We start from the raw sequence: 144,179 nt of genomic DNA on the forward strand, positions 1-144,179 counted from the left end.
AAAAAAAGAAAGAAAGAAATGAAATGATTCATTAAATTAAAATGTATGGTTTACTAAAAAAAAATTAACTATATGTAATAACGAAACATATTAATAAGCTAAATAGAAAAAAAATTATAATATTTATAATATCTAAAAATTAAATAAATAACTAATTATCTATAATATTTATAATATCTAAATATATTTTATTATAATAATGAATCCATAGAACATAAAAAATTCTAACAATATAAATAGACTTTCTTATCAATGTCATGTATATACAAAATCAATCAAATCTATTTTAACTTGAATTTATTTCCTTAATAACCTTTTTCTAACATTTTTATATGGAAATTTGTATGTTGTTTTCCTAAAACTTGTTGAAGTAGATTGAATCCCTTTCACTTCCCTTCTAGGTACAAGTCACTTGATCATTGTTTTAGAATAGTGTTAAAAACTAGGTTAGGAAATCCATTAGGCTAAAATTACACATGCAAAGTGATTTAAAATAAAAACCACAATTTCAAATCAAACATGTCATGTGCAAAGGCACTCTTAAATTTCTGCAACCCAATCTAATATGAAGAAAAGAATAAAGATGTTTGAATAGGGTAGGGTCTATCATTTCTTTATCTTAAATTTCTTTGTCAGAATTATTCTTTTGAAGAGAAAGAGACAAATCATATTCATCCACAACACAAGAGATTGCCTTAGCTGTATGGTACTGTTTTCTACTTTCTTCCACAAAATTATCATTCTAAAGAAAGTACCATCTCTATCTATTTATGCAAGCCTCAACAATTTGACATGACTAAATTTTTTGCTTTATTATGCAATATAATTATTTAAGTTATTGTTGAGGAAACAAAGTAGTGAAAAATATATTTTACTGAAGAAATTAATTAATATATGGAACTTAACAAAAAAAAATACATGATGTTTTGATTTTTATTTTGTTGAGAAAATATATATTTTGTTTAATCTATTTTAGGTTTTTTATTTAATTTTTTTGTAATTTTTGTAATTTTTGTTTGAGGACAAATATTTATTGAAAATAAAAATAGTATAAACGTTGTACTAATTAAAAAAATATAGTGAAATAATAAATGATAATTTTAAGGGCAGTAATTTAAATGGTATTTCATATTAAAATAATCAGTATTTCGAATGGCATCTTAATTATTTTCACAATCATTCTTAATTGACATGTGTCCCCTTTTTAATGAATTCTGGCCTTTCAAAACAAAATCCATTTAAAATTGCATTACTTTGATAAAATAAATTTTATATTAAATTATTTCTATAAAATTGAATGGATATTCCATATTGAATTAATTAGCATTTTAAATGATTTTTTTTCGCAAATAAATTAACATTTCTTATTTAATTTCATTTTGATTGTTTCCATTTGAGATATAATTATTTCTAAACATTAAATCCTTAAATAAATTAACATCTCCTTTAGTATTTTAAATAATCACTCATTTGAAATCAATTATTCATTTAAATTTTAATCTATTAAAATTATATTAAATAATATCGAATTGTCAACATTTAAACCTCACAAAAAAATTATATTATTTATGGAAGAAACAAGGCTTGGGTATTTTATTATATTTCATTGAGCTAATCTAGAAACAAGTTAAAATGTCAATGCTTATTAATTAATCCAACTTGGCATTAACTGAACAGTTAAAAAAAATGTCAAAATAACATGCGAAATTTTTACTGTTTTTTATTGGATCACAAATGTAATTGCATATTAATTATAAATTATAATATCCAACTACTTTGAATGGAGAGAATTTGATATTTTAATACCAAAAGTTTGCGATTTTCTAATGCTGATTCAATAACATCACCAACAGCAATACCCACGAAAAAATCAAATTTGAATTTTCTGCTGTTCTATTCTTCTACTGTGTCTTTATAATATATCGATTATCACTAATTTTAGGATATATTAAAAAAATATTTAGAATACTAACACAATGTATTTTTAATGTTCAGATTAAAAAAAATATCAATAGAGAATCTGGATTTGAAAAAACTCAATGAAAATATTCCAATCGATGATGAAACTAACCAAACACGAACAAAAGTTCCGATTATTATAGCTAAAAGTATTAGCTAACTTAAACATTCATACAAAACCAAGTTAACACAAAATAAATACTTACAATAAGTGTTCAGCTATTACAACCTTAACCATATAAAACATAAGCATCTTTCTCCAAGAACCGCCAGACTAGCATGAAATCTCAAGACAAAACCAAGTTTTTTCATATGTCTCACGCCTAAGAAATCACGAAATTTTGGTAAGTTATCAAATATAAAATATAAGATAACATACACAAGCTATTAACGATTTAACCAGAGCTTCTCCCATCTTGAAAGCAATCAAAGATAGTTTTGTAGCAAAACAGATTTTTCTATTTACACATTTTAGTTTTACTTGGATCAATATTGTTCGATTTAGTAGTTAATTTTACGTTTCGAAAAAATTTAAATCTAAAAACCAGTTTGCAGACAGTTTCAAACTATTTTCGGTACTTAAAATAAAGGGTTAAATATGTTTTTGATTCCTCAAGTTGTAGTGAATTTTATAATTAGTCCATCTTCAAAACTTTATACCAATTTAATCCTTTATCTTTAAAAATGCGTGGATTTAATCATTTTTACCAAATTTTATTAAGTTTATTTGACATTTTAAAGGCATTTTATGATAATATTTGAGTTAACATTGAAATTAAAATGTATCAAACGGTGTAAACAATTCAAATACTATCATAAAATACGTTATTATGAGATACGCTTGAAACGTTAGATAAACTTAACAAAATTTGATTAAAATGACTAAATTCATGTACTTTTACAGATGAAGAACTAAATTAGTCAAAAATTTTGATAAGGGACTAATTTCAAATTACAATTAAACTTGAAGAACCAAAAACATAGTGGACCCTAAAATAAACAAAGAAAAACATACAAACTTGTAGTTGTTAGGTTTTCTACTCAGTTTTTTATTTCTCGTATTCTTCCTTAGACACTCATCTTATCCCTCTTCTATATATCTAAAATATTATTTTTAAAACCTGTTTTATAAAATAATCTTAAAAACTAAAAAAAATCTTAAATAAAAATAGAAGTGTTTAAAATCTGATTTAAAAATTAATTGAACTCTGTTTTAATGTAACTTTTTTGTCTAGAGGTTTGTATTTGAACACAAAAAATTGGAAACTTAACCACCCGAAATATATATTCATTTTTTCCCTTTCAAATATTTACATACTTAAACATCAATAATGTTCCAAAAATAACCACATGGGAAGGCAATTATAAAAGACAACAAACCAAATCATGCACATGGTGTCATCCTAACAATAACATTTTAATTAGAGCTACAGCATCAAGACTTACCTTGCTGGCAATGTTGTTGGAAAGCCACTCCAGACCCTCATAGAGACCCTCTCCAGAAGTTGCACAAGTGCTCTGGATATACCTGAAATAAATCAAGCCATTTAATGAGAAGGGGTTGCTCACACATTCAAATCTCTTTGGTCAAATTAAATATTGCACTGAAGTTAGAGACTAATCAACCAGTGTTCGTGTTCCTCTCACATATATGCAAGAAAATTCAAATCATCAGTATTATCAATGGAATCTTTTAGATAAGGACCATATCTTCATCATACCAGTGGCGTTGACGGAGTGAATGAAGACCAAGCTTGTCGGTTATTTCTGCAGCATTCATTGCATTAGGAAGATCTTGCTTGTTGGCAAAAACAAGCAAAACAGCATCTCTAAGTTCATCCTGAAACGAAATCACCATCAAGATTCAAAAGTCACCTTAATAAATTTCCAGTATACTGTCACGTCATTTAATCCCAAAATCCATTGCTTACACTATCTTCAATTTGGGTTGGGTCATAAACCTAAAAACTAATTCATATGGCCTTGCTCAACTTTTTATAAGCTCTACTTCACATCTATAGTTGATGTCGGATCTCAACACCCTCTCTCTCACCTATAGGATTGGACATTATCTAGAATGTAGCGATTGTAGGACAGATTTTTTATGAAAAATGATTTTTTGACTACTAAATTTTGACAACTTTCTCTTACAACTTTATGTATTATTTTTTTAATTGGTTTTCTATTTTTTCATTTTCTCATTCTCAATATTCCAAAACCACATAAGAAATAACACTTCATATTGTAAGAGAAAGTAGTCAAAATATCATTATCATTTTTTATTTATATTATTGCACTGAGAAAGCTGCAGGGCTGGCTTCTGTTATATTGCACTAGAAAAGCAACAGGGCAGGAATATTTTTGGACAACGGAAGGTTGTTGAACAATAACAACAAGAAATTTAAGGTCAATAAGTCAGTATTGCAACAGAGCAATCGAATTACATCCATCAAATCTACAGATCTTCTTTGAGGTAAAAAAATCATAATTAAGAAAGTCCCAAATCAATGCATAAATTAATATAATAAGTAAAACACCTTTCATTCCTTCTTTTTTTGTGTTTTCTCTTTTTGGCTTTTAAAAAAAGAAAAAACTTAAACACCTCTGAAGAAAACTAAAAAATATGGTTAGCTGCCACTACAAGAAATTGTCAGACTTCACAGAAAAATTGAGAAGAAATGTTAATTTGTAGATGATAAACACTCACGAGTCAAGACTAAAATACTTTTAATAAGAGGTAGTGTGGCTAGTCTTAGGGCTTTAGATAGAGATCGGAAAAACTGACAATGTTGGAAAAACAATCAATGAAAAGAAAAAAAAAACAAAGCATATAAGAGTAGACCAAACCTCTGAAGCTCCCTAAATCCTTGTGAATGGGAAGCCACACTTTTGGGGGAGGGAATATATATCAAATCATCAAAGGGAAATTATTCCTATGTACAGCTCACAATGGGCAAAAATTATATCTTAGTCTAACCACAAAAAAGCAATATAGAAAGGTATGGACAAATTTCTAGATAACACACTTACTAATAAGACTCCTTCTTCCCCTGATATGTGCCTTTTTCTTTTATTTTTGGTCTATTTAAAGTGAAATTTGTATAAATAGATTCGTTCAATTTTATTTTTTTTAAAAAAGGTTAAGACGTTAGGGTGGGGGACTCTATCCGGCCAGTTTCTTTAATTATTTTCTCAAAAGCCAATGACGTCCTTACATAGGACATTTTGTGTTGGGAAAAAAAGTGAAGTCGTCCTCTCTAACATGATGACTTAACTTTTTCATTTTTTTTTTTACAATTTTTTTTCGTAATTAATGGATTTTGATCAATTTTTAGTTTAAACTTATTGGACGAATAAATAGTAAAAAAAATAATGCAATAAAAATAAACATTAAATTAATATATTTTAACATTGATTAATAATTAAAATACCACAATTAAGTTAGTAGAAAATTATTTATGTCCTCCAGTTCCACATGGAGGTCGTCTTCTGGATCTGGTTGGTGGTTGTTGTTGATGTGGTTCATCATCTTCATGTTGATGACTTTGAAAAAATTGGGGATGGTGAAGCGTTGTTTGGGGGGTTTGAGAAAACATTGGTGGAGGATAGAATGACATTGATGATGAAGATCCTAGATAACAGGCAGATAGGGGTGCCATGGCTAAAGTGCCAAACATCTATGATGAACCAGCACCATAACCTGACTGATGCAGTAAGAAACCGTACAAGGAAGGGACATGTTGGCATTGGGTGTTTGATGAGTTGCCAAACTGAGGATGTGAATGTCCAAACATTTGACCGTGACCCATAAACGAGTGTCCAAAAAATTGTTGGGGATGATGTATAAAATCTGGAGAAGACCCAACATGGCCAATGTAGGGTTATGAAGCACGTTGGAAAGGTTCTTGTGACATATCATACTGTAAAATAAATAGCTAGGTCATTGTCATGAATAAGTACGCATGATAAAAAGATGCACAACAACATTGTAGTAAAACTGACTTCATCATCGGAAGATTTAGTATTTGGAGATATATAGCGGATAGTGTGGTTTATGTACCACTGCATGTAGGGTGTTTCATAATGCAAATGGTTGTTTCCGCTAAACGGTGTACCTTGAATGACCCAATTTTGTCGGTCATTCCAAATTGCAATCCACTGGTGATGATGTGCCACCCAATCTCTTTCATTTCTCCCCCTCAAGGCATCCTTGTGGACTTGATCCAGGTTAATCGGGTTATGCGGGATGTTTTTTCTTAATCCAAATTGACGCCGACCCTATCCGCATGATGGATTTCGACTATCGCAAAGCAAATTACAGGGAGTGTTGCTCTAGCCACTGCATAGATATCAACCACAATCAACCGACGAACTTCGTTTTGAATGCAAGGCCTCCACAAGAACTGAAATAAATTTGTAAACATTAGTTTTAAATTTAGAAAAAAATATATTTCAATTAACTTAATTATTACCTGTCTTTTACGAATTTGATCAAATTTCAAGCGAAATTCATTAACTAAATTGGAACCAACATTTTTCCGATCCGCTTGGTTCATCCACTTAAAAAGTGTATGAATTTCAAGTAAGTTAAATTACAAGGCAAGCACAGGCAAAAAAAATAGTTAAGTTAAAAGTTAGCTTTTACCTTCTGCATATGGGGAAACCATCCTTATCGGCTACTTCCTCATCACTTAAAGGCTCAAGTTGTGGAGCTATAGAAGTAATCATCTCCCAAGCCCAACATTGTAACAAATCATCCATCCACCAATATTTTCTTGGCTTAGGTGAATGCCATGATCTAGGCCACAATATAAACAGGCCAAAACTGTAAACCCCTAACTATAATTGCTGACTACATTCAAGTCAGCTAGTTTAAGTAGATACATCACATGTGCCTTAGTAGCAGACATGTCTGGCATTAAAATGCTTCCAATCAATGTTAGTATGTACGCTCTTGCATATTGAGCAATAACATTGTTGTTTGCATTATGTGGAAGTTGTTGGAAAGTACTATTTAACCAAGAAACTCTAATTGAGTTTCCTTTTATCACCGTTGGTGGTGGAATTACCCCTAGATGTTCATAGAAGGTCGAGAATATGTCTTCCACCGTGGTGGCATTGGTGACCACATCTCCATCTATCAGTAGGCCAAGAAGGACTACCACATCCTCTAATGTCACAGTGATCTCTCCATGTGAGAAGTGGAATGTGTGAGTTTCTTTCCTCCACCTTTCTAATAAGGAAGTGATTAGAAGGTGGTTGACATCCATGTCTCGAATATACAAGGTGTGTCCAAATCCAGCATGTTCAATTAAATATTTCAGACGCAGATCAATTAAATCTTTGTTTGGGTTGCTTCATTGTACACTGATTTTCTAGAAACACTTCTTCACCAACTTCGTTGCTACTATTTTCAAGGTTTGCATTTTTTTAAGTTTTATTTTGCACATCAAATTTTAGTCAATAATTATGATCTTTATAATTAATATTTTCGTCTTACTCTAATTTCCTTTCACCCATTTTTTTAAGCATGGCTAACAACTTACGCCTTCCCCAGATATGTCACTACTTCGCCTTCAACATGAACATATTACAAAGGACTTATGGGAAGGCAACGAACGAGTTCTCAGACCCAGACGAGCTGGAGTCTGGATTCTAAATGACCAAGATTTAATTGATCCGCATGTGAAATATTTAATTGAACAGGCTAAATTTGGACACACCTTGTACATTTCAGACATGGATGTCAACCACCTTCTAATCACTTCCTTATTAGAAAGGTGGAGGACAAAAACTCACACATTCTACTTCCCACATGGAGAGACCACTGTGACATTAGACGATGTGGCAATTCTCCTTGGCCTACTGATAGATGAAGATGTGGTCACTGGTCCCACCACGGTGGAAGACATATTCTCGACCTTCCATGAACATTTGGGGGTAATTCCACCACCCACGGTGATAAGAGGAAATTCTATTAGAGTTTCTTGGTTAAATAGTACTTTCCAACAACTTCCACAGTATGCAAACAACAATGTTATTGCTCAATATCTGAGAGCGTACATACTGACATTGATTGGAAGCATTTTAATGCCAAACACGTCTGCTGCTAAGGTACATGTGATGTATCTACTTAAGCTAGCTGACTTGAATGTAGTCAGCAATTATAGTTGGGGGTTTACAGTTTTGTCCTGTTTATATTGTGCCCTAGATCATGGCATTCACCTAAGCCAAGAAAATATTGGTGGATGCATGATTTTGATATAATGTTGGACTTGGGAGAGGACTACAACTTGAGCCTTTAAGTGATGAGGAAGTGGCTTATGGGGATGGTTTCCTCAATGCAGAAGGTAAAATCTAACTTTTAACTTAACTATTTTTTTTTTGCTTTGCTTGCCTTGTAATTTAACTTACTTGAAATTCATACACTTTTTAGGTGGATGAACCAAGCGGATCGGAGAAATGTTGGTTCCAATTCAGTTAGTGAATTTCGCTTGAAATTTGATCAAATTCGTACAAGACAGGTAATAATTAAGTTAATTGAAATATTTTTTTTTTCTAAATTTGAAACTAATGTCTACAAATTTGTTTCAGTTCTTGTGGAGACCTTACATTCAAAACGAAGTTCGTCGGTTGATTGTGGTTGACATCCATGCAGTGGCTAAAGCAACAGTCCTTGTAATTTGTTTTGCGACAATCGAAATCCATCATGCGGATAAGGTCATGCGTCAATTTGGATTAAGACAAAACATCCTGCCTAACCCGATTAACCTAGATCAAGTCCACAAGGATGCCTTGAGGGGAGAAATGAAAGAGATTGGATGGCACATCATCACTAGTGGATTGCAATTTGGAATGACTAACAAAATCGGGAAATTCAAGGTACATCGTTTAGCGGAAACAACCATTTGCGTGATGAAACACCCTACATGCAGTAGTACATAAACCACACTATCCACTATATATCTCCAAATACTGAATCTTCCGACGATGAGGTTAGTTTTGCTACAATGTTGTACATTTGGTTATTATGCGTACTTATTCATGGCAATGACCTTGCTATTTATTTTACAGTATGATATGTCACAAGAACCTTCCCAACCTGCTTCACAACCCTACACTAGCCATGTCGGGTCTTCTCTAGATTTTATACATCATCCCCAACAATTTTTTGGACACTCGTCTATGGGTCACAGCCAAATGTTTGGACATTCACACCCTCAGTTTGGCAACTCATCAAACACCCAATTCCAACATGTCCCTTCCCCGTACGGTTTCTTCCCACATCAGTCAAGTTATGGTGCTGGTCCATCACATATGTTTGGCACTTCAGCCATGACCCCACCATCTGCCTATTATCCAGGATCTTCATCATCAATGTCATTTTATCCTCCGCCAATGCCTTCTCAAACCCCCCAAACAACGGTTCACCATCTCCAATTTTCTCAAAGTCATCAACATGAAGATGATGATCATGATGAACCACACCAACAACAACCACAAACACGACCAACTAGACCCAGAAGACAACCTCCATGTGGAACTGGAGGACACAGATAATTTTCTACTAACTTAATTGTGGTATTTTAATTATTAATCAATGTTAAAATATATTAATTTAATGTTTTTTTTATTCCATTAATTTTTTTTTACCATTTATTCTTCCAATAAGTTTAAACTAAAAATTAATCAAAATTCATTAATTACGGAAAAAAATTGAAAAAAAATGAAAAAGTGAAGTCGTCATATGTTAGAGGACGACTTCACTTTTCCCCAACACAAGACGTCCTCTGTAAGGACGACATTGGCTTTTGAAAAAAAAATTAAAGAAATCGGTTGAGTGGAGGATGATTTCACCTGCAATGTAGTCCCTCACCCTAACGACTTAACCTGTTTTTGCAAAAAAAATTGAACGAACCCATTTATAGAAATTTCACTTCAAATAGACCCCAAAATGCAAAAAAAAAATGCCCTATAACAAAGACTTAAACATCGTGAAACAAAATTAGTAAGAACACAAAACTACTAAAGTCATAAAAGGATAATAACAAAGATGAGATGGAAAAGGGTGTAATAGGAGCATTTATGAGCAGTTATGCCCTATGGCAATTATTTTATTTGTTTAATATAGGAGTAGCGTGTGATAAGGAAGCCATGTGCATTATAATTCTAAATTCAGAGCAGAGAACAGTATCTGTCATGATGCACGGATACGATACGTGTATCGAATTCGATACGTATCTGATACGTGTATCGAATACGACACATATCCGATACATTAATACGTTTATTTTGAAAATAATAGGATACGATACGTGATAGATATGTGATATATAAATATTGAAAATTGTACAATAATTCTTAAAAACATAATAAATATATCATTGTTAGTAGCTAATGTTAGTAGACAATTTAGAAACCAATTATTTTGGTAGTCAAAACATTGGTGGATAATGTTAGTAACTAATTTAGAAACCAATTCATAATAAAAAAACTATTTTAATTATCAATGTAAAGATCAATTATAATTGTTTGGAACTATTTTAGCTGTCAATCATTTTTAGTTTTGGAATAGGTACCTAAATTGGTCACTGTATAGTGACTAAATATTTAATATTTGTTGTCACTAAAATTTGTCATTATTCAAAAAATTTCTCGTAGTGTACTACGACTTTATAAATTAGATAATTCATTAATAAGTATCAATAAAGTATCCTAAAGTATCAGACACGGATACGTGTCGGACACGGATACGTGACTCAAGTGAAAGTATTGGTGCATGTAACTGAGGGACAACACAGACAGTTATATTTCGATGTGATTTATTAAAATTTCTATCAATTTATCACAGGTGCTCTATAAGAAATCAGGATATATGTGAGTGAAAGTAGCATGCCTATACAATATACCTCATTCAGCATCCTGTGCAACTCATCCCTTGCCTCAACCACTCGATCTCTATCATTGCTATCAACCACAAAAATGAGACCCTGAGTGTTCTGGAAATAATGCCTCCATAGTGGACGAATCTGCATATAGCAACTAGAGTTATAGAAAAAATACATAAACCCTTATAATAGAAAAAAGTAAAAATTGAATAAGCAACATGAGACACTAACAGAACATGTCACACAGATATGAATAATGTTTGAACCAAAAGAAGACAGGTCCATCAGTGATTCCAAAAATGAATAATTTAGCAGTAAATTCATCACATTAATCAATTTATATAGCAATATACAGGAGAGAGGCTTAAGAAAAGCTAATCCACTTCCCCAACCAAACCTTCGTAAGAAATATAAAATCTAGTAGCAAATTCACATAGAGTCCTCAACTCCATAGATCAATCAAACCAGGTGGAGATCATGCAAATAAAAGCCTTGAACAGAGCCAGGAAGTCTAACATGAAAGACTCTTTAGGATTGAGAGTCATAGCCATGCATGACTATACTAGCTCTTGTTACAATTACAATAGGAACAAACAAGCAGAAAGAGACAGAAAGTGCAGTTTTACCTTGTCCTGACCACCAACATCCCACACAGTGAAGCTGATGTTCTTGTACTCCACAGTCTCAACATTAAATCCTACAAAGAAAAATGTGGCTCTAATTTAGCAATTTATACTTGTACAATCATAAGAGGAAATACTGCTCTAGCAAACCCAACTCATAATGTTTAAATTTCCACATTAATAATATCATTGCACAAGTCCCAGAAATATCATACTAAATAAATTAATAAGTGAAAATTAATTCAATAAATTAGGATCTCTAAGGACCCTCACACTGAGAAATGGACATCTCAAGAGTATCAAGTTTGCAAGACAGGACATTTGCAAGTGGTCCAATGACGGGCCCAATAAGCCCACCAACAGTTATTAGGATAGTCTGTTACCACCTTAAACTCTGGGTTTAGAGCTAAATCAATAATAGAATACCGACTTGGAAGGTGTGAGCTATCCATCACTTGTATGCTTTAATTTAGTCATATCACTAGTGATCCTATATTCTCCAACAATTCCCATAACAAAAAATAATAACACAAACATCACCCCTGGCCATTCATCAGCTTCTGTAAGAGTTCAAATTTTCACATACCCAAAAAATAACGAACAGTATGTCAAGTTGTATAATAAATTCTTGGTGCGTGATATGCACAATTCTAATTAATTTTCTTTAGTTTTCCACTGTGTTCTCCTTCAGGGACAACCATGTACCAAACAGTGAGTGCGGACATCTAGTTGCATGGATTCAAATCTTACTACTGCTACTGTTATTACTACTACTGATACTAATACTAGTAGTGGATTATAAATATAACACCAAGTACAACCAAAAAAAGTAAAAGAAGCATGTTACATGGAGCATCTATTAAAAAGGAAAACCGATAGTGAAATTACCGATAGTGGGGATAGTGGTGACGATTTCTCCAAGCTTGAGCTTGTACAAGATGGTTGTCTTACCAGCAGCATCGAGACCTACCATCAGAATCCTCATTTCCTTCTTCGCGAACAACCTACTGAACAGCTTCGTGAAAGACAACCCCATCGTCTCTGTCTCTCACTCCAGTTCGCTGTCCAAACCACACAACCAATCGCACAAATCCATCGCCAACAACACACAAATTTGAATCAGATACGGAAATAGCAGTTATCATACTCAATTGAAAGCTAATTAATAACAAACCAGACAATCGGAACAGAAAAGTTGTTTGTTGCACGAAAATAAATTGAGAGAGAAGTCGAAAAGAATTGAACCAGAGAAAGATAAATTTGTTTACCTCTTCTCGATTCCCAAGAGAAGAGTTGGAGCGAGATATTTTTGTTCTCGGAGAATGACAGAAAGAGAGAGGGAGTTGAGTCTTCTTCGCAGTGTTATTTCATGACAAGAGTCTTCAATACGGCGTCGCACGGAATCTTAGTCAAAACGCGGTCGTACAATTCACCATTCTTTTTACTTGCACTTGAAATTCGGGTAACAAAGGCTAAACAGATGGATCATTAATAATAATGAAGCTGATAAAGAAATATATCTTACAATGATGAAAAATTTAATACTAATAATGATATGGAAAAAATCACATTTTGTCTTAAATTTAAAATAGATATATATCAAATAAATAATAATGTGAAACTTATTCAAGTTGAGATTAAATCAAGGATATCTTAATTATCTTGATAAAATCAACTTCACAAATAATCTTAAGCGTAGAATATTCTAAACTAAGATGAGTCAATAATGCACAACTTGGAACAAATATAAGTTCTTAATATCAGAAAAAACAAATATAGATGTGAAAATTTATTATATAATTGATATATGGCTAAACACATTTTTTTCTACATCATAAACTTTTTAATCTAAATATATATTTGGCTTCTAAATCCTCACCCCAAATTACATATAATACAAGAATACGAACTACTTTTAACATATATATCATGGTAAAGCAACCACTAACAACAACTTTCTATGATGTATTATATGAATCTATGTAACCCTAATTAACATAAATGATCAGCAAGAATCAATGTTGGAAGCAAATCCTGATTTTGAAGGGTTTCCTCTCTGAAGACATTGAACAGGAGGGACTGTTTTGGTCTTCAATTCTCCAAATGCTTCCCAACAAAAGGGTAGATTGTTAGGGTTTTGAGATGATTGTAGCTGAATGGTGTCTAGGGTTATGCCAGTGCATGGTAAGCTATCACTGCATGCAAAATAAATTGGCTCTTTTGTGTATGTTCCTTTTATGTTCATATAATGTATCCCTGACACTGCCACTGCTGATGATTCATTCCTGCACTTCCCACCATCACAATAGTATTGGTCAATGGAGATTGGAGTTTCAACTCCAGAAACTTGAACGTTTGAGAACATGATGTTTTGGACCGATCCAGAGCCACCCTGTAAATGGAAAAACATCAACAATTCTCACTTAACGTTCCATCAATATGCATATAGTTGGTTTCACATTCAAAATTACTCGATTGAGATCGAAGAAATCCAATTTTTAAAGTGAGGTTTGCACTGACTTTTATATACTTTAAATTGGTTTTACTTGAGACCAAATGATGATGAGAGGATGTGGGACTTGGCCTGACAGGGACCGTGCTGCGTGGGCCTAGAAATTAATGGGTGGTTCGTTAGCGGTTCGATAATAGGTGGAATAGAAGGTAGCGACTGATCTACCTTATGGTTGGATAGATAAATGTTATGATTTTTGCGATTATTTTTTAACAAGTATTGCTGAATATCAAAAACTTATTATGCGAAATCCTATTTTTTTAGAACGGGTTGAGGGCGTCGGTGTTGTTGATGTAAAAAAAGTTATTAATTGGGGTTTATCAGGACCGAAGAAAGTTCGCTACGATAGACTCTAACCTAACTCTGATACCATGTTAGAAGTAAGTTTTAAGTCTAACTCAAGCTCATTAAACCGGCTTGTAAGGTAAGGTTTGTACCCCACTTATGAAATTGTCTTATTTCTAATCCGTATGGGACTTCTAACAAAATCAAATGTAAGATAAAACTTGTTATACTGTAAATTCATCTTATCTCTAATCAACGTGAAATTAATGATGGTATCAAGCCCGCGAGGAAGAGAGAGGTTGAGGATATGTGATGAGTACCTGCCATGTTTTGATTCTAACACCAGTGAGGGTGTTCTGGATAGTGACATCTCGAACAGTGATGTTTCTAACACAGGCTTTGGTGTTCTCTTTGCCAAGGCTTCCGATACTGATTCCATGGCCAGGTCCACAATTCACGTTGTGAACATATACGTCTGAGCAACCAGTTTGAATCGATATGCAGTCATCACCTGCACAGTTTAACATCACAGATTTTACTCATCAACCAGTTCTTCACCATGTTTCACACTTCAAACTTTTTCTTTCCAAAGTTTGGAGAAATTTATGCACAATATAACGTTTGGAGAAATTTATGCACAATATAACACCATACACCATATTTATAGTGTATCCCTATTATATTATTAGTATTTTCCTTTATTTGATTTTGCTGGTCTAATAGCATGAACAATTGGGAAACTATATTGTTTACTTTTTTGTCATTCACGAGAAGAGATAGTGTTTGTAATATTATATATGCTGTTGGTCTCAGAGAATGGTAGTTAGAAGTTATAGTATTGGATTGTGACTGACACAAGTTGAGACTATGGACCCATTTTAGGATCAAAACTTTCATTCATCACGGGATGAAACATTGTTTGTGACATCAGTGTTTGAAACCTGTTGATACAAGTATGATGAAAATGATGGTTTTTTGAGATTTTTTATTATATTTTAGAAGCATAGATGCATGCTTACCACAAGCAAGTGTGGTGCTGTAGATGACCACATTTTGTGAGTTCTGCAGATGAATTCCATCAGTGTTGGGGCTATCACCAGGTGACGAAACCTTTATATCAAACACTTGAACGTTTGTGCTTGAATCAAACTTCAGATGGGTCTGTTGGCTGTTCTGAATTGTTATTCCTGTCACTGTTACACCATCACTTCCATAGAACCTCAGGGCCTAATTAACACAACACATGACAATGTTAGTTTTTTGAGAGAAATTTATTAGGAAAATACAATATTAAGATGTTTAGTTTCAATCTATATTAGAAATTTATAGGTTTATAGATATCCTTTCTTATAAGATGTTTAATATTTTTTTCCTATCACGTTTAATAGTCTCATATTGCTTAAAAGTGGACTCTTAAGACGGTTTATATACCCTTTCTCCTCTCACCTTCTGAGATGTTTCTTAAAGACAAAGCTGTGACGGAGCACCACGCTTCAAAATAGACAATACCTTGTATGCATGGTAATTAATTATAAAGGCGTCTCTTAAAGACAAAATCGTAACGGGCTCAAAAATACAGACAATTATGTGCATGGTGATTGACTATAAAGGCGTCTCTTAAAGACAAAATCATAATGAAGCATACGCTCCAAAACACGGACGCTACCTTATATGTAGGGTTAAATATGTTTTTGGTCCCTCAAGTTTCAGCCAAATTTGAAATTAGTCCCTCATCAAAATTTTTGACCAATTTAGTCTTTCATCTTTCAAAATGCGTGAATTTAGTCCTTTTAACCAAATTTTGTTAAGTTTATCTGACGTTTCAAGCGCATTTCATGATAGTATTTAAATTATTTACACTGTTTGACACATTTTTGCTTCAATGTTAACTTAAATACTATCATGAAATGTGTTTGAAACGTCAGATAAACTTAACAAAATTTGGTTAAAAGGACTAAATTCACGCATTTTGAAGATGAAGGACTAAATTGGTATAAAGTTTTGATGAGGGACTAATTCCAAAATTCACTTAAACTTGAGGGACCAAAAACATATTTACCCCTTATATGTATGGTGATTGACTATAATTTTATCATCGGACTTGGGATTGGAACAATTTCTATTTAATGTAGGACTTAAACTCACTTAAACTTGTACTAATAATTTGGATAGAAAGAAAGGATAGTTTTTTAATGATGGAAGGATTAATCTTACTGTTGGTTTTGTGCTTGGAAGTCTTCCACTGCTTTCCAGCATCACTTGTGTGGAAGTGGGTGAGTCATTCCACCAAACAGAACCTTGGCCATCAATGACACCTTTACCTCTTATTGTGATCTTTTTAAGCTTTGAAAATTCAAGCCATTGCAGGGTACCAGAGCCCCAAGCTGCAGAGCTTGTAGGTGCAATGATTTTTCCATCTAACTGCAAGTGTTTTTATAACCAATTGCCATTAGTAAATATATAATAAGTTGTGTCTCATAAATCATAAAAGGTGATTCAGAAATACACTTTCAACACTCTTAACCTAAAAAAGAAATTGGTGTTTGTCTTGTATCAGAGAGAAAAATGGGAAGAAGAAGAAGAAGGATAATGTCTTAACCTGAAAAACAATATTTGGCTCACAGTTAGGACCAGAGAAAGAGACTGGTTTCACCAAAAATACAGAACCAGATGGAACCACCATTGTTGAACCCTCCACCTTACAAGCAGCTTCCCATGCTCCTTCAAAGGCCTGCATAAATTTTTGTATGGTACCAGTTTAATACTCAGAAACGGAAAAGTTGATCGTAAACTTTACCTTAAAAATGGTTTTTAAAGCTGAATTAAGCTTAAAATTTATTTTTTTAAGGTAAATTATTTTTAGGATTAAATATGTTTTTAGTTTTTAAAGTTTCAGTCAAATTTAAAATTAGTTTTTCTTCAAAAATTTTGATCTAGTCTTTCATTTTTAAAATGCGTAAATTTAATCTTTTTAACCAATTTTTATTAAGTTTATCTAACGTTTCAAGCGCATTTCATAATAATATTTGAATTATTTACACCAATTGACACATTTTCATTTCAATTTAACTCAAATATTATTATAAAATACGTTTAAAATGTCAAAAAAATTTAACAAAATTTGATAAGAATGACTAAATTTACATATTTCTAAATATGAATGACTAAATTAGTATAAAGTTTCGAAATAAAACTAATTTCAAAATTCACTTGAACTTAAGGGATCAAAATCATATTTAACTTTATTTTTATCAATCTCTAACAATGAAAAACAAAGGTGAAAATGAATTCATTTGGGAAACCAATGAACAACTGGTTTGAATCGAAAAATCAATCACCTTTGTATCATCTGCATGACCATCACCTTTGGCACCATAGTCCAACACATTAAAAGTAGAAGAAGCTGCTTTGAGTTTCCTCCAATGGCTGACACGTGTGGCAGTGCAGCTTGAAGACCACACAGAGAATGCAATTGCGATGATCAATGCAATGATCTTTGGATTCATATTCATTTTCGTGTTCATGTTCTTCATTTTTGAAAGAGAAAACAGAGATGCAGAGTGAGAAGGTGAAGAAGAAGATGGTTTGAAGAGAATAAGAGATTTTCTGCAATTCGCATAGCGGGAAATTGAAGCTCTATTTATAGGGAGAAAAAAATTGTGACACTTGCATTGCACACGAGACAAACAGTATCAAATCGTGACCAGTTCACAGGTTATGGACAATACTAGAATTTAATTGCAATAGTTTTTTCTTGTGTAATAAAATTTCATATTCTTTTAGGAAAATGATTTTTTAATTACTAAATTTTTGATAATTTTGTCTTATAATTTTACGTGTGATTTTTTAAATAGTTTTTTATTTTTTTCATTTTTTCATTCTTAATATTTCAAAACTGTTTAAAAAATGACACTTCATATTACAAGAGAAAGTTGTCAAAATTTAATACTCAAACTATCATTGTCATTTTTTAAAAAATTATTTGGGTTTATAAATGTTTTCTTTCTAAGAACGTTGTTTTTAATTCTTAATCAAAATTTTGATTGTTCCTCGTTATAAAAGTCTATGTGAATATAGCATCATTATTGATATACAAATAACTCCTCATCTTATTTAAAAAAGTTATTAGTTGTAATTAAATTAAATACATACAAGAAAGCTAACAAATTATTTATATCTTTCTTCCATTTTTTTATTTAATTTTTTATATTAAAAGTTATATAGTGATGGGTAGATTTCAATTATATTTTTTAAGATTAAATTTTAATAAACTTTTTATTTAAAGACATGACATCATCTTTATGAAATAATTTTGATAAATTAATATTATCTTAGAAAATGGATTATAAATTTAATTTAATCTTATAAAATTATTTAACAAGACGAAATTTATAATTTATTTACATATATATTACAATTTTCTTATTGAAATTGTTCAAAATTTTAATTCTAAAGTTAAGATAAAGAAAAAGTAATAAATTATTAGTAATTTAGTGGAATCTCTCTCTCTCTATACATATATATATATATATATATATATATATATATATATATAATATATTAAATTTCATTATATGTATTTGTGATTTAATATTTGAAATATAAAATTAAAAATAATTATTAAACTCAAGCATTTCGTGTGGTTTATTTACACTATTCACGTTAAAGTCGTTAGTAGTTATCAGAATCAAACTTTTGACCTAATTGTACATGTTATATATTACACCCATTAACACGATATGTGGAGGTTCACGAACTTAAAGCTTCGAAAATGGATGAATTTTAACCCTAACAATTAGGGTTGAATCTTAGTAGCACGTTGTGGAGGGCCATACCAAAGACTCAAATTTCAAAAAAATAAAAATAAAATCCTTAATTCTTGTTATTGTAATTAAAAAATAGCACATCTTAAATAGAATACAAAAAAATATGAATTCAATCCTATGACATACGTAAGACGAAACTTGAGAAATTTAATCAATGATGTTTTTCTTTTTATATTTCAAATGCTGCACTCACGGACTCATCTTACAAATTTTTTAAATAGTCATATTTTTTTGTTCTGTTTTTGAAAAATTATTTGATGTTTATTAAGGATCAAAAACAAAATGCAACAATATTTTAAAAAGAAAAAAATAAACATATTTAAATCTCCTTTTATTTTGTTTTGGCTTTCAAGTACATTCACACCTTTGGGGTATAAAGAAAAAACTAAATAATTAGTTTTATGCAAAAAATAATAATAATAATAATAATAATAAATTAATTGTTACCAACCCTGGATTTCAAGCAATGAATTAGCTTTCTCTTATTTTAGTTAATTTAGTTGGCAATAATTAATACAAATTTGTTCTTATCTTATATCATTACTAAAAATTTTCATATTACATAGAATTTTTCTTGCAAATATATTAAAAAAGTTTGTAAAAAAAGATTTTTTTCTGTCATTTTTTCTAAAAAAAATTAATTGACAGAAAATTCTTTCGTGAATAATCATTTCCGACAAAATTATAAAATTTACAAAAATTTCTTACAAATTTTGTTGCGAAAAGTGTTTTATACAAAATATTTTGCAAGAAAATTAGTAGCAATTTCTTACAGAAAATTTTTTACAACAAAATTTGTAAGTATTTTCTACGAAAGAAAATTAAATAAAATTGACAAGAAATATGAGTTTTTTAGTAGTGTATATAGTGTTTATTATTTCTTGTTGAAATTATGATTCACTTTTTTAAATTTTTTGGTTGGTTAAATGGCAAGGAACCTTTTCAATGATGATATGTGGTTTAGGTCAAAGATATGCTCTCTTGTGATTAGGCCATTTAGGGTTCTTCAATTATTAAACAACATTTCATGCGACAATATCGCTATAAAATGTTTTTCATGAACAACAACAAAGCCAAATCACATTCCAATAAAATAAAATAGAATGGGATATGATGATTTTTTTTTTTTAAATGTGGTATCTTTAATTTTATTAAACGTGTACAATGGGATAAACATGCAATTGTTTTTGTATTCGTTTTTTCCATCTAAATCCTAGATATTATAATATAATTCATTTTTCGTGGTTGAAACATGTTTATGATTCATAAAGTTTTAAAAAAAATGGAGGAGGGTATCAAATTATAATTAATCATGATACTTTAGGTGAATTGTGATATTTAATGTGTGATCATTATCATGGATGCTTCATTTTTGTTTTCATTCGTAATTTGCATGGTTTTTTAGTTCAAATTATGATATCTTTTTATTGTGATTTTAAAATAGAAATGGTACATGTAATTTATTTTAATGTGAATAAAGTTTCTAATTACATCAAATGATAAAAAACGAGCTTCACTTTTTGCATTCTAAATATCTTATGGGTTGCTAGATATCAATATATGTATATAAATAGACTCCAAACTAATTATTAAACGTGTAATTTAATCTCAATTTTAGTTACTTATTTGTATAATCTATATCCAACTTATGTTTCTAATTGTTTCATTCAATATAAATGTTGTATTTATGAATATAACATTACAACATTTAGCCATAGTCAATTTCAATATATATCATAATATTTAAGAGATATATAACATTTAAATATTAAATTAATTCGTTTGAAATATATAATATGTTTAATTAAATATAAAAAATATATGTTAGATTCAGTCATATGATTTTATATATATATATATATATATATATATATATATATATACTCTAAATTATTATTTACTTGTCTCTCATTTAAATAATATACATATTTCAAAATATTTAAAGAAAATGAAAGACATAAATTTGGAAGAAATTACGCACGAAATTGGTGTTTAGTGAAGCCATAGAAGGCGGCAACCAAAACGGCAAAGTGAAGTCTGTGAAAGTGACGGCGCATGTGAGCTCGTGTTTCAACACAATTAGATATATTATTTCATTTATTTATTTTTTCTTCTTAATCTCAAATATGTAGAGAAAATAAATAATAATAATAAATTAAGTGAATATATAATAAATAAATTTACCATATTTTTGTAAGGAAAAATTAGTTAGTTTGATTTTTGTTCGTAATGTTTTATATCTATATTTTATATATTTATTTAGATTTTTTTTATATTATGTTTTATAAAGTGTATTTTATTAAAAAAATGGTGTAATTCTTATATTTAGTAATTATTATTTTTTATTTTAATAGTATTTCATGTAATGACAAATAATAAAAGAAAATTAGAGATATCAAAATTTATAGTGAAATCTAATGATGTGATAAATAAGTATTGGGTTGAAAAAAATAAGTTTATTTAATTTTTTATTATTTAAAATTATTAGTTTTTGTTTTAATAAAAAGTAAAAAAAAATACGCTCATTATGAATCATGAATAAAATGAAGTATGATGCATGGTTAATTTTGTCTTCAAATTGAACATAAAATTTATATATAATAAACATAATCGCATGCTAAAAAAGTTTTCCATACACTTTTTTTCTTCTATTCACATCTCTGTCTTTGCTTGTGTCATTCAAAATTAATTGATTGATGTTACTCTCTTATCCACTTTCTCTTCTTCTCTCTTCTCTATTCTCTACACAAATCTGAAGAAAAATGGTGTAAACAAACACCGCAAAGCTTATGATTATGTAGGGTTCAAGCCAACATTAACTATAATCTAAAGTTGAATTTGGCAATTATTTCGGTACACTCGGTAAATCTTATATCGTTTAAAAGTTGAGGTCAAACGAAATTTAAATACTCTTATCTTTATCCAGTTTTTTATGCATATTATAAGGACAAAATTGTGACGGAACTCAAACGCTTCAAAACAAACAACACATCAAGAATGCGATAATTATTTTTAACAATGATTACCAAAAGAACTTAGATCGGAATCGAAATATTGACACCCAACCCAATGTAATGTGACAATACGTGCATACTAAATTACTTCAAAACTAATTCTGATATGTTTGAGTATAATCACATTTGGTATTTTGGTTAGTCACATAAAACATTTATATTCTTAATGTTCTTCTACGAACAGAGACACAAAGTCAAGGGTGTGCTTGATGATTTGAAAACTGTGACAAGTGTTTAACTCATAAACAGAATGTGATTAACGTTTAATAATGCATCTTTCAAGGATTGACATTCAAACAACTTTATATAGTTCGAGAAGTTTCTGATTACTAAATTGGTTGCAATTATCTGGCTAAACTTGTCAAATACTCATCTTTTTTTTTATATTTATTCTATCTTCATATTTTTTATACATAATTTCACGTTTCAAAATAGCAAATTCACACACTAATAAATGACTTTTTAACTTGGTAAAATTAATTTCCCACGAAAGAATATTTAAATGAAAATTTAAAAGTCAAAGTCAAGCATAATTTTGCAGAAAATATTAATGAATCATCTAGAGAAAGAAATTCATTGGAGACTCCATTGTAAGAAGAAGAAAAAAAGTAGAAAAATCAAATTTTCATCACAAAGAGAGTTATCACGCCACCATCAATGTTATTAGAAGCTATTTTTCAACATCGAATCAATATAATGTCATATGTTTAGGCTTTTTTACCAGTGACTAGGGTTACATTAATTGATATTTAAGTGTTATAAATTAAAATTCAAGCAGAATTAATTTGCCAATTTCTGAATCATGATTTATATCAAACCAGTAGTGAAAATTTACTTACTTTATATGCATAATATAAACAATATAGAATGTTAATGTAAGATATTTAAACTAAAAATAGATAAAGTAATTTAAGCATAAGTCTTGTAAATTAAAATACTTAGCCATGTAAGAGTAGTAGACTTTTTATTTTAGAAGATATATATAAAAAAAAACTAAGTAGGAAATTGTAGTATATATATATATATATATATATATATATATATATATATATATATATATATATATATATATATATATATTTTGAATGATTGATTGACAAATAAAGCAGTGAAATAGGGTGAAAAAAGAAAACATATTAAATCATATGTTTTATATTAATTAATGATACTAAAAAACACATTCTTTAATGAACTATGTGATAAGTAATCAAGTAATTTGAAGTTCATCTCATGACATAAATTAAACACTAATAATCCAAATGTATCGAGTCCTATTATATTCTAATAATGAAACATAGAATTAGATCAATGTTTCAACGTTTCGATTTTAGATATATTGTCAGAGTCAAAACATCTCTACATTGTCTATTTTAGAGTTTGTGCTTCATCATGATTTTATCTTTAAAAGACGTTTCAAAGAATGAAAAGAGGAAAGAGTATTAAAATCGTCGTAAATCTTATTCTCTAAACAATATAAAACTATTAGATTTGTGGTAGAAACAATAAATATATGTTAAAGACTACAAAATAAGTTATGAAAAACCAATTTCTTAAATAAATTATAATATTTTTGTTTAGAATAATTTAATATAATTATTAACTAAAAGTACCTTTGGTTCACTCAATGTAGCGTGATAGCTATTGGTTCATTGGCAATGACTTGGACATGAGAGTTTCAAATTCATGACTTACTTCTTAAGAGGATTTTGGTTCTTACTTGGCTTTGAAGTTAATATAACATATATGTATATGAAAATGGAAAATGATTTAATGTGAAAGGTTTAAGATATATTTATATCATTGTCATGCTTCAAATGGTGGTGAAATGGCGTCTCATTTAAATTAATAGGTTTCAAATTGTACAATTTTTAAATTTGAATTTTCATTTAACTTAATCTTAATCTTATCATTCCATTAGTAGTCGTTATTATTAAATTTAATAACTAGTCCTAAATTTTTTGTATTGATAATAATTCAAGTTAGACACAATATACACACAAAAATTCACAAATTGATTATCTTAAAATTTTGAGTTAGAAAACCGTGTCAAACATTTATATATGTATATTATTGAAATATGAATAAATTATAATTTTGAACCTTCCAACTATTTAAAAGTGAATATTACAAATACTTTTTTATGTTATCTTTTTATTGTATTTATTAAAATAAGTTGCATTAAATTTTGTTACTTTAGCATTTTTTTTTATAAATTAGGCGTTTATAGCTAATAGATATGTTTCATATATTCATATAAGTTTGTTCTGTTTTTGTTTTTTTCCTATCAAAATCATTTTTCATCTGTTTAAGAGAAAAAACCAATTTATATATGTCAACCATTTAGATATAATAAAACAAATCTCTAATTAAGACTAAGAGAAAAAAGTTATATAAATCCTGCTCTTTTTTTTTTTAATTAAAATTTCATCCCTAAGACTAGATGACAGTGCTCAAAATCTCACATCATTAATTTAAGAAAAATAATTAAAATTTATTAATGATAGTAATCAATATCCAAGACTATAAATCAAAAGTATGAATACGTGTTACAATGATTGTGATGTATTATATTAGTTTTGTAATTTCTTGTTTAAGAGACAAATTAACTTCTAATCAACCTCTATACCCTTCTGATATGAACAAAATCTGGAAGTTTGTCTGGTACAAGTCAAATTCCAAAAGCAGAAGATTCTAACAATAAAAAAAAAAAACAACCAATTAATGTCAAAATCAAAAGCACTTAATCTTAATTTCTACACCACTAATCTTAGGGTCGGCTGAAGACTATTTGAGGCTTTTAAAATATTATTTAAATTTCACTATTTGAGACATGCCATTATTTAGTTAATTTTATAAATTAACTATTAATTATTATCTTAAACCCAAAAACATAATTTCTTTATAATCATGTCATAGATATAAACATTAATTATTAAAATTTTATTGCAAAATCTGACTGGTCAGTTCTATTATAATATTTTGGGTTAAATATATTTTTGATTTCTTAATTTTCAATGAATTTTGAAATTAGTTCATTTCAAAATTTTTGACCAATTTAGTCATTTATATATCGAAATACGTGAATTTAGTCATTTTAATCAAATTTCGTTAGGTTTATTTTATGTTTTGTAAGCATTTTAAGATTGTATTTGAGTTGTTTATATTATTTGACACATTTTTGCTTTAATGTTAAATCAAATACTATTAAGAAACGCGCTTGAAATGTCAAATAAACTTAACAAAATTTAATTAAAAGGAGTAAATCTACGTATTTCAAAAGATGAAAGACTAAATTGGTTCAAAGGTTCAAAATGGACTAAATCAAAAATATATTGAAAATTAAGGGACCAAAAATATATTTAATCCTAATATTTTCTTATAATTACATTTTTATTATTTAAGAAAATTGAGTCATGTAATACTCATAAAAGGACAAATATCAATGAATCTAATCTAAAATATTTAAATACAAAACTAATGTGTTTTATCACATTTAATACTTTTAGTTCAAGATTAATTCTAACAATATTTTTTAAATTATACTTCCTTTGATTTCACACTTCTATGAAATCAAAGTTTTTGCAAGAAAATTAAAAAAAAAAAAAAAATACTTACATAGTGTATATGCAGGTCCCCTTATCATCATTTTCTGTCATCTTCTATATTCTTGTTCATATCTCACATGATTTGAATAATTTTTTTATTTTACTAATTTCGTTGTTAACTGCACCTGCACCAAACACAACACATCAATCTATGCTTCTACGCCACAAATCTCTGTTTATAGAAAATAAATAAACCAAAAAACAAAAATGATTGTACAAATTGTAAGCTTTACAATGTTAAAAAAACATTAAAAGTTTCCGAACTTCAAATCCTCCTTTTAACTTATACGACATGTGAAGTACATACGTAAGACAAACTATGAAATCAAAACCATATAGTTTTCACGTGATGATACTTTAAAACAAAGTTATATGCATTAATATTTTAGTGGGCTAAATATTTTTTTCTTTAATCAACTATTTCAGAATTTAACTTTTAGTTTATTTTTGGAGTTTTTTTTGTACTTTTTAGTGTCCAGTGGTTGATTTGGTTATAAAACTGTTAACTCACACTAACAGAAATGTATATTAACATGTTACATAGTTATGTGCATAATAAAATCGCACGAAATTCAAGAACATTTCTTAAGATTGGGGTGAGCAAAATTAATCTAAATTAACGGCACTATATTATATTTAAAAAAAAATTAAATTATTTTTTGGTAATTCTATTTCTTTCAATTTTTTTTCTTAATTTGGATTTTGTATTTTTAAAAATGATTCAATCTGATTATTACCGTTAATTTTGATTAAACAATGTCAAAGTCAACGTCACGTGTCAATTTGTGTTTCTTTTAATTTCTTTTTGTTTTTTCCACATGTCACTTGCAGTTGTGTCACGTATCAGAATAATTCAATTTGGTTCCTATATTTGTTTTTTGTTTTAATCTAGTCTCAATTGAGGTAAAAATGAAACAATATTTTCCATTCTTAAATTGATATTCAATTTTTTTTATAAATTTTATGATGATATTCTTACAAAAATTTACATTTTTATTAAATATTTGTAGAAATATTTTTAGAAATGTAAATTGAGTGTTAATTTAAAAAGGGACAATATTGTTCAATTTTTATAAAAATTGAAACTAAATTAAAACTAAAAATAAATATAAAAATCAAATTAAATCATTTTGACATATTGTACAATTTTGAAGTGACATGTGTGAAAAATAAAAAAATAAAAAATCACAAATTGACACTTGTCGTTAACTTTAATATCGTTTTGTCAAACTAACGACCAAAATTAAATTGAATCATTTTTAAAAAATAAGAATCAAAATGAAAAAATAAAAATAAATGACCAATTTGACATTACTTGACAAATACAAAGACAAATAAATTAATTTAACCTTAAAAATTGAATAATATATAATAAAAATCGAAGAACTTTTATTAGTGAACTTCTATTAAGTAATTACTCATTAACTGAACTGAATTATAATTTTTTATTTTTTCTCTTCAATCGCGTTATATTATATGTAAGTTAAATCGTGAATCCGTGCAACTTTTAGATTGATTGGTAGATATATGCTTTTGTAAAAAAACTTTTAGTATGAATAGTATTTTCATTAAAGAATTTATTACACCTATATGCCTTTTTTTCTTTTTAATATTCATTTCATATTTCCTTTCCTTTTGTTATAAAATTATTTGTATTAATTATAGGTAGGAAAGGAAAAATGATAGAAAAAATAGTTGAACAAAAAATAGTTTAGTGGAGTTCAGTTAAATATAGTTTGGTAGAACAAAAATTAGTTTAAAATTTGGATTATTAGTTAAACCAATATATCTAATTTTCTTGATGCATTGGTACCCTACAACTTTTGTCCAAAGATGAAATCTTTAATTGAATATGAAAAAAAAAAGAAATATAATTTTTTTCAAAATATTTATATTTCTCTAAAAAAAAAAGAGAATAGTGCACAATGAACAAAATTTTTTTTTTTTAAAAAAGTCTAACAAGGATTAACATCACTTATATGTATTTCTATTAAAAATGAAAAATTAAGATTTATGTAATTTTAAAAAATAATTTGAAATTTCTTTTTGTGAACCTAACAATGATCGACTTCATTCTTATGTATGTAATTTGAAATTTCTTCTTGTGAACCTAACAATAATTTTCCATATTTTGTAGGCTTTGATTATTATTTTTCTTCTCATATGTATGAAGTTGGTTCAATCTGATGCACATACACATGCACCTTATCCGTGTATCTAAAAATTGTTTCAATGGCTTCAAATTCAAATTTGCTAATTTCATAAAATTCTTGTATCACTTGTTCACATGTTTTTTTTACATTATTACTATCTTTATATTAACAACATGTAAACATAGATTTAATTATCAAATTTTCTTTAATTTATTAAAAAAATTTTATTTTATCGCTTTTAATCTTTCTTTCTTTAATATTAATTACCAGCATAAAAATATTATTTAATTTATTAATTATCATTCAGTTTTTCTTTAAATTAAATTTACAAATAATGATTGTAATAAATAAAAATAATTTCAAGATACAAGTTAAATTTTAAAATATTAATACCAAGTTGTTAACAACTAATACAATATTACAATAGTTTGAAATTTTTAAACTATAAAACTAAATATTTATATGTATTACAGAATTCAAAAAACACAATAACTTAACTATTATACCACACGACAATAGTTTAAAATATTGTTACTCATATACTTTTTAAAAAAAGTATATTTTTAGTTTAATATATTTAGCATACAATAATTTAGATAATAATTATTAATAATTTGTTAATTATAGAATGGTTTAAAATAAATTATAATAACATATTTAATATAAATAATTATTGTAGGAAAAATATGTGGTATCCTATATTTTTTAAAATAAGATGAATTATTATATCAGATACGTGTCGTATCTAATACTTATATGGTACATGTGCATCAATTTTATTCTCAATTAAGTTCTCAATTTTATTTTAAAAAAAAGCTCCATATGATCATTTATATTAGATAGATGTTAACACCGTTTAGAAAATAAATACGTGTCAAATTTTGATTTTTTTTTTCTTCTACCTCCACCTTCCCTAACATCCTCCATCTTCCACCACTTTTTCTTCTCTTCTCCACCACCACCTTTCAACACCATCTCCCTTTCTAAGTTTTCCAAGTATCTCCTCTTGTTTATTTTATACTAGTAAATTGACAAAATTGAGCTTTATGTGAAACTTGTAAGAAAAAGGGATAAAGGCCTTACCATTGTCACTACCCAAAAATTATATAAATTGCGACAATCATTTTGCTACATTACATTACTTTTAACCGTCACTATTTATATGTATTATGTTTTCAAAAATATTATAAATTTTGTCGTCACAAAATTTAATATGATAGCTTAAGATGAACCACCATAATACCTATCATACTATACATTATATAGAAAATGACATTTTAATATAATAAAAATGTCAGTTAAAACTAGTGTAACTTTTTCTTTAGAAAACAAATTCATATTATTGTATATTATTAATTCATATTTTGTTAATTTATACTTTTTTATAAAATTAAAACTAATTAAATATAAATGTGCATAAGAATAAATATTTAAAACTAATATATTATTAATCCATTTTTTCAATATATTATTAATCCATTTTTTCTATAAGATTAAAATTAACTAATAACATTTATTAATAAATATTAATATAATATTTGATCGTAATTAAAAGAGGAACAAAGTTGTTTTATTAAAAAAGATCTCGTTGAGATAATTTGATAAGAATTGAGATCCAATTGAAATAAAAAGTTATATGAACCAAGAAACTTTTCGACCAAAGTAAATACCAAATAAATAGTTAAGCCTTTGTATTATATTAATATGTGTTGGTTCGTGAGAAATGAAAACAAAATTAAATAAAGATGGATCAGGCTGAAGGAGAAGAATGAATTAAATCAGAATATTGGTTCTGTACATTTTTGTACCCACACACCTTTTAATCAAGGGAATATAAAAATAAAATAATATATAAATTGAATTGTAAGATAAACCAAAGTACAAGTGTAATATTTCTAGACACATTCATCGTAAAATAACAAATCATGTATTACAAATTTATAACAATGTTAAGAGAAATGAAAAAGAAAAAAAGTAATATTAAAAACAAATAAAGTTAAAAAAATAAAAATAAAAACGTAGAAAACAAATAATCTTTAACTGGTAATAAATAGTTATTCTAAAATAAGTAACTCGAAGAATATAATCGAAACAGTAAAAGAAATTAAATATGATGTTTGGATAATCGCCATAATTATTATAACTTTAAATTCAAGTAAACACTAGATAAATATACTTCAAACTCATTAATTGATATATTTAAAACAATATTTTTACTTTTAATTCCTATACTAGAAGTAACAAGTAAAATTTATGATATCATAAATGTAAATTAACAATCAAAATAAGTATTTATTCTTTTACTCTATGTTAAAATAATATTTTTGTTTTTAATTTTTTTATATAGAAGTAACAAATCACATTTATGTTATCATAAATGTAAATTAACAATAAAAAATAAGTATTAATATTATTTATGTATAAAAATAAGATTTATGTTAAATATTAAATTTATTAAAGATAAAATGTTCATAATATAATTATATATATATATATATATATATATATATATATATATATATATATATATGAAATTTAAGATATTTAAGAAAAAAATAAATTTTAAAATACAAATAAACATTAGTGCATAATAACTTTCATAAAAGCTAATATTAAACTGTCACTGACGTTGAAGAAACATTTTAAAACTTCAATTTTATTATATAACATTTTAAATTAAAATTGATGTAAAAGAAAAATATCAAAATTCAGAAAAAGTAAAATATTACTTTTGAAACTCATATTGTAATTAATAAATATTTAATATTTTAGATTAAATAAGTGAAAAAGAAGAGATTCTTCTTTATCACTTACGCCACTCTCTCGAGTATGATGAGTGAATCATACTCGCGCATCACTCATGTTTCATTGTTGTTTCTTATGTCAGTTTTGCTTGACGGAAATATATAAAATAAAGTCACACCAATTTTAGAATTGTTACGGAATCAAACGGTTTAAAACAGGACACGTGTAGTTTAATTCTATGATATTCATGTGTCCTTCACCGTTTGATTTCTGATAACATCTCTCGTGGGAGAGTGGAACATAGAACGAAAATGTGCGAGTGGGGGAAAAGCTTCTCCATGTTGGTGTTGTTGCATTGTTCATGATGATAATTTGGCATTGTAAGTCTCATTCAGAATCTGACCCAGTCTGTGTTCTTCAAAAAGCTCTTTTTCCCTTCTGTGTCTTTGTTCTCTCCTTGCATGCATCAGCACCGCTAGCTTTTCTTCTTTCTTGCACGAAGAATGGTTTTGAAATTTCTCCTTTTTCTTTTCCTTTCTCTTTGATTGTGTAAGTGTATGAGTTGAATCTGTTTTGAATATATATCTTTTCTTTCTTTTTGTTCTTTGTTTGTTTTATGCAGAGCTGAACCTGTGGAAGTGCATTCTGGGTTCTGCATTCTCGGACGGGTAGTGATTCTGCAACTGTTTCTTGTTTTTCAATCGGTGATCAAACTTGTTTTCTAGGGTTTGACATGTTTTTTTTTTTTGTGTGGGTGTGTTTGGTTAGTTAGTTAAGAAGAGTTATTGATTCCCTTGAAAAGTTTCTGTTTTGCAAGGAAAAAATGGGTGAAATTTGTTTCCATGTTTTTCCGGAGCTTTCGTTGTATTGTTTTTGGGGATTTTATGGTACCAATATTCACCTTTTAGTACCATTAAAGGTGGGTATTTCTGATCAACCACACGAATCTTCCACTGAAGTCAATTTTATTTGAGGTGGGTTAGATCATTATCACTACTACGAGTGACAAAGTGATTTGACAATTAAATGTGTTACAGGATTGAAAAATGTTGTCTTTGAAATATTTAGTGGGTTAACATTGCTTTGTGATTCATGCTATGGAGGAGCATGGTTTTCTGTGAACACGGTCTCGGAGTATGTAAGAAGAAATTGGCCCTTAAAGATGTTGAAATGTGTCCATGCTGCTCGATCCTACTGCTTGTGTGGTTTTCAGTTATTGTGAAATGTACTGAAAGAAATGTCTCTTATCATGTGCAGTTTACATTTTGACTTTAAGAAATTTAGTCTCACTGTCTTGATCAATTTGAAAAAGTCACGTGGAAATCTCACTTTATAAGCCAGTTTTTTGTGAGATAGAGTTAAAGTTAAAGTTTATTTCTTAACATTAAAAAAAGAAGCCAGTTTTTTGTAAGGTCGAGTTAAACATAAAGTCTATTTCTTAACATTAGAAAAAGTGGAAATGAAACAATTAATTAATTGAAAAAATAGTACTTGAAGGGTAACAAAACAATCACTTTGTCCCATGGAGGAGGGGTTACATATTGTCGAATTAGATGGATGTTGAACTAGATTATATACTAGAGAAACTGAAGAAACCTTATTCCAGTGGGTAAGGTTGGCTGCATGGGTTATATGATGTTGTAATTAGTGTATAGTGTTGTTCTTGGTTATAGTTAATGGTCCTTTTATTTTAGCAATGGCTAGTAGTATTACCTCTTAGAATTAGCTGTTCGGAGTTTTGGTGAATCCTAGTTTTCCTCCCACAGTTTTAAGCTGTTTAGATTGACTAGTACTGGCTTGTGCTTGCATGCTGAAGATCTCTATGTCTTGAAAACTAGTCCAGTTCAATTGGTTTTTCAGTGAATTGAGTTCATGAATCCTGGTAAATAGTTTGGTTTGACTGGTATTCCTAAATGTGATTAGGTTTGGTTGATACTAATTATTAAGAGAAAAACAAAAAAGGTATAAGGAAAGGAGAATTCTGTATTGATTATACTGAGTTTTGTGCAATTGATGACTTCTGTCTTCAGCAACTATGTATAAGCTACAGCAGCATTTCTAATGGGCTGAGTTTGACAGACAGCTGTAAATAAGAAACTAACAGAATACAACTGATAAGGAGTTATTCACTCAAACTAATTCTGTTACTTCTGTGCTTGGGCAGCTAAAATACCTGTATTCTGCCAAGCTGAGAGATTGAAGATGGTACGTTTTACTTGTCATTAACTACTACACGTTTAGGTTTTTTTGGGAGCATATGTAGCTCTGAAAAACTTTTCTCTCACTTTTTCTTGCTTCTTAGCTTTTGCTTCTCTTTCTGAACAATTATTGCAGGGTGGGGATGATTCCGCTGTGGAGAGTGATAATTTTGATTGGAACACTGAAGATGAGCTTGAAATTGAGAACTATCAGTCTTCATCTTCATGTTTAACTGTTCCTAATGGAGATGCCGTTACCGGGTCTGGAGAGGTAAGCTTTTTTAGGCTTTTCTCATTGCAGATGTTGTTGATATGATATACCAAAATGATAAGCTGATCTCGCCGGTCAACGAGGAAAAAATTCTTCAGAAACCGTATATTTTTTTTTTTCATGTATAATATCTATTTTACAACTTAGGTTTTGTGGAATTCATACATGTATTAATTTTTCACTTTTTCGCCATAGAGCATTGTGTCTTTCGATCTATTGAAGCAACCTCACTTAGTTGGCAAAGGCTGTCATTACTGCTTATGTTTCTCATTTTATCGTAGCTAGTTCTTCATGAATCAGTTTCTTCTTTTCTATTGCTGTTATGTGGGTTTATTTACTGATTTTGCATTCCCTCCTTGATTTGGGTAACCTTAGTGTATCTGATAATTGGAGGGTTTATAACTTTACTTTCAAATACTCACAAGCTGTTACATTTCTTTTGGTAGTGTCACTTCCTCTATTTTATTGCACACACAAAATATGTTGGATTCTTTGCATTTTCTATTTTTTATGAGATCTATGTTTGCTATTGTTAAAGGGATTCTGATTGGGACTTGGGTATTATGGGGTGCTTAGTCCATTGCAGAATGGTATGGGATTTTTGATGAAGTATTTAACTGTTCAGTTCTCCTCCTTTGACAGCTAGGTCTTTAGAGAGGGTTCCCAAAGTGCTTGGGTGCTTATCAGAAACTATTCATTTTCTTTACTAACTTTATGGTTTTTCTAATTACGCATTCAATTAAGCATATTTTAAACCCAATGAAAAAAATACATTCTTGTGAACATGTATGTAGAAATAACATTGTGCAAAGGAAATAGAGTTTTTAGCTACTAATGTCTATTCTCTACCCCTCAAGGCAAGCTCGTCTGCAGTTTCAGCTAATTCCAAGGTATTCAACCACTTCATTGGCATGGGATTTTCTAGAGAGATGGTTTCTAAAGTAATTCAGGAATATGGTAAAAACATTGCTTCACTCTATTTAAACATAGATTTGATTCATAAAGTTCACAAATAATATTGCCTGATGAACTTCCAGGTGAGGAAAGCGAAGATAAACTACTTGAAGAACTTCTGTCATACAAGGTGAGGTGATATTTTAACAAGTCCTCGAGCTATTATTGAATTTTAAGGAATTTCTCTACTGTAGTCGTCCCACCTTATATTTTACTAAATTAATACAGTTACATTTCCGTATTGTGGAGTTGTTAGCATCTTGCAAACATAAATGAATTGTGAATCATTGCTGGTTTTCATTTGTAGTTAATAATGATAAGCCTTGCAGAGTTTTTAGCATCGTACAATATACATAAATGAATTGTGAATCATTGCTGGTTTTCATTGGTAGTTAATGATGGAAAGCTTGCTGTCTAGTGACTTGGAGGTAACAAATTCTAATGTTGAAAACAGTTTCTTTGTGAGTTTAAGGTTGCATCTATCTATCCATAGTAGTCAATAGTGTGTAGAATGAAGTACTGTAACGGAAAGATTATGGACTGCTGTTGGATTCAAATAGCAAGTGGTTTTACATAGTGGCTAAAATTGTGGATTTTCTCTGGCTGTTGCATTATAGTGGTGCTACCCCTATAAATCCTTCAAAAACTCGTTTTTATTCCTGGAGCATGGTTGTTTGGGTTACTTTTGGGTAAAGTATCCCAGACTTTCATCTGTTTTGAACTCTAACCCTTCACATTTTATAAGAATTTTATTTAAGTGTTCTGCTCTTTTAATTTTCCCTGATCCCGTTTTGCTAACTTTTATGTAATATGACCCTCCTCTTTCTTCTTTTTTCTTTTACATCATTACAATGTTTTTAATGCTTCTAGATTGATGATGATTGTGTGTATAAGTTGTGACTTATATTCATCTTGAATTTCTTTAATTGTGTATTTTCTTTTGTTTTTAGAGTATTTTTATGTGTAGTATATGCTATTTAATTTGTATTCTAACATTTGAAATATATTTTGTCCCACTTTCTGCTACCTTCCGTAGTACTTTCTGAATTGGCTGCCACACATTGCTATTTGAGATTGATAACTGTGGAACCTTATTATAGACAAGATTAGCAACTTCAATTATGCTGCACCTGTATGAAATATAAGCATTAAACTGATGGCTATATATTTTCAAACTTGGTGGTCAATGCTTGCTAAACAAATTATGCATAACATTTTGAATTTGATTCCATTTGCTTGTTAAGATTCGTTCCAATTCTTTATTAAAAACGTAGATGTGGAGAAAAAGTTATATTAAAACTTATAGTTATTAAAGATCGGAGTAAGCTTTTATTAAAAGTTATTCATCTTTCTTTGTTGGCTTCCAGTGCTCATTCCATTGTTTTAAAATTAATTGAAGATTAAAGAGTTTATTGTATTAATCTCTATCCTCCCATTTATTTTCCTTTCTCTCTTAATAGAATATTTTGTCAAGAATTTATTTCTTCTTTTAATAAGTTTCTTTTAGAACTGGTTATGGGACTTTCTGGCCAAGAAACTCTGAAATGGTTGCAATTCTTCTTCTCTTAATTTTGTCTTGGCTCGAGTTGCAGAAGAAAGGATGGGGTTAAATGAGCAGCTAGATCACCTTATAATGACAATGATGTTTACCAACTTGAATGTGTGGTCTGTGGCTTCTTTGTGCATATAATTGCTCCTTTTTTTCACCCTTCACCTCTTCTACTTTGTTTTGTTTTTTGCTTTCTGATTTCTTATAGATTTCTTCATTGCTTCATTAATATACCGTTTGCATTCTGTATTATTTTGGCTGTTCATGTTACAGTTGTCTTGGTGCATTTTATTTTCATATTTGCAGGCTCTAGAAAGTTCTCCCCAGCCACAGCAGCGTATTGAGCGGGATCCTTCTTCTTCAGAAAATGCAGGGAGCTCTTGGGATGATTTGTCAGATACTGATATTTTTTCTGATGATGAAGTAATCTCTGCTCTATGTTTAGACGTTTATTTTTTAGAGTTTGTACGATTTGATTCATTTTATATCTTGTTAATTTTTGCCTTAAGTGTCATCTACTTGGATGGTTTCTCCTAGTTCTATAGGACACGCAATTAGACATGTAACCATTTTCAAACATGTGACACTACAAGGGCTTGTACAATTTCATTTTCCTACTAAAAATAAATTTTCATCATGCTTCCACTTGATTTTACAAACATTTATTTATGGGGTAGGTCTGTAATTGCTTATGCTAGGAAATAATATAGGAATTAGGAATAGTTTCTGTATGATAAAATATAGCTTGCTCATTTTATATTTTTGCAGGAAATTGCAAAATCTTCTTCTCAGAACGATGATACATTACAGACTTTGGTGAAAATGGGGTACAAGTTGGAGGAGGCTATAATTGCCATTGAAAGATTAGGTGTGTTTTGCTTCCATTTGTATATTGGTGTGGGTTATTGGCTTGTTATTTCTGCAAAAAATGAGAGAATTATTGTACTTTATATTTGTTACTTGTATGAATCACTCGCTAACTTTTATTGATCTTAAGCACATGGATTTATGCCCCTTGTGCAGTTGAGCCATTAGACAAATAAAGAATATATTTGTTTTCTGAGGTTTAAGTGTTGATATTGGTTGCCAGTTGTTGGATATTTTATATGCACTCCAAGCACAAGTTATCGTCATTGCTAAAATGAACCTGTTAAAGCTTTTCTTGACGAACTCTTCATATTGTAATTCCCAAGAACAAAGCAGAAGACCTCTAATGGTTTTGAAGTTATAGTAGGAATCTTTTTAATGAACCAATACCACGCCATCACTCTATTTCACATAGTAAACCATAATGGAGTTTCCTCATTCTCTAACTTTTATAATCTCCCAGTTGAGTCCTACCTGCTGAATGCATATCAATCCGCATTTAATATAATTGTATACTCAATACAATACACAGAACATCAAGGCATAATAGTTCGCCGGAGATTATCTGTTCCAATGTCCACGTTAGGGACAGATTCATATCAGTTTGGAACCACCGTTATTGTATCTCTAATAGATAAAGAAAATCTTCTTATCCAGTTACCTTATGAATATACTGCAATTACTTTTAGTCAAACCAAGAAAAAAATGTGATTGTTTAGTTGCTAACACTATAATTAGGATTTACATGGAGAAGTAACATCTGTAGGTCATGTGTTATATATAATTATGTCTAAAGAAGGCCACCATAACCAAAAGTTGTTAGCACAAGCAGTTTGGCACTTAAGAATCCCTTAACCAATGTCAAGGGTCTGGCTCTTGGTCCCTTAACAAAGATCTATGGTTTCCTTCCCGGCTTGGACATGGAGTCTCAATTGGAGGTATCACTTTACCGCAAAACTGGGCTGACCTGTGCAAGGGGGACTATGCAAAAAAAGAAGGCCACTATAAGATTGTTCAACTTTGTATAAATAAGCTAATAGAAGATGAATGCTGCTATTCTGTCATAAACCATATTAATCAAATTAACATGGTCAACCACCATAATGATAATAGTAAGTTAATAACCTTTCATGGCCTCTTTGTTTGCTTGTGTGTCCAACTTTCCAAAATGTCTTGTTGAATGAACTTTTTCACCGTCTATTTTGTTGTCTCATTTTTCTAATGAAATGTTACAGGTCGAAAGTCTTCACTTGAAGAATTGGTAGATTTTATAGATGTTGCTCAGCTAGCAAAGGCTGAAGATGCTCTTCTACCGCCTGAAGAAAAGGTAGCAACGTAGCATATTGCCATATTGGTATTTTGTGATGAATAAACTAGACATTCAATGCATATGCGTATATATTATTCTGTAATTTTTCCTTGAAATTATGTAACATCATTTATCTGTTGCTGTCTACCCCCTCATTTATTTGTCACATATACAAATTATTTTATTGTTATTTTTGCAGCTACAGTACAATGACTATACTAAATCCAATAAACGAAGATTGTATGATTGTGAAGTGTTGGGAAGGAAAAAACCTAGGGGATGTGAGAAGAAAATCATCAATGAAGATGAGGAGGAAGCTCTTCATCTTCCAAACCCAATGATTGGATTTGGTGTACCTACAGAGTCAAGCTTCATTACACACAGAAGGATTCCGGAAGATGCCATTGGTCCTCCTTACTTCTATTATGAGAATGTGGCCTTAGCACCAAAAGGTGTTTGGCAAACAATTTCTAGATTTTTGTATGATGTGGAGCCAGAATTTGTGGATTCAAAGTTTTTCTGTGCGGCAGCCAGGAAAAGGGGCTATATTCACAACCTACCCATCCAAAATAGGTTCCCACTTCTACCACTTCCACCGCGTACAATACATGAGGCTTTCCCCCTAACAAGGAAGTGGTGGCCCTCATGGGACCCAAGGACCAAACTTAATTGTTTGCAAACATGTATTGGCAGTGCAAAACTAACGGAAAGAATTAGGAAAGCTTTAGAGAACCATGCTGGAGATCCCCCTGAACATGTACAAAAGTACGTTATTGATCAATGTCGGAAATGGAATCTGGTTTGGGTTGGAAGGAATAAAGTTGCTCCTCTTGAGCCTGATGAAGTTGAAACCCTGTTAGGCTTCCCAAGGAACCACACCAGGGGAGGTGGAATAAGTAGGACTGACAGATACAAGTCACTTGGCAATTCGTTCCAGGTATGATAATTCTCACTCTTTTATAATAATGGCGCATCCACAAAGATCTTTCTGGATGTATTTACTGTCATAAAGAAATATAATTGTCCTTGGAATTATCTAGCAATGTTTCAACTTCTAGAGTCATCAGGTAGAGGAAGAACAAAAGAATAGAAAGAATAGAATGAACGTGTTAAAAAGGATTTATATATAAATAACATCTTTCCTCCATTAAAAGATTGGTATTTTGACAGAACGCTACTTATGCGGTTTCAGCAAGTTTTCTTTTATATGGAACTTCTTAATGGATTGTGTGAAAGTAGTGGTTAATGCATCTATGTTTCTATGTAAATTTCTCTTTCCTTATGGGTTCAGTTCATTTCAGGTTGACACTGTGGCATACCATTTGTCAGTTCTGAAAGAGATGTATCCTGACGGTATCAATCTTCTTTCTCTCTTTTCTGGAATTGGTGGGGCAGAGGTAGCTCTTCATCGGCTCGGCATCCCTCTCAAGAATGTAGTGTCTGTTGAAAAATCAGAAGTGAATAGGAATATTGTTAGAAGTTGGTGGGAGCAAACAAATCAGAAAGGTAATTTGTATGACATGGACGATGTAAGGGAGCTAGATGGTGATCGTTTGGAGCAGCTGATGAGCACTTTTGGAGGTTTTGATCTCGTTGTTGGTGGCAGTCCATGTAATAACCTCGCTGGTAGCAACAGGGTCAGCAGGGATGGACTGGAGGGAAAAGAATCCTCTCTGTTCTTTGATTACTTTAGGATTCTGGACTTGGTGAAAAATTTGACAGCCAAACATCGATGATTTTTCTCCATCTCCCGTTTTGTATTTAATCCAAACTTTTAGGATCTTGGTATGCAACCTGAAATATTAGAGACGGTTACTTTTCTCACCCCATTTTTGTTGCCAAAGCAATGCAACACTTTCAAATAAAACATTTATCTTAAAATCTATCATTTCAGGTTACTGTTTTTCTTATCCCTTTGTGGGTACAGTACTAAATGATTCTTGCCATGTTTCACTTTTCCATTTTCTGGTTATGATAATCATGACTTTTGTTAGCAGCAACTGGGTTTCATCAGTTACTTATTGGTCTTGTGTTGGAATTTGACCTAAAAAATATCTGTTTTTGACTGTGCTGACTGAGATGAGATGCTCTCTTGTTTGTACTGTCTATTGTACTGTTGAGATGATATCTTGAGTTTCTACAAAAGTAAAGTTCGCATGCAATCAATATATGTTTGTGAATGAATTGTAGTTTATGTTGAATTGAATTCTTTGTACCCTAAGGATAAATGTTATTATGTGTTATGTTTGGAACAAATTTAACCATCTTTCAAATAGAGCTCTGTAGAATGACTTCTAATGTGGTTTTGTAACTTATGCACTATATGCATGGAATTAGCTCTTCTAAATGTTTCTCTTAATGAACCAAAATATTAAAAAAACAGTAAATATTTAAGAGGTGTTTCCATCATCATTAATGTTGCTATTAATTTGGTGATGTCCACCTGATTCTTAGTTTCTTAGTATATAATTTTCTTTAAGTTCTTCACTATTCCATTTCCTTTCCCCATAAGTATTTTTTTTCTTTTCTTTTTCACATTTCTCTTTATGTAAATTACTGCAATAATTCTTTAAAAAGTATCCATAACTTAACTTTTTATTAACTTCTTTTTTTCAAGAAAGTAAAATCCAGTGCACAAATTGGCATAAAAGAAGTCTTTGATATGGGATTTCTTGATCAAAGCCTTAAATTGGGTTTTCATTTTACCTTTTTTAATTGGATTATTTCTATTCTACATTCAGCCTTTCTATCCATTCGGGTTAATGACAAATTGGTTGACTTCTTTAAATGCAATATATTTGGGTGAGTAAGAAGACAATTGTTTTGATGTTTTTTCCTTTTCTTAATGTTCTATTGTTAAAAGTTTCTAGACTTGGCTTTGAGGCGTTTTTTCATGTTTTATTTTCATGTCTAACCATGACATTTTGAGTTTGTTATGTAGTGTTAGCCATTGGAACATATATTGTATGGATCATTTTTGAGAATGAGAAATTTTGACCGTTTCTCATATATGACTTTCCATATATGACAATTCATATGATGCATGACTATATTAGATTGATAAGAAATGTTTCTAAGAAAAACATGAATAATGACTTGACTAACTTTTTTATTTTGATTTTTTTTATATATTCAAATTAAAATCAAGGAAGGAATTTCAGATTAAATAGGCTTTTTGGAAGATACCAAGGTTGGTTGGATTGATTAACACAGAGGGTGTTGAAAGGAGTTGTCCTTAACATGTCCAAGGCGTGCCGAGTGAGAACACCGTTGGAGCTCCCATGATTTAAAATAGAAGGTAGTTTCCAACGCCCACAAGTTAGTGTACTCACTAACTTTGTGGTCTCCAACAATACAAAAATTCTGTCCAACGCTAATTAAGTCAGAGGCCACTGTCCAAGTGATGTTCAACGACATTACAGAGGCGCCTGATGGTGCATTAGAAACTTAAACTTACTCTTTGAGATTTAATTGAGCAATATGACTCTTCTTGAGTTATTTCCCACCTGATAAACTTCATATGGTTATACTATATCAATCTCTTAGCTCAAAAGGTGCCAAATCTAATCAATCAAAGGTCTCATAGAGAAGTCTCTATCAACAACAAAATTCTAATTTTACAAAGACAAAAGCAATCTTTGATACCAATTGAAATAAAGTTAAACATAGCTCAAGTGAATGACATCTATTCCTTTAGGTTTCAAATGGTATTCTCCTTTTCTCTTTAGAATTTATAGTAAAAAAACAACTTGTCAAATACACCATTTGAAACCAATGAAATTCAATTTATCAATTATTGAGATGAAAATGCCAACAATTAATGCTTTCACGTGTGCATCTCAAATAACACCAACCATTTAGCCGAAGAAAATATACAATTCTTCAAACCAGTTTCAAATCACAACAACATAACAAAGGCCTTTTGACACTAAGTACCGCTAATCACAAATATAGATAGTATTTACACAAGACAGAACAGTTTGGTCATACTCTTTTGATACTGATAGAACAGAGAATCCTCAATAGCTCCCAAACCATACATGCAACCCTAAACTCCTCACATGCATAACAAAACCCAAACGACTTTGAAAGGAGTAAAAAAGGAATTACTTTGTTCAACAAAACAATCAAATAGAAGTGTAGGTCTCTTCACCATGAGTTCTATATTACGCTCTAATCTTCAAAAGGATGAGTAAGGAGTTACAAACTTTAGAGAGAAAGTAGAGAACATGAGAGAGATACTCTTTCAGAGATAATTGCTTCTATAAAATGAGGTCTATTTAACTTATTTATATTTATAATAAAGCTTTTTAATAATGAAATATTAGAGTGTATCTTATAAAAGCTTTATCTCAATTAAATAATTTGTAGGGTCTTATAATTATTATGGTATCTTACTTAAAGAGATGAATACAAAAGGAAGGAAAAAGAAACGCCCATCATAGGAAATATATGAGGCCGTGAATAATTTAAGAAAAAAATAAAAAATATATAATAGAAAATTAAGAATGAGAGAAGGACGCCAAATTAAAATCAACATTACTTTTGAATTTAATCATATAATTGATCATTTGAAATATTTGTAATGTTATTTATCCTTATGGAATGAGGATTTGGAGTATATTTTCCTTCATTATGGAATTATTGTTCAAATTATTCTATAGTTGATTTTCTAGAACATCCCTAATAACATTTATTCGTTACAATATTAGGATTTTGGAGTATATTAAATTTGACTATAGAATAATCAATATCAAAGGTGATTGAATAATCAATCTCAAAGGTTATTAATTAATTCTAAAAGAAAAAAAGACTTAAGAGGTAGGATGTTGACGGCAACATTTTAAGTATACAAACAGAAAAAAAAAAATCAGGAATTGCATTAGAATTTCACATTTTGTAAGTGAGAAAACAATAAGAAGAAAAATATATTCTAATTATTAAAATTGTAATAACTTGTTTGTTTATTAGTCCATTTCAAAGTTAATAAATGGAGGCAAATGTCAAAATGTCAAGATATAGTGTCTTTAATTAGAAATCAGTCATTGGATCTTATATCATATAATTATGTTTTAGAATTTCATTTTTTGCATAAATGACATTTTGTTTAAGGGTAATAAATGAGTTTATTTAAGAACTTAGTTCCTAAAAACAAAATTTATGATTCTAATTTTTTAAAATGTATTACTTTTTAACTACTACTCATGTGTCAAACCAATTGTAGCTTATATAATTTGCATCCATTAATGTTTCTGATATAAAAATTCAGTTGTGAATACTAGTAACAAAACTAAGATCTATAAATTTAACTATATTTATCTATTTTAAAATGAATCTTGGACCAATAAATAGTGATTTAAGATTTAGAATGTTAGTTTTTTTTTTTTTAATATTTTAGAGACCAAACCCAATATGCTCTCATTCTACAAAGATATCAACGAGTGTAATTTCTATATAGACCAAATTTAGATATTCAAATTAATCTCTTTGAGTATACAAGTCATGTTTGAAGAGAAATATTATGCTTAACTTTGTGTTTGGAATATGAATTTCATAATTCATATAAAATATTAAATTGGAGTTGATATATTTTATTTGAGTAAGAAAATTAAACTTAAACAAAAAAATAATTTTCTTATTTGGATAGAAATATATAAATATGAATAATTATTGAAAATTAAAAAATTCAAAATTATGTTTTATAGTTGATATTATTTTTTATCAAATCAAAGTTCTTCATTTTTTTATCTGATAGTTGGTTAAGGATTTTTTTTCCAACTTCTTTCATTAATGTGCACCGAAAATTTTTCTACTTGACATTAGTAAAAAACAAATCCTAATTATTATTGGCTGAAAGTTTTTCATTTATTTAATATTAAAAAGAAAAACTTAAAATCATTGATAAGAAATAATATTTCAACTGATTATTAAAAACATTGAAAAAATTAATCACCACAGACATTAGTTAAAATAATTACTTCACTAAAAAAATTAATACATAAAAAAATAACTCTAATTAATATCGACTAAGAAATAAAAGTTGTTTAGGTTTTTTCTAATAACTTAAATAGCAAAATAACTTCTATTGACATAAAAAATAATAATCAAGTCAGTGTTAAGTAAAAATTAGTTAATTGAACAATGTCTTGGTTAAATCTATTATATCTAAAACTAAAATTGAATTAAAACAAAATTACAAAGAATAAAATATTAATTTGAAAATAAGAAAACTTTCAATTCACAGTTTATCTCTTTAAAGGAATAAAATTATAAAATTTCAATTTATTTTATAATTCTTTATTAAATAACATATTTTATTATTAAATATTTCAAAATTTTGAAAACATAAATTACCCTATTAAATTTTTTTATCAAAACATATTATAAAATGTTAGAAATTTTTTGGTTGATTTTTAATGTTGAGTGATATTTATTTTTAATATTTTCTTCTCTTGTCAATTTCTTTGTGAGATCAACTTATCGTTAGTAATAATGATTTTTGAAAGAATCATTTAAAATGTGTATTTTGTTTTGTTTTTAAATAATGCTTTATTCTTAAATAACTCGGTGGTTCATGTCACTTAACCATGGTCAAGAATTACAGTTCAAATTCCTAACCATGGTCACACGCCAAACCTAACATTAACCCAACACCCAACCCTTTCACTTTATCTGTTTTGTATAAATAACCATTTTCATTTCTTCTACTTTCTCCTCTCCTTCCCACCCTCGTCGCGTTTTCGAAGCGACGCGAGCCTAGCGACCCGAACCCGAATTCGAGTTCAAATCTCAGAGAGAGACACCGGCGTAGCTCGTGGAATCGACGGTTACTTCTCGCTCTTCCTTCGGTATAACACGATTCGACTCGTTTCATTTTTCTTTTCACTTTCAATTTTTTAGGTCAATTTCGTGCTGTTGTATGCAGCATTCCGTAGCTGACTAGATCTGAGTAGGTTGTGTTCGTTTAGGAACTCTGCTTGCGGTGTGATTGAATCTAGGGCTTTGTTTACGGAATCAGATTTATGCTGCATGCGATTGCTTCCGCTAGATTTGATTTTCTTGGATACAATTTTATTTGTACAGCTTCGGAGTTTTACTTTAAGGGTTTGTTTTGGTTTGTGGTGAGAATTCTTAGCTGTAAATGGTATTAGGTGTAGACTAGGGTTTGTTAACTTAATCATTCGAGTCGAGATTCGCTGGGATTACGAGATTTAGGTTTTCTGATGAATGTTTGAGTTGGTTAATAAATGGAAGTTGCTAGTCTGACGGTTAAAGGTTAAAGGAATGGAATCGGTCTTACAGTTTTTATTAAGCAGTTATTATATTTTAATCGTGAGTTAATAATAATTTGTTTTATTATTTATATTTTCTGGATAGGTTAGTACTGAATAGTTATATTGTTTTTGTGATGTTAGAATTGTATTGCGGGTTTTCCTTGCTATGGCCGCCACAGCAACTGCCTCTTCAATGGGTCCGCGGTATGCACCACCAGATCCGACACTTCCTAAACCATGGAAGGGACTTGTGGATGGCAAGACGGGGTATCTTTACTTTTGGAATCCCGAGACCAATGTCACCCAGTATGAGAGACCCTCGAGCTCAGCTGCCCCACCAAAGTCCTCTTCAGTGCCTAGCTCTTCTGTCCAGGTTCAACATGCGTCTCAAGGGTTGCAACGTGGTCGCAGTCCTGATTTCAGTGATAGGTATGATAGAAATGGCAGTGGTGGGTCAAATGATGCTGGATCACGGAATAATCAGGTTTCAATCCATAACTTTATTCTTGCTTTTTGACATTTTATTATGTAGTTTGTTGCTAGTTGCATATAGTTTTCTAGATGGTAGTTGCTAGCTGCATGTTGTTTTCAACATGACTTGTGCCACAGAAGTTTTTTATGTGTAGTTAGTTATATATAGGTTTATGCAATCTGGTTGTGGTCTTGTAACAGTGACGTTTTAATCAATTTTTTAATTAATTTCAAATCACTAGTTATGATATCCATATGAAGATGACTACAATTGGGGAATGGGACGAATCTAGTATGCGTTGTACTAAAACAAAAATTTCATGAATTGAACAATCCTATTCTGTGTTTTTCCTTACCTGAACACGTTTGGGCATTACATTTGTCTAGCAAATGAATAATACATTATGTTGGGTAGAGAGGGAAAAGGAATGTGATGCTGAAAATAAACTCTTTATTTTCTTAGTCATAGTTTATTTGTGGGGCTAATTATTTGTGTCTATTGTCATCTATTAGAGTTCCAAAGGTGGAAGTTACAGTTCCCATAGTGTGCCAACTGGAACGAATGCTGCTGCCAATGCTAGTTATTCTGTCAAAGGTCAGGGGGCATCGGATGCTGCGGCTGTGCTATCTCCAGAATCTTATCGAAGTCGGCATGAAATAACTGTGACCGTAAGCATATATTTTATAGTTTCATGGCTAATAATTATGTTACATTACTGTTTCATGATTTGTACATTTGTTTATTTTATTATAGTTACTATACACTTTACTTGGCGACACAAGTTTTTATATCAAATGTTTCTAGATTATGTTTGGAAAATTCCATATAATTGATTGCTATTTGTTACTTTTGGATTTCGTTTTAATTACAGTAAAATTGAGGGTCTTTAATATTTTTTTCTAGGGAGACAATGTGCCACCACCTCTTACTTCATTTGGGTCTTCTACTGGCTTTCCACCGGAGGTTTTGAGAGAGGTATCAACTTTTGTTCTCTGTTGTTATTTTCTTCTCTATCTTCAATAGTGGCAGTTAGGCGGGTACCCAGCTTCCATAGGTATCTGACCCAAATTTTCCTTGTGCAAGTATCTGATTCCTGAAGCTTCAATTTCTAAGTTTCAGGCTCATAATTTTTTTGCCATCTTTACTTTTTTTTTGTCGTAGGTGCGATATTTGCTCCTGGGGAGGAGCTAATGTCGTACGGTGTGGTGCCCTCTTTTGTGGGGCTAGCATTTAGTTTGGACTTTGGAGCGCCCTTTATGGTGGACCAAGTTTTTGGAAGGGCTTTCCGAATCATCCAAGTTCGTGGCTGGGACTGCTGTTGGTCATGATTCAGTCTGCCACTTGGTCTTGTACGGAAGAAGAGGCCTCCTCATGCGCTACCTTGCATCAGCAAGCATTGGTGGCTTGCATATGAGGGATGATGCTTCTTCCGGCATTAACTCCTCTATAAGTTACAAAGAAAACCAATCTCCTGGATTTTCCTTTTTTTAGGTACAAAATGCTGGTTTCTCAGCCCCAACTCCAATCCAGGCACAGTCATGGCCCATTGCTCTTCAAAGTAGAGATATAGTTGCCATTGCAAAAACAGGCTCAGGGAAAACCTTGGGATATTTAATGCCCGCATTTGTTCACCTCAAGCGCTGTGGTAATAACTCCAAAATGGGCCCCACTGCATTGGTACTTTCACCAACAAGGGAGTTGGCGACACAAATACAAGATGAGGCTGTGAAGTTTGGGAAATCTTCAAGAATTTCTTGTGCAGTAAGTAATTGTTCTCATTTTTATCCCATTATCTTTCTTCTACTTTCAAGCATCAGCATGAAAAACCTTTGAAAATTATTGTTTCACTCAAATTTGAGAGTGTGAAACAAATATTGCTTGTAGTATCCTTTATTGAATTTCCTTTTGTAATAGTTTATCATGTTTTTTTATCATATTCTTCTTAAAAAATGTTATTTTCATTCTGTATATTTCATTTAAACAAACATACATGGTAGTTGTGGGATTCATAAACGGCGATAGCACAAATAGTTTTCTGTTATAAAATTTTAGGAAATGATATGTTTTAAGTAATATCAGTGTATATTTTTTCTGCATGGAGGTGTCAGTTCAATTGTCTAAGTTGATAAAAATGATTTTTTTATTACTTGCGTGATGAGTAGTGTAGGAAATACACTGGTGTCTGAAACATGTATGACACTATCACGGCGATAGCTAAAGAAATAAACCTTCTGCATTTACTGCTATATAATTACTTCTTTTTTTACCAGTGTTTGTATGGAGGAGCACCCAAGGGTCCTCAACTCAGAGACATTGACCGGGGAGCAGATATTGTGGTAGCCACTCCTGGTCGCTTGAATGATATTCTTGAGATGAGAAGAATTAGTCTTCATCAGGTCTCTTACCTGGTGCTAGATGAGGCAGACCGGATGCTGGATATGGGTTTCGAACCTCAAATTAGGAAAATTGTTAATGAGGTGCCTAATCGCAGGCAAACACTCATGTTTACTGCAACTTGGCCAAAGGAGGTTAGGAAAATAGCAGCTGATCTACTGGTCAAACCTGTCCAGGTGAACATTGGCAATGTGGACGAGCTGGTTGCTAACAAGTCCATTACTCAGGTTTGCTTTCTGCCTACTAATACATTTGGGTGCAATGGATTTTTTTCTTGCTTGTATCTTTGATAACCTTTTCATTACATTATATGCTATTTTTATTTTAGACAGTGTATTGATGTTTTAGTGATTACTATAGACTGAATTATGTGTTGTCTGGTATGATGTCAGCATGTTGAAGTGTTGCCCCTGATGGAGAAACAGAGACGTCTGGAAAATATTTTAAGGTCACAGGATCAAGGATCAAAGATAATTATTTTCTGTTCTACCAAGAAAATGTGTGATCAACTTGCTCGTACTCTGACACGTCAGTTTGGAGCTGCTGCTATACATGGGGATAAATCCCAGGCTGAGAGGGATCACGTGTTGAGTCAGTTTCGAACTGGGAGGTCACCTGTTCTTGTAGCTACAGATGTTGCTGCCCGGGGACTGGATATCAAGGACATTAGGTTGTTAATTTACTTTTATTATACTTTTTTCTTATTCTGGAGCAATATAATATGAAAATGTGTTCTTTACCCACTGTAGGGAATTTGTCTAGGAGAAGTGTTCGTATTATTTGACAGTGTCCATAAATATTTTGCAGGGTGGTTGTCAATTACGACTTCCCAACAGGAGTTGAAGACTATGTTCATAGGATTGGAAGGACTGGGAGGGCTGGAGCCACTGGGCTAGCTTACACTTTCTTTGGTGACCAGGATGCAAAATATGCTTCAGATCTCATCAAAGTTTTGGAAGGTGCAAATCAGAAAGTACCTCCAGAACTTCGTGATATGTCATCGCGTGGTGGTAGTGGGATGGGAAGATCCAGACGATGGGGTTCTGGTGGAAGAGGTGGACGCGGTGATTCTGGATACGGTGGAAGGAATAATGACTCAGGATATGGTGGAAGGGGTGACTATGGAGGATACGGTGGAAGAGGTAGTGATTCAAATTATGGATCTAGGGGGACTGCTTCTTCTGGCAGAGGAGGCCGTGGTTTTGACTATGATTCTCAGAGGTTTGTTGTTTTGTTCATTGTTAATGATATTTGATTATGCTAGAATATTTTCTTAATTTTGACAGAGGATTCTTAATACTAATCTACATGTTTTGATGGAAATGGTTACAAGTTCGTTATTGTGTGACAGGAATGATCGGGGTCCGAGTCCAGAAAAGGGATCTAAATGGAGTGATCGCTACAAAAGCGTCAACCGTGAACGTAGTCGTAGCCCTGACAGGGCTGCTGCACTACCTCAACATTCGCAAAGCAGCTTTCACAAGTCAATGATGGAACGTGGTGGATGGGGGGGTGATAGTGATCGCAATAAGAGCTCTAACAGAGATCGAAGCCGCAGTCCTAGCCCCTATAGACAGGAAAGGACCGCAGCAGTTCGTGAACGATCCCCAGTTCACAGTTTTCATCGATCGATGATGGGACAAGGTCAATCCTCCCCACCACGGCAGCGTGCACGCAGTCCTCCAAAAGAGTGGGGAGGTGGAGAGGTGGAGGAAGGGATGATTCCAGAGGAAGATGGAATGATAGGTCAAGGTGGTGATTAGGATTTTGATTATCCTCTGACCATTTACATATATATACAAATATATGTTAATGTTGTTTTGATCCACTACTTACGTCAGTGGAAGGGCATTGTTGATTGGACAGACATGGACAATTTAGGATCTGATAGTAGAATTCATGGCAAATGTATATTTTGAGGGCTTTGTGGAAAGCCTGGAAATGAGGCATAGATGAACCGGATATTCTGCCTTTTTTCTTGTTTTCGTGAAACTCGACTTTGTATCTAGTTGGGTTCTTCGTTCTCATATAGACACATTATTTAGAAACTAAAACTAAATTGTTGTATTTTTCCACCTAACCCACTGCCACCAAGGGAATCGACTCATCTTGCTCCCATTTTATTCTCTTGTGCTTTAATTTGTATTGTCCCTCGACTTGTTTTTATAATCATTAAAAAAAAAGGTTGAATGTAGCGTTTGTGTATATGTTTTGACATAATAATAATAATACGATATTAATATTCTTGTTTTATTTTTTATTAGAAAGATAATTATATTTTAAAATTATTATTTATGATCCAAAACTTTTTTACTATGCGATTTCATTTATGAATTAAAAATGTTGCTTATTGACTTTTCTCAATATTGTAATTCAATCATGAACGTTATAGGTAGGATTGATTGTTTGAGGTTTAGAACACAATTTTCTCTATTTTCTGTCATTTTTTGTATTATACTATATTCTTTTTTTCTTTATAGTTTAGGGTCAGAGCGAGAAATTCTTGGATGCCTTTTGAATATCTGTGTAATTGAAGTGGTTTGTATTCGCTAGGATACCCTTTGTAGATCGGGCATGTTAAGGCCAGTAGAGCCGACAGAACTATAAGTCCCAGATGATCTTCCTTTGTGGGTTGAGGAATACTTTGCATATTGCGACACTCTTTACACTTATATTTTCTTGTATATGTTTTAAATCTGACAGAAACAATCAAATACTGCGCGTATTCTGGGTTATATTGCTTGTAGTGGGCATATAACTACGGAGTATATATTAAGAGGAGTGCTAACAGTACTTGGGTATAACAACCCCTTTGCTCGCAGTTGAGGTATACGAAGTCAGATCTATAAAAAAAAAAAAAAAAAAAAAGAGTTTTTGAGCCTTATGATTATTTATATTCTTTTATGAGTATTACTCTACAGTGTATTCCGTAGATTCCTGCCTCTTATCTCCTACCACTGCTTTTCCGCTTTCCTGCCTCTTATCTTCTACTACTGTCTTTCCGCTTTATCTATACTGACTTTCTGCTTTGCCTACACTCCTTTTTTTTTTTATTTTTGTTTAAATTTTTTTTTTATGGATAACATACAACCATTTTTAGGCTCAGACTACAAATCAGCTTTAACAGCTGTTGAAAAAATTACAAACTCTCCTCCTGTAGGTTATAAAAAGCCTACTTCAGAAGTAGACTCTGTACACACAGTCCTTATAGGACAAAATAACACTATAATAGCTCTTCTAGAAGAAGTTTCTAGAAAATTGAATCATATGATTGATTCTACTAAAAAGACGAACTTGTCCGAAGACTTAGATGGTCTTATAAAGCAAATATCAAAACTTTCCTTAGGAACACATACCCCTATAAAAACAACTTTTAAAAATTCACAGAAATTCATCAAAGTTATAACAAAAAAAGATTCAAAAGCTGCAAGTACCAACGCGGCACCTTCTACAAACAATAATGATAGTTTATAATGATGACACAACCCCATACGTCTACACAAACACAAACTGATAATATTAATATGAATAGTACAACAGAACCCAGTACCACACAAAGATTCCCTGGAACCCCCAGAAGACTAAGGGAACATCAGACTAGAAGTCAAAATCTTATACAACATCCAGGAATCTTAGATAGATTCTTAAATAGACAAAGAACTACTAACATCAGAAGATTAGAAGATTTAGTAGATATACAACAAAATACAGATATAGGATCTAACTCCAGAATAGATTCTCTAAATCCTAGACAATTATACAACATAGGATGGCTAAGTTTTGAGCGAACAAGCCTCTACCGATATAGGAGAATGGAAGATTTTCATCTTCCTGACAATACATATGAGATAATCCCTCTAATATCTCCACAAACAGGAAGACAATTACAAAACCAACAGGGAAGATATGTCCACATGGGATTAATTACAATAGGAGTCAGATCCTTAGCCAGACATATGATCGGAGCTAGAGCTTTGATAGTTCTACACGATTCAAGATTTCAAAATAATGATTCACAAAGTGTAATAGGGATTTTAGAGGTAGACCTAAATCAACCCTTTTCCCTTATTTATCTTGCTCCAAATTTCACATTAACTTTACAAGATTTTATAAATCACATAAACTTAGAAGTACAAACAATAGGTTTTGGACCCGATTGGATGGGTGAAAATCTACATTTAGACATAACCTTCATAGGAAGAATAAGTAATCATATTTCTTCCATGTACAGAATAAACACCAGACCTTTAGAAGAAGCTATTAGCTCTTATGGTACACAATTCTTACCAGCCCAAGCCTTCACAAGAAGAAATGAAGGACATTTATGGCAAACACATTTACCCAGAGAAGAAAATAACCCAATTACAGCCCCTTCATCTGCCATTTTACATAACAGGTCTAGAGGACTTAGTCTAAGTTTTGTCGATTACACAAATATACCACGACTTGACTTAGAACAAGATAGGTTAGCTGAGAATAGACATAGCACTTCAGCCATTCCTGATAACGAACACATTTGCATGATGAATATAACACAATATGAAGAAGATGAAGATGATGAAATAACTGACGAAGAGTGGAATCATCACCAAGAAATTATAGCCATGTATAGACAAGGATCTATGAATCCCTCTACAAACACAAATTCTGAAGATATTTATGATGAAACAGACAATATCATAAATGAATTTCTTGATAGTCTGCATTTAGAAGAAGAAGATAATTCTTCAGTAAAATCAGAATCTCTATCTACAATAGGCCTTGTCAATGAAAGTATAGGATCAGTAAACCCCAACAGTTATCAGTTAGAACATGTTGGTACACAAAGCTATTCTACTGGGTTCATACCCAGAGAATCTCCAACAAGTGTCATTCTTACAGATAATCAATATACAACACAGGGAAAAAGACTCCCAATAGAACCAAATTTCCCATTACCAAATCTTTTATTAAATATAGGAGGAATTGACCCTCAGTTATTACCAACATACATTGAACAATGGACTGCTACTGTAATCCGTGATTATGGTATCCATTACGAAAAAGAAGTCCAATCTTCACAAGAAATGATTGCCAAAGGTGAAACCTATTTAGGTGATATAGCAAGAGCATGTTGGGAATCTTTTAAACAAAAATACCCAACAGAATTAAATACATTAGTGATCGAACCCGGTCCTAATATTTATAATTTTTGTTCTCTAATACAAAGATTACTCACCTCCCAATCTGCAAATGATGGGAATACACTCAGACAACGAATTTACCTAGGACATCTAGAAAGGTTGTCTATAACGTATTTTGGAAAAATTAAAGAATTTTTACAAGATTATCTCATGTATGCCTCCATAGTCGGATGCTTTCATGATATAAGTATTGGAGAAAAAATGTTTCTCAAACTTCCAGGAAAATTAGGTCAGAAAATTAGAGAATCCTGGAAAAACGATGAGGTAACTCCCATGTTAAATAACCTCTCAATAAGAATACAACACATTATGAAAATAATGGAAGACACTTGTACACATATTGCAATACAAAAACAACTAAAAAATTCTGATTCTGGAATTTGTAAACAGATATACACCCCACAGCAATACCATCAAAACAAACCTAACAGAAAATATATTACTAGAAGACGACCTAAATATAACCAATCTTACAGTCAAAGGTCTCAATCTTCTATACAAAAACCTTCAAATTCTAGAAAAACTTATACAATAAGATCATCAAATTCTAGAAAACCTACTCTAAACCCTGACAGGCACGTCAGAAAGTTTAGAGAAAATAAAAATTACAAACAAGCATTAAAATGTTATGCTTGTAACCAAACTGGACACTTTTCAAGAGATTGTCCCAACATAGCAAATCTTTATACAAAAGAAGCAGAGCTTATAAAATCCTGCAACATGAATCTTCTTCCAATAGACGAAGATGTATCTACTGATTCTGAAATATTATCAGTAGTTAGTATAACAGAATTCAATGATGAAATTAATTTAGAAAAACAACCCAAAAACTATGATTTAATAAACGATTTCACAAATAATGAATTCATACAAATCTACCCTAAAGAAAATAATTTCGAATTAAATGACAAATACAACGAATTAGGCGAAATATTAGATGATTCTGGATATTATCTAATGAACATAACTGAAACAAATATATGTCCTCATACATTGCAATACTTTTCAGGACCAACATCTATTCCCTGCCAGTATTGTGATAGATATTTTCACAAATCACAAAGGGCTCATTGTCCTTTATGCTACAAAAATTTTTGTATAAAATGTATTACAACACATTTAAAAATACAAGAAATACCAATCTTTTTAGAACAAAAAGAAAACATTAAAAATAAAAACATAATTGATACTAGGACCTCAATTTTAGAAACCAGAGTCAATAACCTTGAAGAAAAAATCCTTCGGCTAGAACAAATAATCCAAGATTTTGGAACGAACACCATTTCACAAAACATACCAAATAACATGATGGGAACCACAGAATGTATCCCATTAGTTTGCAACGAAAAACAACTAATATCTGTTAAGGTGTTAGTAAAATTAAACTTTCCTAAACAAAACAAAAACCCTGCTAAAGAAGAAATCATACAAGCCCTCATAGACACAGGATGTTCAGAGACAGTTGTTTGCAAAACAAAAGTACCTTCATATATGATTACTAAAAGTAAACATATACAAAAAACCAGGACTATGTCCGGAATAATAATGATAAATGATGAAGAAATAAACAATATTTCTCTTCAATTTAGTACGAATTGTGACCTTTTTGGCCAAAAGATACATCTTAAAACGATACGAGTAGAAAACCTGGTCCCTTCAAAACAAAATATGATCATTGGTCTAGATTTTATTTTAGGCCAGAATAGAGCTATCACTATAAATAAAGATTACGTCACTATTAGTGACAAAACACAAATGTCACCCATAATTAGTGGAGACAGCTATACAAGACAATCTCCTGAGGAATGCTCATGTACAAACCCTAATTCCTCAGAAAAATGTAATTGTATGAAAGAAAATTTAGAAGATATAGATTATTATTCAGATGACACTATGGATTCTTTTTCATCCATAAAAATATCCAAAACAATCACTTTTGATAATATCCAACAGATCTTAGATAGATTAAATAAAACTAGTATAATAGGAGAAGATCCTACAAAATTTTGGGACCGCGATCCTATTACATGTAAATTAAACATAATTAACCCAGATTTAATTATAAAAGCCAAAGATATACAGTTCAATAACTGGGAACAAGAAGAATGTCGAATGCATATCGACCACCTTCTAAAATTGAAAGTAATAACTCCAAGTGAAAGCCCTCACAGGAGTCCTGCTTTCATAGTAAATAAATCTTCTGAACAAAAAAGAGGTAAATCTAGAATGGTTTACAACTATAAACGTCTGAATGATAACACAGTTGAAGATGGATATACAATTCCATCTAAAGAAATTCTTATAAATCGAATTCAGAACGCAAGATGGTTTTCAAAATTCGATCTCAAAAGTGGATTCCATCAAGTAAAAATGGAACCAGAATCTATAAAATGGACAGCATTCTCCTGTTCTGAAGGATTATATGAATGGCATGTCATGCCTTTTGGTCTTAAAAATGCTCCAGCAATTTTTCAAAGAAAAATGGATAACATTTTTAATGACTGCAAATCTTTTACATGTGTCTATATAGACGATATACTTATTTTTTCTAAAACAAAAGAAGACCATTATCTCCATCTAAAACAAGTGCTACACAAACTTGAAAGATATGGTTTAATTATATCAAAAGGAAAAATGGAAATTTGTAAAAATTTCATTGAATTCCTAGGAACAGAAATAGGCAATGGAACTATCAAACTCCAGTCTCATATTTCTAAGAAAATACAAGATTTTCCTGACAAAATGGAAGACATAAAAACATTAAGATCCTTTTTAGGACTTTTAAATTATGCTAGAAATTTTATCCCAGATTTAGGAAAGTACACTGCCCCTTTATACAATAAAACTTCTCTAAAAGGAGAAAGAAAGTTTAATTCTGAAGATATAAAATTAGTTCAAAACATAAAACAAAAGGTAAATAAATTACCTACTCTACAATTACCATTAGATTCAGATTATTTAGTAGTCGAATGTGATGATTGTGAAGCTGGATGGGGAGCCATCTTAAAAAGAAAGAAAAATAAATATCTGTCTAAAAAAGATGAACAAATATGCAGATATGCTTCTGGAAAATATACTGTAAAACCACAAGTTTACCAAACTAGCACCGATTATGAGGTCAATGCAATCATACATGCCTTAGAAGCATTTAAATTATTTTTGATAAATAAACCAGAAATAACCATTAGAACTGATTGCGAAGCAATTGTCTCTTATGGAAAAAACCAAATAAACAATGACAAAAAACCTCACAAACGATGGTTACTTTTCAGAGATTATATAAACTCTGGAAAAATAATAAATTTTGAACATATCAAAGGATCTGACAATATGTTTGCTGATATCCTTTCCAGGTACATCGTACAAAAATAAGATTCAAAAGAATCTTCTATACAATTGTATACATGGATATGATACACATCAGAGATCCTGAGATCCCTCCCGGGTTCCGGGTTAATATCAGAATACAGGCATTACCACCAAGAGGAATTAGTCCTAATTTTAGCCCTAATCCGGCTATTGAAATAACTAGACTAATAAAAAGGTCTAAAAGAAAAATAGCCAAGTTAAGACAAAGAAGGAATGAATTATTCCCACACAACCCCTTTCAATACACCTATACACTTGCATCGTATAAGGCTAACATCATAATCTTAGAAAAACACCTTAGAGCACTTAGACATTTTATTGCCTAACCTCTTTTGTCTTATTTCAGGTACAAAAATCCCAGAATGGAATTTATACAAAATACAAAGAAAGGACCTCTGGGTCCTAAATCTGTAAAGTCCCCTTTTGTGGTGGACCAATACACAAAATATGGCAAGCAAGAATTGCCAATACTTACAAATACCTACCATTTCCCTGGTAGAGACAACACAAATGTCAAATTAAATGTTTTAATTGACAATATTTGGAATATTCCAAAATACACAGTTCAGAATGAACAACAAGTCACTAAGGTGAAACAAAGCATCGTTAGTGCATTATACAATTTCTGCAATGCAGATAACAAAGGAGTTTTGTTAACTTCACCTTCCTCTCCCTCTGGGAAGGGATTTACACATTATGCCTTGATCACGGGGCCAAACAAAGGAGTTTATACTTCATACAAAGACCTCTCTGAGGCAAAACAAGACCAATTTTGGTCTACATACAAAGGTTTTAATTCCCTAGAAGAAGCCCAAATGGCTTTAAAACTAGGAACCATTGATGAAGAAAAAATAAAGACTGGGATGTCATTCGAACCCAAGACCCAAACACATACTTATGCTGCCTCTTGCAGCTTTTCACCACAAATAAACCTAAACATTTTCCTCGCAAAATTTGATGTCATACAGGAATTCTTGTTTGAGGTACATTCTGAAACACAAAATTACAACGGTTTGTTTGTTAAACCCCAAACGTATTTTGATACAAAAACACCGTGTCAAGAGTCCTCCGACTATTGTAAAACAGTGTCCACAAAATGTACTTGCCAGATCAAGTTTATCTTTAGGAAGGCCCAAATTGACTTAAAGACCTTCAGAAATCAACTATACAGAGACGTAGTCATATGTCCTTCTCTATTATTAGAAGCAGGATGTCTCTAGACACTTATCATCCCCCCCACCGAAAAATTCAACTCTCTTACCCAAGAAATAAATTCTGTAGTAAATGAGATACAGGCAGAATATATGACTAGCATCTGCCTACAAATTACCTCTTCTCTAAAGAGTGCCACGAACCCTGACAGCATGGCAACCCATGTGATAAAACTATACACAGAGTCAAATCCCGAGGCTCATGTCCACCTACAACACGGAACCTTGACAGGATTATCTTTAAACAAAGAAAAGCTTTACCAGTACCAGCTCTGGAAGGCATATGTTGAAGGATCAAATTGGAATTTCTCTAGGAAGGATAACTCAGAATACATCCTTTTGAAAGAAACCATAAACACCAAGATGTATTGGAAAAAGTTTATGGGAAATAAATTTCATCCTTTCCCTATTGAAGCCAGTCCAATACTGGTAAAAAGATTCGAAAAAGAAAGGATATACAGAGAAATCTACGAAGAAACAGGAAGCCATGGGCAAGGAACTCCTGGATCTTCTTTTCCTTCAGACAATGAAGACTCTGATCAAATCCTTGAAGAAGACCATGAAGACCTAACATCCACTATGGTCTCCAGAAAAGGACAATAAAGAAAGTTTTACCTGTGACACAGTAATTTTACTCTTATCTGAGTAATAGACTGAAGGGTAAAACAATACAGTTATCACATGACCGACACTACAGGTAACCGGTCATTTGTAACCGGTTCAACAGGTTACAAGTCTAAAATTTTTCTATAAAAGAGTCTGTAAGACCCTTATGCTGGGCAAGAAACTCGGAACTCCTCTCTCTCTCTTAATCTCTCTTACTCTTTCCTCTGCCTTCTCTCTAGTTCTCTCTCCTTTCTCTCAAACTTTCCTCCCTGTACTACTGTATATTCAACCATAAATAAACGAGGAATTTCAGATCTCTCCCCCCTCCCTCTGGAATCAAAGTAAGTTTTATGGAGTAGTTCCTTTCTAGGCATCTACGAATGCCCTGAGTAATATTTATTAAAAGATGCGATAATCATTTAAAGGCTTAAAAACATTCTCTGTACATAACTTTATCTTTCTGTTTATATTTTCACTTGCTGAGATTAAAGTTTATGAGAGAATATCTAACCGGCTTTGCCAGATTTATATTCTCATAAATTTTACCTCTGTTATGTTTACGTATGTTTTTATTTCATTCCCCCTCCCCCTCTTTCAATGGTATCAGAGCGAGAAATCCTTGGATGCCTTTTGAATATCTGTGTAATTTCATTTAAAATTTCTTTTAGTACATTTCTATAATAAACTTAAAAGTTACTACGATAGGTAGTTTTTAACCATTATCATATAGAAAATAACACATCTCATTGTAATTTTATAACTTCATTATAAAATGAGTAATATGGCACTCAAAATACTATGTTTGTAATTATAATATTTTGGATATTCCATACAAAATTTAATTTATATATTCATGTATAAAATTGTTGAATGAAATTATCACCCTCGACTTTATTTCTGGTTCTGTCTCACTGGCCTATGATATTGCTGTATGACCTTTATTCAAAATTCTATTTATTTAGTTTAAACTGCAAAATAAATTGGGAGATTAAAAACTCTTCTTTTAGTTTAATTAGTTCACTTATTTAATTAAATATAATAATTTGTTATTAATATATTATATTACATTTGTTATAATGGTGTAAGATCTCATCTCAATATCAGTATACTATCAAAATAAGATATTTCATATTTAATAATATAAAAGAGATAGTCCAAAATATGTATATAAAATGTTAACATAATTATCTAAAATGTTAAAAATTATATAATCTAGACGTGTCAATTACTTATTCAGGTTTTATTTTAAAATTATTTATGACAAAAAATGCATTTAACCTTGCTCACATTAAATAAGGTGATCATTACAAAATAATAAAACAAAACACACAAAACAAACAAGACACCATGAAGGATAGACTAATTTGTAAAAAGGAAATAATATATATATATATTCAATACAAATTTCAATTCAACAATTTAAACACACCACACCAAACAATATTATATATTCATTAACACAAAGACAATTCTAGAGTTAATTATCCAAATACAGACATTATGTATGATTCTTGGTAGTTTTTGTATTTGTGATGATTTCTATATTTCTGCATAATCATTGTTAATGAGTTTTACCCTAGTACACACAATGTTAGTCCTTTCACTATCTTTGGTTAAGATAAAACCCCTAGATTATGGACTATTGTCATTCTCGTCACATAATTGTGGTGAAAACAATTTTAACTCAGAAAATAGAATTTCACTCTAACAACCCTCCATTTAAACCAAGACAACACCACTGCACATTTTTTACAATCCCAAATTGGCTAATTTTTCCATGTCCATTCTATCATAGATAAAAAACCACTACCAACTAGCAATCGACCATTGAAATCAAAATTTCATACAAGATTATATCCTACTCCATTCAATTAAAAATAGATTTCAATTACAAATCTTGACAAAAAATTACCATACATTAAATACTTCAAATTTTAAACAAGAATTAACATGCAACCAACAATTCAAGCAAAGATCAAAGTCAGAATACAAACATTAGTTTCCCTTACCTTTAAAAGAACCCCCAAACAGCTCTAAAAATCCCAGAATGCCTTCTACTTCAATAATGTTCTATCTCAACCTAGAGACAACATAAAAACGATCAGACTGAACCATTAATTAACAAAGAGTTATATCAAAGACTCTAGGAACACACGCAATCCAAGAAATATCACATGCAAGGCAAAGACATATTGGACATTAAAGGAGGCAAAAAATTTAACTTACTCAAATGGAAGAAATAATCGGTAGACTTGAGGAGTTATTTGCGGTGATCATAACCTGATCATCTGATAAAAAAGGATGAGATTTGAGTAAGAAAATTGAGAGAAATGATTGAGGTTGTAGGAAAAAACTCTTTTAAGAGAGACAAGAGAAAGAAAGACAAGACAATATGTGACCTTCTAAGATAGCTTGAGTTTTAAAAGAAAAGAAAAAGAGTTTTACAAAATACAATTATATATTTTTTTGTTTTTCTAAAATTTAAATTGATTAAATTATTTAAAAATGAATTTATGTATTATTTAAAGATTATAAACAAGTAAGAACTAATTAAACAAGTAAGAATTAAATTTTATCTTGCTCATGATAAAATTTGCAACTTTAGTTTATCATTTTTTTACAATTTTATTTTCTTAATTTTTTTTTAAATTTTAGTCTACAATTTTTTAAAATAATTTTCATCTATTAATTATAATAATCTGCAACTTTAATAAACTGAATTTAACATGATAGGGTAAAATTGCAATAAAAACTCACAATCTGATCGATGTATATTTTGAAACTTGTTGCTTTTAAACAAAAGTAAAAATTAAAAATAAGTGATGTGATGATTTTGGAAAATGAAAAAGAAAAAAATACCAACCTTTTTTTTTCCTTCCTTTTACCATACATTATGACTTAAGGACTACCAATTTGCTGCTATTCTCCTTGAAGCGATTTTTCGTTGAAGTCGTTTGGTAATAGTTCGCGATTCTCCTTCAAGTGGTTTATGCATTTCTTTCTTTCATTCGATTCTCTATGTGATGTGTTGTTGTTTTTAGGCAAACCCTAATCCACGAAAAAGCTTGGGAGCGACGATTTTCCTTCAATCAGGCTGGTAATTGCTTAAGATTACGCAGAAATTACGAATTTATGTTTGTTTCAGTTCTTGATTTTGAAGAATATGGTTTTGTAATTTGCATATGGGAATATTAGAGGTCGTAGTGTGATCAAGGTTATCAAACTCGATAGTCTATTTAAATTCGTGAGAGCTTCATAGACTCGATTCGTAGACTCGATTCGTAGACTCGTAAGAGTCTACTACACCCCTACTTCGTATGAAAAATTGTATATAATATCATATCAATTTAGAATTTAATCACCACACATTAATGCAAATAGTAATCAGTAGTTCAATAATTGTAAAATAACTTAGTTCAACACACATGATTGTTATATAAGTTCAAATTACAACAAACATATTAATTAATACAAAACACAAAACATAAATAACTTCAACTTTTTGGCTCCAATAGCCTTTTTACTTATAGGTCTAGAAGGTCTAGCAAGTGAAAATGCATTAACATTGAGATCACAAGAATTTGAAGTCGTCCCAATCCCAATCCCACTTCCAGACATTGTAAACCAGTTTCAATCGACTAAAATAAAATTATTTATTTTTCTAAAAAACCATAAATACAATAAATAAAATAAAAAAACAAAACTACATAATATATATATATATATATATATATATATATATATATAAAACAATATATAAAAAACATTTCCTCTTTTATATCCACATTTTATAATACCGATTTTACCCTTTTCAATATAATTATTTATTAAATCTTTTAAAATTAATAATTATTTTTACTTATTTTTTATAAAATTGTTTATCTTTTTTTTTTGTTTATCTAGGGTTTCTCTTTTCTATTTATTCACTTCATTTTTAGTAAATATAAATTTATTTTATATATTAACTTAATAACATTATATTATTATTACGTATTAACATACTATCATTCATATATAAAAAATGCATCACACCTGTGTATACGCTAGTATTATTAAAGAATATACAAATATAAAATAAAATATGTATTTTATAAAAAAATGCATTAAAAGATATATTTATGTAATAAATAAATTAAAATATTAAAACACGACTTCAACATATAAGATAACGAACATTTTAAAAGAAATTAAGGCAAATATATATATATATATATATATATATATATATATATATATATATATATATATATATATACGCGTAACAGCAGCAAACACGAAAGTCAGAAAAATAAAAAAAATGAAATGGAAAAATAAAAGCAAGATATAATGTTTAGTGAAAGGAGAAAGAGAAGAAGGGAATACGTACGCATGAGGGAACAACGAAAGAGGGAAAAGAAAAGGGAGCAGTGACGCCGCTGAACCAGAGACCCGACGGAGCTGCGACGCGAAGCGATCGGAACTGCGACGTGGACGAGCGGAGCTACGGCGTCGAAGGTGATGAAGATCAAACTCGAGATCACGAAATAGGTCAACGTTCGATTAGGGTTTTCCATTTGGGATTTGGGCTTCGATCTCTGCTTACAATTGGATTTTCGATTTGAGTCGTTGGGGTTTTAATTTGGGCTTAAAATCTGAATGCCAACGACATGTTTTTCTGTAATTTCATCCCGTTTTTTGAACTCGGTAACTCGTTCTCAAACTCACGAGTCTGGTACGAGTCAGCGAGTTAACTCCGAGTTTGACAAATAACGAGTTTATATGCGAGTTAACTCGTCAACAGTGTCATGACTCGCAGACTCGTACGGGTTTACGAGTCAACCCGCGAGTTCGATAATCTTGAGTGTGATGCTTTAGTCAATGCATAAAATAATCAAGAATAATTGAGCTTAATCATTCAATGAAAGAATCTCAGTTTCTGATTCTGTTCTTCTCTAGCAGTAAACCAAGGAATACATGCCTAAAGCAGATTTTAACTTAGAAGATCAGATTAAACAGCACCGTCCTCCAAAAGTGTTTAGGATTTGTGTGGCATGTGTTTGTTATTTTCTGCTTCAGATTGAATACATGGATCTTAACTGCCCTGCTCTGCTCTAACCATGTTTGTGATATCTTCCTTCTGAGATAAACATTCCACAATATCCTACATTCATCAAATCAACCCCAGTAAAATGGTACAAAAAGTGCTGTTCTTTTGGTATTCAATATGTATATTAGTAGCATCTGCGTGGTTATGTCAATGTGATTCTTCAGAGAAAGTACACCAGTTAAATTTTTAATGGATCTTAATATAAATAAAAATATATACTTTGTTATATAAATGGTCAACAAACAGTTATATAAATGGTTGATCTATGTTTAGTTCAAATTCACATCCAAATCTGACTCTTTGGTTGGTCCATTCAAGCTTGGCCCTTCACACCCTCTTCTTCTCACCCACCTTCACATTCCATGCCACTGTTTTAGGCAACACCCTTTGCTCCTTCACATTCTGTCAACCAGAATCCATTCGTTTGAATTAGTATGGTATATAAATAACATACTAATTCAATTAAATTTTATTCATTCCCAAACATATTTTAAATCGATTCTTAATTTCTGTTTTTAACTACAAAATTAAAGAGTGAGGTTAGATCAGTAAGGTTTAGTCAATAAATAAGCGTATTATAACTTATCATTGTGTTCAAAGAGTTATTAGCATTATAAGAAACATGACAAACCTTGTTTATGGTGAAAGTTGTAATCGTAAATCATTTTGCTTATGGTGCCAACCAAGAGGGTGGATGTTTCAATTTGATTGTCTTTTACACCTCTCCAGAAAATAGTATTAATTAATGTATGGTTATTGAGTTGTATGTATGTCCACAGGGGCATGGGCAAAGAGTAGGAAGAAATTTTGATAGGAAGAAGAAAGAGGTAATAAATACCTAGAATTAGATGCTGTGATCATATAATATATTAACTTAATATGACTTTTCGTTATTGCAAATTTCAGTTGCAGCTACTAAAACGTAATCTTATCTGCAGCACTCACTGTAGGATGGATATCGATAATGATTTCACATTTTGTCAGGTAACATGCATGAATGCCCATTTTGTTTTATGTTTATTTATTTAGCACGTACACACTTAAGACTTTCTCTTAATGATGGTGCATGAATCTAATGTAATTCATACCATGTGTGTACAGGTCGGTGCACCTGTTGATCTTGAAACCAACAAACTTGCTTCAGATGTTGCTGATATTTCTATTAAAGAAGAATCTTCAAATGCAACTAGTACTAGTCAGGATGGTGGTTTTTTGTGGAAGGGTGGTTTATCCAAGGATTCCAACCCTAGGGAGGCTAATGTTGGTTCTTTGTCTTTCACTGTTACTAACACAACTTCAAGTCAGCCAAATCAATCCCGTCAATCTACCTCAAAATCCATAACAAGTAAGGATAACAATTTATCGTCAAAGTTGCCAGAAGAGAAGAATTCTGCAAAGAAGCCAACGGTTCGAGCCAAAGTTCCCTTTGAAAAAGGCTATAGTCAAATGGACTGGCTCAAGCTCACCCGAACTCATCCAGACCTTGCAGGTTCTCATACAGAATTTTTTGTTATCACTTATTTGTTGTTACCTTTAAGAATAAGCGGTGATGCAATTTTTCAACTTGATCTATCTTCTGCTAGGTTTGAAAGGGCAATCAAACAAGAGACTTATTTCTATGGATGAAGTTCGAAAACACAAAACAGAAGGTGACATGTGGACTGTATTAAAAGGTCGTGTTTACAATATATCTCCATATATGAAGTTTCACCCTGGAGGTACAGCTATCAACTCAATCAGCAAGTTCACTTTTAGCTTTTACAGTTCCTATTACTGGTTTCATTAAAACTAAAAATTTCTTAAAAAAAAATGATAATATTACCTGAAAGTCATATTGTTACAAAGTAGGAAAATCTTGCAGGTGTTGATATGTTGATAAAGGCAGTAGGAAAAGATTGCACATCATTATTCAGTATCCTTTATTTCTGTCTCTTACTCGCTTATAATTTAATTTTACCATTGGATAAATTTCATTTTCTTTTCATTTAGATGTTGATTTTTACTCCGTGAACTGTTTTCTGTGAATCAATTGCACCGGACATGCTAGATAAAGGCTTCTAACATATTTTACTATATCTTATTCTGTATAAGGATTTGAAGTTACTCGAAGTTTATATTATCTGCATTTTTTAGCTTGCACAACTTCACATCCTAGAAATAAATTTAACTACTTGAGAGCTGTTAGGTGAGAAGAGGCGATTCTTAATTTCCTAAATGCTAAGAATCCCATTTATAAGATATTTGGGCGTTGAGATAGTAATACAAAATAATCCAAGATTTTTGTACCTTTCAATATTATAGCAACATTAGGTTTTTAAATGTTTTTATATATCATACTCAAGTAAGTCTTATATAGGTTTACAAGTAGTTAGTTGCAAGGGGGATTATGTCATTCCAATTATATACTGGTTATTTTTTGGTTCATGCTCATGCTATGTTTCAAGTAGCTTTGCTGCTACCATGCCCTGAACATGTTCATCTGTTCCCACAATATACAAAGTTTCTGTTTTCTTAATTCTTGAATCAGATAAATACCATGCTTGGGTTAATGCTGAATTCCTGTTGGAGAAATGCGTTGTGGGTACCTTAGACGAGAGTCAGTGAAGATGATTTCATTATAATAATGCATAAACATTGAAGACATCCCTGGCTCATTCTACCTCTTCATGGCCCTCTCTATTTACCGATCAGGTGCCATCAAACCAGGATAAATAATTTCTGTAGGTATTATTGGAAAGCCACCTTAATTTTGGTTTAGGGGAACCACAATTAAGAAGACTTTCCAAAAGGTATACATGTTTGTGTTTGAAGATCTCACGGACATAGTTCTAAAAATTTGGATTATTACAATTTATGTAAACTAGAAATTTGGATTAACAATGTAACATTTCAGTCCTGATTGATTACTCTGTTCATTTATAAGAAAATAAAAGCTCAAGGGTAAGGTGATATTCTCTATTTAATGCATTTCCTTTTTTTTTTTTGGATGATTGCATTTCTAATACTTTTAGATTAAGGAAACTGTGGCATATATATCACCATTCATGCCAGTGAGTTTCTTTTGGCTTGAAGGTGAGTCACACACACTGATAAGCTTTAGATGGGTCATGAACGTGAGTAACTTTTTTTTTCAGCATCTTACTATGTTAACATAAATATAAGAAAATTATAAAAAAGTTAAATATACTTAAAACTTTTCATTGTTCCAAATTTTGATTCTCAAATTTTTGTTTAGATTAAAAAAATTATATTTATTATTTTAAAAGTTTAAAAATAAAAATATATTAAATTTTAATAAAAATTAAATTTTAATTTTGTATCTAAATTTAAAGACCAGATGCTAACTTATTTGAGATCAATTCTCAGTTTTGTTTTGCTTTTATATGATGTTTTAGTAAACATTGTAAAAAACCTTGTTAAATAATCTTCCATTGATGTCGAAGGATAAACATGTTTTTCATAAATAAATTAAATAGATAAAGGCTTGAAACAATATACTTTTAAAAATGGTTAATTAGATTTTCATTAAATCAAAGCTTCAAAGTATGATGTCTTTCGCAATTAATGAATTAGGGTAAATATATAACCGATTAAGTCTCTACAAAGAAAAATCAAGTAAAAGAAGCCATTCATATTTAATTGATTAAATTTAAAATCTAATCCATTTAAGTGTTTTTCTTAAAATCACTACTCTCGCATTTAATTGATAATTTCACTCATTATTTTTTGCATCTTAAAAAAGTTTTTTTTTTTTAAGATGTATTGCGAAAATTTTTAAGTTTAGTTTTTATAAGAGTTTCTTATAAATTGACACTTGATTGATATTTTAGTAATTTCAATAAAGTTGTTTGATAAACTAAATATTTTAGTAATTTTTTTTAATTATTCGTTTGTTTCTCTTTAAATAATTTTTGTCAATTTAAATAAGACTGCTACAAAAGAATAATCAAAACTTTCTATCATTCTATTAGTAACTTTTAAGATTTTCTTTGGATTAAATATGTTTTTATCCTTTAATTTTCAGTAAATTTTGAAATTAGTCTATTTCGAAATTTTGGACCAATTTAATCTTTCATCTTTCGAAATACGTAGTTTTAGTCATTTTAATCAAATTTTATTAAATTTATTTGATGTTTCGTACACATTTCAAGATTTGATTGTATTTGAGTTGTTTATATTATTTGACACAAATTTATTTTAATTTTAAGTCAAATAATATTATAAAACGCGCTTGAAATGTCAAATAAATTTAACAAAATTTGATTAAAATGATTAAATTTATGTATTTCACGTATTTCGAAAGATAAATGACTAAATTGGTTTAAAGTTTCTAAATAAACTAATTTTAAAATTCACTAAAAATTAAGAGACCAAAAACATATTTAACCATTTTTTTTTCTTCACTAAGATACCTTGATTTTCTTAAAAACAACTATTCACCCTTTTAGTTTTCAATCACCCAACTCCTCATTCTAACACTACAAACCTATTTAACATTTATACATATTACACTGATATAAGATAACAATAATTCATTTAAAAAAATAAAAACTTAGATCATAAAAATAGGTAAAAAAAAGGAAATAAAGAATAAATTAATTATAGTAAAAAAGAAATTAGTGAAAAAAGTATCTCTCATTTTCTTAATTAACCTCAGGAGAAATAAACGGGGCACCTCTTGTCCTTGAAATTGGTCAAGAGAGAACCGTCGGATCCCACTCCCACATTACAGTTGGCGTGCATCGTGTGGCGCTCGCTCTTCCACGACGAAATCTTGAACCTGATCACAGACGTCAATTCCAAGCGGAACACCACGCTACCGTCAGCCCTATCGCTCTGGAACTCCGACCACCGCTCACTACTAACGGTCAACGAGGCGCCGCTAAGTTCGCCGTCCACCTCCGTCGTGTTCTTGGGCTCTTGATAAAACGGAGAGAGTAACGGCGTGTACCCGATTTTTTGGTCCCGATAAAAAACCGCTCCATCCATGGACTCATAGTTAACCCCGATGTTCTGGTTGGCGTTTCGCGCGGACACCTTGAACGTTACGACGGCGTTTTGGAACCCAGAATTTTGGGCCAGGACGGGCATGTTGAACTCGTGGATGTGAAACCTGGGCCTGTGGGGCCGGAGACTGAGCCAGAGGATGAAGGCGATGAGGCCCAAAATGAAAAGGAGGCCCAAGAAGGTGGCGCAGATCATTTTGGAGACCCGCGTTGTGAGGCTTTCGTGGACCCGATGGACGTAGTAGCGGACCGAGCGGTGCCGGTTCAGTTTCATGGTTTTCGGGTTCGGACCATGGACGTGGTGAACGGGTATGTGGTCGTTGTTGTGCATTTTGGTGTGTGAAACGTTGGAGATTGTTGATGAATGAATGAATAAATGGTGATGATGCTTTTGAGAAATTAACTACGTTGGAATTTGTGGTTTTGTAGTAAAGTTGCAGAGAGAGAAGAAGAAGGAGAAGGAAAGAAAGGGATTTTAAATTTGGTGCATGGTGGAAGAAAAGAATAAGAACTTTGTGTGTTTCGTTGCATGTTCTCGTAAGTAAGAAAAGAAAACAACATTTTTGTGTGCATGATGACACTGACACTTCAAACTGGAATAGGTAAAGAAAATTTCTGTACGAGGATTTGAAGTTATACATCGTACTTAAGTAAGTCTTATATAGGTTTGTTTTGTATGTACTTCCAAGGAGATTATGTCATTCCTATTATATCATTAGTTATTTCTTAAAATAATAATAATAATAATATTAACATGAATAATAATAATAATAATAATAATAATAATAATAATAATAAATACCAATATTTTAAAAGACAATATAGAATAGAAGAAGACATAAATCACTTTTATATTAGCTTCTGTATTTATTATGTATTTTTTTTCATAAAAGCTATATTTATAAGTATATGAGAGTAAATAATAACAAAATTAAAAAATATTCATTTATAAATAACATTTATCCATAAAATTAATAATTAGTTAGTTTATTTATTTATTTATTAAATTATATTAAACATTTCTAAAAATTTTACACATATTTTAAAAAATAAAAATAAAACTAAATATACAGTACTTTAAAATAAAATATTGTATTTTAGAATAAGGAATCTTTCATATTTGAGCTTTATATCTAGTGCTTATAAACTTCTAGATAAGAAAGTGTAAAGACTTGATTGTCTTGAGTTATATTTCTTGTAATCGAATTTTTTAGTAAATAATATATAATATTGGTGTTCATTTTAGGTTATAATTAGTGATTGCACATTAGGACTTTGTGCACATATCTTATTTCACGAGTGTCACTTAAATACTTGTCCATGTTTGATAATGATGATCCCACCATGGCACTCATTAGCTAAAACTCGCACCCTTACAATAATTGTCATTTGATTTATTAAGATGTATTTAAAAATAAACATAATAATACACATACTTCAACCTTATTATTACCACAATGTATAATATACATTGTCATAGGGATGAGACATAACATTTATTCTAATAAGTTAGTGTACTTTAGTCAACAACATATTTTGCCTTAGTAGTAGTATCTAAAACAATAATCTCTACTTCCATGGTACGTTGTGAAATAACAATTTGTTAGCAGATTTCCATGATTTTGCACTCCTCCCAAAGTAAAAACATAACCAGTAATAGATTTTGTGTCATCAGAATAAAAAATCTAATTTACATTAATATATTCTTCAATAATCTTAAGACATTTCACATGTCATAACTAGAAGCATCACAAAAGAATGAGAACCATGAGTTGTTGGTCCTGAGCACATTACGACAATTAACCAAGTACATTATCAAAAACCGATAACTAGTACCAACAATTCAACCAAACATTAGGATTAAGGCAAAAATCTCAATTTACTCCCATAATGAAGGTTATTGAGTGATTGAACCACAATTAGGCCTACTAAAAGATAAAAGCCCACAAAGGACGTGATAAATATTGGGTTTAGGTAAGGTAGTTAGAACCTTTTAACTAGCATTTATTACAACCTTGTCTCAAGTTTGACAACTCCAACTTTGAGAAACCCAAGAAGACCAAGCAGAATTAGGAAGAACCAAGCAGTTAAAGGTGATACTTGACTTTGTAAGAACATTTTGACACCTACCGCGAGACTGAGTAAAAATTGATCTCCATGGTAACCACCTGAAAGATGACAAGTAATAAAAGATAAAAGCCCACAAAGGACGTGATAAATATTGGGTTTAGGTAAGATAGTTAGAACCTTTTAACTAGCATTTATTACAACCTTGTCTTAGACCCATAATTGACTTGAGTGTTAGAGTGCCTTGTGTAGGTACCATCTAAGAACACCCAAAAGATTGACAACTCCAACTTTGAGAAACCCAAGAAGACCAAGCAGAGCCAGGAAGAACCAAGGAGTTAAAGGGTGATATTTGACTTTGTAAGAACATTTTGACACCTACTACGAGACTGAGTAAAAATTGATATCCATGGTAACCACCCGAAAGATGATAAGTAATGACAGACCGATAAAGGAGGAAGAATATGGACAAGTGGAACATAATACTATGATTGTAGAGTTAACAAGAGAGTTCGAAGCTCTAAAAAAGAATAACGTTGAAGTAATTTGAAAACAAATGTAGGAAATACAAGATAAAGAACCTTGGTCATTCCTTCTCCACGGACACTTAACATAACCCAACCACATCCATCGACCGAACACAAGAGAATAGCTACGCGACCACCCAAGATATATAGTTAACATCTTCAGATGCAATAAACATGTCTAAGCTCTGATATACTTTGCTCTAGGAATCATGGAGACTTTTCTTCCCAATAATTAGAAGTCCCCATACGTTCAACAAATGAGATGGTTCTACTGATCGGGACGAGCACATCAACGTTACTCGGTGAAGCAGCATTGTGGACCTTGTCCTCATCAACACTCTTCGATGACGAAACATTTTTCACAAAACTCTCCCTACTTGAGCACGACTATAAAACAAATAATGATTATGTGTCATCAGCATACCTTTTCCCTTCCCAAATCGAAAACTCCTAAAATCAAAAAATATTAATGGTATTCGACATTATTATCTTTACATAACCAAATGACACTTGCAGCTCTGAAGAACAAAATCAGGATAACAAGAGGGGAGGAGTCTGCCACTATATATAAAGGAGCTTGAGCTAACGAAATCCAATAGTCATTAAATCCCAACAATGAATATTTCATGATGCTTCATATCAACCCTAAAAGAACACCACTGACTTTGTTTTCAAGGAGTTATAACCCTTTGAACACCACTCCATGTGTCACGCACTCTCGGGCAAAGGGGGCCAAGGTATATAGCGAAATCGAGACAATCAAATGGTTAGACCAAATGATGATTTTTTTTTTTGCAAACCCATCATACAACCAATCATTGAATACTCAAGGTCGAGGGCCAATGTACAATACAACATATACTTAAGGATATATCAGCCTAAACACAAAACCACAAACTGGGAACCACGAGTTGTCGATCCCAAGCACATTACCATATTCAGGTATGGATCGCTCAACCAAGTTGTCAAGAACTGAGAACTAGTGTTGATGAGTTAACCAAACATTTGGATTAAGGCAATAATCTCGATTTACTCCTATAATGAAGGTTATTGAGTGATTGGGTCACAATTAGACCTACCAAAAGTAAAGTCCACTAAGGACATTATGAATATAGGGTCCAGGTAAGGTAGTTGGAACCTTTCAATTAACATTTATTATAATCTTGTCTCAAACATGTAACACACACATATCCTTATAGAGAAAATGTCTCTACTCTACCAAGTAAAACAACACACGCACACACACACACACGCACACACACACACACACACACACACACACACACACACACACACACACACACACACACACACACACACACACACTTGCGGCACACACACACACACTTGCGGCACGAAAAACACAATCTTTATAGAGAAAATGTCCACACACACACATACTTGCGGCACGCAAAACATAATTTTTGTAGAGAAAATGTTCCTACTCTACCAAGTAAAACAAAATAATGTCTTTTTCTCAAGATACAACAACTTGTCATACTGATAGATTGAAACAAAGAATTTTTTAATCTTGTGAACACTAATGCTTTAAAAAACAATATAAATTGGAAGAAGACTCAAAACACTTATACGAGTTGTTATGTTTGTTATATTTTCCTCGTTCATATAGTTTGCATTTATAAAAGAAAATAAATAGCAATAAATCTGACCAATACTTTTAAAAAATAATATAAATTAAAAGAAGACTCAAAACACTTATATGAGTTATGTTTGTTATATCTTTTCCTCGTTCACATAATTTGTATTTATAAAAGAAAATAAATAATAATAAATCTAATTAAAATAAATTAATAAACAATAATAAAATTTATTAAATTAAAAAATATATAATAAAATAAAAATTGTTCATCTATAAATAATATTTATCTACAAAATTAATAATTCATACAATATCAAAAACAATATAATACTTTATGTTTTTTTAAATTATATTAAATATTTTCAACATTATTATCTTTTATGCCACAATCACATAAGATTATATAGCTTATCCTATCATGTGACACATTATAAGATTTTTTTTTACAGAAATAAAAAATGTCAAACTATCTTTATCTAAAGAATATAGTTATATTTATTGAATATTACATAAAAACTTATACTCTTCTCTGAGTAAAGTATTTAATAAAATATCTTTACAGTCTTCTGTAAGTATTTGTTATGCATTGGTTACATTTTATTCTACAAGTACACTTAGTACTACATTAGTAGTACATGCACTAATAATATTTTCTCTCACCTTCATTTGTAATTAATAATAATTAAATTTATATTAGTGTAATATTGTGATTATTGCATTGAAATAGCACATTTAAAAAAATATCAAAAAGTTTAAGCACACTTGTATAGACTTTTCTTTCAAAATTGCTGAAAAAATTCAAATTTTCGACAGTTAAAAGGAAGTATAGACATGTATTTTCTCTAATAATTAATGCCTCTTCCACTTTTAAAACTTCAATATTTATTTCATCACTAATTTTAATATAAATAAAGGCATCGTATTTAATGTTATTAAATTTTAATATACAATGACTTCATAATGAATATTGTATTAAATAAGTCAAGAAAAAGTGATATCATTTTAAGGAGTCAGTTACATGAGTCACTGCTGCTGCAAGTATTATATGTATTCTTACTCTTAATCTTCTATTTTATTTTAATAACTATACATATTAACGGATCATAACTGCAAATTAATTATATTTCATATAAAAATAATATTTTTTTTCTTAAATGTGTCTTATCAAGTAGTTAAATTATCTCATTTTCTTTATTAATATCTATTATAATATATTGAAGATAATTATCTTTTTTTATTGTTATTAATATATAATAAATGTTACAATAATAATAATATAATAAACATATTATATTAATTTTTATGCACATTTTGTTGGAAATTATCCTAAAATTATTTCATATTAAAATAAAATGCACGAGAGAAGTGTGAGTGTTTTCTTATGAGAGATAATTAATATACATCAATGATATATTAATATATGAGTTGTTAGTCTAAAATAAATATTAAAATTGAAAGTTATATATATATATATATATATATATATATATATATATATATATATATATATATATATATATATACTTGATTTACATTGTTACCAAAATCATTTGTGGTTTGGAACTTTATTAACAAATCTCTTAACTTTTCATATAAAGTGATACTTTTCTCAATTTAAAGAGTCTCTCACCTTTACTTTTCTCCAAAAGAATTTTGCTAAAAAATGTGAAGACGAATTTTTTTTTATATACATACAATGTTAATTTGACTCTTAGAACTATAATTTTTGTAATGAAAGAGTTAGAAAAAGTTAGAATGAAAAAAAAAACGTAAATATAATACATGATATCATAGAAAACCCCTAAAATATATAAAAAAATGCAAACAATAAAAAGTATTAATGGAGAGTTAATGAATTATTTATTACTCTAATATAAAACAAATGGAAAAATAAAATATAACCTTCTCTTCTTAGGAGTAGTAAAATGTAGAATGTCAACAGTCGCAGTAACTGTGAAACATAGCCGTAGAAAGCTTTCACATTTTCCTTCACTGTTCATTTTTTTTTTTTCATTTCTTCTTATACCAACTTATATAACTTAATTTTGTATCTGTCATATTTTAAATTATTTTGATTTAACTTTTATTTTCAAAATTAGGATGGTTAAGTATACTTCCCAAGTAAATAATATCAAATTACACAATTGTTCCACATCGATCCAGGTCTGTCCGACAGTATCGTTAGAAATAACTACCACATTCTTGAGTAATGTCGTTAGGCACAATCACTGTTTTCTTAAGGTATTGTCCGCTTTGGAGCATGGAACTTTATCACGATTTTGTCTTTAAAAAGTGTATCAGAGGGTGGAGAGGGTATTTAAATTGCGCTTGACCTCGACTTCTAAGTGATATGAGACTAATTGGGTGTACTAGAGCAACAATGTAATTAAATATAAATTTTATTTTATAAGCCGGTTTTATGAAACTAAATTTAGTTTAAAATCCATGTAACTTATCCTTACAAAAACTTTTGAACCTATTGGACACCCACAAAGTCTTAGTTTGAGATGTTCGGTCCTTCATGATGTGATGAAACAATGTTAGAAATCACGCATCGATCGAATAAAAAATCATATTGTAGTATGGCAAACCTCACTTTACAAATCATTTTTGTACAATTAAGTTAACTTTAAAGTTCTCTTCTTAATAAAAACAACATTCAACTTTGTTAAGGAATAAATTTTAAGTCTAACTCCACCTTACAAAATAAACTTGTAAATTGATATTTGCACCCACTTATATACCATAATTTGACCTTATCTCTAGTCGATATGAGACTTCCAACACACTAATACATATACATCTTGCGCACGTGACTAAACATTAATGATGGTTCAATAGCGGCCCGATAGCGGGTGAAACAATAGACCCAACAAATAATAAATTTCGTTATCATAGACTTTAACTTAACTCTAATACCTTGTTAAGAAGTAGACTTTAAATATAATTCAACTATACAAAACTTATTTGTAAAGTGAGGTTTGCACTCACTTATGTACTCTAATTCAACCGTTTCTCTAATTGATGTGAAACTTCTAACGACATTTACTCTCTCGATTTGTATTATTTTTAATTTGTTGTTTTAAAATATCAAAAGTACATTTATTAACTTTTCCAACTATTCTTTTATGTGTATTTTCATTTAATAAGGGGTATCATTTATAATTTCTCAACTTTCTCAAAAGCAAAATCAATAATTATAAGATACTCATTCCCCCACACCACATTCAACATATTCTACCTCCTCTCTCTACCTCTCTTTTCCATAACTCACTCAATTGTTGTGAGCTTTTCTACATGGAGTTTGATCCAAGCTTCCAAGGGCAACTACAACACCCATTCCTTTCAACTCATTTCCCTACAAACCCTAACTTGATGCCACAAATCCAACCCATGTTTCCCTCACAAAGCCCTATTCTGATTCCACCATCACCACCACCACCACCCATCATGTTTCACCCCAACAACACTTTCCGCCATATTCAAGATCAAACCTTTGATGCACCTACCCAAAACCCTAACTTTTTGTTGGAGGGTCCTTTAAAACTCACCACAAACCCTTTTTGTGGAATGTTAACACCTTCTTTGGGGTCTTCCCTAGGAGGCTTTGCCAATACTTCCCATCACCACCCTATGATGTTGCCACCACCAAACAACAACAACAATGCTTTGCATGGCCATCATGAAGGCAAAATCATATGGGATTTCTCTCAAAAAACCATGATTCATCCATCTTCACCTCTTTCTCTTCCTAATATCATTCAATACAACTTGGAAAGTAATCAAAAGATAAAGATGAAAAAAGATAGTAATGATCTCATAATCAAAGGGTGGTGGACTCCTCATGAAGACAGGTATAAATAAATAAATATATATATAAATAAATGTGTGTGTATTTAGATTTATTTATGTTTGAAATTTTGTAATCTTTCTTTTACTGTGTTTTTCTTTTCTGTTTTACAATGCCAAAAAAAGTCAATAATTATGGCTAAATTTGGTTTGTTCTCATTAATTATGGGGCCACAAGTTTTTGTGAGATTAAGCACAAGTGTTTGGTAATGAAATTTAATTTTTTAGTGTTTGTTTACTAAAAAGAAAAAGAAATTGTATAGAGGAATAAACTTTGAGTTCATTTAATAGACTTTTTTTAATGATAAAATATCATGAATTTTTAATTAATTAAAGTTTGTTGTTTTTATAGTAATCTTGTGGAATTGGTGAATGAATTCGGGTTGAAGAAATGGACCCAAATTGCAAAATTTCTACCCGGAAGGATTGGGAAGCAATGTCGAGAAAGATGGTACAACCATCTTCAGCCAAACATTAAGGTTTCTTCTTTTTTCATTTTTGTTTCTCATACACATTTTTTCTGTGAATCATAACATCAAAGTTTAAACTTTAATATATAAAAATAGGACATGTATTATGTAATAAATTATACTAAACATTCAATTAATTGATATTAATTAGTGTCAAAGATTGAAAAATTATGCAACTAAATTAGTTCATTTGATAGTTATTCTCTCTTTCTTCATGGTATATATTCACGGAGAGATCGATGAATGCCATAGAGTTAATTGGATTTTGAATGTATTTTTTTTTTATTCAAATCGTCATGTTACTAATACGAATATATTTATTCATAATACAGAAAAATGTAATTAAATTTTTTTATATAAAAATGATATTTTATTGAGTTACTTTTGTTAAATGTATTTATAATTTATTGTAGTCTATGTAACCCTAGAACCTAAATTGTTTAGGTGAGATAATATGACTTGAAATTTTTATCAACATTGCTATTTTATTATTACACATTTATTTAAATACATAAGCTAAATTAGATATTTAATATTTAACCCTAGAACCTAAATTGTTTTGTCATTTATATGCATTTGTTTACTATAAATTTAATTTATTTGTAATATTTTCTAACTATCTCATACATCATGTACTTCAATAAAAACAATTAAGGATAAAATATGTAAAGTTCTAAATATTTTTCTCTAAAATATTTTTCCTATTTTAATTCTCTAATTAAATATATAGTGAATTAATTTAATTCTCTATTCTTCCTTCAAGAAAGTGACATCTAAACTATTTACAGGACCAAAAGTAATACATTTAACTTTTAGAGAGGGATCAAAACTAAATTTATGATAGTTTAAGACTAAAATCACATTTTCCCAAATAAATAATATTATATATATATATACATAAAAAATTATTTTAATAATTTCTTTATGATATTTTTATATAAATAGTTCATTTCTTTGTTACTTTTGTTAATTAATATACATGTTTTTTTTTTCTTTTAGTTTCAACTTCGAGTCAAAGTGAATGAGTTTACACATCCAATCAATTAATCAATTCTTGCCGGTTTTCGAAACCATTTAATTACCATTTTTTATTTTCAGTTCTTGATCGTTATTAGTATTTTTATGTAAGAATATGTTTTTTATGTGACTTTTATTCATATGTGATATACTTTGATAGATTGGCCCCAATTTTTTTTTTTAAAAAAAAGCCAAATTCATGATAACATTTTTATATAAAACGTTATTTAAATATTTAATTCCTTTGTTGGTTTACGTCATTCACATGTAATGTTTTATTTCTTTTGTAGTTTGATCTTTGAATAAAAGAAAGAATTTGCATAGTATTTTAAAAAATTATTTAACATTATTAAAAAAAATCTTCTCAAAGATTATGCAACACAATTTCATTCCTCATTTCTCAACTAAGCCATATGAATTATTAAATTAATTCACTACAAAAATAAATTACTCACACGTATCTTGGTAGTATCGAACTTACATGTACATGAAGATATACAAATGCACCTCTTGATTTGTTAAAATTATTTAACCCTTTCTAATCTTATATATTTATTCTCTTAATTTTGTTTCCTTAATTTTTTACTTTTATTTTAAAATATTGTTGGATTAAAATTCAAATAACTTCTAATTTTATTCACTGACTTAGAGTTTTAGATCCTTATTCGTCTCTGAATTGATTTAGTGGTAAGTAACAATAAAACTCGATTATTCTATTCATTCTCTACATAATTTAAGTACATGTGTGACATATCTCTTTGTGAATTAACACTCTTTCTTCAGAAGGAATCATGGAGTATGGAAGAAGACATGATTCTGATGAAAGCTCACCAAGAACTTGGAAACAAATGGTCTGAAATTGCAAAAAGATTACCTGGCAGAACCGAGAACAACATCAAAAACCACTGGAATGGTGTAAAGCGTCGCCAAGACTTGAAAAGGAAGAACAAGAACAGTGAGAACCCTAATTATGATGAATCAATGCTCCATGCGTACATCAAAAGGGTTACTGCTACTGAAGAAGCTGCTGCAAGAGTTCACAAGAAATATGAAAGCAAGAATAATAATAAGAAGGTGTTGGAACGTAGTAGTCATGATGAACAATGTTCATATAACATGCTTGGTGGAAATAGTTACTATGCTGCAACAAAGAGTGCATTAATGGCACGAAAATGATGCTAATTAAGGGAAGGCATGTTGTTTATGCCTTCATTTTGATCAGATAAATTGCTTTACTCATTCTATTTTCTTGTAATATTTTCCTGACTGAGCATTAGTTATGCTAAAATTTTTGCTTTACCATGTCTTGTTTTGTGTTTTTATGCGATTACATTTCTAACTAAGTTTTCTAATGAAAAAAAGTTTTTATTGTTGCAATGACATATAAATTGTTTGGTTTATCTATTCAAATTTTGGTATATACGTTGGAAGTCTCACATCGACTAGAGATAAGATCAATTCATAACATATAAGTGGATACAATCTTCATCTTACAAGTTGATTTTGTGGGACTAAATTAGGTTTAAAGTCCACTTCTAACATTGTATTAGAGCCAAGTTAGAACCTACACAGACTAAATCCATCTAACATTGTATTAGAATCAAGTTAGAACCTACACAGACTAAATCAATTTAGCGCAAATTTTGTAGGGGCTTTAGGTTTCATAGAGTTTTTTTAGTAAATAGATTTCTTGAAGTTGTTCTACATTTAATTATTTGGAAAAATCCTTGGTGTCATTTTTAAAGGAAAAACCATCTCATTTATCAATAAAAGTTATCTTTATATTATATATATATATATATAATCTAATTATTTAAAATATTTATAAACATGGGTTTTTCAAATGATAAAAAAGTAACAATTACAAAATTTAAAAAAGAAAAATAAGAGTCTCTTCTTACAACTAAAATTTACATATAGGAATTATCAATTTTATATGTTACTAAAAGTATTCATAAATTTATAATAAACATAATATCTATTTAAATTTTATTTTTGTTAAATATTATCTAATTTGCGTTACAAAAATCTATCAAATTAAAATAAGTTATGGTATTTACAGAAATTTGAACATTGATATATTTTGAATAGTTTCCTTCAAGAACAAAATCGAAGGGAATCTGCCAGATAATACCAAGAGGAAAACAAATTTAAAACTAGAAAAACCAAACAGTAGCAACAATGATAGAACGAAATATTAGTTAATGTAACACAATATTCAAATTGTAAATGTTTATAGTTTGAGTTTGTCTCATACCAAATATCAATAAATAATATTCATTCACCAAATTAAAATAAATAAAAATTAATATATTCATTTGATTGCAAATATAAAACCAAACAAAAATTAAAAAATACTCAAATATTTGATGAAATGAAAAAAAAATATTTATTCTATTCACAATAAAAAATTATTTAAATAAAATCAAGGCATCAAGTTCGTATATCCCTATACCATGCTGTGATTATAAGAAACTATTTACCAAGGAATTTTAAATATAATGGAGTATTTCAGTAAGAGAAGTTTAGAGGTTCTTAAAGCAACTTTTCTATTGGAGTCTCACATAACATTCTAATAAAATTACTTTAAAAAATTATTAAACTTTTTATAAAATTGTGAATTATTTAAAATTTCTTACAAAGTATTTTATTCAAACGAAATTGAGTGCAAGTTATTCAGATATGGGATTCTAATAAAACCACACATTACATTTTCCAACATATACCAAAAGTTCCTTCTATATAGTTATGTCCTTACGTGCTTTTTTGAGAGAGACGACTTTATTTAAGTTGCTTTTATGACTTATTAATCATACCTTATTTTTGATATATTTTTTAGTGTTTATTAAGGTTTGATATAATGGTTTTTCCAAAATTCATTCTAGATTTAATTTATGATCTAATAAATGGATTGAATTTATAATTTCAGTTTAACTAGATTAATTATATTTGATATTTTTTTCAATTTAATTTAAATTAGATTAAATTTAGATTGAATCCATTTTATAAAATAGATTAAATTCGATGAGATTGATCTAATGTTTAATTAGATATGGACCGGGTCGATCTTCGATAGGCACCGACTTGGACCTTTATGACTGAGGTTAACTTAGGTCAACCTTTGCTTCAGGCAGACTTGGGATGACCTTTGCTTGGGGCTAACTCGGCCCACCTTCGATTAGGATCAACTCGAACCGACCATCGATTGAGGCCAATTTTGTCGACATCCAGTCTAGGTCGACTCTTTGATTCAAGTTGATTCGGATTGACTCAATTGACAATCGGTCTGGGTCGACTCGATCGACCTCTCGAGGCTAACTCAACTAGCACTCTTACCCTGACCAACTCAACGTGAACTTTGGCTCCACTATAAGAAAATCCTTGAATATTGATCATTTATAGTGACAAAAAATAATTAGTTACTATAGTGACCTATTTAAATACCAATTTATAAACTAAAAGTTATTGGTAACTAAAATACTCTAAAAAAATTATAGTTGGCCTCTAAATTGGTAATTAAAATAATTTCTATTATGAATTAGTCTCTATATTGGTCACTAACATTAGCTATCAATGTTTGGGCTACCAAAGGAGTTGGTCTCTAAATTGGTCTTTAATTAGGAAATTAGTTTTTAAATTGATCTTTAAACATGTTTTTGGTCGCTAAAATTGATCATTATTTAAGAGTCTTCTTGTATTGCTTGGGGTGCCTCGATCTGAACTCTGTCTTTGAATAACTCGACTTAACCTTTGACCTGGGATGACTCGGCTAGACCTACGACCTCGGCTAACTCGTCTCGATCTTCAGTTTATGTTGACTTGTCTCAATTTTTGGTCTAGACAAATTCATTTTGACTTTCAGCCTAAGCCGACTCAACTTAACCCTTCAGCCTAAACCGACTCAGCTTGAGCTTCGGCTTAGGGAGACTCGGCTCTTCCTAAATCCATTTGGCTTGATCTTCGTCTTAGCTTGACTTTGCTCGATTTTGAATCTAAGCTAACTCGGTTTGACCTGAACCACTTTGACATATCTTGATTTTTGTTTCAAAATTCAAAAATTGATTCAATATCTAAATATAATCCATTTCCAATTAGGTAAGTTGGATTTAAAATTCAAAAATATAAATTTTAATTTTTATAAATTTGAATTATTATAGACCGTATATATTATCATATTCATCTAATATTTTCTAAAAATGTTTAATCATTCAAGATTAATTAAATCCCAACATAAAAAAAATTATAAAATTCTAATATTTGAGAGTGGACAAATTCTCATATATTAAAGATCATACCTGATTATAGTATACAGAAATGTAAAAAGTAATATTAAATTAATTTTATTTTTTGACTAAAATAAAACACAATCCTTTCTTACCAGCTGAAATCAACTTCTCAAATAATGTTAAAGATTATTTTTAAAAATTGTTTTATTTTTAAATTAAATATATAAGTATTTTGTTCATATATTGTACAAAATTCATATAAAACATCATTTACACCAAATAAGTATTTATCACGTGACAAACTAAATTTTACATTAATTTATAATATAATCTCCATATACAATTAATTTGATAAAAAAAATTTTACGTTACTTTCACAAAATGATATAATTAATTTAGAAATAAATTTTGAAAACAGTTTAAAGAAAAATAATATATATTTAATCCTAGTATTAATTTGCATAAAAAAGACAAAAACATGCAGTTAAAGAGTTTATTAGAGTTTGATTTTAATTGTCCTCTCTTTTAAAACATAAACATTCCTTTTTGTTGGTATGTGCATGCTCAATTAGTTACATTGTTAAGAAAACCATCCTCAAACTTAGTTTCTGATCTGTGCCATACGTTGTTATATATATATATATATATATATATATATATATATATATATATATATATATATATATATATATATATATCAAATTTGTTGATTACTAAATTTTGATAACTTTCTATTACGTAACGTGATATATTTTCACCAGTTCACTAATTTTTTATTTCTATTACGTAACGTGACATATTTTCACCAGTTCACTAATTTTTTATTTTTTTATTTTCAATATTTTAAAATTATTTAGAAAATGACATATCATATTATAAGAAAAAATTATTAAAATTTAGTAATTAAAATATCATTGTTAATATATATATATATATATATATATATATATATATATATATATATATATATATATATATATATTCACTTGTTTCTACGTACGTACAGTTTCACTTGAAGCAGCAAATTCAAATCTTGTTTTTCTCAAAGATTCTGAGTCCATCATCATCATCATGTTCCACCACACTAACACCTTCAACCTTTTTCAATACCCCAACATGAACATCAACATGAACATGAACATGTCTATTTGTCACCCTACTTCTATGATGGAGGCTCATTCCAATTCTGATACTATTAAGAACCTAAATATGAGTCTAAGTTCCACATCGACTAAAAATGAGAAAGTAAAACGGTTAACTGTTACCACACCTTTCGACGGAGGATCATCCCTTGGAGGCTTTGCTAATGATCACTGTCGCCATTCTGTGACGTTGGAACCAAACAAAACAACCATTGATGCTTTGCATGGGTACGAGAAAAACACCGTCATATGTAAATTTTCACAGAAAACCATGTTGGTTCATCCATCTCAAGCTTCATCTTCCAAATCATTACCCTTTTCTCTTTTTAACAAGTGTGAATTATTGATGAGTGAATGTCCCTGGAACAGTAATCAAAATGCAGAGGTGAAAAAGGATACCAACATTGCTAATCATGACATAATCAAAGGGCAATGGACTCCTGAAGAAGATAGGTATGTGACTTTTTTTCTTATTCTTGTTAAAAAAATGATTTGGTTTTTTCTGAAATAAATAAAAAAAATGTTTAGTGACAGATTTATATGTGATTTGAATCCATTTTAGTTTATGAAAAAAAACATTGAAAAATATTTAATTAAAAATAGGAATTTGTGGTTTTTGTAGAGCTCTTGTGGAATTGGTGAATCAATGGGGAACCAAGAAATGGACACAAATTGCAAGATCAATAGAGGGCAGAATTGGGAAGCAATGTCGAGAAAGATGGAATAACCATCTTCAGCCAAACATTAAGGTTTTTCTCATTCGATTCTTATTTCTTATGTGTACTTAATTTTGTGTGTGTCAATATTAACGAAAATTATACTTTAATTTTTATTTTTTTTAACTTTCATTATTTATTTTCTGACGTGATTTAGTGTAGATCATTAATTCTTTTAAAAAAAAAATAGTGATACATTACTCAATAATCTACACTAAATCGTGTCAAAAGGTAAAAAGTGAAAATAAAATATGGAAGTCATAATATCATTATTTCAATATTAATGAGATGAAAGAGTAAAGTTAAACGTAATTTTATAAAAGTATTCTAATATCACTTTTCATACTTTTCATAAGAAATAAGTGTATTTTTTTTAGTCTTATTAGATCTATTTTCTTTTTCCCCTTTCTCATCCTTCCATTTTTTCTTCAATGCCATGTAATAAATAAAACACAAACTTGTTGTCAAAAATATAAAAAAAGTGAAAAATTCAAGCAATTAAAATTTCGTTTATGCAAATTCAAGATGAAAATTATTTTGTAAGAAAATTCATGTAAACATTTTTTTTTTGCATTCTATTTACGCTTATGATAATATAATTGTTTAACTCTTTCATACATACCAATTAATCTTTTGCTGATTTTTCGAACTTGATATTTCTGTCTACTTTTGACAATTTTGTAGTACTAATAGGAACACTGGTCAGGTGAATTTATATTTATTTTTTCTCAAATCATTTTTTTTTTGTAGAAAAATATATTTGAAGACATTTTGTTTTATTACATACAATTGCAATTTATTTTAACATCATACATACTTTTGAGCGATATGAGTATGTTATTTAATTTGAATAATAATAAATTTTAATGATAAAAATAATTATTTTTATGATCAATTTAACTATCAATTTATAATTTAAGAATTATTGATAAGTAAAATATTTATAAAAAATTATAATTAGTCTCTAAAATAACCAAACTAATTTCTATCATGAATTGGTAATTAGTATTAATTACTTTAATTACTCAAGTCAAAAGAATTAGTTTCTCTATTTAAGAAATTGATCTCTAATTTGATGATATCTATACATATTTTTAATCATTAAAATTAGTTATTAATTAAGAATTTTGTTGTATTAATTATATTTAAATGATAGTTTTTGGCATTAATTTTTAATAATGATCGATCATCATATTAATAATGATCAATCATCATATTTATACATGTATATATAAATTAAAAGATGTGATTTGAATTTATGTGTGTGCAGAAGGGATCATGGAGTTTGGAGGAAGACATGATTTTGATCAAAGGGCATCAAGAATTTGGAACAAAATGGTCGAAGATTGCAAAGAGAATGTGTGGTCGGAGTGAGAATGATATAAAGAATCGTTGGAATGCCACCATGCGACGCCAAAACTGCAACAAGAACAACCAAGGTAACTACAAAGGCTCAATGCTCCATGCCTATGTTAAATGGGTCACTGCAACCCAACAATCTGCAAAACTTCTCTCAAACAAAAACAATCAAAATGTGCTTGGATGCAGTTGTGATGAGCTGGCTCTTTTGTTGACCTAGCTTCGGTGTTGAATAAAATAGGTTTAATTAGTCGGATGATAATCAATTTTGTTCGAATATGTTACTTTGCTACTCGTTTTTTAAAAATATGTCAATTAAATTCTAATTTTTGAAAAGATGTCTCAATTAGGTTCCTTCAACAAAAAAAAATATAAACGATGTTAACGATATTGATATTTAAAATAACTTACAAAATTAAGTATTGATATTTATATTAAAATTTAGTGGTAAAAGTCATAAATAAAGTTAACGACGTTCATATTTGTTTTTTTAGAAGAAATCTAATTGAGACATTTTTAAAAAAATTATGACTTAATTAACTCCTATTTAAAAGCATGTATCAATATGATACGTCTTAACGAAAATAAATATCATTTGACTGATTGAACCTATAATATATAAATGTTGTTGATGAAAACATTTACTGTGTGGTGCAGTGACAAACAATAACCAAGTGGGAATTCAAATTATGAAGTGTGTTTGGTTATATTATGTTAATGTTTGATCAAATTTTGTTCATGGTTATTTTCTTTGGCTGCACATTAGTTATATGCTATTATGTTTTAGAAAACAAAAACGATTGTTTGACAACGATTTAGGATTACAACTTTTTATACCCTCTGAAATATTATAATAATTAAATAATATCACAATTCTATAATGCTATAAGAATTGAAATAAAATGAAAATTTATGGTTTTTTAACACTAAAATCATATAAAAAATTAAATAAAATATGTTACCATATATTTAAATGGATAGTAACTCGGTATAGTTAGTATTAATGTATTAGAAAGGTTGATAGTGAGGATGTGAAGAAATTTGTGTTGTTGGAATTCATGTATGTATAGATGATGGATATGCAAATAAGCATTTGCTTAATTCAAGGGTTAAATGGATAAAATTTGAGATACCAATCTATAAAATAAAAAAATTATTAGTTACTTAAATAAATTTAGAATTATAATTGATTGTTAAATTGGTCATTAATTAATTAGATATCAGTTTAGAAACTAATTAAAAAGATATTGATAGTTAATTTTAGGTGACCAATTTATAAACTAATTTTTTTGCTTGATTACTAGATTTTTGAGACCAATTTATATATTAATTATAATTTTTTATTCAGAAATTATGTTAGTAATCAATAATTTTTTTTTTATAAATTGATATTTAAATTGATCACTATAGTGATTAACAATTATTTGTCATCGATATTGGTTGTTAACCAGGATTTTCTTGTAATGTTTTATTATGTTTATAGCAAATCCACCCGTGGTAAATTATCAAGTATAAAAAATAGTCACATTATTTAAAAAAAATGATGAATTTAATTGAACTTGTAAATTAATAATGAAACTAAATTAAGTTAATTAAATTAATAACGAGACAAAAAGAAAATTAATCAAGTCAAACTTTTAATTTTAATTTATAGATAATTTTACAAACTCATATCCACTATGAGTTTAAGAAACTTAAATATATAAATAGGACATAATTTTATTTTTTATAGATCAATCATTTATATTGAGTTAAACTTAATTTTAAAGATGACATGAAGGTTGATAATTATAGTTATAGTTAAATATATTGTTGTTAGATATCTAAATCTTTTCCAACTATAAAATTACCATTATATAATTTTTCATTGATACCTTAAAAGTGGAAACTCATACATTTACAACAAAAAAATAAATAATAACCCTACCAATTTCATCTTATAATATTTAAAAATTGAATAAAAGTAATTAATATTTTAAATTTTATCTTAATATTTTAACATTCGTAATTGTCTCCCTACACTCCAAAAAAAAAAAATTAATCATGATTTTAACTACGAAATGTAAGAAAAAAACGAGTTCTGGTTTAAATTTTTTAGAGTATGAAGATTCGTAATATTTATACTAACCCAATAAAATTATTTAACCATTTATTTTTATTTCTATTGGGCCTAAGAGGCCCACGCTATCATTTGTCATGGGTCATACTCCTAAACTTAAAACCCAACAAGAATAACCGGTATAGAACCGTTTCAATTTAATCAAAAGTTTCAAAATCAAATCTACCAAAATAGAATTTTTATTTTATTTATTATTCCTATTATTTTGTCCTACTATAAGGTTTTCCGATCAATTTTGTTTTTTCTAAACTATTTATATATTCAACCACGTGTTTATATAGATGAATAAATAATACACTAGTTTGCTAATAACTTTTATATATATGAACAAAATAAACTAACAATTAACAATGTGTAAAGCAGTTTTTACACCTTTTTTGCGTAATCATAAATATATTAATTTTTATAATAACATCCATTCTGAAAATAGTTTAATTAAATTTTAAATATTTATACATTTATGTATTTTTAATTAAATTTCTAATAAAAATTTCATTCTATTAAATGTTTAAAATATTTTTCGTTTTCATATTTGATTTTTTCCTTAACAGAATAAATCATTGTCATCTCCATCTTCTCGTCTTTAATTCATCTAAAATCATTGTTATATCCATCTTTTGTAATTCCTGCTTAACTTGTTTTTTGAGAAAGAAAGAACAAATTAGAATTGGAGGATATAGAAGAACGAAAGAGTAAGTTGATCAATAAATTGGAGTAAAAATAAAAATAAAAACAACAGTCACATTATTTAATTAACAACAAAAATCAAGCAACAAAATATCTAAAAGGAAAAAAATAATTTAAATATTAAGAATTCACTTAGAAATAGACAAAATTTTCTATATTCTTAAACTTTAATTAAACCTTTCAAAATTCATACCCTTTCATACAACATAATTTCTAATACCATACTTAATATCAATAAAATATTAGTGGAAGATCTTAAAACAAATTAGGGTGTCAAAATATTTATATAAATATATAAAATGTTTTGAAAATGTGAAATATATAAAATATATTATAGATATGTTAAATTAAAAAAATAATTTAAATTATATATAAATTTATACAAATATAACAAATTTGGGGAACCTTCCCCTTTTTGTTAACACCAAGTTTTTCTCCTAAATACATATATAAAAAAATAATAATTATTAAGAAATGATTTTTAATTAAAACTAAACCTTTCAAATTTGGTAATTATTACACTCATTTTATATTATAAATGTGACTTTATTAATAATCGATGAAAGATTCTCAACATGCTTTTTATTACACTAAAATATACAAATTACAAACATGAAAATTAAACATTAATAATGATAATCTAATAGCAAATAAAACAACAGATCCAAACAAAAAAATTACTAAATTGATTTTATTTTTGATCTAACATTAAATTAGAAAATTTATGATTGATTGAAGATGTGATTTACTGCAGTACACCACATCTATACTATTTATTAAAGTCGTGTATTATTATTTATTAAAGTTTGAGTTCATATCCTCTATTAATTTTATTTATATTATTCTTTACTGAACATTAAAAATACTGAACATTAAAAATACACTATATTGACATTTTAAATATCTTTTCAATATATTTTAAAATATTAAAATTAATAATAATTAGTATATTACAAAAATACAATAAAAGAACAGTTAAACAAAATCTCACAAAGAATCTATTCTTATTAAAATTTAGTCTGAAACAATCAAGATTATTATGATTATCGTGGGGGCCACAATACTTACTTTTTCCCTTTTTCTAAGTGTGTCCTTTTGGAAGGGTTAGTGTTCCCGAACATGCCCTAGAGTACAGAAAAACTCCAACAATAATTTGTGTGGTCACATGCAGACACCACATGCACCACAACATTTGTGGGACACATACCATTATGGAGGCCATTATAGCCTTAGCAAGTGTCTTAACACACGCCCACAACACAACATAACTCACCAAACAACTACCACCACTACCTTCACGTTTTCTAAAAATACTCACATTTCTTATTAGGTTTATTCTAGAGATATACCAAAACACTTAACATCTACTCATAAAATATCAAGGGTTAAATACATTTTTGTCCTTTAACTTTTCGTAAATTTTGAAATTAGTTTATTTCAAAATTTTAGATCAATTTAGTCATTTATCTTTCGAAATACGTAAATTTAGTCATTTTAATCAAATTTTGTTAAATTTATTTGACATTATTTTAAGCGCGTTTCATAATAGTATTTGACTTAACATTAAAACAAAAATGTGTCAAACGGTATAAATAACTCAAATACAATCCCGAGATGTATAGGAAACATTAAATAAACATAATAAAATTTGATTAAAATCAATAAATCCACGTATTTCAAAAATGAATGACTAAATTGATCCAAAGTTTTGAAATGAACGAATTCCAAAATTCGCTAAAAGTTAAGGGACGAAAAACATATTTAACCCAATATCAAAACATCAACTTCTACTCAAAATTTAATATACATATATAATTCTTATTTCATTTATTTTTATTTTATATAAAACATTTTACTCATGCTTAAATATTTTAGGTTAAATAATATATCTTTTTACCAAACTATTATAAAAATTTATGTTTCTTCTTCGAACTAAATTATGAAGTATCTAGTCTTATACTTTATAAAATTCGTATAAAATATTCTTTGCAACATATGATATGTATACTATTTTTCACGTGACTGACAAAGTTTTACAATAAATTATAATATAACATTTACATGTTAAAGTTGGGGAAACATTTTATATTACTTTTACAAGAATTAAATAATTTTGATTTAGAATTAAAATATTATTTTATAATCTAAGAATTAAAAACATATTTTGTGTAAATAGTTTAGACCCTTATATATATAAATCATTAAAATTGATTAATTTTTTTTAATATTTTCATTATTTTATAAAGCAGAAACTAATAGTATCAACTTTATAGCATGGTTGTTTATGTTGAAATAAGTTATTTGTGTTTAACTTATTTTTAGCATTAATTGGAGTGAGCTGGTATTGGCATTGTTTGGAATTTGGATTCTTTGGGTTTTTTTTGTTGTTGTTGTTTTTCTATTGTGTATTTTTATAATATACCGATTAGCATTAATTTTGATGTTTTAAAATATATTAAAAAGATATTTAAAATATCAACACAATGTATTTCTAATATTCAGCAGATGACAATACCAAAAAAAATGAATTTGGATTTCCGGTTGAGTTTTTGTGTGCTGATCCTTTACTCTGTATTTTCATAATATATTGATTACCACTAATTTTAACGTTTTAAAATGTATTAAAAAGATATTTAAAATATTAACACAGTGTATTTTTAATATTCAACAGATGAGAATATCAGAAAATCAGTAAAAAATCTATACTCCATTATTTGTTTGTGGTTAAATGACTCATAAGCTAATAATTCAATCGATCATGCATGCTCCTGAAAAAAAAAATGGATGACCCGATCTATATGTGAGTTCATTTATTTTTGCTTTTTTTATTTATTTTTTTATGAAAGCGTCGTTTTTTAATTAATTTTCGTGAATTTGTCTTGTTATGATGCTCTCCTAAAATGGGATATTTTGATTATTTATTGTTTATGGATTTGTCTTGTTATGATATTAAAAAATTCTTTTATATTAGATACATCGTTATCATTTCTAAATTTGGAATATGAATTTATGGTTATAAATATGAGATATCAGGTGTCTTAGCAAGTAGTGATGTATAATTTTTAACTTATATTAGATTAACCGACTCGATTAATACTTATATTATTACAAGAATATGTCTCATAATTTATATACTAATTTATAAAATAAAAAATTAAATTTTATTAAAATAGATATGATTACGAATAAAAAATTATAATTAATTTTTAAATTGATTTCTAAAATTTAATTATCAAAAGAGATTAGTCATTAAACATTTCATTAAACATTAGTTATAAATTTTTGTTATACAAAATGAGTTTTTAAATTAATTTTTAAATTAGTATTTAGTTAATTATATCAATTTAGTAATTAATTATAATTTTTGTTTATAATAATAATTATTTTAATAATTAATATTTTTTTATTTTATAAATTAGTATATAAATTATTAACAACTTGTTATTATTAAAACTAATAATTAATGAGACATTTTCTTATATTGTGATTGATTCATTAACACATTTAATAAATAGATTCATCTTTATGAAAGTTCGCATTTAATATAAACATGTACGTGACTCAAAACCTTGTTGTTATCTTTCTGAATAATATCTTGTGTTAATATTTTTAAACAATTTTTATATTTTTAATTTACGTTGAAATTGTACACAAAGCTCGCCTCCAAATTCTTGATTATATGGAACGAAAAATGAATATCTATATTTTTGTTATTGCTTTTGAAGAACAATCCCCATCGTAATAATAAATAATTATTTTATTTTATTTATATCTTTTATCTTAACAAATAGTTTGTAAAGTTTATGTAAGGTTAGTATTAAATATCTTCTTTAATAGTGATCGTAAGTCATTTTTGTTTTTCAATATTAGTTTATATTCTTATTGTTATCTTCTTGAATAGTGGGAACAACTAAGAAATGAACAATAACTACTTAAAAAAGTATTAAATAGTGGCTATTATTTGACTACACGAACATGAATAACAAATCAATTAGCAATGCTGAATTTAAATAACATGAAAAGAGTTATTTCGAAAAGCATAATTGAATAAATATGCATTAAGTTATCTCCAAAAGTCATCATTAATTAGGCATGAATAAGTGATCAACCTTAGTCTTAAATTGTTTTGATAATGTTATAGAAAATTCTACGTAAATATTTTGGAACTTAATATTTTAATATTTTATATAAATTTGTTCATAATTCATTAGTACATTATCTTTCTTATTTATCTCCTAAAATTTAATAAAAATTTATTAGTATAAAGAACATCATAATAGTGAGTCTTGAACTCCAAATATAAACTCGAGCTTCTCTCTAATTTTTATCTTTAAAATTGTAAAAATTTGTTCATCTTCATAAAAAAAAAATAATAAGAAATTAAAACTTAAAAAAGTTATTCAACTTCTTACATACATACACACACAATCAATTTTATTGAAGATTCCACCTCTTTAAATATTTGGTCCGGAAAAAAGAACAATTATTTATGTGTGGTTGAAAAGTTAAATATATTAATACCAATAATACATAAACATTAAACTCTCGGTAACACTATGTTAAATATTTAATAATAGAAGTTATAGGGGCACCAATTGAACTCCTGTATTATTATTTACTAAAATTCAGTTTCAATTTATAATAGTGGTACCAAGAAAAGAAAAAAAAAGAAAAAAAAAATCAATTGTTGTCATGTGTCTACAATATTTACTTTGGAAGGGTTATCGTGCCTCAGTTTGTCTTTTGCACCGGCTTCATCCTCTTTGCCCTCGAGTACAAGAAAACTCCCAATAGAGCTATGGCAGTTCCTGTTCTCACATGCACACCACACGAAAAAAAAGTCATCACAAATAGTGACGGATCTTCATCAAATATTTTCACAAATAATGACGAATTTTTAACAAATATTTTAGAAATACCAAATTTTAATATAAATATATAAAACTTTTTAGAGATGTCAAATATATAAAATATATTAAAATAAAAAAATAGTTTAAAGTATATATAATTAAAAAGATACATGACCAATGAGACATAAGTCTAACCCACACATGAGAGATTGATACCACTTTTAAATTAAAACGTTAAAAAAATTTAAGATAGTAAATTTATAGGTCTTCATTTTTATATGATGTTCAATTTTTTTATTTTTACTCGACATTAAACTTAGATTCAATATTAAGGTGCGTTCCTAGTCACAAACCTACCAAGTGGTACCCATTTTGGTCCACATGCATGTGTTTTGAATGTTATGGCCATTGGAGACTTACCAAGTGCATTAACAGGAGAGACAGGAGTTTGGAAGAAGATGACGGAAGAAACAATGATAACCACACGCTTCACACTGTTTGCAACTGAGTGTGTCACAGGTGACACCATCTCCAATATCATATATGAAACCTGCCATCAATCGCACTTATTTAGCTCCAACACTTTTGGTGTTTTTAAAATAAAATAATGATATTATGACTCTATTTTTTAATTTTCATCTTTTATTTTCTGACGTGATTTAGTGGAAGTTATTAATTAGTATATCATTAGTTTTTATTTAAAAGAATCAATAACTTACATTCAGTTATGTCAAAAAGTAAATGATGAAAGTAAAAAAATAGGATTCAAATTATAATTTTTTCTTAAAATATTTGTTTCTAAAGTTATTAAACAACACAATATTTGAAAGGCCTTACCTGTTGGTATGCATGGAAGCAGAATGCAGAAAAAATTGATCTCATACATAACTCTCTAACATTCAGCCCTTGGCTTGCCTGCATTGGAAAGAACACAATACTGAATTTTTCTCTTTTTCATTTTCTTATCAGGGAAAAATAAATGGAAGAAGCATATGATTTAAAAAATAAATAAATTGTAGACACATACTGCATATTGCAGGTATGAAGGAGAAAACTTGACACCCTCCACAAGTAAGGCATATGGAACCAACAAGATGAAGGAAATCATTGTTAAAACTCCATAGAGATTGATAATGTCCAAACTTTCCTGTCAAGAACACGCTTCAAATCATGAGCCTCATTTTCAACACAATAATGTGAGAGAGTAATTAGTTTCAAAAAAAAAAAAAAAACTTAAATGGTATTAAGAAATTTAAATGTAGCATTTTTAATATGTGATAAAAACAACAAAGATTTTGCACTATGCAGATCTGGGGAAATTCCATACCTCTTCACTAGTCATCATTTTTTTGCTCAAAACGTTCCTTGATTGATTTGTAATGTTAGCTGCCATAGCAGTGATGAAGCCAATCCTGTTTAGAGACAGAACATGCCAAACACTTGAATCAATACTACACCACCAAAAAATATTGATATATTATACTGTGATCGGTTATAATTCACTCATACTTCAATTTATGTTACGTATCTGTATCCGATACATATTCATATCCAATATTTTAGGATATTCCACTGATACTTATCTAATTTATGAAGCAGTAATACTTCTATAATAAACATACTTTATAATTTTTTTAGTTTGACAACATTTAATACATTTGATTTTAATTTGTATTCACATAATAGTAATAATATATTTATCATAATTTTACGAATTGTGTACATTCTTCGATATTCATATATCACATATTGTATATTATTTTAAAATAAGTGTATCAACATATCATATGTATGTCATATCCGATATGTGTATTGTATCTGTGTATCATAAATGATCGGTACAAGAATTATTCAGCAAAGAATCTGCAACAGTTCTAGTGTGGTGATTACTTACCAATTGAAAGAGACTTCGGTCATTGATGCCAATGCCACTCCTCCAACTATTGGTATAAGGGAAGAAAACACCCATAGAGTAGGCATCTGTTCATTTAAGGGTCAAAATTGAAGGTAAGAACCTCAAAACCATTACATTATTTGAAAAATGCTCAAATACTTATGATTTAGTATGGCTGATGAAAAATATAATTAGATGACAATTTATATGAATAAATAATGTGTATACCCTGATATTATTGTCATATAAAAAATAAAAATAAGTTTATTCACTTCATATAAAAAATAAAAAAATAAAAATGACTTTTTGTAGCGATGATTGATGAATAAGACAAAAAAGAGACAAGTTTCTAAATTTCATTGGAACATGGCAATTCAAAGAAAATATGATGTGGTTAGTATTAAAAGTGTGACCAATATCAATCACTTTCCCTGAAAGCAACAAGATCATGATATTATCCCTTACCATTCACAAATGGGTGGTTAACAAAGAATCTTAACAGATAAGATGCAAGAAAAACCAATAAATAACAGAAAAAACTGCCAAATTAGGGTTGGTTAAGTAGTACCTAGAATGCTACTCAAACCTAACACTGAATCATTTGACAACAGTTGTTGTTTGCCTATGGTAAAATTCAAACTAGTCATTGACTTTGCCATGAGAATGGGTTGATGGGTAGGTCATATATTCAAACACATAATATTGACATGTTTGTTTGTGTTCATTTTTTATAAAGTAAGTGTTTATTTAATAAAATAATTTTTTTTTTGTTTTTTATATGTCTGTTTAGTCTCCATATTTTTAAATGGAAAATGATTTTTTGACTACTAAATTTTGATAATTTTCTCTTACAACCTTAAGTAGCAGTTTTTAAGTGGTTCACTAGTTTTTCATTTTTTTCATTCTCAATATTTCAAAATCACTTAGAAGATGACACATCATGTTGTAAGAGAAAGTTGTTGAAATTTAATAGATAAAATATCATTGTTATTTCCAAAAATAAGTGGTTTTTCTATTTCTGCTAGGAAAATTACATCTACTTTCTAAAAAAGTGATTATTTTGAAAGCTATTTACTTTAAAAGCACTTGTTAACTGACGTATTATTAATTCACTGCATGAGTACATGAAATCACTATAAACTTGCATAGCTTCAAGGAAGAAAAAAATTTCAAACTTTACTAGAGAAACAGAGTGAAGACTTGAACATTACCTGACCCAAGAAAAGGGCAGAAAGAAGAACGGTAAAGAAAGGCTCCATAGCTTTGATTGTGTGAGTGAAAGATACAGCAACCTTGCAAAGACTAATGTTGGTCAAGACATTCCCTAATGTGTGAGCCAGAGCCAGTGGAAGGAGTGTTGCTAGCTGCAAGCACAGATATGATAATAAAATTAATGCTTTGAAACATAGCGATAACAAGTCCAGATTCTTTGTCGGATTTTATTGTGCGATTCTCTGTTGAGCAATAAAAATACACTATATTGGTATTTTAGATATCTTTTATAATCATCGGTGTATTTTGAAAGCTCTAACAGAGAATCGGCACAGAAAAATCCGGAGAATCTTGACCACACAAATTGATGGAGCACCCTTTTCCACCTCCCAAAGTACCTGTGAACCTCTGAGGCTGGGTCTGGGGTGGAGATTGAAAGTCCAGACTAAATTAATCACCAGTGACACAAAGCCAAATTGAAATGCTGTAACTGTTGCTGGAAATGGATAGACTTTTAGAACCTAATACACAATCATCAGTGCATTGCAATTGAGCAAAATCAAGAGTGTAAATAAAATTCAAGAAAGGAAGAAAAAAAAAATTAAAGACACCCTCCTGTGTCTAAAACTTCAAATCTATACATCTATTTGCAAGTCTATGAGCTTGTTAATACTACATATTCTACGTGATAAAACTTTTATCAGGTGCTTTCAAATCATTACGTGTTCATAGTTTGCCAGTTTTTTCATGCCATGTAGTCCAAATTTTATCATAAGAGATCTCTGTATGCAAAAATTTAGTCTTTTTGAAAAATGGTGGATGAAGGTGAAGAACCTGTTTGTTGTAGATGTTGAAGTAGATGTTCAAGAGGTACCAAAGGGCAAGCATGGCCCCAAGCTGAAGGGTCTTAACCAAGCCACTGGTTTTGGCTGGTTCATCACTTCTGGCATCGGAGATGGAAGCAGCAAGGAGCCTGAAAGAGGAAAGTTTGGGAGAGGAAATGAAGAAAGGTGGAGACTTTGTGGCAGTGAGGTGCAGAGGAGAAGATGGGGGCAAGGAGAAGGCATTGAAGGAGTGGTGAAGTTGAGGAAGGAACTTTGGCCTTGGTGTGAAGTTTGGAAGGTGTGGAGTTGAAGGAGAGTGTGATAAAGACACAAGGGTTTGCATTTTTGTTCACAAGAAAATATACAGAAGCTAATTGGGTAGGAGAATGGGGAGACCAAACAGTTGCATGAACTGAAACAGAATTCACCACTTTTGGTGTGCAAATGTTGCTTCTCCAAACTCAGAGCAGAAACACACCAAACGTTACTATATATAGCCAATTGGGTAGCCTCTCAGATCGGAAAATGTATACCTAATTTCACGAAAACGTGTTCAATAGTGGCCACTTCAAATTTAGAATTTTGAGACAAAGATGAATGTAAACTGATTCGGTTTCAGTTTATAAATAATATAAAAGATCTTTTAGTGAATAGACTAAGATGAAAGAAATAACTTGAAGATCTGTTTCTCGTTTGAGAGTTGCTTATCAAGTAACTTCTTATCCAAAAAATAAAAAAACTTATGTAAATTTTAACACAGTAACTTGATCTTATCTTATATCAGATGAAGATATCAGATTGTAATAGATAGTATCTGTTAAATTAACGGTTAAATACGTTTTTTAGTCTCTTCACTTAATTTTGAATTTTAGTACATTTCTAATTTCTAAGTTTCTGATCAATATAGTTTTTCATCTTTCGAAATATGTGAATTTAGTTATTTTAATCAAATTTTGTTAGATTTATTTGAAATTTTTTATGCATTTCAAGATTATATTTGAGTTGTTTATACTATTTGACACATTTTTTTACTTTAATATTAAGTCAAATATTATTATGAAATACGTTTGAAATGTTAAATAAACTTAATAAAATTTGATTAAAATAACTAAATTCACGTATTTCGAAAGATAAATGACTAAATTAGTCTAAAGTTTTGAAATTGACTAATTTCAAGATTCATCACAAGTTAAGAGACAAAAACATATTTAACCTTCAATTAATAATATATTATAATTTTCAGATCAGAGTTTTCAAGTTTTCTCATAGAACATTCTCAGGAATTTTACAGTTTATATAATTCTGATGTTAGGGTTTATGAATGGGACGGCTATTGCAGTTAGTGGACAAAAGTGTACTAATAGAAGTCATATTTTATTGTAGTCAAATTTTGTATTAAGCATGGAAAATGTGAGAGAAAAAGAGTGTCACTTTTTTTTTAATTATATTATTATGTATAATAGAATCTCATACTTAGAGATATTATATTTATCAGAACACCTTTTTATTGTTATTTTATTGAGTACGAGATTGATACCCAGTCTCTTATACTATTATTTTTATCCGAATTATTGATCAACATGGCTGTCTAAAATAATTTTGGTTAAAAAGAATTTTTTTTATAATGAATCTTTACATCTAGGATTCTTGATTCATATTCTATTAGTATAAGTTTATTATCAGAATCAGAATCTTTTGAGGAGAAATTCAGTATGGAGATTTATTACCAATAAATTCAACCCAGATAGAAAATTGATATTATTTTTGACCCAAAATTTTAAAAAGAAATTTATGTATATTTTAATTTTATAATATGCTTAACTTTATATTTTTATTTAAATTTTGATTTGAATTTTCAACGATTAACATTATTTAATATAATGTTTAGATGGTTAACATTTGAATTATTCTCAAATATCATGATAACCAAATGATGACCAAATTAAGATGAATGATATCTTAAGAAAGAAAAAAAGAAAATATAAGTACGTAGGGATATAGAATATGTTCATTTTAATTTTATTCTTAAAAAATATTAATTAATTAATTTTATATTTATATATATATATATATATATATATATATATATATATATATATATATATATATATATATTAGTGTTTATTAAGGTTTGATATAATGGTTTTTCCAAAATCCATTCTAGATTTAATTATGATCTAATAAATTGATTGAATTTATAATTTAAGTTTAACTAGATTAATTATATTTGAATCTTTTCAATTTAATTTAATTAGATTAAATTTAAATCGAATCCATTTTTGTAAAGTAGATTAAATTTGGTGAGATTGATATAATGTTTAATTAGATATGGACCGGGCCGACTTTTGGTCGGTAGTAATTTGGATCCTTTCGGTCAAAATTAATTTAGGTCAACCTTCACTTTATGTAGACTTGGGATGACTTTTGGTTGGGACAGACTCAACCAACCTTTGATTAGGGTAAACTTGAGTCGATCATCAATTGAGGTCAACTCGATCCACTTTCAACTGGCGTCAACTTGATCGACTTTCGATTGATACGAACTCTATCGACCTTCGATCAGGACCAACTCATTAACATTGAGACCAAATCGACTTAGTCAACCTTCAATTCAGACCAAATAATATTGTAAAGATATAAAAGTATATTTAATTCCCTCAAATGTGTGTAGAACATACTCTACAAACATTATAAAGATTTTAATGACTTGCATTTATTATGATATCTTTTTCTTGATCAAAGATTAAAAGAAATACTTTTAAATATAATCCACAAGCATGAGAAAAATAAAATTAAGATGCATTTCATAAGGCAAATTTTTCTTACTTTCTAGAAAAAAGAAATGAACATTTGTTTTTCCAGAAGAATGTAAGCATTTGTAGCAGAATTTGAATACAAATGAAGTAATCTTTTCATTTTTATGGGAGGGTGACAAAAGGAATAATGGAGAACACAGGTCAAGTAACTCTCTCAATTGAAACATCTTAATCACACTAAATCAATATATTTGGTAATTTAAAAAAAAATATCAGAATCAATTAAAATCAAAATTCACTTTTGACTTAAAAATTATAAAAAAAAAATCTTAAATTTAAGTTAAACTCGTCTTAATTTTCTAACTGAAATAAAAATTACATTAAATATAATGTTAAAGAAACTTTCTCAGTAGATATTAGTTTCTTTCTTTCTTTATTTTTTTTCGTGTCTTTAGTTAATTAATTTTCTGTTTTTTCATTAATTTTTTATCTTTTATTTCATATAAAAATATTTTAGACACAATATTCAGGATAACATTCAACTTAAATTTAAATCAGTGGTGTAAATTTATTCTTCAATTATTAACCGCAACTTAACTTGCAGTTAAGGGACAGATCTATTAAAATATTAAGTGTTAATTAAGATAAAATAAGAGTACATTGTGCTTATTTGTGGAAAGATAAAAAATTAAATATCAATAAAATATTGCTTATTCATTACTTTTCGTGTTTTGCTTCAATTTCATAGAACATTACTTCTTAAAAAACTTTTTAGAAAGCTTTTCTCAAAAAATAAACTGAGTCAAAACATATATTCTTTTTTTTTCAGTCCATTTATTGTTAAAGAAAAAATTACTTTCTTGTCTCGAAAATCTCATATTTCATTTCTAAATTCTCATCAACTTCGTATGTTTATTTCAGTAAATTATTGACCCAACAATGCGAGTAAATAAACAACTTATTTTCTAAGAAATGAAAATTAATACAAAAAAAAAGGTGGGAAGGGATTTATTTTAATAAATAAGAAAATAAAATAAAACTGGTGTATCATAATGCAAATGCCCACAACCTCATAAATTATTTAATATACTGTTATATCTAGCGTGTATATATTATTTCTGTCTATGATTAATTTTGGTTAAAAAATCTAATTAATTTTTTTAATAATTTTTTATTTTATGTTTTTTTAAATGTAGTTTTGCCAGAAAAAAAAATATTTTTCCACAACCTCATAAATTAATTTAATTGCAGAAAATAAAAGAATGCTACAAGTGGACCACTTTTGAGTCACTGTGTTAAAGTTAAGAAAATAAAAACAAAATGTGATATGAGTCTCAAACAGGACCACATTTCCAAAATTGACCTTGTCTCATTTCCAAAATTACAAAAAATATTTGTATTTTAGCTGCTATTGTTTATGTTGGTATTCAGAATACTCAATTATTAATGAATAATAATATAGCCATGTGATACTCCTATTTCCTTTTTATATACTTTTATTATCTTTAGTTTTTTAATTATAAAATTATCATTGTATTTTGTATGCAATAATAGAGAAAACAATAATGAAGATAATCCATTAAAAATAACTTCAAACATGAATATTTCATAATATAGCTACTCTCTTTTTTTTCTCATTCACACAAATATGTAATTCATATGTTTGTTTTAATATTATCGTTATTCAAATTATAGATTACATATTAAATATATAAACAAATAAAATTAAAATTAATATAAAAGATAACTTTTAACTCATGGTATAATTAAAAAAATATGCTCAAGTAAATCCTATTGTAAATCTAGAAAGTTTTTATTTATATCTTATTCTTAATTGTATTTAAAAATTAAAGAAAAACTAGAACAATATATAAAAAAGGAATACAAATTAACATTTTTGTTTTACTCTTAATTATATTTTAAATTACAAAATAAAAATAAATTATTCAAAAGAAGTACCACTTTGTTTTATATAACCACTGTTACTATAATGTTATTTTTCTTCTTAAAATAGACATAAAGTCTCTTTTCTACTACTAATATTTATATACAAAAGAATACATTGTCTTCATATATGTTATATCTTTTATTTAAACTTGTAACGATCAGTACTATTTTTCTTCTAATAATTTTACATTATTGTTTATGATTTTTTTTTAATTATTTAAAATAGTCTTTTATCACACGAAAAAAATATAAAAAATAATTTTATCTATAAAGAGTTAAAAATATAAATGTGAGTCTTAGTTTCTTATAGAATAAAAATAAAAAAGAAAGTTTGTAAACTTAATATCTTGATATTTTAAGTTGAAAGTGATGTTAATTCTTATATAAGCTAAATTGGTATTTCATTGTCACTGTATCTCCTCATTAAATTTTTCTCAAAAAAACTCATCAAAAGGTACATTTTACAACAATAAACACTTCTTATACAAAAATACTTAAAAATGTAACTATAATTTATTACTTTTGAACAAAACAAAGTAATAACGAAGAGGTGTTGCCTTGAAAATGATTATTCAGACAGCAACAATGGACGTACATATATGAATACATAAATTAGGTAACCAAAAATTCAGCCATTAAAATAGGCACGAGGTGCTTTCTTTTGATCTCACACATGGTAGGCCATTCCTGTAAGGTGATGATAATAATGGTGGAGTGAAAGAAGACACAAAGAGATTATATATATATATATATATATATATATATATATATATATATATATATATATATATATATATATATATATATATATATAATCACGTTGGTGCATTTTTTGTAAAATAGTGTATCTAGTTGTTTTGCTACTCATAAAAGAAATGAGATTCCGAAGTTCAAAAATCAAATATTAAAAATTTGAAGTTTCTTATTTGTTGAATTATACGTTTGCCATAGAAGGAGTTTCTTATTTTAAACTCTTGGTGAAAATTACAAATATTCGGCCAAATTGGACAATAATTCCAGTATAGATGTAACAAGCAAAGACAATATTCGAATACACATAAATGACAACACTTATACTATTACTGGTGTATTTTTTGTGCCAGTTTTAAGGACAACTTACTTAGTATTAGGAAATTACAAGAAAAAGGGTCTTGGTATTCTTCTTCAGCATGACAAGTGCAAAGTGTTCATTATGATAATGGCTTAATTATCGAAATCAGAATATCTTTCGATCACATGTTTCTTTTGCATGCAATCTCTCCACCTACCAAATCCACTTGTTTCCACACAGTTTCAGAGGATATAATGCATCTTTGGCATTGTAGATACGGACATTTGAATTTTTAAGGTCCAAATACATTTTATTAGCAAGATATGGTACATGTTTTGCCAATGATGAAAGCACCTAGAAAGAAAAGTACTTAGAGGGCTACACTGGTTCTGCAATTTATTGATGTAGATATTTTCTGCAATTAATTCAAGTAGATATTTGTGGAGCAATCACACCTATCTCTAATTGTAAAAAAGAAAAAAAAGGTATTTGTTCACCTTCAATGATAATTTTTGTATGAAAACTTGGATTTATTGCTTTGCTGAAAAATCATAAGCTCTTTCTATCTTTAAGACTTTTAAAAGTCATGTTGAAAAAGAAGTTTGACTCATTAATCAAATTTCTATGTACTCATTAATATATTCTTTTATTGTGATTTTTTTTAAAATAAAACGATTAATAGTTGAAACATTAAATGGCAAGATCAGACACATGTGTAAATATACCTATAATGAGATTGAGACAAAAACGCCATGAATATAAAAACAATGGTAGAAATGAACTTTTACTTTGAAGATAAAAATGAGATAATGAAATTCATACTTAGAAAATTCTTAATAATCGAAATTGTTTTATCTGAATGGTTGGCATGATACACCATACATAATAAATATTTGTTGTTTAAGTATTGATACTTAGAACAGCAATAATGTTTGCAGCTGTCACAATAAAATATGCTGTTTATAGTCCCAATACTAGAGTGAATGATATTATTTTTTATAACTATAATCGTGTACACCGATCTCGTATCAGTTCACCTTTATTTTAATAATTAATATGTCGTTTGTGATAACACTTCTGTAAGTAATTGAATATGTACTTACCTTTTTTATTATGTATAAAAATGCGAACGCATGGGGTGATAGTATATGTATTTCCACTAATTTTTAATAAAACATAATTAAGCATAAATTTAACTCGTTGGGCCAACTCAATATAATCCAATGAAATTTATTTTCATATAACAAATAGTATAGTGTTCTAATTAGATAATTACGTGAAAATTTGATAAAATCTAGTATAAATATCTCTTTAAAAATACTTACAAGTAGTTTAATCAGTTCTTTCATTTGATTCACCTTCCTTCAATGTCAAAAACTAAAAACCACATTTCTTTTATTTTCTTTCTATTGGATACGCATTTTACACATGTTTGTTTTCAGAACTTGCTCAACTCTTTCTGTTACAAATTACAAATTATTGAAAATTAAAACATTATAGATTCCATGGTTAAAATAAATTTAGTTTTAGCAGTATTTAAAAACTTTGTATTTAGTCTTCAATAAGGAAAATTACTTTTAATTCTTAAAATATTTTTATATTTTGAATTTAACTTCTGAAAAATCATGTTAGTATTTTTCATCCTTCGTATTATATTGACTCTTATAAATGAGGGAAACACACTTTTTTTTAATCTGAATTTTTCTTGATAAGTTGACAATAAAACAAGATAAATATAAATTTAACTACCTCATCCTTTTATTTGATGTAAAAATTCATCTTTATCTTTAATTTCATACATACATATACTCATTTACTATTTCAAATAATAATTAAATAATTTTTTCATAAAAATTCACAATAAAAAATATCAAGTTTGTAAAAATGATACACTTTCTTTTCTCTAATATAAATTTTAAAAAAATAGTATAATTATTTAAATATCAAATAAAAACATCAAATAACAATTAAATAAAAATCAAAGAATTATAAAAAATTATGAAAATGATGTACCCTAAAGTTAAGTTAAAAAATAAAAGACTAAAGAAAAATAATTTATATTTTTTAAATTACCTAATAAATTAAATATATAAAAAATGCATAGAAACAAGCATTAAGACATGTATTGAAGTAGGCATAGAAACAAAATCAATATAAATATATACATTCACATCCTTTCTCGTCTTTACACTTAATTTAATTTAATATATATATATATATATATATATATATATATATATATATATATATATATATATATATTCAGAGCTACAGAAATTGTCCACGAAAATAAAAATAAGTTTGTTAAGGGAGACCCATTCATTTGTGATCCCTTGTCATAACCACCACTATTTTTTATTATATAATAACACATCACATCAAACCATGCAACAAGAAAGATTAATGCAAAATAAAAGAAAAGGAATGAAAAGTAAAGGAATAGTAAGGACAAAATACAAAGTTTATGAACTTTCAAAGAACCAAAAACAGATACAAGCATAATGACTCAGAATTTTGCAAGTTTCAGTAAATTCCACCGAACGAAAATAGTGTGTTAGAAGGCATATAAGTGACATTCCTCCCTAAAATATGACAGAAAGGGTTGTGGAAAGAAAAAACAAGAAATTGAGAAGACCTGAATTCTTTCTTTCTCACCAGAAAATTGAAGTTTCTCAATTTTGCTGGACCATCATCCTCTGGAATTTTACCGTTTTATTGCTTCGATGGTGGAGTGCAAGAATGGGACAGGAGTGCAGAGGACAAAACACAAAGAATCTAAAATGAAATTGTGAGGACACCCCTCCTCCAAATAATTAAAGTTTCTGACATTCTAGGGACCATGAATCCAACCAACATCATTATCATTGGGCTTAAAAAATAAAGCACCACTCAAAATTTCCGACATGTGTTTTTTCTTACATCAAACCTACGCTACAGGATCTTGGAGCTTTGTCTCAAGATTATGTGCCACAGCATCAATAAATTCCTCTGTATTCAAGTAAAATTCCCTTGATACCCTGGCACATAATGCTCAATATCAGGACGCAAACCACTTTAACTTGCAGTAGTTCTTTAACTTACATCAGTAAAAAATATTATAAAACATATTCTTATGAAATAAAAAATATGATTAAAAAACTGAATATCATAATAACTATTACAGTAAAAAATATTAGTAATTTTAAGTTAGCAAGTTATAAGTATAATTTTTTAAATATACACCGAAGGCGTAGATTGCTAAAGGAGTGTGTGTAACTACGACGATGTTCTTAAAATACACCCAAAGGTATAACTTGCTAACTCACTTTTTCTGACAAACAAGTAGGTGTAAATTAGCAAACCCCCCAGATATGTCAATGATGTTGATGCATTTTACATCAAGTTTTATATAAATCTAGCTTACTGTTTTGTAAAAGGCTTAACTAAATTTCAAGTCGGTCATAAATTTTGGTATTTTCAATTGACATATTTTCAACGGAGTTCCTATTAATTTTTTTCTTTAGATATTGCTAAAAAGTTTATATTTCTCAATTGAATCCCTATAATTTAATTCCTCTATTAATTGGGTAGCATGACTATTATCTTGTTTACTTGTCTCCACCTATTATGAAAGATGAGATTTTGTAATTAACATAAAAATGATATTCGATATTATGGTTAATGTAAACTATGAATGACTTTTATTATCCAACATGTTTTCAACATTAACCATAAAAGTCATTTGTCATTTTACATTAATTGCAATATCATTTTTATATAAACTACAAAATCTCACATTTTCTCAACACATGCAAGAAAGCAAAATAACGAAATAAGGCAACAAACACATCACTTAATTAACAGGAAAAACGAAAGAGTAGTGACTCAATTGAAAAATATAAAAATGAAGTACTTAATATACCAAAACATTTAATAAAGATTTAATTTATGAGAGACTTCAAACTTAATCAAGGCATTGTAAAATCATAGATTTTTCTTTATTCTACATAAGGGATACTTTCGATTTCACAATTTATATAACTATGTCATGTGAAGCATAAAAACAAAATAAACAAAATTTAAAAAATATATAAATAAACGACGTTAGAGAGTAGTCAAGAGAAAATAATGAAATGAAGGAATCCAATATTGTCTGCTGTAATAATTTGATATCAATTATACTCTTTAAAGAATTGACTTAAATCTTCAGGAGAAAGCAAAGATAGGAGAAAAAGAGACAAAAAAACGAGATAAGAGTATTTCAAGTAAAATATTAAACTTTATAATAAATATTTAAATGTTAATGGTAAAATAAATAAATTTTAATATTGAAACCGTTTATGCTTATTAATAAATTAATTGTTGTAAATATATTAGCTAATTAAGATTAAAGATTTGTCATTACCTAAAAGAAAGAAAAAAAGTGAGCTATTACTAAAAGGAAGAAAAAGAAAAAATATCATCGAATGTCTAGTACAGTTACTTTGCTTAATTGTTTGTGAAATATATAATAAACAAAAAAAAAGTGCCAGGTAACATATACTAAAATAAAAATATTTGTTTATTAATTTAACGAGATTTATAATTTTTAAGAATGAAAAATTCAAATTCATGTTTTAAATTTTAAGATTATTTTCACTTACATAAATCTTTTCATAAATTAACTTTGACAAAAGGGATCTTAATTGCAATTTAGCCCAATAAATTCTGAAAAGGAAATGCTTCAAAACAGAATGACAAGAATAAGGAAGTATAACTATAAGTTGCAATACTAAATTTTTCAACTTCTCTGTAATACTAAATTATTTAAATGAGTAAGCAGAGGAAAGAAAGAAAGATATTCACTTACTTTGGTCCATGAATCAGAATTGCAAGATCTTTAGTCATCTTTCCCGACTCCACTGTCTCAACACATGCAGCCTCCAATTTTTTAGTAAAATCCAGTAATTTTTCGTTATTATCCAACTTGGCTCTAGTAAATAATAACAATCATGTCAATAACAGACTCAAAAAAAATGGGGGAGGGGGAACATAAGCGGAAAAGACGCACACAGGTGTTAGTTCAGGAAAAATAGTTGAGTGAAACCTCAACCCATCAATGGTGCCTCCCTAATGTTTCATTTTTAGGAAAGAAAGATAAAGGATGGAACTTGAGAAGAAATAAGATGAGAAAGGAGAAATCAAATTGAATGTTTGGTTTTTGCTAAAATAGAAATAGAAAGAAAATGTTTTGAAAGCTGTGTAAATTGGTTCATTTGATAGGAAATAAGGAGAGATGGAGAGATGAATAGAAATAGATGAGAAATAATAAATTGGGTCTCACTATTTTAATTTTTTTTATATTCTCCTTCAAACAAAACATACAAATCTAACTCTTTCCCTCCCCCTCCTGTCTACAAAAAAACCATAATGAATGGCTTCCTTCCCATCTCCTAGACAAATTGCTCTGTTTTCACTAGAAAATAGGTTCAATTCTCATCCCAGACATTCTAGAATCAGCATAAAAGTACCAGTTCTTCCAGTGTTTCACTCTCTCACTTATAAGAACACTCAATACTCCTCGTCTATAAAAATTCTCAAGTTTTAGTCACTATTGTAATGGCATCCAAGTTAGCATTGCCACAATTGAGATGATGACTTACACATAGAAATGTGATTAACCAGAAAAGCTTCCAAAGCAGTGTTATCAGGGGTAGAATTTGGCATAAGGCCAAAATTCCACCGTATATCATGATGCACTAGAATTTGAAGCTTGAATCAAGCAACAAAGTACCTGTGTTCCAGTCCTCGTGTCCATGCATATATGGAAGCAATACTGTTTGTACTAGTTTCTTGTCCCTTTTGATGAAGCCGGAAATGTCGAGTTACAGTTCCATGAGCTGCCTCAGCTTCTAATGTCTTGCCATCAGAAGATAACTGCAAATTTTTTGTTGAAAACCTAAGTATGATGTCAAATAACCAAATAGAGATAGCAACGTAAATGAAAAAAAAAATGCTGAAATAGCAAGATTCTAATACACACCAGCACAGAAGTCATGAGACCCAAGGAGCCAAATCCTGCACACAAGAATTTAAGAAACTTGATTTAAAAGATACCTCCAAGTACGTCAAAATATTCACGTGAATTACATTCCTAAAACTTCAAATGCTACCACTGGCATTCCATAAAGACATGAATAAAATTAAATTAGCAACCAAATCAGAACATATACATATTCAAGGGTCAGGTAAATACTTTTGGGTTAAGGCCATTTTCTCGTGCGCAATTTATTAAGGTATAGCTACTCAGTAATAACCAAAACTTTAATAATTATGCCTTTAGCAAAGTTAGTCTATTTAATAATATTACCTAGCATTGTCATCAAATCCTCCCATTTAGGGTTCTCGTCTCCTTGATAAAAAACAGAGCTCCCATGGCTTGGCTGACCCAAATTTCAAATACCCGATTTTTACACTAGTGGAGCCAAGTGGCCAGGACTACTGGACTAGGATATAATGCTTTTTAGTATTGGAGAAACTTAAACAGTTTGGGATAATCAGAAATGTCAGGCAGGGCTACCGAATCAACCAATGAATGCTTGTTGACAATGACATCATACACACTTAACATGTTGAAACTTCAGAGATAAATGTTAAGCTCTCCACAACCTATTGTTGAAATAATTATTAAATTTATATTAGAGTAATTATTAAGTCTAAAATAGGGAGTTGTGTGTTGGAAACTACTTCCAGTTGTATTTATAAGTCTAGTGCACTCTATGAGTTGTACCTAGGTATTTAGGGTAGTCTTTTGATCTTTCATCTTCCATTGTATTAGTTTTTATCATTATAAATAGAAGGTTATGAGAGGATCTATCAAGACCCTCCAATTGTGTATTATCCTATTATTTTCACATGGTATCAGAGCAGGTGGTTTAAGTTTCGTTGTGTTTGTGTTGCTCGCCGGCGGCCAATGGCTGGCGGAGTCAAGTCTTTCAAAGACTCATGTCTGAAGTATCTCAATGTGATCCTGCTCTAGTTTTCGTCTGGTCTGTCCACCGCACTTGTTGCCGCTGCGACTGTCCGCCGCCATCTGCCACTATTCATCATTGTCTGCGGCTGTCCACTGCCATAAAACACTATCCAAAGCTACCCGCTGCAATTGTTCTCTAAATCGTCGTTGTCTGCCACTGTTCTGCCTTTGTTCCGCCGCCGTCCTCCATTGTTCGCCGTCGGCCGCCGTCTCCGGCCACCTCAGTTTTCGCCGGCGACCACTGGATCTGGAGCGCCTCTCCGAGCGACAGCCACCCTCACCGATGCCGGAACCCAACACCCCTCCACGCGCCACCACGCGCCACGTCTTCTCCGCTGCGAACAGGCGCGTGCAGTCCACGCGCCGCCTTCTGCTGCTTGGAATGTCACGGCGCCACCTCCATAATGTTCGCCAGAGCCTCCTTTGTCGGTTCTGACCTTCAAAAGTTCATTTCGGTGAAGTCCAGAAGCCACCCTTATGAAAGTCCCGCTAGGTTTTTTGGTTTTCTTGTACTGTTTAGCATTTCCTCACTGTTACCAAAGTTAACGGTTGGAGGTTGCTCACGGCGTGAGGGGGAGTCTGTTTATGGTCATTATGTCTTCACGAACTTGCTTCTACTGCTATGCATATACTGTCTGCCTTGCCAGCCACGAACTTGCTTCTGCTGCTATGCATATACTGTTTGTCTTGCCAGCCACGCCGTTCAATACATGTATTGTCTATTTGCCATTGTCCACGCTCAATGGTAATTTTATAGTCTGCTGCAATGTGTAGCAATCAGCCACTGTTGGGTCTGCTGAGTTTGTCGCAATCAGCCACTGTTGGCCACCATCTGTTCTGATGGCAATCTAGTTTGTCGCAGGTTGTCGCTGTCAGCCACTGCTAGCCACCATCCATTGTTGATGGTAATATTGTCTGGCCGCAGTTTGTCGTTGTCTGCCACTGTTGGCTGCCATTTGTTGATGGTAATCTTGTCCGCCGCAGTCTGTCGCTGCTTGCCACTGATTGCTGCCAGCCCAAGATCGATGTTTGCTGCCAGCCCAGATTGATGTCCGCTGGCCATTGTCATATTGCAGTAACCTTCTTTGTCACAGAAACATCTCCAAATATTTTGGGAAGCAAGATGTCTACTTTGCAGTTTGTGCTCAAATCGTCTCTACCAGTGGAGTTCTGTGGACTTAATTGTTCTTTTGGTTTTGATAGCACACTCTTGAAGTCCATTATAATCAGTCATCCAATTCCTGTAGTTGTTGGCTGTGTCAAGGTTCCCACATCTATTGTCTCATCCAAGAAAAAAGTTGTCAAAGAAGTTTGTACTATGTTTGTCAGATCAAATCAGCTTGCAAATGTGCTGACAGAAGAACTTGGATTGAGTTTATCTATTCCAAGCTTGGGACATACAATATGTATGCTCCAGCTTGAGGGGAAGTGTTGAAATAATTATTAAATTTATATTAGAGTAATTATTAAGTCTAAAATAGGGAGTTGTGTGTTGGGAACTACTTCCAGCTGTATTTATAAGTCTAGTGCACTCTATGAGTTGTACCTAGGTATTTAGGGTAGTCTTTTGATCTTTCATCTTCCATTGTATTAGTTTTTATCATTATAAATAGAAGGTTATGAGAGGATCTATCAAGACCCTCCAATTGTGTATTATCCTATTATTTTCACACCTATATTACCTTGAGCTAGTAAATCACTTTGGACATCACCATCATAATTCTTGCAAGCCCAAACATATCCACCTTCACTCTTGACTGCATATGCTACCATGTCATCAATTAGCCTATGCTCATACCTGAAGTCACTTAAAAGTGTCAACCATCTATATGTATATGTAATGCATCAAAGCAAAGAGTTTCGTAAATATCAAAACAAACCATATCGAGTGCTCTTCAAACTTTATTTTCCACCTTTCTTCATACACTTCCTGGAATATATCCTTAAACCTGTAATAATTTCAAACTATAAATCACCTCCAATAGCAACAAACAAAGAGAAAGGTTGACTGAATTACAAAGAAGTTTATCATACCAGAGGTGAAACTTCAAGACTAGAAAAAAAAAAAAGATAAAGATAAAAAGATAGTAAAAGATGAGTTTTATTGCATATCACTCTTAAACCTAAATCTAAACCATTGGTAATTGCAAGAATCCAGAGGGTGGAAATAGTCTCAAAAATCCTAAAAAATCTGAGTCTACTAATATTGCCTCCCTCCCAATCCTGACTCGAATTCTTTAACCACCCCCACCCCCACCCCGCTATTGTCTCTCTTCCATTCTTAATATTGTCCATTGTCTACCAACGAACTGTTGGTACAGTTGCCAACAGAACTGCAAAAGTCCGTTCAAATTTCTACCTGACAACTGATACTTGGGATAAGCACCTAAAAATATATATAAAAACCCAGTGATATAATATTATAGTAATCACCTGCCATCATATTTCTTCAGAATTGTGTTTTTGGTGCTCAAGTAAAGAGGCCATTTCTTTGCAAAAGCCAGCGCCATTGATGATTCGGCAAATGCTCGAATGGACTGCCCATTAGGAAAGCCAATGTTGAAATACAAACAAATAACAGGAAACTTCTATTAAACATATTACTGAATACACGTTGAAAATATAAAATGAAGCAAACCTCATCAACATTATACATAGCAAGTGCTACTCCGGGTCCTTTGAAATTGTAAACTTCGAGCTCCGTTGTAGCATCACCATTCTCTGGGACTAAATTATATAACACAAGCTTGTAAATTACATGTGGCATATTCTAAATAATAACTTTAAAAAAAAAATAACAACTCCATTAAATGCAAGGCTTTGAAAATTATCGTACCAAATACCAATTTGAGCTTCCCTGGTCCTCCAATTATTGCATCAGTGGCACGATACTGGTCACCAAAAGCATGCCTACCGATGCATATGGGTTTTTTCCATCCTGTAAACTGAAGAATAAGTTCTAAATGGTGCTTTGCAGTACTTCAATACTATTAAGGATCACAGCAGAGTTAAGACACTACCAGGAATGATTCTTGGTATGTTGCGGCATATTATTGGTTCACGGAAAACAGTGCCTATAAAGAAAGGAAAAATATCACAAAAGAAAAGGTTGAAAACGTTTTAGAATAGAAGTAGGTAATATAGTCAACAAAGAACCAAGATTAATTAACTTGGGTTAAGAACATTTGTGGTGAAGTTATTTCAAATGCAATACAATTTCATTGCTAGGATTCATATAATGTCATACAGGATGCAAGTAAAACTAATTGCAAGATATTTAGACTTTTAAGTTTATACACAACTCAAGAACCTGACCCTGATCTATAAGAATTTCCCTCTCTTGGCAACTAAAATATGAAAATGTGAACCTATAATATTGATTTTAGTAAGTGCACAACCAGTAGCAAAAATATTTACAGTGAGTGAATTGATATATAGAGAAACAGAAAAAAAAAATCGTTTACAGCATCATTTTATCAAATAATATAGGAATATCACCATATGTCAAGTTTGTTCACAAGGGAAAATTCATGACAAATTTCAGTTTTTCCGACAAGAAAAGCAACAAAACTGTTACAATCAGAGATAATAAATGAACTGCAAAATATAGATGTGCTTTGAGATGATAGACACCAAAAAAATACAAGCTAAATTATATTAGCTAAATACTATTATGTTAAAACAAATAACTGGAATTATGTCAAAAGAAAAACAAACTTATTTATCAAAAGTAACGAATAATTATGTCAATATATATAATGGTATGAAAAATTTAACACTCGTACATATCACCAAAACAAGCAATCAAATATCAAAATTCAGTAAGTACAGTACTTTTCACACAAAAACCAATACTTTTCTGGGAAAATTAAGATCCTATATACATGGCCCTATAAGTTCCATTCACCAAAGAAGGAAACGTGTGGGGAAAAGGCCATCCTTGTAGTAAAGTCAATGGATACAACATTGAATTTGATGCCTTATTTAACACGACGAGCTAATTACAAACCATTTAAAATATTCCTGATTGTGCCATTGGGGCTTCTCCACATAGACTTCAGTCCAAATTCTTTGACTCGGGCCTCATCTGAGAATTTGGAAGAGTTAAGATAGTATCATTATTACACAAAAATTATAAATGAATAAAGATTATGCGCTAGTATCCACTTGCATTCACTAAGTAAAATAAATAAACCAGTGCATTAAATTTAGCGCAAATTGCGAGTGTGGAACAAAGAAGTCTGATGATCCATGAATCATGACATGGAATAATTGATCAATTTAGAAATAAAAACAACTAACCAGGAGTTATTGTTGCACATTTCACAGCAACGTTGTACCTGCAGCAAAAATCAGCTTCAATTAAGGAATGGGAATAGGGTTCGAATATTAGTTCATAAAAGATGGTTTCATTAGAAAAGACAAAATGATAGTTAAAAAGCAGCATAAGGAAGCCAATAAAGCTGGATGAAAAATACATCGGGTAAAAAAAAAGTATGAAGTAAGAAAGGCAGTGCAATCCTATAACCGTTCAAGGAGGAAGGCAAACCAGGGACCCTAAACAAATTATCTCAACACATACTCAGACTTTGAGTATCCTGATGGAAAATCAAATAAGTCAAACACAATCAGCTTCCCCCTATCAACTATCCCAGGCTCCCAGCAAGTGTTTTTTATGTTAAAAGCATTTCTTTTTTTCTGAAACTACGGATCTTTCAGAGTGGTTGCAAGTTTTTTAAAACGTTGAAACTACAACTTCATACCATCCCAAACAGGGCCTAAACAAGTAATGTTCGCTTTCAAATTCTCACCACATCCAGAAATATGCTAGTCTAAACTCTAACTCTCTTTTCACTTCCATTTTAAGGCACCTAACTCCGCCATACATCCACTAAGCAACAAGAATAAGTATAAATCATTAAAGTGCAATGCATGTTTTATGTCACTTATGTTGATAAAAAAAAAAAAAAAAACACTCACTTGAGAGTGGCTTCAGCACTTTCCACCGTAACTTTGTCATCAGTAGCATCACGATTCTGAAGTCCAAGATCAAAATACTTTATGTTCAAATCCAGGTAAGGAAATATAAGCTGCAGTGCACAAAACCACTATGTTAAAAGAAAATGCAAAACCATCTAACACTATTGGACTTGGCCTACGAAGGATATAACGGATGTCCCTTTTAATACATTCAGGATAGACTCTAATACTATTTTTTATAATTTGAATTCGAGCCTAACCTAAGTCCAGAAAACTGAATAGTGAGGTAAGAGTTGTCCTGACTTGCATACTTGTGACTTAAGTTTTTCCTGATACTAATTAATGGATAAAGCCACTATGCAATTCCGAAAGAGCTTTAAACGTTATTTTTAACGTCATAAGGATGATCTACGCTAACTTTTTATTCAAACCTCCGTAGCGCGAAACGTCAATTCGAAACTCCAAAATTTTTTCGAAGAACAGTATTAAAAGCACTTAGGAAATTGCATCATGTTTGTCCTTCATCTAAACTAAATAACTAAATACACAAACACTAAAAGAGTGGAGGCATGCGTACTTTATCCTTGATCATGCTCCATATAATCCTGGTCATTTCATCACCTAAGAAACAACGAAAGCCAGTGAAACAGCGACGAAACAGAAGAATTCAAAGCTAGAGCTGGTTCGGTTAGAGTACGAAGAAGTTACCGTCCATTTCGACGATGGGATTGAGAACGGGAAGCCGGTCGAAGGCGGCGCGTGCAGCGTAGCATCGGAGCGAGAGGCGATTGGAGAAGGAGAGAGTGTGGAGGGGAAGAAGGCGAGAGCGAAGGAGCGTTGTCGAAGTTGAAGGAATGAGGAAGTTAGGGTTTCTGAGAGACGCTGAAGAAACCATTGTGATGATAGCGCTTAAACGAAGCGCTGCTGGTCTTAGCATCCGTTTCTGAAGTTGTGACTCGGTGAATCTCTTGGAGCTTACTGTGATTACAGCTTGATGGCCAAGCGACAAGCGACAAGCGACAACCGCTTTACCTCAACGTTTTCCCCAAGGTGCCGCTGCTTTACGTGGCTCTTTTGTTAAATACGTTTTTAATCTATGTAATTTTTTTTTCTTTTTTAAATTTTATTATTTCTTTAATTTTAGAAATAAATAGATGAAATTTTTTCAATTAAAAAATTTAGTGTCTTAAAACGAAGACAAAATTTAGTGACTCAAAGTAAATAATGCTAAAATAGTTATGTCCCTCGGCAATGAATATTTTATTTATAAATAACAAAACAATTGCATGTTTATTCTAAAAAATATTAAAGAATATTTAAATTACAAAAGATAATAAAAAAATACAAAGATAATACCTAGATATAAATTATTTATTCTGATTATAATATCTTTTAATTGAATCTATATTTATTTTAGGTTTGATTTGTGTGTCTATAGACTTTAAATCCTATCTATTATTAAGTATCGGGTGGGGTCTTGAACGACCAAGACCGTACACAGCCTCCATCCTTGAGTTGAAGTGTTTGAGGCATAAAGAATGGAAAATTTTGTTAAGTCCATTTTTTAATACTTCATTGCCACACTTTTTCACTTGTTTTGTTTTAACTAATTATTTTATCTTGTAAGTTTTTAAATTTGGTGTCATCTCTTTGCACCTAACCACTTCAGTTTTTACTTTACTGCTTTATTTTATTTTTCTCACACCATCATTAGGTAAGTTTTTATTTAATTAAGCGTTTGTCTCTAACTACTTAATAATTTATAGCCTAATTTACTTTATCAATAAATAAATAACTTTTTTGTTTTGTTTTAACCGAGCAATAAACACACAACCCTGATAGGCTTGATTAAAATTGACTTTTTAGGCTAGCCCTCGTTCAGGCTGAGTTAGTCGCTTTACAGAGGCATCATTGTCCCCCAAGTCAAGCTTGAAGTTTCTTTTGTCTTGTTTTATCAAATTGGTAATTTATGAACTCTCAAAGACAATAAAAATAGTACAACTGACGAGTTTATATAAATGACAAGTTTATAACCTAAAATCTATAATGTTAAGTTGAATCAACAACCTTCATGAGCCCTCGTTGAATAACTAAGTGTAAAAACTTACCTACCATATGTTCATGAGGTTTCAATGAAGAAAGGGAAATCTGAAAATTAAGTCTAAGACTTGCATTTGAGTAACACTCAATTAATATTAAGTGCTTTGACTTCTATCATTTTTCATTAAGGTCCTCAATAATAATAAAAGTAATATAAAAGTAATTGAATAAGTTAGATTGATAAGATTGTTATATAACATCATCGCCCGACTATCATCCAAGCATTGTAATTTTTCAAAGAGAAAAAAGACAAAGTAACTATACCTCGTTTACGAGGTGAGGAAGTTTCTCAAACTCCCATTAAACCATTTGTTGACTTTAAGCATGAGTGTCAATCTATCAATTTTTGTTTAGTCAGATTACAGCTTGCTCCCAAATGAGTTGGAATATTGAATTTATTCATTTATTGTTTAGTCAGAATGCAATATACTCCTAGCCGAGTTGGAATATCAAATTTATTCATTTGTTATTTAGTCAAGCTACAGTCTGCTCTTAACCGAGCTGGAATGTCAAATTTATTCCTTATCTGTTTAATTAGGCCATAATTTGCTCTTAATCGAGTTGTATTGTCTATTTTGCTTCAATTTTTTTTTTTAGGTAGATTATGACCTATTTTTAACCAAGTTAAAGTGTTAAATTTATTCACTTTTCGTTTAGTCAGGTTACAACTTGTTTCTAAACAAATTAGAATGTCGATTTCGCTCCAATTATTGTTTAGTTTACATACTTGAGAAATCAATAGCATCCACTCTTCCCTATAATATTCTTTACTTTCTAAGGTAAAAAAGCTAAAAATAGGCTCATTATTGCAAGTAATACAAACAATTAATTAAATAAAAAACTTATTTTGATCTAATTTTAGATTCACCTTTGTACGTTTCATTCATTTTCAAATATAGGGTTAGATTCTAAACTACCAAAATGACACATGATTGTTTTAAAATGAACTCTGTTAATTTTTTGTACATACTAAATAGTATTTAAATATCATTTAATATATAAAAACATAAACTTAGTTGATTTAGAAAAAATATCTATTTATTTTTAAATTTCAAGATAAAAACATATTAAAATTTTAGTTCATAAAACAATCATAATTTTATTTCTAAGTTTAAATTTAAAGATTAAAAAAATATTTAAACCTAATCATTTATTAGTACTTTATCTTTATCTTATGGAGTTATTTCTGAAAGAATTTTCATGAGCACGATTCTATCAATTATTTATGGTTCCAAAAGTTTGTTAACCACAATTACATGTTATGGAGGTATGCTTTTATTTCTAAAATGCTTTTAAGTGTAAAAGATTATGATTATGATTTGAAATGAGAGCTAAGTTCTTTTTTATCAGCTGAAACGAGAGTTAAGTATGTGAAAATCGATCTTTAAATAATTCATTATTTTTTATTTAAGTTGTTTTATTATTTTTGTAAGAAAAAAAAATACTAACTGCTATTTTTCTTACATCTATTCATTAATTTAAAAAAAAATATTACATAATACTAAATATCATTAACTAAATTTACTAATAAATATAAATTAATTATCGATATTCACATATGAAAAAAACCCTAAACCCTGCATAGCTCTCTGTTAAACCCTGCATACACGACATAGCTCTCTGTTAAGGAAACACGATAAAAATTCTAAACCCTGCGTAGCTCTTTGTTAAACCCTACATAGGTTTCAGTTAAGCGAGTTGGTGTTGTGCCCTGCGTTTCATCTTTCCCTTCTTCACCATTCCAAAATGAGGAGAGCGAACCCACTCCTCCGCAAACTACCACCGCACTTCCTCACACGGCGCGGCTTCCGTTTTCGCACCATTTGCTCCGGCCGCCTAGGCTCCGCCGGCGCCACCACCACCACAAAACACCTCGACATCTTCACGGAGCAATTTGAAATCGGCTCGCGCGTGATCACGCTCGAGACAGGAAAGTTCGCCCGCTTCGCAAACGGCGCCGTCGTTTTGACCATGGAAAACACTAACGTTCTCTCGACCGTCGCCTCCGCGAAAGGTGACGCTGTTCGCGATTTCTTACCTCTCACGGTAAGTGTCTCTGCTATACTCTCTCTTGCGCTTGTAATATTCCGTTAAGTGGCGCGATGAAATATGATGAAAACGTCGCTCGTGATAACAGGTGGATTATCATGAGAAGCAGTTCGCGCAAGGCGTGATTCCGACGTCGTTCGCGCGGAGAGAAGGTCCTCCCAAAGAGCGCGAGCTCTTGTGTGGGCGAATCATTGACCGGCCAATTCGACCTCTGTTTCCTCCTGGATTTTACCACGAGGTTCAGGTGCGTAATGTTGCTATCATTTTATCCCACTTGCGTGTGTTTAATTGTTATGCATGTACAATGTGAAGAGTTTTTACTGTATTTGCCAATTAGAAAGAACTAGAATGTGAAGACTTTTGCAACATCAACTACTTAGACATCAGGGTGAAACACCATTGTGATTAGTGTTCAATGTTGTTACTTTAGTCATTGAAACTAAAATTAGTTTACCGTATGTGAAAAAGTCTTCGAAGAAACCATCTAAACAAACCAACAAGTTATGACTGGATTCAGATTCCTTAACTAAGATTATAGGCTGAAGTCTTGTAAAGTGCACATATGTGGTTGGGAGGAGGCTGCCCTTCATATTCCCAAGAAGGGTAAAGAGTGGATACTTAGTATTAATAAAATGGTTACAAGTTCCTAAACTAAACCACTCTTTGTTACTTTGATCCTATTTGGAAAAGTTCTCCGTAAACACTTGTAGAAGAAAATAAGAGCGAAAGATGAAATAAAGTTCACTACAATGTTAGCTTATGCATGAGTTGAAAATCATCATTTAGAGAGCTCATTTGTAATAAAGTTTACAAATTAACTCATGTATATGTTACTTACAGTTTATGGAGAAGGTCCTTTAATTTTTCCTTCTTATTCTTCTCTCTCAAAAATGGTTATGAAGACATTTACTCGTAATCACTAAAGTGATACGACTTCTTGAATTTTAGACTAAAGTGATTGATATATTGCATTTTTAGATACTTTTTTTTTTTTTTAATTCCTTACTTCAGTGATTAAAAGTGATATTGTTACACACTTTGAGTGAGCCAAATGGTTTTTGTGAACTAGAAATTATGATAAGTGTTACTTTTATAATTGTTATTGTAAAAGTCAATTGACTTCTTATTCATGTCAATATGATTAAACGACCTTTTAAAAGCTTATTAGATTATTTACACTTGATTTATAATTTATTCATTTAGTACTTAGTTGAATCTTTATGCACTTCCATTGTAAAAGTTATTATAAGGTGAACCAATCAGAATCCTTAGTAGTTAATATGGAAAACAACTAACTTACCATACGCAACAATGTGTAATTGCGTGTTAATGGAAAAGACATTTACAATTAGAATGTGTTTCTAATTAAATTGTTTACTATTTTTGTTTAATTTTTATTTGTGATGGGTTTTTTTCTTAATAAAAAAGGAATGTTTCACTTTCTAGGTAACGGCAAGTGTTCTTTCTTCTGATGGAAAACATGATCCAGATGTATTGGCAGCTAATGCAACATCGGCTGCTTTAATGTTATCAGATATTCCTTGGGGCGGTCCCATTGGAGTGGTTCGAATTGGTAGGATATGTGGGAAGTTTATAGTAAATCCCACCATGGATGAGGTAATTTGGAGTCAACTATGCTGTTTAAAGTGATTATGCGATATTGTCTTTATTGATCGAACTTGGTTTTGTAGCTTAGTTAGATTTTGACTTTGTTGATGACTATTTGAATGGTTCGATTATGTTGCAGCTTAAATTGAGTGATCTTAACTTGGTATATGCTTGTACAATGGACAAAACTTTGATGATTGATGTGCAAGCTTCTGAGATATCAGAGAAAGACTTAGAAGCTGGGCTAAGGATGGCTCATCCAGAGGTGACTTTGAAATTTGTGACTTGGTTATTCTTTCGGTACGTGAATTTTATTGAGATAGGTTGCTATAATTGATCAGGCAGTCAAGTATATTGAACCTCAAATCAGACTTGCTGCTAAAGCTGGTAAATCTAAGAAGGAATACAAATTATCTATGCTGTCTGACAAAACAATGGATAAAGTTACTAATATAGCAGAGGAACCTATCAAAGCTGTTTTTACTGATCCTACCTATGGGAAGGTGGTCTATTCTTTCTCTCTTATTTTCTTGTTTAGTATGTTTTGTGGAAGTTGATGTTTTTTCTCCATTTTACATTTGGATGATCTGTTATGTACTTTCCTCCAGTTTGAACGTGGGGAAGCATTGGACAATATTACACAAGATGTAAAGAGAGTGCTTGAAGAAGAAGGTGATGAAGAAAGCTTAAAAGTATTATCAAAGGCTGTAGATACCGTAAGGAAGAAGGTATGGAGCATTGCAATAAGTTTACAATCATAGAGACTAATATGCCATATTATATTACCTTCTCACTATAAGATTTCAAGTAGGGAACAAACATCAAAGGAAATTCACTAGGGTTATTGTTTGAGTAAATAGAAAGTAATAAAACTTATTGGTCTGATTCATCATCTTCTGAAGTTTCCAACGAAATAGGAAGATGCTTTGGTCATAAAATATTTAGTGCTAAACTTGAAAATGAATGTATATTTTATTTGCACTTAGTAAAGTATTCATCATTTTAGGTGGTTCGTAAAAGAATTATTGCAGAAGGACACAGGGTTGATGGAAGACAGCTAGATGAAGTAAGACCTTTGTATTGTGAAGCTGGATGTATATCCATGTTGCATGGATCTGCATTATTCTCCCGTGGAGAAACACAGGTAAAATATATTTTATGTTTTTTGTTATTGGTTGTTGAAAGTTAGGCATTTGTGAATATCTGAAATAATAGTTTTATTTTTCACTTCTATGTGATATAAGTTGATGTCATGGACAGGTTTTTTGTACAGTAACACTTGGAGCACCGACTGATGCTCAACGCTTGGAGTCTGTTGTCGGTCCTCCGACAAAGAGATTTATGCTTCATTATAGTTTTCCACCATTCTGTATAAATGAAGTTGGTAAACATGGTGGTGTAAACAGGCGTGAAGTTGGTCATGGTAAAATAGCTAAACTTCTGCAATACAATCTCCGTACAACATTTCCGTTTAAAATGTCAATACATAATTGATTAGGACTTGTTTTTGTTTTTGAAAGAAAAATGCTGTTTTAATTTAAAAATACTTTGAAATTTAAACAATGAGATAGGTCTATTGAAAGTAAAAAAAAATGAAGTGTCTTTCTCAGAAGTTCTATACTCCCTTCACTATTATCTGCCACTTTGGCAGATAGTGTACAAATTTAGGAATGGTTTCGGCCACTATACCCCTCTAATTTAGTGTAGTGGGCATAGTGTGTAGGAATTAGACAGTTGGAAAGATAATGGTTAATGTTGTCTTTAACTTAAATATGTGCTGTTTTATCTTTATTTTAAGACATTATTATTGGATTGCTTCCTCATTACTGAAAAAGGGGAATTGTGGCCATAGAACAGAACTGGGAGATTTTATCTATTTGGGCATTTAATTAGCTATCCTCTCGGGATATTAGTGGTAGGCTATGGCTATTGCTATTTGAGGGTGAACAAGAGAGATCTATGAAGGCTGGATCTTTTCTGCCTATCTGTTTTTTGTGCCTTCGTGATGATGGATGATTCAATGTTTTTTGGTGGAATGAATGACAAAGTAAACTGATATGAGGTAATTGGTGGTGGAGAGAGTTAATTAATGTAAACACAATTTAAATTGAATTGTTGAGGGTATAGTTTTAAACCTGTAATTAGTGTTTAGTATATTTTGTTAGGTAGTTACTGAAAATTGTATCTTATAACTAATTTTCTGTTAGTTCATGTGGTTGGGAGTTATTTGAAGAAGTTACATTTCTACTGTAATACTTTTCCATCTATACACAACTATTTCTCATCCAATTGTATTGACTTCATTTTTACACTGAACAAAATTCTTGTTTGTATGATTTTTCTCAAACTTTAAATAATAGTTTTCTATATAATAAAAGGGAAGATTACCAAAAGTCTGTGCATGAAATAGCAAACACCAGAATCTACCATTCAATGTTGAAAGGACGGTCTCTAAAATTATTAATTGAAATAAAAATAATTTATATTGATGAAGAAAGTTATTGTCTTCATTTTACTGACCCCAACTATATAAAAGATAATTAATGGTTGACCAAATAGGGATACTTATTTTGGAAACCGGAAAGGGACAATGTTCTTAATAATTGCAAGTGATTGTCTCAGTTTTGCCAATCTAAAGGTCATTAATTAACGAGTTTCTTTTTTGTTGTCTTACTTTTTTGCAGGAACTCTTGCTGAGAAATCTTTTCTTGCTGTTTTGCCCCCTAAAGAAGATTTTCCGTATACCATTCGTGTCAACTCTGAAGTGATGGCTTCAGATGGTTCAACATCAATGGCAACTGTATGTGGAGGTACACTTTTGTAATGCACCACATTAGCTTTTGTAATGCCATTCTATGACTAGATTCATGTTTAAGCTTCAGAAAATATAATACTTTTAGTGAATCTTTCCTTTTTGTAGGTAGTATGGCTTTGATGGAGGCTGGCATTCCTGTACGTGAACATGTTGCCGGGGTTTCTGTGGGTCTTGTTAGTAAGCTTGATCCATCTACTGGCAAAATAGAAGACTATCGCATATTGACTGATATTCTGGTAAATTACAGAACTTCTTGAGTTATATCATTTTATATACTCTGTTTTGGTTGGAATGTATATTTTATATCAATGTATATTTTATATTAATTTAACAACTATACTTACCTTCAAGTCCAAGTTGTTACTCAGGACCTTTTTGTGATCATTTTGAATAATAACTTGTGTCAATTTTTTTGAACAATTTCTATATTTTTAATTTATGTTGAAATGTTTTTTAATTTCAAATAAAGATGTCCAGAAAGTGATGGATTTTGTTTGCATATTTGTTAAGAATATATAATTTAATAGTTACATTGTGAAATTCAAATAATATTAAATATTTCAAAGTTTACCTTTGCGTTTTGTGGTATATTGTGTTTCAGATATTCTATATTACTTTTGAACAAACAAAGATTATTGATTTCATGCACAAGTGTTAATTTTAATTTTTCTAAGGGTTTGGAAGACCATTTGGGTGATATAGACTTCAAAATTGCTGGAACTCGGAAAGGAGTTACTGCTTGTCAGTTGGATATAAAACCAGCTGGAATTCCTTTGGATATCGTTTGTGAATGTTTAGAACCTGCACGCAAAGCTCGTCTTCTCATTCTTGAACGCATGGAACAAGAAATTAGTATACCTCGCAACAAGAATGACAATACTTCTCCACGACTAGGTTGACATTTTTAACTTTTCTAGTAGGTTTCCTTGATAAAATATGATATCCCAAAGCTTGAAATTTATTTCTCATGATGCAGCCACCTTAAAGTACAACAATGATGCTATTCGTCGCCTAATTGGGCCAATGGGCGCTCTAAAGAGAAAAATGGAAGAGGAAACAGGTCAATTTAACTTTTAAGTATCTTTGGTCTCCCCTGCCATTTAGACTGAATTGTGAAGTTGTCTTATAATTCCAGTTTCTGATATACTTTTTGAGGTAGAACAGTAGAAGTATTCATTTTGTTCATAATTTTTTGGTCTACGAGCTCTGATCCTTCTTGACCTTGTCACTGACTGCAGTGTTTTTCAAAAATTCTTTTTAAACTATACATTGATATATATTGTCCCTTGTTTGTCTTGTATGATTTCTACTGAATTGTGCTTGCTGTGTATTATATATACACTTAGAGTGACAGAACAAATTTACTGAACATGTTATCATGCGCTCCATCAGGTGCACGAATGTCTGTAGGCGATGGAGAACTTACAATAGTTGCTAAGAATCAATCTGTTATGGACAAAATACTAGAAAAGGTACTTCTTCCATTCTGTTAAACCATTAATTTGTATCCAATCGTGCTTTTTGTTTGTAATTTTATTCTTATAGTCATAAGTGAGATAATTATCTATCCTGTATCAGAAATTGTTGATGCAAGGATAAATTGATAATGTCATGAAGCAATGCTTTCCATAAGAATTATTATTTTTCTTGTAAATCGTTATCATTTACATTTTCTCATATGATTTCTTGGTGGTAATTCATGCATATATTAATGACAAATGGTGAAATATCAACCCTCATTTTTTTCTAATGACTGTCATTCTGAAGTTCAACCCTCTTGTTTGTCAGATTGATTTTGTTGTGGGTCGTGAAATTGAAGTTGGAGGTATCTACACAGGTATTGTCAGCAACATAAAAGAATACGGCGCTTTTGTGGAGTTTAACGGTGGCCAGCAAGGCCTACTCCACATTTCTGAGTTGTCATATGAACCTGTATGTATGATTTTAACTACTTTATTGAGTTATCGTTAAGACAATTTGTATCTAATAATTTGTATCTAATGACTGCATACATAGGTTTCTCGAGTTTCAGAGGTTGTCTCTGTTGGCCAGAAGCTTTCTTTGATGTGCATAGGCCAAGATGTTCATGGTAACATCAAATTATCCCTTAAAGCAACTTTGTCTCGTCCTGGAAGATTGAAGAGTAATGATGTAATTGAAGGATCTGTTACGTCCGCAAAAGAAACAGATGGGAATGCGTCTAGTGTACAAGAACAAAATTCTGCTTCTGAGTTGTCTTTGGGTGAAGCAAAATCCTCAACCTCCCAAGTTCCAGTAATTTTAATACGTAGTGCTGCAGAGTGTGATGAAGAGGAGAAATCTTCTACCTCAAATCCTTCTTCCAAAGCTCCTTGTGTAGATAATGGGGTCCAATTGAATCGCAAGTCAAAATCACGACCATCTCAAAATGCAAATGATTCTACACCGAAATCAAAATCTCGTAAATCTCAAGATGTTATCGATTCTTCAACTTCTCATTCAGGTCCCTTGCCATATACTAATGCTAAGAAGACAAAACTTTCAATGCAAAAAGAGTCAAAATCTGAACTTCAAAAGCAAGAGGAGGGTGAACAAGAATATAAAGATAAGGTGTCTGTAACTGCAAAAGATGTTGAAGTTGGAACCAAAGTAACTGCTAAAATATATCAAATTCGTGCACATGGGTTAGTGTTGGATTTGGGTGGAGGAGTTCGAGGAGTGTACCGGTTTGAGGTAGGGGTCCATCTTTGTATTGTTTTTTTGTCGTAACTAAGAACCATCCAATTCACTTGCTAACCTATTATTGTTCTGTCGTGCAGGAAAATAAGAGTATGGATTTTAAAATAGGCGATGAGATCCCAGTTGTGTGCTCAAGCTTTTCTAGCAAGGGAATTCCTGTATTGTCTTTAGTTGATGATAAATAACTTCCCTGTTGATCGTTTATGAGAGAGCCCATAAAGTTACCCTGCCATGGCTTGGAAAACATCTTCAACCCGTGTAAGCAACCATTGGTTTTATTGCAGTTTTTCGTGCTGAAACATTTTTACAATTTTTTTGTATTAATGCATGAGGTCATTGGCGGTGGATTTCATTCATTGCGTTTTCATTGTGTTAGAGTGTTTAGGCAATTTCTTTTTGGTATAAAAGTAAAAGAAGTAGAGTTTTGTTGTAAGAAAATACAATGTTAAAGTTACGAGATAAAAAGATCCATGAATGTAATGTTATGATTCTGATTATTCTTTGTTAAATTTAAGAATTAATATTTTTTATTCAGAAGAATTATCTCACTTAGCGAGTATTTTTGAAAATTTTATTTTTATATGAAATAGAAAACTTGTATGTGTTGTATATAAATGATTAAGATGTGAAGTTGTGATTATTTGAAAGAGTCTTGTGACTTAACCAAATTTCAAACTTCTCGATTACAATAAATTCATATAACTAATGTTATGATTTTGATCATTAATATTAATATTTGTTAATTGTATTTATTTTTCCAATTCTGATATAATTTTTTAATAGTAAGAGAGACCCGGGAGAAGTTTTTATCATATAAAGGTTAAGTTTGGTAGGAGTTTGGAATAAGTCCGAAAACTTGTCTTTAGGGAATATGACTACAGAAATTAAATATTAAAAACAACTTAATTAAATTCATAGTTAAAAAAATGAATTCACTCCGTAAATATAATTAAAAGATCTATAATTTAAAAAATAATTAAAAGATCCATAGTCAATCACAACTTTCTTAAAGTTATATAATTAGTATAGTTTATAGATATAATAAAGCAATTTAAAATCATGTCAACATAACTGTTATTTAATTTTTTTTTCTTGTACGGTGTCAAGTTTGTAATTACAAAAAAAAAAAATAGTACTTTCAGTTCTATTGTTTGAATCTATAACAAATAGCTAGGTCAAACTATCGAAAGAAGTTAAATTTTTACAATTGATCGATTTTGTTTTTCTGGGTAAACGAATTCTGCCCTTCATTTTAATATTTGTGGGCTCAACTGTATTTTTTATCCTGTTTTTTCAAATTTTATCCAAATAAAGGAGAAGGAAAAAAAAATATATTTGTAATGAAAAAATATTTATTTACATGGTTGGATTTTGTTAAATTATTCTTTTTAATTTTTTTTATTTTCATTTATTAAACAATAGGAGATGGAAATAAAATTTGAGAAATGAAAAATATATAAATATTCAATAGAATTCAAATATAAAAGAAATAAAAAATAAATGTATAGTATATTTAATAGAATTGAAATATCAAAGAAATAAAAAATAAATGTTTAAGTATATTTAATAAAATTTGAATATGAAAGAATTAAAAGAATAAAAACATAGAAATTATAGAAAAATAAATAAAAATTATGAAATGTTGTAAAGAATGTTAGTAAACATTATGAAAATAGAAATTAAGTGTCAAGAAATAAGTAGTGCTTTATTGTTAGAAAAGAAAAGTAGTGTTTTTTTTTATCAAGAATAGTTGTTAAAATTTAATTATTAAAAGTTAATAATAAGATGAATGTATATTTTGGACAAACTCATAAACTCCTTCTTCATCATTTCTTAAAAAAACAAAGTCAGAAACTCCTCTATCAACAAATTAAGGAGGGAGATGATACCACAAATGATTTAACTCTGACTCACATGGTTCTAATAAATTATTTCTAATGATAGTGCACATATGACTTATAATAACTCCATTTGGAAAAGTACAAAAGGAGAACCTTCCATTTTCAAAATCTACACCAACATTAAAGGAATTCAAAATATTTAAGTCCTAAGTAAAAACATTTCTACTTCTTCTACTAAAGAACTCCACAACTTGTAAATATACTACCACCATCCTTTTATAGCATTGACTAAGACTAAGTTTATAAATGAATGCTCTTACATGCACTCTGCTACAAAGACAAGACCTATCACTTTTATTGGGTAAATGTGTCAAGGCACATATTAACTTTTCATACATTAAAATCTTATGGGTCTTACAATACATGGGCTGACTCAAACTCTAAATGAATGCTCTCACATGTACTATGCCACAAAGACAAAACCTATCACTTTTATTGGGTAAGCGTGCCAAGACACATATTAACTTTTAGTACACTAAAATCTGATGGGTCTTACAATACATGCACCGACTCAATCTCTAAATGAATGTTCTCACATGCACTCTACCACAAAAAAGACCTATCACCTCTATTAGGTAAGCGTGCCAATGAACATATTAACTTTTAGTACACTAAATTGTGATGGGTTTTTACAGTACATGGGTTGACTCAGTTTCTAAATGAATGTTTTCATATGAACTCTGCAACAAAGACAAGACTTAACACCTTTATTGGGTAAGCGTGCCAAACATAAGGTTGAACTTCATAGGGACATGAGTGGACTCCTCCTTATTTCAATCAATAACAACACCCTAAAATACTTTCCCTATAAATACCAACACTTCAAACCCAACCTATCATAGTCTTTTATTACCTAATAAACCCACCCACTACAACCACTCTCTATTGATCGACACTTCCACTTCTTTCAAATGGAGAACTTTGCCATCATCAACCAAGAAAACTATTCAAATTCTTACCTCGCAACCTTATTTTCAAATGGCCAAATCATTCGATCTCAAGATGGTGTGTAATTCCAATGTGAAAGTCCAAAACTCTTTTGCATACCATACAACTGCACATTCAACCTCTTGAAGCTTAAAGCGTGCTCAACTCTGAAAATTCTGTCCACCACATTCATCAACAAGTTGTATTTTTGAAGATCCACATTGAATGAACAAGGCATCATTGTGTATGATGCTCTTCAATATCAATAGATGGTGATGTTGTACAAATGAATAATTTTAAGTCTCATTTTCTCATTAACACAATAATTAAATTGTTTGTAACCTTTACAAGGTCGACTCAAGAAATAATTACTCTTCTACACCAAACTTTCTCATCCTCTTCCACAAATCTCACCAACAATATACTATGAAGGAATTCTAAAACGACAAGAAATCACATAAGTCAATTCTCAAATATTCCGACTACGATATAAAAATGGAAATCAGATTTTGATTATTCAAAAATCGAATTTTGACTTTGTGCTATCCGTACAATGTACAATGTGCTACCTGAGAATTTAAAAAAGGAACTGTGAACAAAAATAAAATATTAATACGTCTGTTCTTCGTTGATAGATGTAGTCATTGGCAGTTAATTTCATTTATTGTATTTCCGGTGGGGTTTAGGTGATTTTTTTTTTTGGTGTAAAAGTAAAAGAAATAAATTTTAGTTGTAAGAAAAGATAATGTTAAAGTTAAAAGATAAAATATCTATGTTATAATTTTGATTATTCTTGGTTAAATTTAAGAATTAATATTTTTTATTCAAAAGAATTATCTCACTAAATAAGTGGTGTACGTACAGTGAGAGGTATATTTGAAAATTGTACTTTTATATAGATAGAAAACGTGTAGTATGTGTTGTATATAAATGATCAAGATGTGACGAGTGAGTTAACCAAATTAAAAATTTAACAATTAAAACAAATATATATATATATATATATATATATATATATATATATATATATATATATATATATATAACTAATGCTATGATTTTGACCAAAGATTTGTTAATTGTATTTATTTTTCTAATTCTAATATAATTTTTTAATAGTAAGAGATATCCAAAATAACAAGTAACTTGATTATATAAAAGTTAAGTTTGGTGGGAGGTTGGAGTAAGTCCGAAAACTTGTCTTGAAAGAATATGACTTCAGAAAATAAATATTAAAAATAACCTAATTAAATTTATAATTCAAGAAAATAGCATTTAAATGATTTCAATTTAATATCTGAATCTCCGACAAAATAACTGGATCAAACCTGTAATGTTCAACATTTACAACTGATTGATACATCAAATAAATTATTTATTATTTATTTTTTAGTACGCACGCATATAAAAATATAACTCAACTACAAACATACCAATTTTATGTGTATAATAATAATAGTAATAAGAATAATAATAATAATAATAATAATAATAATAATAATTAATTACACACTACTAAAAAAATTCTTATTTTCTGTAAATTTTGTTTTGAATTTTTTTTTAAAAAATATATATAAATTTTGTTATGAAAAAAAATTTGTAGAAAATTACTCTCAATTCTTTTATAAAATATTTTGTGTAAAATATTTTTCACAATAAATTTTGTAAGAAATATTTACAAATTTTATAATTTTATAGGAAATAATTATCTAAAAAAAATTATCAGTCAATTAAAATTTTTAGAAAAAAACAATAAAAAAAAAATTTGTAAATTTTTTCAACAAATCTGCAATAAAATTCTCATGTGAGAATTTTTAATAACAACACTGACATTGAAACAACTTCCTGTGCTTCTCTCTGATTACCTTTTGTTAAAGAAATTACTTGTAGTTTTTGATTCAGTTGATAGATAAACATAATTTCTAGTAGGATTTTCACATACAAAAAGGTCTTTATAACACTAAATTATCCATTTTTTAAAGTTAATTACTAAAACTTGTAAACTTTTGAATTAATCTTCAAAATTTTGACCATAGTAGTACCCAAATCCTGACTCCACAGTCAAAACCTATCATTATTATTGCTGTATAATGTGGTCAACTATTAACTATTAAGTCAACAACCACAAATGTCAGAAACAACAGCTTATTTAAATACTGCTTTTTCAAAGTCAGAAAACTTTTGTGCATTCATAGCTTATAATTTATTGTCCATGTGACTTTTCTTTTTCTTTTTTTTTAACACAATACAAGTAAAAATATAAACTTGTTATCAAATTTAAAATTCATTCTGTAACTAGTTGAGTTTGGTATTTGAGTTTTTTAATTATGTTCTGCAATTTAAATTTTAACTAATAGTATGTTATATAAAATTTTGTTTTATTTCAAGTAATTCTATTGGTCCGTTAGCGGTATGATATCGAATGGAAGAGAATGTCAAAAAAAACTCGTTAGGATAAGTTCTAACTTCGCTCTGATATTATGTTAGAAGTGAGTTTTAAGCTTAACTCAACCCCACAAAACCAGTTTGTAAAATGAAGATTACATCCACTTCATATATATATTGTGAATTAGTTTTATCTTTTGTCGATATGAAACTTCTAACATTATTTTAATTGTAAAGTATTATTATCATATTTACATACAAACTTTGACACTACTCTAATGTGAAAATACATTGATACCTTAAAAAAAATAAGGAAATTAGTGAGCACAAAAGTTTGAGCAATTGATGATATTTGTTTGTCAATAATGCAAACTTCACCAACCAAACATATATCATTGATGTGTTTCAAATAAAATTGGATCATTATGCACATAAAGTTAAGCTTCTAAAACTTAAAGGTTTTCTGAGATTTTTTTTATCAAAGATAGTATTAATAAAAGTAGATAAATTAAAGCTAAACTTCATTTATTTTAGTGAAACCAAAAATTATATTTTATCTTTATTTAAACTTGATAATGTTGTATCAATTATTCTTACCAATTTGGTGGGAAAAAAAACCAAAAAAACGTTAATAATTTATTCTTATTTTAATATTATTCAAGCTTGCCATGTATGACTTTGTTATGCTTCAATTCTTCTCAATTCTACCTAAGTCCACTCACATTCTTCATTGAAACATTTTCTTCTTTTATGGTCAACTTTTAGGCAATAAAATTAAATAAGTTGTGAGAAATATTTATTGAGTAATTCAAATCCAAAGTTAGCACAAAATAAAAGATATATTAATTAGTCAAACATCCAATCACATTTTAAGGAGTAGAATGGAAATATGTTATTTTCATTCTTTAAATCTTGTGTATTCAAACATTCTAGAAAGCATGTTAACTTGCTCCATAAGAATATTATTCTCAAAAGTTGAACTCTAATGTTTCAATATTTTCCAAATAAACATTGCATGTTGACACACAAAGCAAAAATAAAATAAAATAAAAATAGTTGACAGAAAAGATTGATCTCAGTTGCAATAAAGATTATCATAATAAATTTGATTAATTAATTAAGTCAGTAGCATTAAATTTGTCTAAAATTGAACTATTTTTTGCAAACAACATAATTAAACAATTTATAATAATAATAGAATTTTTGTTTTTGAAACTATATTATTTAATATGCAGTCTTTATAAGAGAGAGAAAAAACTATTTATAACTTACGAAATAAAAATAATTAAAGACATTTCAGATTAATTAATATAAGCAAGAATTAAAAAAATTAAAATAAGACAACCAAAAAAACAAAATAAAAAAAATGTTTTACATTTAAAAGGAGAAAGCACGTTTGTATTAGATAATTATGTTTAGTTTCAAAGTTTATTAAAGAGTCAAATCAATATCTAAAAAAAAAGTGCAATATTCTCTTTGACAACCCCATAAAAGCTTTTACACAAATTTTCTCCCTTTTTCTAGAAGAAAAAGTAAATTAAATTTGTCAATGGCACTTGACTTTAATTTAAATAAATTAGTAAATAAAAATCATAATTTATTATTCATCTATATATTCTTAAAGTTGTTTTTTAACTTAGACATTTTTTCCATCAAATTAAAACAATTTCATTGATGACAATTTGACAAAACATAAATTTATCATTTCTATCAAAAAATAATCATACAAGTGATCTTATTTTATTTACGACAAACTATAAAATCTCTTTTTTAACCCTATATATAATGAATTTTCGGCATAAATTTAGTTGATAGAGAGAAAGCGTTACAGTCATATTATTACTAACTAAATACTAAAAAATTGCATAACTTTTTTTTAAAATAAATATACCCGTAATTACTGATTACAGTTTATTAAAAAATGCAAAATTTTATGGATTTTACTTGTTGTTTGAAAAATATTATAATTCCTAGTAAATTTACCAAAAAAGATGTTAGAAAATGTAAAACCTTGAATACTATTAGAAACCATTATTAATAATGAATGTTTCATGTGCTTGGTTTGAACATTCCATTTGTGACCATGCTCTCAACAGTGATGATGATGTTAACAATGAAAAGTCCAAGGTGCCAAAAACACGCAAACTTTCTCTCTCTCTGTCTCTGTCTCTGTCTCCATTGTCGATTCTTTCACTCAAAATTAGAAAACACACACAAAAAAAGAATCAAAACTCTTTCTTGTAGAACATCAAGAGCCAACACAACAAGAAAGCTTTATAAAAACAATCAAAAGCTTCAACTTGAAGATTTTTTTTTTTTGAAGTCTGAGTGATCAATCACAATTCACAACCATATTTGTGACTGTATCAATCAAAGATAAGGACGAAACTAGGGAAATGTGACAGTATCACTTATATTTGTCTATAATTTTGTGCAAGATCAAAGATAAGGACAAAAAGTCAGAAAATTTTGTGACTGTTTTAGTCTTTGTTTGTCTGCAATATAAAGAACCAGTACGAAATCAAGAACATAACCGATTCAAAGGATTCGATAACAAGCATGGTTTTCAAATGTCACAAGAACAAGTGCAAGATTGCATCTTTTGATGTTGTGATCTTCACAGTGGCCACCCTCTTGTGTTTCTCGCACTCAGCACTATCTGATCCAAGAATCTCTGAAGTGGGGTTGCACTGTGGCACTCACAGGGCATCACCAAGTGGAAGCTACGTTCCCATTTTCACCAAAGAAATGGAAAAGCTTCAAGAGCTTGTGAGCAAAAACAACTGGGGCACTCACTCTGAGGAGCTCTCATCAACCACTCCAATCTATGGTTTGGCACAGTGCTTCCAAGACCTTTCAAATCTTGATTGTCTTCAGTGTTTTGCAGCTAGCCGCACCAAGCTACCTCGTTGTCTCCCTTCAGTTTCTGGTCACATTTACCTTGATGGTTGCTTCCTTCGCTATGATAACTACAGTTTCTACACTGAGGAGAGTGACCCTTTGAGGGATACTGTGAACTGCACCACACAGTATGGTGCTGTGGCTGGTGAGGCTGAGAGGTTGGTGTTTGGGAAGAGTGTTGGTAAAGTGGTTGAGAATGTGGTGAGGGTGGCAGTGAATGAGGGAAGAGGGTTTGCAGTGGGAGAAGGTGAGGGAGTTTATGCCTTGGCACAGTGCTGGAAAAGTGTGGGAGAAAAAGGGTGTGGTGATTGCTTGAAGAAAGCTGAAAATGAGGTTAAAGGGTGCTTGCCTAAGAAGGAAGGGAGGGCCTTGAATTCTGGCTGTTATTTGAGATTTTCCACTGTTAAGTTCTTCAATCAAGGTGGTGAACATGGAGATGGAGATGGTAAGAGTGTTGTACTTGTTTGATGTTTTCATGTTCTTCTGTTGTAGTTTGTACTGATTCTGATAGGTTAAACTTCTCAACATTTCAACTTTAACTTTCTTAGACACTGCAATAACAATTCCTAGATTCATAGATGACAGATTCATGTTAGTCATTTATTTTATTGCCATTGTCCATGTTTCCATGTTTCCATGTTTCAGATTCTTCTAGAAAACGAGCCATCATTACAGCAGTCTCAGTCTTGGCTGCAATTGTTGTAGTTCTCTCTATCTTGGTCTCTTGTGTGGCCTTCACCAAAAAGAGAAAAAGTAAAGTCCTGCACAACACTATTATCTTAACAGTTACATATAAAAATGATTGTTTCTTAGTTTTTCTGATGCTGAATTTCATTTTCTCCTGAACCATTCAGAAAACAATTTCATTGAGATTCCCTCTTATCTGAGGAATTCTAGCTTGAATTACAAGTATGAAACTCTTGAGAAGGCCACAGATTATTTCAGCACCCCAAGAAAAATAGGCCAAGGAGGAGCTGGTTCTGTGTTCAAAGGGACTCTCCCAAATGGAAAAGATGTTGCTGTCAAGAGATTGGTCTTCAACAATAGGCAATGGGTGGATGATTTCTTCAATGAAGTGAATTTAATCAGTGGAATAAATCACAAGAACCTTGTCAAGCTTTTGGGTTGCAGCATTGAAGGCCCTGAAAGCCTCATTGTGTATGAGTACCTACCTAACAAGAGCTTAGACCATTTCATTTTTGGTACCCTTTTCTCTCTATTAATGAAAATATTGTGCTATGTCTTCAATTAGTTTCTTACTTGAGTTAAATATGTGGTTATTCTTCACCTCTTGTTGTTGTTCATTCATACAATACATAATACAATTTATAGACCCACATTGTACTCTCAACGGCTATAAACGGCTAACTTATTAACTATTTAGACTCCAACAGCTAGTGCATTAACTACCCACAACAGCTAGTCTCTTACAACGGCTAGTTACCCATAATGGCTAATACATTTAAGTTTATTAAAAACCCAACAGTTATTCATGGACAAAGTTCACCCTTTTTGCCCCTCAAAATTAAAATCTCCTTTTTGATCCCTTTTTTATGAAAATGTATCGTATACATGGTTCTTGTTTTTCATAAGAACTAGTCCTTGTTTTGATTTCATAAGATGAACCACTTTGATGATGCAAATGGTGAAGGTGATGCACTAATTTGGTTTGCAGAAAAGGACAAAACAAGGATTCTGAAATGGAAGCAGAGGTTTGAAATAATTCTTGGGATTGCAGAAGGGCTTGCATATCTTCATGGAGGCTCTGAAATAAGAATCATCCATAGAGACATAAAAAGTAGCAATGTTCTTCTTGATGAGAATCTGAACCCTAAGATTGCAGATTTTGGCCTTGCAAGGTGTCTTGGTGCTGATAAAACACATCTAAGCACAGGAATTGCTGGAACACTGTGAGTCTTTTACTTCAACACATCATGAACATACCTTCATTTTCAAATGTGCATATCACTTCATGAACTGATAATTAAAATTTGTGAGAGAGAAAGATGATTTGAATGTGTGTCTTATTATGTATTGGAGATAGGTATATATACATAACAATATGATCTAAATCAGAATTATGCATACCATAGTTACAGAATATTTAATAACCTAATTACAGGGATTTGATTAACTTAATTAGAGGAGATTAATTGCTAATAGACTTAATTTCAGAAGAATAATTTGGATTCTATAAGTTTTTATGCATTTTATTAACAAGTTTCACAGTATTAAGTGACACCAGTTTCTTTTCCATTTCTTGGAGCAGAGGTTACATGGCTCCTGAGTATCTCATTCAAGGACAACTCACAGATAAAGCAGATGTATATAGTTTTGGAGTGCTTGTTCTTGAGACTGCAAGTGGCAGAAAGAACAATGTCTTCCGTGAGGATTCTGGTTCCCTTTTGCAAACAGTAAGATTAATTAATGCCTAATCTGCATAAAGCTTAATTGAAAAACCATTGTTGAATGAACTAGTGTTTATAAACTATAGTTATTTTTCTTATAAATATTCTTCTGAAGGAGTTAATCTGAAGACAGACAACTAATGTGTCATAAACCCTAAATCCTAAATCCGAAACCCTAAACCCTGAACACATATAAGTGCTTATGTTGCATGATAAGTCCAAATAGACTATGAAAATGTTGTTGTTCCAATTGCATCTAAATACTTCATTCTCTGTGATGAACTGATGTAGAAAAGTGTTCTTGTGCATCAGGTTTGGAAACTTTACCAATCAAACAGATTGGCTGAAGCTGTTGATCCATGTTTGGGAGATGATTTTCCTGAAAGAGAAGCATCAAGGGTGTTTCAAATTGGATTACTCTGCACACAAGCTTCTGCTTCTCTTAGGCCATCCATGGCTCAAGTTGCTTGCATGTTAAGCAATTCAAATCTGGATGTGCCTATACCAAAACAACCTCCATTTTTGAACTCTAGATTGTTAAGTCAAACAGCTCCTTTAGGTTTTAGCATAGATAACTCCTCATCAAACACATTTCAAAAGATTGGTGTGTCCTATAGTCCCTCTCAGTCCTCTAGTTCATGCAGTTTGATTAGGCCATCCAAAAGTGAAGAAACAATTTTGGAAGCTTGATTCCCAAAATTTCATTTTTTTTTTTGAGGTTCCCTCAACCAACTCACCAAAGGGAAGGATAGTTATATCAAGTTTTATCTTCAAAATAGATTCAAATTGCCTCATAGTAACCAAGAAGAGCAAGAAGAGCAAGAAGAGATTTTCCAATGCTGAGAGAGACTAGATGAGATTTTTCATCATACTAAACAAGTAAATTCCAATGACCTGGTTGGACATTGAGTATATAGTTTAACAAATTTTCTTTTGTATATAATATATTTTGGCATGTAAACACTTGTGTAAGAATTCAAAACATAAAGTTAATGCTTAACTAGAATTGATTAATTGGTTTATAAGAAGATTTATATAATACCAATTAAATATATTTCTAATCCATATAAAAGATCATAAGTATCTTTAAATGAAAACATGTTTGTTTATTGTGTAAGAATTCAAAACATAAAGTTAATGCTTAACTAGAATTGATTAATAGGTCTATAAGAAGATTCATCAGATAGATATAATACCAATTAAATATACTTCTAATCCATATAAAAGATCATAAGTATTTTTAAATGAAAACATGTTTCTTTATTAGTATTGTTTCTTATAAGATACTTACATTCACGTTCAACCGAAAGATTTTATAAATCTTCTTCAATTTAGGTTTAGACTCATTTATTTTTCAACATTGATAATCTTGTCTTTGATATTACTCGTAATTATAATTTAGTCGAATTTAGTCGAGTGTGTCCTGACCAAAATTTGGTCGAGTCGATCTTCATCTAAAGTTAGTCGTATTTGACTGAGTCAGTCACGACTGAAATTCGGCTGAATCAGTCTCGATCGAGATTCGACATTTAGCTGTGTCAGTTCAGTCGAAATTCGGTCAAGTCGGTTCAATCTGAAATTTTGCAAAATTTTATTGTGTTAGTTTTAACGACAAGTTTTTGACAAATCAATTCAAATTTCTTTTATTAAAAAGTAAATTTTGAATTTTAAACTTGATCCAAATATTTGAATCTAAATTTTATAAAATTCAAACTAATTTTGCACGAATTATCTGATCTAATTATTTTAATTTAAAATTATCTGGATTGGATCAATCCAATCCATAATCACCACTTAAAAACAAGAAAGAGGATGTTGTGGTTATTTATATCATTAGAATTGAATAAAATTTGTGCATTCAAAATTCAACATGTTCATTCTTCCAAACCCCACTTATCGTGTTCAATTTCAAGTGGGTCATGTACCACTAATTTTTTGTAGTGTTGATGTGAAACGTGATTTGGCTGCGGTAGCTGACTTATAAAATTGAAAGTGATGTAACAACTTTCAATATTTGAATGAGTACTAATTGCATTTCTGAGGAAACAGTTTGAGCTTCCTTGTTATTTACTATATATGATAGCACTTGTAATAGAGATTATAGAAGGGTTTTTTGTGTTAATCAATGAGAATTGGAAGTTTATGTTAAATATTCTCGTAATAAAGTTCAGCATAGATTAGAAAATAAAGACTTTAATTCTATAAGAAGAACATCTAAAACACTAAAATTGTAAACATGGAAGAGAACAAAATTATATCGGAGGCTTTAAATATCATGACTATTTCTTTTAGGCCAAATAAACTATTATATTTAAAGAAATTTTCATTTTTTTTCTACTTTCTTTTATCCAACAAAATACAATAATAAAAAAATATTAGAAGAAATATAAAAAACACTTCTCACCCACCCTTTTTCTCATCTAAATTCTCTACTGAACTTTTTTTATGTCTTATATTAAATATTGAAAATACATTATGTTAGTATTTTAGAAATATTTTTAATATATTTTAAAAATTTTAAATCAGTCTGTCAAAATATTTTGATGACACAACATAAAAACAACACATAAAAATCCAACCGAAAATTCAAATTCTCATTTTTCTTATTTCATAAGTTGTCCTTGTTGAAAATAAATAAAGGAAGAGATCCAAAAATAACTTTGTTTGGTGTAGTCAATTTTAGGTGTGATTTCATTTTCATGTGCAACTTTTGCCCACACTTTTGACTACTACTTTGTCAGTTAACATAAAACTGTTAAGAACATTTTTAAGACTTGCTTACATAAATTGGTTAAAATTAAACATGTTATGTAACAATTGTTTCTGAAGGAACAAATTTGAGGGAGTGGCTTTCACAAATGTTACTTAAATTACTAAAGAAGTTTTTTCACTAACAAAATTTGATGACTTTAATTTAGGTCTCACTTTAACAATTTTAATATTTTTTTATGAAATTATAAAATATAAAATTAAATTTTTTAAAAATAATAACTTAATTTATAACATTATAAGCCAAAACCATCAGCCTATTTTAATTGATTAAAAAAACAAACATGCATTACGCACTAATTATTTATCTCTAAATCATTGCATAACATTTTATACATTGGACAATTCTTATCTCCTTTTTATTTTACTTAGATCTCTTAAATTTAATTTTATAAAATGCAAATCATATTCGTATTAAAAACACTTTAAGAGCATTACTAGTAGGAAGTAACAACGATAGACAAAAAAACCTTTTATGCTATTTATTTATTCAGTTGTTTTTTCCCCTTTTTGTTTCCATTAAGAAGTTATAGTAATAGAAACAAAAAATTACATGTGTCTTGAAAATTTTATTCCTTAACTTTTTATTTTGCTGTTTCTCTATCCTTCCCATTTTTCTAATTTTTGTAGGATAATATGTAATACTCAATTCATATTAACTTAAATGTAATTAAGATTAGTTAATTTTTACGTTAATACTAAAAAATAAAAAATAACTCGAATTAAATTCCCATCGAGTGTCTGTAATAAAGTACATAAAGTACGTGAGAAGGGAGAACTAAAATTGAAACAAAATGGTATAAAAATTGGAATTAATTACCCTTAAATGTCAGTTACTCACATAATAAATGTATGAAATCTATAATTGAAATACCGTTTAAACAATTACACATTTGAGATGTTTTAACAATTTCTTAAGAATATTTGTTAAAAAAGTTGGAAGAAATATTATTTAGTTAACCATAAACTTTAATTATTATCTATAAATAACACTTGCTATAGAGAATTCACTACATGATATGCATAAGGGTAAAAAAATCATGAAATATTTTTAATAGAAAAAATATATATTCATCAATATATCATTCCTTTACAACTTTTATTTATTCTACCCAAATACATTGAAAGGCAATACTAAACTTTTAGAAAAACAACACTTTCTTCCTTTTATAAAATGACAAAATTTCAAACAAACTAAAACTTCAAATATCAAAAGAGTGACTGAGAAAACTAAAACTTCAAATATCAAAGAGTGACAGAGGAAACTAAAACTTCAAATATCAAAAGAGTGACATAGGAAGCATAGGAGCTGAGTCTGACAAAACTTGACATGTTGATATCTTACAAAGATATGACTTTTGAAACTCACTAGCTATGCGAGATTTGAGTAGAATGCATGAAACAAGGAATGAAAATTTGCATGTGAAACTCATCAAGCAACAAGAAGGGAATGACCTTTTAGCATAGACAGTTCGTCTATTTCCTCATTCATCTATTCTTCCTGTCTCTCATTTTCTTCTTCAATGGTTTTGTTGAAGCTCCAGAAGGGGCAAAACAACTTCCTAAAACTCAAACGATTAAATTAACATCATCACAAGAAGACTTGGAAATGGAGCAATATAGGATGCTAATTTTAAATTTACAGCCTACCTGGTTAAGTTGTTTTCACCAAGATACTTCCAATTCTGTTTCTGACAACAGAGAATGCTTCCCAAAATTGAAAATGTGGCAAAGTCCACCAGCTACCAAGAATTCCAACCAAAGTGAACTTTTGATCTCTTACTTCAACAGCAGCCAAGCAAAGAAGCTTATAGTCCTGTACTTCAACTTTGCTGGCGTATAGTGACTGTGGATCAAATATGAAATGCAAACCAAGAGTAAGATCTTAAGGATCTGTTTGATTCACTTCTTATTTTTGTTTTTAAAAGATTGCTTTCTGAAACAATTCCACACTACTCAGTAGGCAATTTCTAATCCAAAATCTATTAGGTTTTGAAAACTGTTTCCAAAATAAGTGTTAAAAAGGAAAAAAAAAACAACTCAGAGAGGATTTCTCATCCCCTTATATATTTTTTTTTTCAAGTGCTTTGCTCAAGTGCTTGATGGGCAAATTTTTGGAAAATAAAAATGTATTGAGCAGGCAAACACTATCAAATGTGTTCAAGGGACAAACAAATCTTATAAATCAGGAAAGTATTTTTAAAGACAACAAACAAGCAATACCAAAATGCCCTGTATTTTGACTTCGATAAATACTATATGATATTTGTAGTATAGTTAAACATGCATGCTAGTTTGCTGGAACAAACAAAATTTTAGGGACTTCAATTTCCTTTCTGAAGGCCACATATACGAAGGAAAAAGGAACTGGTTTCAAAAAAATATATGATTGAATGCCACAGGAACAGTAACAGCAAACGAAATTTCACTATTCCATCAGTTTATCATAAAATGATATTAGAATTAATTGGAAAAAACAAAATAGCTTACTAAACTTCCATAATAGAAAGTAGAAACAAACAAATATGAGATGGCCATGCACCTTTAGTTTAAGAAATCCAGCATCTTGGCGCATAAATTTTTGACACAACTGCAATATAAGAAATTATAATTAAAACACTGGTCAGGCAAAATAAAATAATATAAACACTATCAATGTTCAAAAAATATTTCGTTATTCAAAATAGAATAGACCTAGGGATAGCAATTAAGGCCACAAAAATTCTTAGAAAAATAATGAAAACTTGAGTTACCTAATGAATTATGTTTAAGATGGTTGGAAGTTGAAGGAAAAAACAACTACAGGATAATTCGGGTACATTCTTTATTTACACCATCAAATTACTAATGCAGTCAGTATCTGACCTGATCAACAAATACATAGACGGAGAAAGGGTTGGGTTTTGTGCTGAGGAGGAATAAAGTAAGTTTAATGCAAAATATTGTAATTGAGTCATCCAAGTTTGTCAACACCGTGATAAAGAAAAAAATAGGAAGCCAAAATTTTCTAGCCAATCTCCAAAAGTATTGCCCATTTTCTTCCTCCTCTGCGAGGTCCTGTAATTCATGATCATCCACCAATGCATCCCCAGCTACATGTAGCAGATAAAAATAGTCTTTTGTTAATGAAAGGAAAAAACAGCAGTGAGGACAGTTTCTAAGAAAACAAACAGAAAAGCAAAAGTACATAATACCAATCAGCTATGCAGCTCACCATCCATGGCATGAGCTATAACTGGTGCAGATATGATTGAAACACCTAAAAGGGTTCCACTGCAAATGTAACTGCCTGGAATATACACGAAAAACAGCATCATGGGGCATAAAAATTGATAATACTCGCATATGATCAGAAGGGTATGCCAACATTCAAGTCTAAGATATTTCTTTTGGGTAATCATCACTTAAAATCAAATCTGCATCACCACCATGCTACAGTGCCAGACGCACGAAACTTGTCAAATTAAAGCTATCATTTTCTTTCATGTCAGCCTAAAGCAACCACCTTTCCACAGCTAAAATGAAATTGTACAAAAACAAGCTTGTATGAAAATTAAAATCCTAAGAATAAGCAAGCAAAGTAAACTTCATCTCTAGGCTCTGGCTAATGGATACACAGTACTAGTTTTGCATTGTACAATTTCTATTTTGTTCGCCCAAGAAACTTCCAAAATCCCAGTAGAAAGTAAACCTATGAATCCAAAACTTTTCCATAACCAATCCTACATTTTCACTGGGATTTTCTTAGAGTTTGTAGCTGCAGCTACTATTGCACTGAAGAAAAGTAAAATAAAAATTAGAATAAATAGTATATTTAATGATAGTATAAAGCGTTTTTTTATATCATCAACTACGCGATCACAGTGTAGGGTAGTTTTGTCGATATTTACAATAACAACCTATAAGTGATCCATAACAAGAATTTTAACTGACTGATAGCTCTGAAATCAATGTGTGTAATTATATTCACGTGTAATGATAAATGTACGAAAACAAAATTCTATAGAGCGTAATACTCTCTCTAATTGAAATAGAAGCAAAAATAATTAATTTAACACTGGAAGTCATTTAACATCATTTCTTCTTGTAACCATGGTATAGACTATTCATCCCCGAAAACAATGATTAACACTACGGAGACCTTGAATGCATACAATGTGAGTGTCCCCTCTCAACATGGTTTATTACATACCAAAGGACATCAGCAAGATACGATTTAAATCCAGGATCACTTAATTCTTACAATAATCAAGTGATATTTACAACTCAATGTGAATGGTTAATTACTTAATTTTTACAATAATTATCTCAAAAGCGATAGCAAAGATGGATCATGACAAATGAACATTTGTAAATTTTTGCATGCTTGAAAATTAACCTAAAATTAAGGTAATAAAATGTTGGCAGTTAATTAACATTGAAAATTGACCCATGGAAGAGAGCAAGAGAACGCGTTGATTTACCAGAAACGCGGAAATTACGTAGGTAATTAGCAGCAACATTGAGAGGGGAAATAGCAACGAAGGCGCGTGGAGAGAGCGAGAGTGGGAGGTTCTTCGCTTTCAGTAGAGTTCTCACCGAAGCGAATTTCAACTTACTGTAATCTGAATCAAAGATTAAAAGAGAGAAGAAAAATTATAACAAAAGAAAGAGTAATGGTTGAATTGAAATCGAAGGAGAAGATGAAGAAAGATACTGATTGTAGTAGTGAGAGCGATGTGGTTGATACGAGAAATTGAAGAAGAAGAAGACGGAACGCAGAATCTGAATAGAGTGACCAAATTTGAAAGCTGTGTGTGGCTCTTCATGTTCTTTTTCTTTCGTTCTTTCTTCTATCAGTAGACCATAGTCATGGAGGAAGAACATTATCACCCAAATATAAAACTCTTCAAAATTTAAAGGTATTTTTAATAGAAATTTTGATATTACTTAACTTTATTAATCGTCTTTTATAA

General features: G+C 29.9%; 12 protein-coding genes across 21 annotated transcripts; 6 read left to right on the plus strand and 6 right to left on the minus strand.

Moving 5' to 3' along the window:
- Positions 1-2,058: 2,058 nt before the first annotated feature.
- Positions 2,059-12,931, minus strand: LOC114181803 (ADP-ribosylation factor). Its single transcript, XM_028068365.1, has 7 exons — positions 12,739-12,931; positions 12,359-12,531; positions 11,474-11,544; positions 10,869-10,988; positions 3,681-3,799; positions 3,406-3,487; positions 2,059-2,282 (listed from the first exon to the last, which is right to left on the minus strand). The coding sequence occupies exons 2-7, from the start codon at positions 12,504-12,506 to the stop codon at positions 2,277-2,279; spliced, it is 546 nt and encodes a 181-aa protein (XP_027924166.1). The 5' UTR covers positions 12,507-12,531; positions 12,739-12,931; the 3' UTR covers positions 2,059-2,276.
- A 290-nt stretch (positions 12,932-13,221) lies between these two features.
- On the minus strand, positions 13,222-17,868 carry LOC114181534 (polygalacturonase At1g48100). The gene is made up of 6 exons (XM_028068009.1): positions 17,606-17,868; positions 16,867-16,998; positions 16,482-16,688; positions 15,287-15,494; positions 14,588-14,778; positions 13,222-13,862 (listed from the first exon to the last, which is right to left on the minus strand). The coding sequence occupies exons 1-6, from the start codon at positions 17,798-17,800 to the stop codon at positions 13,476-13,478; spliced, it is 1,320 nt and encodes a 439-aa protein (XP_027923810.1). The 5' UTR covers positions 17,801-17,868; the 3' UTR covers positions 13,222-13,475.
- Positions 17,869-30,854: 12,986 nt separating this feature from the next.
- Positions 30,855-39,670, plus strand: LOC114181969 (DNA (cytosine-5)-methyltransferase DRM2). Of its 2 annotated transcripts, none has more exons than XM_028068686.1 (11): positions 30,855-30,990; positions 31,233-31,278; positions 32,775-32,815; positions 32,945-33,079; positions 33,937-34,036; positions 34,117-34,163; positions 35,889-36,005; positions 36,351-36,450; positions 37,685-37,776; positions 37,958-38,695; positions 39,060-39,670. In XM_028068686.1, exons 3-11 carry the CDS (start codon positions 32,813-32,815, stop codon positions 39,492-39,494), a joined length of 1,767 nt encoding a protein of 588 aa, XP_027924487.1. In that variant the 5' UTR covers positions 30,855-30,990; positions 31,233-31,278; positions 32,775-32,812; the 3' UTR covers positions 39,495-39,670. The 2 variants fall into 2 exon arrangements, with proteins under 2 accessions (XP_027924487.1, XP_027924486.1); XM_028068685.1 differs by having other exon boundaries at positions 30,871-31,116.
- A 4,780-nt stretch (positions 39,671-44,450) lies between these two features.
- Positions 44,451-50,019, plus strand: LOC114181511 (DEAD-box ATP-dependent RNA helicase 46). The gene is made up of 9 exons (XM_028067983.1): positions 44,451-44,606; positions 45,174-45,516; positions 46,017-46,172; positions 46,408-46,479; positions 46,996-47,265; positions 47,775-48,125; positions 48,291-48,568; positions 48,706-49,119; positions 49,250-50,019. The coding sequence occupies exons 2-9, from the start codon at positions 45,199-45,201 to the stop codon at positions 49,659-49,661; spliced, it is 2,271 nt and encodes a 756-aa protein (XP_027923784.1). The 5' UTR covers positions 44,451-44,606; positions 45,174-45,198; the 3' UTR covers positions 49,662-50,019.
- A 12,580-nt stretch (positions 50,020-62,599) lies between these two features.
- LOC114181977 (cytochrome b5 domain-containing protein RLF) lies at positions 62,600-66,316 on the plus strand. 7 transcript variants are annotated; one of them, XM_028068697.1, is made up of 7 exons: positions 62,600-62,794; positions 64,133-64,180; positions 64,260-64,337; positions 64,455-64,842; positions 64,937-65,071; positions 65,215-65,265; positions 65,881-66,316. In XM_028068697.1, exons 3-7 carry the CDS (start codon positions 64,305-64,307, stop codon positions 65,955-65,957), a joined length of 684 nt encoding a protein of 227 aa, XP_027924498.1. In that variant the 5' UTR covers positions 62,600-62,794; positions 64,133-64,180; positions 64,260-64,304; the 3' UTR covers positions 65,958-66,316. The 7 variants fall into 7 exon arrangements, with proteins under 7 accessions (XP_027924498.1, XP_027924500.1, XP_027924497.1 ...); XM_028068699.1 differs by having other exon boundaries at positions 64,292-64,337; XM_028068696.1 differs by having other exon boundaries at positions 62,600-62,761.
- A 1,635-nt stretch (positions 66,317-67,951) lies between these two features.
- Positions 67,952-68,927, minus strand: LOC114182544 (NDR1/HIN1-like protein 26). Its single transcript, XM_028069436.1, has one exon. It carries the CDS (start codon positions 68,688-68,690, stop codon positions 68,007-68,009), a length of 684 nt encoding a protein of 227 aa, XP_027925237.1. The 5' UTR covers positions 68,691-68,927; the 3' UTR covers positions 67,952-68,006.
- A 14,205-nt stretch (positions 68,928-83,132) lies between these two features.
- On the plus strand, positions 83,133-85,618 carry LOC114180363. The gene is made up of 3 exons (XM_028066666.1): positions 83,133-83,710; positions 83,880-84,006; positions 85,244-85,618. The coding sequence occupies exons 1-3, from the start codon at positions 83,187-83,189 to the stop codon at positions 85,550-85,552; spliced, it is 960 nt and encodes a 319-aa protein (XP_027922467.1). The 5' UTR covers positions 83,133-83,186; the 3' UTR covers positions 85,553-85,618.
- Positions 85,619-92,628: 7,010 nt separating this feature from the next.
- Positions 92,629-97,498, minus strand: LOC114181505 (phosphoenolpyruvate/phosphate translocator 2, chloroplastic-like). The gene is made up of 9 exons (XM_028067979.1): positions 96,929-97,498; positions 96,493-96,615; positions 96,094-96,246; positions 94,883-94,968; positions 94,316-94,400; positions 94,016-94,135; positions 93,826-93,903; positions 93,409-93,538; positions 92,629-92,946 (listed from the first exon to the last, which is right to left on the minus strand). The coding sequence occupies exons 1-9, from the start codon at positions 97,259-97,261 to the stop codon at positions 92,870-92,872; spliced, it is 1,185 nt and encodes a 394-aa protein (XP_027923780.1). The 5' UTR covers positions 97,262-97,498; the 3' UTR covers positions 92,629-92,869.
- Positions 97,499-105,119: 7,621 nt separating this feature from the next.
- LOC114181929 (isocitrate dehydrogenase [NADP]-like) lies at positions 105,120-115,688 on the minus strand. 2 transcript variants are annotated; one of them, XM_028068608.1, is made up of 15 exons: positions 115,352-115,688; positions 115,221-115,264; positions 114,644-114,699; positions 113,966-114,003; positions 113,673-113,750; positions 112,684-112,737; positions 112,500-112,601; positions 112,302-112,390; positions 112,097-112,200; positions 111,544-111,612; positions 111,346-111,461; positions 108,674-108,708; positions 108,425-108,567; positions 107,501-107,623; positions 105,120-105,689 (listed from the first exon to the last, which is right to left on the minus strand). In XM_028068608.1, exons 1-15 carry the CDS (start codon positions 115,578-115,580, stop codon positions 105,599-105,601), a joined length of 1,371 nt encoding a protein of 456 aa, XP_027924409.1. In that variant the 5' UTR covers positions 115,581-115,688; the 3' UTR covers positions 105,120-105,598. The 2 variants fall into 2 exon arrangements, with proteins under 2 accessions (XP_027924409.1, XP_027924408.1); XM_028068607.1 differs by having other exon boundaries at positions 114,644-114,753.
- A 2,632-nt stretch (positions 115,689-118,320) lies between these two features.
- Positions 118,321-126,442, plus strand: LOC114180416 (polyribonucleotide nucleotidyltransferase 2, mitochondrial). Its single transcript, XM_028066735.1, has 16 exons — positions 118,321-118,789; positions 118,881-119,036; positions 120,239-120,409; positions 120,540-120,665; positions 120,742-120,903; positions 121,009-121,128; positions 121,407-121,544; positions 121,661-121,823; positions 123,085-123,210; positions 123,321-123,451; positions 123,890-124,109; positions 124,192-124,275; positions 124,608-124,687; positions 125,004-125,147; positions 125,232-125,927; positions 126,014-126,442. Exons 1-16 carry the CDS (start codon positions 118,490-118,492, stop codon positions 126,116-126,118), a joined length of 2,922 nt encoding a protein of 973 aa, XP_027922536.1. The 5' UTR covers positions 118,321-118,489; the 3' UTR covers positions 126,119-126,442.
- A 6,938-nt stretch (positions 126,443-133,380) lies between these two features.
- On the plus strand, positions 133,381-137,393 carry LOC114181381 (cysteine-rich receptor-like protein kinase 42). The gene is made up of 6 exons (XM_028067821.1): positions 133,381-134,492; positions 134,693-134,800; positions 134,902-135,249; positions 135,723-135,957; positions 136,317-136,461; positions 136,768-137,393. The coding sequence occupies exons 1-6, from the start codon at positions 133,706-133,708 to the stop codon at positions 137,143-137,145; spliced, it is 2,001 nt and encodes a 666-aa protein (XP_027923622.1). The 5' UTR covers positions 133,381-133,705; the 3' UTR covers positions 137,146-137,393.
- A 3,097-nt stretch (positions 137,394-140,490) lies between these two features.
- LOC114181201 lies at positions 140,491-144,102 on the minus strand. Of its 2 annotated transcripts, none has more exons than XM_028067579.1 (7): positions 143,921-144,102; positions 143,688-143,828; positions 142,439-142,513; positions 142,090-142,316; positions 141,767-141,814; positions 140,875-141,070; positions 140,491-140,782 (listed from the first exon to the last, which is right to left on the minus strand). In XM_028067579.1, exons 1-6 carry the CDS (start codon positions 144,030-144,032, stop codon positions 140,879-140,881), a joined length of 795 nt encoding a protein of 264 aa, XP_027923380.1. In that variant the 5' UTR covers positions 144,033-144,102; the 3' UTR covers positions 140,491-140,782; positions 140,875-140,878. The 2 variants fall into 2 exon arrangements, with proteins under 2 accessions (XP_027923380.1, XP_027923379.1); XM_028067578.1 differs by having other exon boundaries at positions 140,491-140,786; positions 143,921-144,100.
- Between the last annotated feature and the right edge of the window lie 77 nt (positions 144,103-144,179).

The sequence above is a fragment of the Vigna unguiculata genome, chromosome 4 (assembly GCF_004118075.2).
Source record: "Vigna unguiculata cultivar IT97K-499-35 chromosome 4, ASM411807v1, whole genome shotgun sequence".
Taxonomy (NCBI): Eukaryota; Viridiplantae; Streptophyta; class Magnoliopsida; order Fabales; family Fabaceae; genus Vigna; species Vigna unguiculata.

Coding starts and splice junctions, on each gene's coding strand:
- LOC114181803 (XM_028068365.1), bottom strand. CDS start 12,506: ATGGGGTTGTCTTTCACGAAGCTGTTCAGTAGGTTGTTCGCGAAGAAG. Junction 11,545..12,358: donor CACCACTATCCCCACTATCG/GTAATTTCACTA, acceptor TTTTCTTTGTAG/GATTTAATGTTGAGACTGTG. Junction 3,488..3,680: donor TCACTCCGTCAACGCCACTG/GTATGATGAAGA, acceptor GATTTATTTCAG/GTATATCCAGAGCACTTGTG.
- LOC114180363 (XM_028066666.1), top strand. CDS start 83,187: ATGTTCCACCACACTAACACCTTCAACCTTTTTCAATACCCCAACATG. Junction 83,711..83,879: donor TGGACTCCTGAAGAAGATAG/GTATGTGACTTT, acceptor TGGTTTTTGTAG/AGCTCTTGTGGAATTGGTGA. Junction 84,007..85,243: donor ATCTTCAGCCAAACATTAAG/GTTTTTCTCATT, acceptor ATGTGTGTGCAG/AAGGGATCATGGAGTTTGGA.
- LOC114181381 (XM_028067821.1), top strand. CDS start 133,706: ATGGTTTTCAAATGTCACAAGAACAAGTGCAAGATTGCATCTTTTGAT. Junction 134,801..134,901: donor CTTCACCAAAAAGAGAAAAA/GTAAAGTCCTGC, acceptor TGAACCATTCAG/AAAACAATTTCATTGAGATT. Junction 136,462..136,767: donor CTGGTTCCCTTTTGCAAACA/GTAAGATTAATT, acceptor CTTGTGCATCAG/GTTTGGAAACTTTACCAATC.
- LOC114181929 (XM_028068607.1), bottom strand. CDS start 115,580: ATGCTAAGACCAGCAGCGCTTCGTTTAAGCGCTATCATCACAATGGTT. Junction 113,751..113,965: donor ATGTGCAACAATAACTCCTG/GTTAGTTGTTTT, acceptor CCAAATTCTCAG/ATGAGGCCCGAGTCAAAGAA. Junction 112,391..112,499: donor GAAGCTCAAATTGGTATTTG/GTACGATAATTT, acceptor TATATAATTTAG/TCCCAGAGAATGGTGATGCT.
- LOC114181505 (XM_028067979.1), bottom strand. CDS start 97,261: ATGCAAACCCTTGTGTCTTTATCACACTCTCCTTCAACTCCACACCTT. Junction 96,616..96,928: donor TCAACATCTACAACAAACAG/GTTCTTCACCTT, acceptor ATTGTGTATTAG/GTTCTAAAAGTCTATCCATT. Junction 96,247..96,492: donor CCAGCCTCAGAGGTTCACAG/GTACTTTGGGAG, acceptor CTGTGCTTGCAG/CTAGCAACACTCCTTCCACT.
- LOC114181511 (XM_028067983.1), top strand. CDS start 45,199: ATGGCCGCCACAGCAACTGCCTCTTCAATGGGTCCGCGGTATGCACCA. Junction 46,173..46,407: donor GGCATGAAATAACTGTGACC/GTAAGCATATAT, acceptor ATTTTTTTCTAG/GGAGACAATGTGCCACCACC. Junction 47,266..47,774: donor CTTCAAGAATTTCTTGTGCA/GTAAGTAATTGT, acceptor TTTTTTTACCAG/TGTTTGTATGGAGGAGCACC.
- LOC114181534 (XM_028068009.1), bottom strand. CDS start 17,800: ATGAAGAACATGAACACGAAAATGAATATGAATCCAAAGATCATTGCA. Junction 14,779..15,286: donor CAGCACCACACTTGCTTGTG/GTAAGCATGCAT, acceptor TAAACTGTGCAG/GTGATGACTGCATATCGATT. Junction 13,863..14,587: donor TTAGAATCAAAACATGGCAG/GTACTCATCACA, acceptor TTCCATTTACAG/GGTGGCTCTGGATCGGTCCA.
- LOC114180416 (XM_028066735.1), top strand. CDS start 118,490: ATGAGGAGAGCGAACCCACTCCTCCGCAAACTACCACCGCACTTCCTC. Junction 118,790..118,880: donor GCGATTTCTTACCTCTCACG/GTAAGTGTCTCT, acceptor TCGTGATAACAG/GTGGATTATCATGAGAAGCA. Junction 124,688..125,003: donor TGGACAAAATACTAGAAAAG/GTACTTCTTCCA, acceptor CTTGTTTGTCAG/ATTGATTTTGTTGTGGGTCG.
- LOC114182544 (XM_028069436.1), bottom strand. CDS start 68,690: ATGCACAACAACGACCACATACCCGTTCACCACGTCCATGGTCCGAAC.
- LOC114181977 (XM_028068697.1), top strand. CDS start 64,305: ATGGATATCGATAATGATTTCACATTTTGTCAG. Junction 64,338..64,454: donor ATGATTTCACATTTTGTCAG/GTAACATGCATG, acceptor ATGTGTGTACAG/GTCGGTGCACCTGTTGATCT. Junction 65,072..65,214: donor TATGAAGTTTCACCCTGGAG/GTACAGCTATCA, acceptor AAAATCTTGCAG/GTGTTGATATGTTGATAAAG.
- LOC114181201 (XM_028067579.1), bottom strand. CDS start 144,032: ATGAAGAGCCACACACAGCTTTCAAATTTGGTCACTCTATTCAGATTC. Junction 143,829..143,920: donor CGCTCTCACTACTACAATCA/GTATCTTTCTTC, acceptor TCTTTGATTCAG/ATTACAGTAAGTTGAAATTC. Junction 141,071..141,766: donor CTGGATTTCTTAAACTAAAG/GTGCATGGCCAT, acceptor TTTGATCCACAG/TCACTATACGCCAGCAAAGT.
- LOC114181969 (XM_028068686.1), top strand. Junction 36,451..37,684: donor AATTGCCATTGAAAGATTAG/GTGTGTTTTGCT, acceptor GAAATGTTACAG/GTCGAAAGTCTTCACTTGAA. Junction 37,777..37,957: donor TTCTACCGCCTGAAGAAAAG/GTAGCAACGTAG, acceptor TTATTTTTGCAG/CTACAGTACAATGACTATAC.